The sequence below is a fragment of the Rosa chinensis genome, chromosome 2, assembly GCF_002994745.2.
Source record: "Rosa chinensis cultivar Old Blush chromosome 2, RchiOBHm-V2, whole genome shotgun sequence".
NCBI classification, from domain to species: domain Eukaryota; kingdom Viridiplantae; phylum Streptophyta; class Magnoliopsida; order Rosales; family Rosaceae; genus Rosa; species Rosa chinensis.
The window spans coordinates 32,912,750-33,055,525 of NC_037089.1; the positions used below are offsets into that span (position 1 = coordinate 32,912,750).

At 40.1% G+C, this 142,776-nt stretch overlaps 8 protein-coding genes and 3 long non-coding RNA genes across 15 annotated transcripts; 8 read left to right on the forward strand and 3 right to left on the reverse strand.

Moving 5' to 3' along the window:
- The first annotated feature begins 21,246 nt into the window (after positions 1 to 21,246).
- Positions 21,247 to 23,097, forward strand: LOC112186165. Of its 2 annotated transcripts, XR_002930661.2 has the most exons (4): positions 21,247 to 21,388; positions 21,481 to 21,555; positions 22,236 to 22,331; positions 22,396 to 23,097. XR_002930661.2 is itself a non-coding variant. In XM_040515758.1 (3 exons), the coding sequence occupies exons 1-3, from the start codon at positions 21,287 to 21,289 to the stop codon at positions 22,654 to 22,656; spliced, it is 438 nt and encodes a 145-aa protein (XP_040371692.1). In that variant the 5' UTR covers positions 21,253 to 21,286; the 3' UTR covers positions 22,657 to 23,097. The 2 variants fall into 2 exon arrangements, 1 of the variants encoding a protein (XP_040371692.1); XM_040515758.1 differs by lacking the exon at positions 22,236 to 22,331 and having other exon boundaries at positions 21,253 to 21,388.
- A 30,846-nt stretch (positions 23,098 to 53,943) lies between these two features.
- Positions 53,944 to 65,907, forward strand: LOC112189875 (cyclic nucleotide-gated ion channel 1). Its single transcript, XM_024329252.2, has 8 exons — positions 53,944 to 54,182; positions 55,485 to 55,599; positions 57,314 to 57,863; positions 57,955 to 58,149; positions 58,481 to 58,779; positions 59,154 to 59,265; positions 64,779 to 65,027; positions 65,163 to 65,907. Exons 2-8 carry the CDS (start codon positions 55,544 to 55,546, stop codon positions 65,775 to 65,777), a joined length of 2,076 nt encoding a protein of 691 aa, XP_024185020.1. The 5' UTR covers positions 53,944 to 54,182; positions 55,485 to 55,543; the 3' UTR covers positions 65,778 to 65,907.
- Positions 65,908 to 75,869: 9,962 nt separating this feature from the next.
- LOC121051138 lies at positions 75,870 to 77,731 on the forward strand. Its single transcript, XR_005805243.1, has 2 exons — positions 75,870 to 77,086; positions 77,185 to 77,731. It is a non-coding gene; the product is annotated as an uncharacterized LOC121051138 (long non-coding RNA).
- Positions 77,732 to 91,880: 14,149 nt separating this feature from the next.
- On the forward strand, positions 91,881 to 95,508 carry LOC112190507 (UDP-glucuronate:xylan alpha-glucuronosyltransferase 1). Of its 2 annotated transcripts, none has more exons than XM_024329941.2 (5): positions 91,881 to 92,041; positions 92,265 to 92,368; positions 92,938 to 93,144; positions 93,254 to 93,867; positions 94,188 to 95,508. In XM_024329941.2, exons 2-5 carry the CDS (start codon positions 92,304 to 92,306, stop codon positions 95,219 to 95,221), a joined length of 1,920 nt encoding a protein of 639 aa, XP_024185709.1. In that variant the 5' UTR covers positions 91,881 to 92,041; positions 92,265 to 92,303; the 3' UTR covers positions 95,222 to 95,508. The 2 variants fall into 2 exon arrangements, with proteins under 2 accessions (XP_024185709.1, XP_024185711.1); XM_024329943.2 differs by having other exon boundaries at positions 91,962 to 92,110.
- Positions 94,983 to 95,658, reverse strand: LOC121051312. Its single transcript, XR_005805479.1, has 2 exons — positions 95,528 to 95,658; positions 94,983 to 95,488 (listed from the first exon to the last, which is right to left on the reverse strand). It is a non-coding gene; the product is annotated as an uncharacterized LOC121051312 (long non-coding RNA).
- A 1,437-nt stretch (positions 95,659 to 97,095) lies between these two features.
- On the reverse strand, positions 97,096 to 100,241 carry LOC112186599 (probable pectinesterase/pectinesterase inhibitor 51). The gene is made up of 2 exons (XM_024325065.2): positions 98,755 to 100,241; positions 97,096 to 97,954 (listed from the first exon to the last, which is right to left on the reverse strand). Exons 1-2 carry the CDS (start codon positions 99,782 to 99,784, stop codon positions 97,272 to 97,274), a joined length of 1,713 nt encoding a protein of 570 aa, XP_024180833.1. The 5' UTR covers positions 99,785 to 100,241; the 3' UTR covers positions 97,096 to 97,271.
- Positions 100,242 to 103,543: 3,302 nt separating this feature from the next.
- On the forward strand, positions 103,544 to 113,144 carry LOC112185691 (zinc finger CCCH domain-containing protein 38). Of its 3 annotated transcripts, XM_024323970.2 has the most exons (5): positions 103,544 to 103,751; positions 104,686 to 105,416; positions 106,961 to 107,447; positions 107,853 to 110,337; positions 112,875 to 113,144. In XM_024323970.2, the coding sequence occupies exons 3-5, from the start codon at positions 107,020 to 107,022 to the stop codon at positions 112,902 to 112,904; spliced, it is 2,943 nt and encodes a 980-aa protein (XP_024179738.1). In that variant the 5' UTR covers positions 103,544 to 103,751; positions 104,686 to 105,416; positions 106,961 to 107,019; the 3' UTR covers positions 112,905 to 113,144. The 3 variants fall into 3 exon arrangements, with proteins under 3 accessions (XP_024179738.1, XP_024179737.1, XP_040369619.1); XM_024323969.2 differs by lacking the exon at positions 104,686 to 105,416; XM_040513685.1 differs by lacking the exons at positions 104,686 to 105,416; positions 106,961 to 107,447.
- Positions 113,145 to 122,452: 9,308 nt separating this feature from the next.
- On the forward strand, positions 122,453 to 122,800 carry LOC112184162. The gene has a single exon (XM_024322437.1). It carries the CDS (start codon positions 122,453 to 122,455, stop codon positions 122,798 to 122,800), a length of 348 nt encoding a protein of 115 aa, XP_024178205.1.
- A 2,114-nt stretch (positions 122,801 to 124,914) lies between these two features.
- On the reverse strand, positions 124,915 to 128,837 carry LOC121051702. The gene is made up of 4 exons (XR_005806541.1): positions 128,490 to 128,837; positions 128,228 to 128,389; positions 128,055 to 128,073; positions 124,915 to 125,271 (listed from the first exon to the last, which is right to left on the reverse strand). It is a non-coding gene; the product is annotated as an uncharacterized LOC121051702 (long non-coding RNA).
- A 4,618-nt stretch (positions 128,838 to 133,455) lies between these two features.
- Positions 133,456 to 134,455, forward strand: LOC112189874. Its single transcript, XM_024329251.2, has 2 exons — positions 133,456 to 134,014; positions 134,134 to 134,455. The coding sequence occupies exons 1-2, from the start codon at positions 133,744 to 133,746 to the stop codon at positions 134,217 to 134,219; spliced, it is 357 nt and encodes a 118-aa protein (XP_024185019.1). The 5' UTR covers positions 133,456 to 133,743; the 3' UTR covers positions 134,220 to 134,455.
- Positions 134,456 to 140,232: 5,777 nt separating this feature from the next.
- On the forward strand, positions 140,233 to 142,081 carry LOC112184164 (transcription factor HEC3). Its single transcript, XM_024322438.2, has one exon. The coding sequence runs from the start codon at positions 140,899 to 140,901 to the stop codon at positions 141,745 to 141,747; it is 849 nt and encodes a 282-aa protein (XP_024178206.1). The 5' UTR covers positions 140,233 to 140,898; the 3' UTR covers positions 141,748 to 142,081.
- Positions 142,082 to 142,776: the final 695 nt, after the last annotated feature.

The window sequence follows — 142,776 nt, forward strand, 5'->3', positions numbered from 1 at the left end:
ATTTCGCCTGCCTCTATATGGACTGTAACAAAATGAATCACAAAAACTAAGCACAAAATACGAAACAATTGCAGGTAAGAAATGTGTGTGTGTGGTGGATCATTGGAAGTGAAAATCATCATGAGCAAAATAACAAAAAACATGTTACTACTTACTACTCTGATATAACAGCATAAAACATTAACATTGCAATAGCTGTAACAGAATTAGGATGTTACTTGTTTTTCTTCTTGATGTCATCACAGTACTCTCGTGCAAGCACATTCACTTTACGTTGATCCATACTGAGTTGACAAATGTCAGCCTATATAAGAAAAAAGATTTCACATATCATCACGTGTTGGTTGAATTTGAATATAGATATGTTCCTGTTCTTTTTATGTCAAAGAAAACAGCTCTCTGTTATTTGATGAACACTGTTATATGCTAAGATTGGAAAATCAAAGCATTAAAATAAAGGGAAGATCAGAAAATAATAGAATATAATGAATCACACTTAGTCTGCAAGCAGCACAAACTGGCAATGTTAATACTAATTCCACACTAATGTAGGTGGTTGTGGCAATCCAAACAGTAGTGAGGACGAAATAGATGGTAGGACAACATTACTCGAAGAAATGAACAAATTACACAAGAGAATCTGAACACTGTATAAGGTGTGTATGAGTGGACAACTCGATATATCTCATTAAACTAAGCATCTCCCTTTTAGTTTTATTAACAACAGTTCTCCTATAAAACCAAGTTAGTAAACTGGAAGTCTAATACCTGCTGGATTAGTTTTTCAAGATATGTTACCAGGGGTGAACCTAAGAGTAGGTTAATCCTACCTTTAAAGCTCCGAAAATCATATAATGGTTTATAATTGAGCCGTATAACAAATACCAAGCAGTGTTCCTTATATAAGTGCTATGTTCAGATGTCGGATCAGAAATGAGTACTAAGTCAGAGAGAGAGAGAGAGAGAGAGAGAGAGAGAGAGAGAGAGAGAGAGAGAGAGAGAGAGAGAGAGAGAGAGAGAGAGAGAGAGGGAGGGGGAGGAGGATAGGGTTTCGGGGAAGAGCGAGAGAGAAAATTTTATGTGTATAGGTCGGAGATAAAGAGAGTGAAAGTGAGAAAATTTTGTTCCCTGCATGTACAAAATTTTGTACTTAGTCTTTCTGCGTTTTTGAAAATTTTGAAATCAAAATATAGACATCGGTCAACAGTAACAAACGATGTTAATTATATAAATAGAAATCGAATTTTCAGAAATTGATGTTAGAATAATTTTTTACATCACGTGAAATCTGAACCGATTTAAATGACGTGATGTCAAAGGCCAAAATTTTAGTAGTGCAAAGTCAATCACTTGGTGTTTCATCCTATTTCGTTCAAGGCATTTTAGGCCTTCCAAGGCTCGCAATCAATTTTTATATGAAAGATGATTTGCATTTAGACCCTTTTGAGGTATGCGCTATGCTCATCTTTGTATTCATAATTATCACTTGTAGTTGATGACAAAGGTAATTCCAGGACATATAATAATGTGGTTGATTTTATGATTTAAGTTGCTGCTGAATTGTCATGTACGTGATAGGTGTACGTGAAACATTGAACTAAAGGTTGCTAATGAACAATACACTTGTAGAAACCCTTTTTATTAGTGAATTAATGATTGCTTTACATATTGAAACAACTGCTTGCTCTTTTTGTTTACTGGAGTGGATCATTGATCAATACATTTCATGCTGTCAATTGTTGTGAATCTCAGGGTTACATTATCTTACTTGTAAAACCTTTTATTCCAGCAAGAGGAAGCCTGGAACGCATACCCAATATGCAAAACAGGTTTGGCGTGTCTTTATTTTGTTATTTTCTATGTATATCAATTGTTAAACAATCTTAAATAATTTATCTAACAAAGTTTTTGACTGTGGTTTCTCTGCAATGGATGCCCAATCATACAATAATCAAGGTACGTAACATTTCTCGTCTCTCTTGAAATAATAAGTATTCCATGTATATAATTTGCACTTGAAGACCGCTGAAGAAGCATTATTTGTTTTGTATGTGTGCAGTGCCCATATTCACCAAATTATAGTTGACCATTAAACCTGTTCATAGGGCTGACAATGGCCATTTCATATTTGAGTAACAAGTTTGGTATATCTATCATTTTTGTATTTTTCTCTCAAGTTTACTTTATGTATTTTACTTTGTACATGTTGATATTTTACAATGGTTTTTATGTCTGAGTACAAAATGAAACTTATAAAACTTACAATAGTTTTTGCTTAATTTATTGAATCTGGGTTGGTTGATTGATGAAAACCTCTATGGGGCTGTGTTGAATTCGGATGCACAACTTAAACTTGTTGGGGTCATATCATTAATTCCTAGTTTCAGGGAAAAGAAAAAAAACTGAGTCTGATTTTTGCTTTAGGAGGATCTGTTTGTCAAGTCTTTCCATCCTATGAAAGCAAGTCATTTTGTTAACTTTTGTTCACTGCCGTTTCAGGTTTTAGTTGAGAAGATGGGGCTTCCTGAAGCATCTTGAAGTGTGGGATCAAGTAATATGGATTTACTAGGTAAGCCAAACTCTAGACTTGAAATGGTTCATTTTATTTATGTGGTTACAACTTTGAACATTAGCATGGACAGTCGTATGTTCTTGCGCTCTATTTTTCTTTCAATTTCCTTAGAATGTTTAAGATTTCACTTCTAAAATGAGGTGCTACATTATGGCAGGGTGCAATAGATGTGTTGGAGAGAAGCACTCGGGATCAGTAGCTTGATGGAACTGTTGTACCACTATGATCTTCTCCATTAGAGGTAACTTTGAGTGACTCTCCCTTTGTGTGTTTTTTATGAAATTATCAGCTTTGGGAAATTTTCAAGGCTGAGAATCTCAGTTTTGATGGATGCTTGGTGTAGGTTTTTCAGGTGATTTCTCTTGACTCCATAAAATTTTCTAAACAACCAATACAAAATTTTGAGGAGTATATATGTCTTCTTTAAGTGTGCTATGCAAGAATGAACATTACTATAGAGCATTGTTATGTAGTAAGGCATAATCCCTTTTGTTTTCATTGCATTTGTAAATTGTGTCAGGAACTATATGGTGGACTGTTGCATAAAGAGTCATTGGAAAATCAAGCATGGAGTACCCGGCATTGCAGCAAGCTATATTTTCTTTCATCATGTAAAACTTAGCTAGAAAACTTAAAAGCTTCTTAGTCTGTGAGATGTATGAATGCTTTAACAATGTTCCTTAAATTCAATAATTGATGAATTGATGTATCACAATGCTTTTGGTACAAATATTGATCATTTGATGGTTTGCATTCAATTTGTATTCCAATTGTTCACTATTAATTTATATCTATTCAAAATTTAGGTATTCACACAACGCAATCAATAAGTAACGTCGTCTAGTTTTAAGCTCATACAACATAAAATACTAGAACATAGTTGTCTTACTCTAAATCACACAACAGAAAATACTAGAACATAGTTGTCTTACTCAACAGAAAATACTAGAACACAATTGTCTTACTCTAAATCACATAACAGACAAACTACAAAACCGTTGTATGAAAATCTTAACCCACAACGGCATAAAAGCAAATTATGTTGTGTGAAGTGCTGCGCATGGATGTGTCCGGCATCTGTCGAGTTCTGAGACAACGGTGTTAAGGAATATACGTTGACTGACTTTATATCATACAATGGTAAATTCACCATCGTCTGATTTTTCATTAGACAACATCGAGATAGACGACGGTGAGTCTCCAAATCACACAACGTTTTTGTGCCGTCGTGTGATGCAGTTTTTGGTATAGTGACAACCTACATTTTCTCCACCACTCAACACCACAACTCACCTTAGAGATTCCAAATTTCACCGTTCTTACCAATATCAAGAGCTTGGAGCAAGGAGAAGAAGGTGACTATCACCACATCATGTTCTTAGAGACCCATCTCCACCACCTCTTCTGGCATCATCAATAGTCACCCTTTAGTCCCTATCTCTTTATGTATTTGATGTTGAATAGAATGTTGAAGCTTGTGTATCTAGTTATGTGTGAGTAATGAACTAGTTAGGGCTAGGGTTGAAAGCCCTAGCCAAACTTGCTTGTATTGATGCTTTTGTTTACAAATTGATGCAAATTCATGTCCTCATTCTCACATGCTAAGTCAATAGTTGAATGCATTACTTAGGCCTAATCAATTTGAGATATGTGCTTGCCATGACATGAAGTTTTTCCTAGAGATTGATTACCTTTAGGCAAAAAGGGAGCATGAAAACACACCATGTGTGCATGTGAGGGAAGTAAGCTAAAATCACCTAGAGATAGGATTGGTTTACTTGCTTGGTTACCTAAACTCTATGCTTTATGCATTTAGGGGCAAAGGATTGAGACCTATCTGGTAATTGAATTTGTCTCTAGGTAGTTAGCTCTAGACTTATCCGGTTAGAGTTAATAAAATGAAAGGGGTTTAAGCCTTAGTAGTCCTATCCAGATGCTAAGAGGGTAGTTGGAAAATTAGTTTTGCATCATTCATATTCAATTGCTTTAATGCTTGCAAGGGAGGCAAAAGGTGAAACTCGATGCCCTAACTCCCATCCATTTGATACAACTTGTTTAGTTTAATTAGTTTATATTACTCCTTTCATTGTTTCAATTTGAATAGAAACCAATCTCAAAATCAAAATCAAATCTCTACACACCATCTTGCACATACTCACCATGAACTTTGGTTCACTTATGAGTCTTTGTTTGTGATTGTACATTTGCATATCCTTCTAGTTTTTCCTTAGGTTTTCCCTAGCTAGGTGATTTACCAATCCTCGTGGGTTCGACATCCTTACTTAATCCCTTATTCTATAACTTATACCTCTTGCACTTGAGAGTGGCTTCAATGCTAACAATAGGTTCCTCATTAGCTTTTGGACCAAATCGTTGGGCCTTGGTCATTCCCTAGCCGGTGAGGTGTTTATTTATTGGACTTGGTCCATATTCATTGCGATTGGTTATAGGCCGGAGCCCATGTCTAGTGGAGACGCTTCGAATATTGTTTTCAGATTATCCAGATCAAGTTTGGTTCTGGGTTCGTTATGGGCATGGCTTGTTTTCTTTTAGGGTAGTTTCATTCTTTTGGAGCACTAAGTTGTTCTCAAGCCCAATCCACAACGGATATGGACCAAATTCAACAGACAAACACCACGTCATATTTTGAATAACTAAGCCTGGTGCTAACCCTAATACTCAATGCAGAATAAGCCAATCCCATTCAAGTCTGTCTAATCTGGACTAAAAGACTCTATAACAACTCAGAGCATGTGGTGACTTATACACTAAGTCTGCTCAGCCAAGTGAGGAAGGTAATCTCGTCAAAACCTCTACTATGGCTAAACCTCTAAAGGGATTCGATCTCTTCATATCTTATCTCACTCTAAAAAATCTGAACTTGGATGATAAGGCAAGCCCATTAGGGTTGAATGACTCCTAGGGTTTTTCATCCGGCATGTTCATTATGTATACACCCTATTCTCACCATTCGGAGGTAACGAAATCTAAATAAGGAATTCATTTTGAATTTCTAAACTACTCTGCACAAACTCTAAACACTTTTATTCTCAGACTGACTTGACCATCGGAGCCCCCTTAGCTAGTACCACACCAGTCCTCTCTTACACAAGGATTTATATTGTTTCTTCTCTTATCTGCAGGTAATCAAGTCGACAACGTAGACAAAATTATTGTGCGACATCCCTCTTTCCACCTTGTGGAGGTTGAGTATTTATAGTAGAAGGGTGGCTGAGATGGAAAAGGTAAGCATGGTTCTCTTCCTAAAAGTCATGGTGTCAGCCCCTTACCTTCTGCTCACTGACACTCCAAGGAATGAGTCTGATAAGGTTGGTGAAGGGTAAGTTGATAGGTGTCAGCTATCTGAGCTTCTGTTTTCCTTGAATTACTCTTAGGCCATGCTTAAGAGTCATGCTTCATGCTAGGGCTTGACACTTGGCATAGTTTGTGACCATGTCTCTTCATAAGGGGATTAAGGGCTGTATGTGCTTCAAGAGAAAGCTTGAGGGTCAAAGCTTTATCCTTGAAGGTTGTTGCTATGATCCTTAATTCGGGGTTAAAGCTTCTAACCCTTGGGAGTTGAAGCTCTTGATTCCTTCAAACTATGCTTTTCTAATAGTCAGGCCATGATATGCTTTGGTTCGACCGTCCAAGATGTTGAGTCAATCACTTGGTGACCATCCAAGACCTAGGGTAGAGATTCAAGGTTGAATATTTGGAGTACTAAAGTTAGGCATCTTGCTAGCTAGTCATGGTTATTTATGTCTAAAGATTATTTTCTTTCTCGATGAAAAGTTTAAGTGCATTGAAAGGTCAGAGTCTTATGTAGACTCTTTGATATTTCAACGTGTCCTATGTGGAATGGGTTGAAAAGTCAAAAGCATTGGTCGAACTAAATTATGACTAGGGGCGTATCTATGTAGGAGGCTGGTTGGGCTATAGCCCAACTGAGAATTCTTTGAATATTTCATTGATTATAAGTGCTAGGATTTCACATAATCATGTTTGGTTAAGTTGGCAAAGTGACTAGTTGTTTCCCTAGTGACCTTAGTTTGAATCCTATCAACAACAATTAATGCATGTTTTCTTGGTTGTTTTATCATTTTCTTCTTTTGTTCCTTTTTTATTTTTCTCTCTCTTTCCCTTCTTTTTTATCTCCCTTCTTCTCTTCCTACTAAAATTTTCTTGCCTATTTTTTTTTTTTTTGCTCTTTCCCATTCTACTCGATTCCTTGTTTTCTTTAGTTACAACAATTTGTATTAATATTTCTTTAAAATTTAGTCTCAAAATTTTTAGATGCATTATTGATAGAAAAAAGAAATTTCTTATAAGCAAGCCTTAAATGCGCCCACCCCAAGCTTACATCATGGATCCACCACTGATTATGACATCAATAGAGTAGAACAAAAAGAACTAGAAAAAGGCCACAAGTATGAAAAAAATACAAAGCAAGCTTGCCCCACTAGAGAAACCTGAAACTAATTGCAATGATGATTTCATGATACGACGCACGCACAAGCTTGTTTTGTAAAGGTTTATACACAAAGGCAGGATTTTAGTGGTGGAGTCTAAACAACTGGTAGCTTACAACCTCAAATAAGAGGGAAAGTAACATACTTGATACACATCTCCACGAATTATTAAGAGGGTTTCACTCAAAACTTTCGGTCTCTACCATAACCTCTCTCCCTCTTGCATTATACTGGGAGAAGGAGCTAAAAATGACCTAGGAAACCTCAAACAAAAGATCAAGAGTTTCCTCTCTACCAAAATCATCTATATGACCAAATATCCAAATAACCTCATCCTAAAGCAAAAATCATATAATTGTTGGGATCCCTTCTCGCTAAACTCATGAGTATCGATCTAACTCTCACATCAAAGTCATTAGTTATGTGATTTTAATGTGAAAGTGTTATGTTGCTACCGTTATTGAGTTGGACGCGAGAGTAAATATGCATGTATTGCTTAAATTTTTATCTAATTATAGGCTTGCATAGAGTGTCAGTTTCATGTAATGAATAGTTGAGTGTCACGAGTACTTTTGCTTGCTTTTTTTTATATTTGTATTATATATTCTATCATTTAGTAGAAATCATTTTAATGCAATCATTAAGACACGACAATCACAATCTCTGTATTAAAAGTAGAGTCGTCATTTAATTTGGTAATTACCAAACTGATAAAATACAAACTGATATTTTAGGTTTAGTAAACCGACTTTTTGGTAATCGAAATCAATAAAAACCGAAATTGATTGTTAACGAAAAAGTTTGTTTTGTTTTGTTAAATAGTGAATCTACCAATTATGTAAATATTATCTATATACACTCTAGTTTTCAATACATATACTGTAAAAGTAAAAATGGATTGGAATTGGTCTACTCATTTCATTTCATAGTATAAAGGGAAGAAATTACAACAGAAATATTGATTGCAATGATGATATTAAATGCTGATTGATCTATCTTTTATGTTGATTGATTGGTAATCACTGATTCCTTGATTCCCTCTTCGTCAGTTACTTTGATGATGACACATAATATGTTTTTCCTTTAACACTCCCCCTTGTGCCAAGTCAAAGACGAAATGGTGCATAAGTTGTTGCCTCACTAAAAACCTTGCCAAGTAACAATAAAAACCCTGTGGGACAAAAAAATAAAACTTGGTCGAAGGAAAAGAGTACAACGCACCTTCTACATTTGAGAATGACATGTGTGTGTTAGACTCCCCCTGACGTCTACACCTCCCCCTGATCTTTACATTAATCAAGGGAGCTTGGAAAGTCTTCGCATTCCTATGCTTTTCACATGTTTCTCAAATATGGCCTTAGGCAATGATTTGGTGAACAAATCTGCCACATTCTCCTCAGACCTTACTTGATTTACTTGAATCTTGAGGAGGGCCTGTTGTTGCTGGTTGTAGAAAAACTTTGGCGATATGTGTTTTGTATTATCACCCTTGATATATCCTATCTTCATCTGTTCGATACAAGCTGCATTATCTTCATAAATGCAAGTAGGCTCTTCAGTGATAGAACTCAAACCACTAGTCCCTCGAATATGCGTGATGATAGCTCTTAACCATACACACTCACGAACCGCCTCATGTAGAGCGATGATCTCTGAGTGGTTCGAGGAGGTAGCCACAAGGGTTTGCTTGGTTGATCTCCAAGATATCGCACTGTTCCCAATGGTAAATACATAACCAGTTGGGAACGACCTTTATGTGGGTCAAAGAGGTACCCAGCATCAGCAAAACCAACCAAAACATCATTTGGCGTTTCGGTGTAGTGTGTGGCACTTTCACCATCAATATTTCCTTCAGGGATTGCAGTTCCATCTGCGGTCCCTCTTGTCTCTCTGTAGGGAAAGAACAGTCCCAAGTCAATGGTTCCTTTTAGGTATCTGAAAATGTTCTTGATACCATTCCAGTGACGCTGTGTTGGCGCTGAGCTAAATCTAGCTAACAAGTTCACTGAGAATGCAATGTCTGGTCGAGTACATTGGGCTAAGTACAATAATGCGCCTATTGCACTTAGGTAGGGAATTTCAGCTCCCAACACCTCTTCGTCATCTTCCTTTGGACGAAATGGATATTTCTTTGCATCCAAACTTCGACCGATCATAGGAGTGCTAGCAGGATGCTCTTTGTCCATGTTAAATCGCCTGAGCATCTTTTGGACATACGCAGACTGGTGGATTAGTATTCCACAAACTCGGTGTTCTAGTTCAAGGCCTAGATAGAATCAGTTTTCCCAAGATCCTTCATCTCAAATTCGGATTTCAAGTAGCTCGCGGTTTCTCTTATTTCATCAAGAGTACCTATTATGTTCATATCATTGACATATACTGCTACAATTGCAAATCCGGAACTTGTTTTCTTTATGAATACGCAGGGGCATAGTTCATCGTTCTTATATCCCTTCCTAATCAAGTAGTCACTTAGACGGGTATACCACATCCGCCCAAATTGTTTCAATCCGTAAATTGAGCGTTTCAACCTAATTGCAAACGCACTCCGTGGTTTAGAGTCACTTGACTTGGGTAATGTAAGGCCATCAGGCACTTTCATATATATCTCTGAATCTAGCTCCCCATAGAGATATGCAGTCACCACATCCATGAGCTGCATTTCCAGTCCTTCGGAAACTACTAGGCTAACTAAGTAGCGGAACGTTATAACGTCCATTACGGGAGAGTATGTCTCCTCATAGTCAGTTCCAAGGCGTTGGGAGAAACCTTGTGCCACAAGGCGAGCCTTGTACCTCAGGGCTTCATTCTTCTCATTACGCTTCTAACAAAGACCCATTTATGTCCTACAGGCTTTACACTTGGTGGGGTTAGCACTACCGGACCAAATACCTGTCTCTTTGTCCGAGAATCTAATTTTGCCTGGATTGTTTCTTTCCATTTAGGCCAATCTGCTCTTTGTTGACATTCTGCAACAGAGCGTGGTTCGATATCATCGTGCTCTATGATTTCTTGAGCAACAGTGTATGCAAATACATCATCAATGTGTATGGAAGATCTTTCTATCAACTCATACGCACTCTCATAATCCATTGAGATTTCTTTGTTCTCTGGAATCATTTCAAACATCGGAGCGTCCTCTAGTATTGATTCATGGACATAACTATAATCAGAGACAATCTCATGAGAGGGATTCTCTACATTGATGATTAATGGATCGGTTTGTGCTTACTCGCCCTCTTCTTCCTTGGGTGAGTGTCAATCGAACCTAGTGGCCTCCCCCTCTTCCTTTGAGGAGCCACGGCCTCAACCATACCTCCATTAAGTGTGGTTGTAGTGCCTCTATCTACGGCACCGTGCCCCTTGTTGGGGACTTCTAACCTTGCAGGCACATTTGCAGCTGGTATATGTGATCTCGTCACTTTTGCGATATCAGTAAACGCATCAGGCATCGAATCTGCTACGTTTTGAAGATCGATTATTCTTTTCACTTCACTATCACATTGTGAAGTGCGGGGATCAAAATGAGACAGAGTGGGAACAAACCACGACAATTCCTGTTGTTCCCTTGGAAAATCCTTTTTCCTATCTCCCCCTAACGACGGGAAGACTGTCTCATCAAAGTGACAATCCGCAAATCGAGCGGTAAAGAGATCGCCTGTCAAGGGTTCCAAATAGCGGATAATCGTTAAAGATTCGTATCCAACATAAATACTCAATCGTCTCTGAGGCCCCATTTTAGTGCGCTGTGGGGGCGCAATAGGCACATATACGACGCAACCAAATATGCGTAAATGTGAAATGTCAGGCTCATATCCAGTTACCAACTGGTACGCAGAAAATGGTTGGCTAGCAGTGGGTCTGAAACGAATGAGTAAAGCTGCGTGCAATATTGCATAACCCCATGCAGATATAGGCAAGTTGGTGCACATAACCAATGCCCTAGCCACCATCTGTAGCCTTTTGATGGTAGCTTCTACGAGACCATTTTGTGTATGCACATGTGGTACATGATGCTCTACATCGATCCCAATAGACATGCAATAATCATCAAATGCTTTTGATGCAAACTCTCCAGCATTATCAAGCCTTATAGACTTGATAGGGTGATTAGGGTGGTGAGCCCTTAAGCGTATAATCTGTGCTAGGAGTTTTGCAAATGCAGCATTTCTTGTGGACAATAAAACGACATGTGACCAGCGTGTCGAGGCATCCACTAGAACCATAAAGTACTTGAATGGTCCGCATTCTGGATGGATAGGTCCACAGATGTCTCCTTGTATCCTTTGTAAGAATGGAATGTTTTGTTTTGTATCTTTAGCATAGGAAGGTCTCGATCCTGTTTTTGCTAAAGAGCAGGCTTTGCAAAACGAGTGATGTGCCTTTGAAATAGTCAATGAGGCATAATGGGAGGGAGGTAGTGCTTCTGGTACTTCAGAATGTAATGGCTGTATTTGAGCAATACGAGGACCGACACCTTTCAGTGTGGCAGATTTTTCTCCCATTTTATTTTTCACTCGAAAGAAGGGATGTCCGTGTGAGTTCTTCAAAATGCGGATTATCATGTCACGACCAGGGTGCCCTAGGCGATCATGCCAAAGACTGTATGAGTCAGTGTCCCACATTTCATTGTTGGTGACAACATATGATTCAATGATCCAAATCGTAGTGAGGTACAGTCCACTAGATTGACTCATAAGTTTCTCTAAAATGCGTTTCCTTCCACATTCATTAGAGGTAATATAAAGGTATTCAATTCCATTCTCACAGTGTGTTTCTACATAATAACTGTTGGCACGAATATCTTTGAAACTTAACAAGGTTTGATTAGCTCTAGGTGTATATAGAGCGTCTGTGACTTTAAATGTTGTGCCATTAGGCGGCAAAAATTTGGCAGTTCCTCTCCCTTTTATTACTTGTGATGATCCAATCATCGTAGTCACAGAGGAATTATAGGCTATTAATTCAATAAATAATTGCCTATTCCTTAATATGGTGTGGGTAGTCCCACTATCAACTAAGCACTCAATTTCTCCTCGATTCATTCCTACAAATAAATTGGATATATTATTAATTTTGAAAATATAACTCATATTCTTTAGAGCATGACTATTTTAGTAGAATGATAATTTTTTTTTTCTAATAATTTTTTTTTCTCTAGATGTATTGCTTTACATCTTTATAGTGCTTTTTCGAACCATGTGAATATGTGTGGTACATAAAAATTGAATAAATTCAACGGTTCAGAATAAAATCCGAAATTTATTAATAAGCCAACGATAATCAAATCAAGGTCTTGTTCAGAAATCTAATTCAAACAATTATTGAAATAAACTTTAAGACTACGTAATAGTCTAATTAAAAATGAGGCATTATGCCTTCACAACTGTTTTGGAAAATAAAATAAATAAAGCAGATCAGTCAAAATCTGAAGCATCCATTGACTGAGCAAGTTCCTTGTTGCCATTGAAGTCTGCAAATGTGAGGTTGACGTCTGGGTCATGGCCTCCTTCTTCCATATAGTGAGCCTCTTGTTCTTTAGACTCCCTATACCTCTTGTAAGTGGCTGCAACCAGGTTACTTGCTTGGAAATTCTTGTACCAGTGCCCCATGACTCCACATCTATAGCATGGTTCATTACCAACTCTACTAGGTTTGACTGAAGGGTTCTTGGGTGCCCTTTGCACCTTGTTTCCATGACCACTAGGGCCAGCACCACTATCTCTACGCCATACATTGGGAGGGCCTCCACGGCCCATACCACGACCCCCACGTCCCTTGCCACGTGGTGCATTGGTGCCACGTGGGTAGGGATCAGCACGTCCAACCCTCTTTTCATTGGGGTTCTTTCCACCTTTGACTTTGCCATAATTAGCCTCAGGAATTTTCTTTGTCCCAACGGGCCTTGCATTGTTGTTCAAAAGAACCTCATTATGCCTCTCAGCCACTTGCAGTAGGTTGATCAGCTTGTTGAAATTCGTGATTCTTTTGTTATCATACTCCAGCCTATACTGGTTTGCTAGTATAATTGCTGAAGTAGGAAAAGTGGAAAGAGTCTTCTGGATCATATCATCTTCTGTGAGTTCCTTTCCACAAAAATTTAGACGTGCCTTTAGGCGCAACATGTCCTTGTTGAAGTCATTGACCTTTTTGTAGTCAAGCAAGCGGATTTCATTCCACTGAACGGTTAGTTCTGGGAGCAAGGTGTCATGAATGTTCCCAAAACGTCCCTTAAAGGCATCCCACAGTTCTTTGGGTGTCTTCAACTGAAGGTATTCCCAGCGTAAGCTAGGATCAATATGTCGCCTCAGAAACATTAAGGCATTTGCTTTCACCTTATTAGACGATCCATCGTCTTTTGGGTCAGTGGGAGTTTGGATGGTGGCAGTGTAGTCTTTTGCCACAAAGACAGTTTCTACATCGGAAACCCAACGGTGGTACTCAAGTCCTTCTGAGTCCAAAATGTCAAATTCAGGTCGAGTTGGATAAGCCATCTACATAAACAAGAGAGAAGATATAAATTACGCAGTCATAAAGACATCCACGTGAATTATTTTCCAAAATATGAATTAGATTTCAAGACCAAGATTCGTAATGGTCACATTTTTTTCTATGCTATGTGAAAATAATTTGTCACAGTAAGTGTGTGTATAATGCGCATGAATTTTCATTATCATGGCCAAACGGTATTGATATGTTGCATTAAAAATAATCATAGCACATTTAAATATAGCATATAAAAATAAATTACATGGCATGCTCAAATTGCACAAATATACAACAAATGATATACTACACATAATAATAGCAATAATATAGTATGCGTAAAATAAAACAATAGCATAATACAAAGCATGCGTAGGCATAATTTATATAAGCGTAAATAAAAATAAAAACATGCTTAAAATTTCACAAATAAACCATATATAATCATGCTTAAAGGTAATTATATAAAACATAAAAACAAGGCATGCTTAAAAAAAATAGAAAATAGAAATAAAATTCACATGCTTTAGATTCCACGAATATATATCACATATATAACAAGCAATAAAATAGCATGCTCAAAAATAAAAATAAAAATTCTAATTATAAATAATTAAATATACCATAGTATGAAAATAAAAGAGAACATACTTGGTTTCGAGAAAAACAATCATAACGCACGCGCGTGTTGATGCATGCGTGCGATGTTTGTATGCTTGAGAAAAACTGGGCCGCTTCCTCTCTCTTTTGAGCCTTGTTTTTTTTCTCTTTTTCTCTGGGCCTCAAGGCCTGTTTTGTTTTGTTTTTTTTTTTTTTCAGTCTGGGTCGGGTCTGCTCTCTGGACTGGCCCCTTTACTTTGGGTCAAGTTTTTTTTTTTTTTTTTGGATCTTCTGTTCTCTGGGCCTTCTGTTTTTTTTCGTTTCTGGGCCTGCAGGGCCTACTCCCTTTTTTTTTTTTTTTTTTTTTTTTTTTTGTTCAGGGCCTTTTTTTCTTTCTGGGCCGGGTCCTTACTTCGGCCCGAGTTGCCCCTTTTTTTTTCTCCGGCTTTCCTTCCTTCTGGTTTAGGAGCGTTGGCTGCTGGAGGCTGCAAAGGTGCTGGGTTGTTGCAGGTCGCGGGTTAGGAGGCGCTGTGGCAGATGGGTTATGCAGTGGAGGCGGGCTGCTGCAAGACGATCTGCGACTGGGCTGCAGACGGGGATGCAAGGGTGCTGCGAGGCGAGGCTAGGCTGATGAACAGCGATGAATCCGATCTGGGTCTGATGAAGGACGGCGCCGCTTGGAGAACGTGCAGGCAGATGCGCACATGCTGGGCTGCAAGGTAGATGCGCGCTGCTGCTGTCCGAAGGAGGATCGGGTAGCCGGTCTGGACGATGATTTGCGGTGCTCTAGGTTGGGTGTGGAGAGCAATTGGCTGGCCGTTCTGTGGAAGGGAGCTGAGGCTGGGCTGTGCGAGCGGAGGGATGGCCGTGGAGGCTGCTGCACGATATTTTTTTTTTTTTTTGATCTGCGGCAGAAAAGAAGAAAAACTTTTTCTTCTTAGGGTTTGAGTTTTTTTTTTCTTGGCTATTTGCTCTGAGCGTGTTGATAACGTGTAAAAGTAAAAATGGATTGGAATTGGTCTACTCATTTCATTTCATAGTCCCTTTATATAGGGAAGAAATTACAACAGAAATATTGATTGCAATGATGATATTAAATGCTGATTGATCTATCTTTTATGCTGATTGATTGGTAATCACTGATTTCTTGATTCCCTCTTCGTCAGTTACTTTGACGATGACACATAATATGTTTTTCTTTTAACATATACATGTATATTAAGAAATAAAAATATAATTATTTTCATAATAGACTATAGAGTTAGTCATTGCTAGTTCTTCCTTAGTAGTACATCCAAGGTAGAGGACTTCTTTGATTGGAAAATTATAAAGTTCAGAACTTTAGACACTAAGATGATTGATTGAGAAACCAATCATACTTTCAAAGTAGGATGAGAGACATTTCATCTGTTAAAATTGTTGATAACATATTATGAGTAATAATTTTAGGGGATTGAAATTTACACTCTCCATTTTACCATCTACATTCCATGTTTCCTTTTTTATTTAGTACCTCAACATCACATTTTTACAATCTACAATACAAATGACAAAATTTAATATATTAGAAAAATAAAACAATGAGTATGGATTGTAAAACGGAGAGTGTGAAATTCACCCTCCTTACTTTGTAATCTTTAATTACTACGTGGTATTGTTATATAATAGTTTGGATTAATATAAAAGCCTCTTATATTAATCACATTAGTCTTCATCATATAGACATGATAGAAGACAGAACATTAATTAGAGACTTTGGAATTTAGTGTGACTCGGTTTATGAGAAGAAGATTTTACATGCATGATTGCCTTAAGTTTATGCAATTTTTTCCAAAATAATTGACCATGATACATGAATAAGGCCATGCATACCATTAAAATCTTTCAACCTAAATCTATGAATTTATGAGCCTAACATGGCCTTCACATCAACCAATTGAAACTGTGAAAGATACACGTGCGTCACGTTATCATTGAGGACCTGCCCTCCAATATTTACACTCGATAGAGGGGAAGCCTTGTCTCATTGGTGGCCTCTGGCTGAACCTAGATATGGTTCGTCGAGCCCTACTCAGTTTCAGCCTATTGGTGAGTATGTGATCATGTCTTTGGTGTAATTATATTATGACATGGGTGTGTGCTAATAGCGATGTTTTTGTCTTAGTGAGGCAAGACTATAACCTTAGCCTGATTGAGCGGAAGCGCATCATGAGGGTGTTGTGCAAATTCCCTTTGGGGAAGAGGGGGTTCTATCGCTTGTGTAGGCCGACGATATACAAAAGGTGGCAATTGGGGAGGTGTCCTTGGGTTTTTGTTTTGTAGTTGATGTTCTGCCAATATCACATTTTCTAACCTTCTTTTTTTTTTGAAGCTAACATGTCGAACGAGACTGCTAGCAAGAGCGATGCTCCCTGTGCCGATGTTGACTCTGATGCCATCATTAAGGAGTTGGTTTGTGATTTTGAGGTGGTCAGGCGGGCGAATGTGAATTTGTAAACAAAAGAGGTTTACGATACCTATCATCAGGTGGTCCTGTAGTTGCCTCAAGATATATATGATAGGTTTCCCAATAGGGTTTTGGAGTTTCTCAACAATCGAGCGGTTGATGCTAAAGAGGCACTGGTAGCTGTTGAAGGTACCTCGATTCAGGGTGAGCATGTTTGGCAGGTGAGACAAGATCCTTGAGACCAGACGAGCAAGGTGAGACATTTCCCCTGAGCCTAAGTGGAGTAGAGGAGGAAGTCCCCCAGAGTTCGAATGGAGGAGGGAAGGCAGTACCCCGAGCTCTAGCGGACGAGGGGAGGCAGTCCCCTGAAATTTGAGTGGAGGAGAGAAGGCAGTCCCCCTAGTCTGAGTAGAGGAAAGGCCTCTTGGTGTTGGGCAAGTTTTCCGTGGTGATGTTGGGATGGGGCAGCATGTGCCACCTCCAGTTGAGGTAGAGGTCTCTATAGAAGAGTTGTTTGAAGAGGCGGTAGAGCCATGCTAACGCAAGGATGAATTCGTTTGGCGGAGGATGTTGTGTTAGAGCAACTGGAGGGCGTTCTGGGTGCCGATATTGAAGAAACCAAGTCACAAGAGCTTGTCATTGTCGACAGTAAGGAGGGTGAAGTGACTAGCCAGTCCGTTGACCCAGAAGCTGTGGTGATAAATGCTGGAGATCAACCGGATGTTGGTGAGCGTGGCAATGGTGAAAGTAGTGTGGGTGTTCAGGTGGCTGAGATGGCAGTTGGTGTGTAGCCAGGTGAGGGGGATGGATCCCGAGATATTGGAACTTGTGCATGTACTGATGGGGTTGGTGGTGGTCAAAGAAAAAGGACTGCCTCTCAGCTCCGTCTCGGGAGTCCCCCAGTAGGAGTATCCGTGGATCCTTATGGGGAAGAGAGTATAGTAGTATTCTACAAGCAAAGGGTCTCAGCATTCTTGTGATGAGGTGGCCGGGGACCTTGCTCGCACTCTTGATGAGATTGGGATTACCGATCATGCTATCTTGCACATGGTGGCACACTTGAGCAACTGTCATAGTGAACGAGGTAGGGTCAACACCGACGATCCCCAAGCTGGGTATCGTGATGCCCAGGTGTTAATGTTTGAGATTAGGCGGTAGTTAAATCCCTGGTTAACGCTGATCCGGTGGGCGGACCGCTACTTATGATGTTCTTATGGCTTCCACTATCTATCAAATGAAATACCAAGGGCGTTAGAGGGAGATCGCAGTTAGCGGTATTCTCTTCTCCATTGCCTAAGTTAGTCAATGTATTTATATTGGTAGAATAACGTTAGGTAAGTAGTAAATGCGTAATTAATGAGGAGAGAGAAGTGAATCTTTTATAGGTGGGGAAGAGGCTGACCTCTTCCTTGTTTTTGATGTGGAACTGATATGCTTCAGTTCCTAGCTTCTGATGCTTCAGCTAGGTGATCTTGGCGCGGCGTATCAGCGGTGATCTGGGGGTGAGCCGGGGGTCAGGTGATAGCCTGTTTGGCTGTGTTTCCGTAGGTCACACCGTTAATGGTTGTTGGTACTGCGGGCGGTAGTATGAGGTGGCTCATTATAGCTAATTATGCGTGGCAAATGCTCATGTAAGTACAAGTCCCCCAAGTCCCCAGTCTTGGTTAGAGAGTTGCCTAGCGGTTTGAAGCAACTTCTGCTAGACTTACGAAAGCATAATTAGAGTCAGTGTGTTGTTAACCATGGATTTTTTCTGAGCAAATGCTTTATACCCTTTCAGGTGGGCCCCTGCTAGGCCCAGGGAGTCCCCTACTCCGCGGCTAAGATAGATCTCTATTTGGCCAGTATATTGTTTGATGAGGGGAGTTGCGCAGAGCAGAAGGTGTTGGGTAGCGAGCCCAATCCTTGATACCTGAGTGGCAGGGGTCAACGTGCCTGATCAGGGCAGTCGAAGACTATGTTGACATATCCCCTGACTTGTCCCAGAGGATCATGCTTGACTGTAATGTCGCGTGGCGATCTTTGTCCGTATGAGGCATTGCCTTGGGAATAGCCGCTGGCGGAAGTCCTCCACTGAGAGTAAGAGGTAAGAAGTGTGACGGGGACCTTCTTGCTCGTGAGATGGAGGTCTACTAGCGGTTTTGCGCTTAGTGGAGACTGTCTCACTCGTAAGATGAAAGGGAAACGTTCCACTAGCGGTGTTGCACTTAACGGAGACTGTCTCGCTTGTCAGATGAGAGAGAGCAGTAAGACTATCTCACTTGCAAGATGAAGGGGAGATGTTCTGCTAGCGGTGTTGCTCTTAGCGGACACTGTCTCGCTTGCAAGATGAAAGGAAGACGTTCCGCTAGCGGTGTTGGGCTTAGCGAATACTGTCTCGCTTTCCAGAGGAGATAGGAGCAGTTCCACTAGCGGTGTTGCGTTTAGCGGAGACTGTCTCTTGTCGATTGGTATGCCTACTTTTTTTTGGTTACTTCAGATAGACGCTTCATCTGACAGCTCCTGACACGTGGCTGTCATGCATTGGGTTGGTGTGTGGGTGTATGTCTTCTCAGCACGCCGGTCTCTTCGCCATTAATGTGAGTAAATATCAATTTTGTAACTAAGGAAACACCCGGTTAATCCAGATAGTGGGTGCGATCGTGGGGCACGTGTATAGTTCTCGTGTGATGTCGTTTTTCAACGGACGGCCTGGATCTGGTTCATGTTGATAAAAGAGAGGGAAACCAGGGGGTTTTGACATTTTCTGCACTTGAAACCTAACTTGTTGTCTTCAAGCTTTGTTCTCTGAGAGTTGAGGAGTACGTTCTGCAAGTTGAGTGAGGGCGTTGTCTTTGGAAGAAAGAGATTCGCCGAAGTGAAGAAAAACACCTCCAAGCGCAGAGTTCCCATATTTCAAGTTGGTAATCTGAGCCCCATGTTTATTTGGTTGCTTGTTGTTTATGTGACTTGATACTTTTGTTCTTCGAAGTAACTATCACCATTCTATGGTGCGTCTGAGGGTGTGGAAGGGTTTTGGGGATTGTTTTAGATGTTTGTGGCAGATGGTTGAATTTTATGGATTTGCTAGATGGTCAAATCTGGTTTTTGGGTATATATGCTGTGTTCTTGTTTTGGTTGTTCTTTGGCTTTTCTGAGTATGGTTGTTCTTGGTGTTCTTAGTTGAAATCTATCATAAGGATAGCTTAGATCCTTTTGGAACTGACTGACTTGGGTTTTAGGGTGTTTGCGATGGCTAGAGTTATAGAGATCTTGAGCAATGAGGATTCTGAGTCTAACATGTCGCTCAGCAGTTCAGATAGGATATTTATTGACTCGTTGCATCCGTCTGCCACTGCAAAAATCTCACTGCCAGAACCTCTAGACATCGAACCACTACAAACCATACCCTGGGAAATAGCTATGGCTCGCGGTAGGTGTCTAGAAAGTTCGATGATAAGGAAGGAAACTGCCGCCCGTAAGCTGCGAGAGGAGAGGCTAGCTAGCAATAGTGCGGCTAGCGGTTTAGCTGATGGGGAAGATGTCGGTGGTGAAGAAATAGAATCGGCCTGGGTCCTTCGTGATGGTGCGCCGGTTAACGAGGCTGGCTGTCTGATGACTGTGTCGGCTGTTAACCGTCTAAAGCGGTGTTGAGGAAAAATTGCACACAGTGAGCGAAAATATCACCAAACATAATTTCACTCGTATTCATTAGAGGAATAGAGTTTTAATTATTTCGGGTTCGACCCATTTAAGACAGAATGTGTCTTTTAATTACAATCCCTTGTTACAGGGAAACACCCTTTGATTCTATTTATGAAGAAACCAATTGTGGATGTGTGTTTGTTTGTTTGTTTTTGCTGCTGCACCCGGATATTTGAATGGGTTGCCTACGTACCCTTGGAGAGGGATCAAGCCACTCGTAGTTCAAGATTTCCAATGGGTGAATGATGCATTGGAAGGTATTGCTTTTTAGAATAGGAAGTGTTTGGACGAATTTGGTGTAAGTGAACCAGAGATTCGATTTGTTTGGAAAGGTTGTGACGTTTCCTGGTGTTTGGCCGAATTTGATTGATAAGATCAGGGATTCGGATTGGATGAACCAGGGAGTCATGGATTTTATTTGGAAAAGCTGTGACGTTTCCTGGTGTTTGGCATAATTTGACTGATGAGGTCAGGGATTCGGATTGGATGAACCAGGGAGTCAGAGATTTTGTTTGGACTTGCGGTTGCATCTAGTGGGTCGCTAGATTGCCTACATACCCTCGAGGAGGGATCAAACCGTTGTAGTTCTTGAGTTTGTATTTCTGGTGTTGGGAGAATTTTTGTGTCAACGGATGTACATCTATATTTACTTTCGAATCCATCGGATGTATTTCTTCTGTAGACACCCGAATTTAATTTGGGCACCCGATGTGTTGAAATTTGTACTGGGCCGTGTGAATGGGCTTTTGTTTTGTTGACAAACGAATTTAGCCAGGCCCGAACAATGAGGTAAACAGGTTTAAAAGGTGGTTTGTATTTCTTCAGTATTTCTGGGCCTTTAGCTCCATGCTGGGTCAGGCCTGAATGATTTGGACACCCATTTTCCAGGCCTTTAGCTTTATTATGCGTTAGGCCCAATTGAAATGGTCCACTCCATCCATGAGACTAAATTGATGAATTCTATCCTCACATCAGAAAAGTGGGATCTTTTGTCGTTGCCTCAAGCCAGTGGAGATCGTATTGGAGATGGAAGCTAACTCTTGCGCTTCGTCTTGGAGAGGGAAACCTGAAGCCTGGCTCTGCATAAATAGAGGGTTGCATGTCCGTAATGCTGCAACTACGAACTGGGTAAAGCCTCCGTATTTCTTATTTCTTCTCAATGGATTTCGATCAACTGAAACACCCACTAAGATTCCAAATTTGTTTCTTTGCTGCTGCAGGTTCAATTTCCCATTTTAGCACTTGAGCAATTAGTCAGTGTGCAGGAACGAAAAGTTGGTGCGACTCTTCTTCTGGTACGACCCTTCTGTGAATGCCACAATTTATCAAATATACTTTTCTTCCTTTGTTGACCATGTACCACCTCCTCAGATTGAGTATTAGATTTGCCACCATCCTTTGTATTAATTCCAGGAAGCAAAGCAATTTGGTTAATTACACTTTGCTTCTACCCACATGTTCGCATACTTGAATAATTAAGCTTGATCTTTTGTCTTCTTGATCATTAGACCCATTTGACCACCGTTTGCAATTGTTATATATTTGAAGACTCTTGCCACAATTTTTTGTCATCTTCTTTCTTTTGATTGAGTATTGATTTTTGCATGCTTTCCTTTGATTGAGAGATGAGCACGTAGCTAGGCATTCTTGGTTTGACTTGTATTCAAAACCAACTTGCAGCACTTTTGTTCAATTAGATATATTGAAAGCTTTGACTTGCAGCACGTTATGACAAGCTTAAATATATGTAAAGCTATTCATCATAAGCTTGTTTGCTTGACATCTGCAGCAACAGTCTTAGAGACAAAGCAATTGCTTTAAATTTCACCTCTGTCCACCACCACTTCACCACCGTTTTAATTCAAAGCATTCTCCAAAACAATTAACCTTGTTGCACTTTGTCTTTCCTGTTAATTAAATCACCACGACTTTAAATTAACAATTTATTTTAAGACTTCTGTGCTTTTGTATCCAGGCTTAATTTTGTCTCCTCCACCGCTGCTTTTGTACTCATTTAGCAAAAGGACACCTCGATCATCCCTGTTAACAAAGCGAGTATAGAGTCTCTGAGGTAATATTCTTTTATGTCCGTAGCTTTGCTTTAAGTTTGTCTTTCATTTCCTTTTTGTTTACAGGTTACAGAGAAGAATCGAAGACAAAAAAAAAACAAGGGTGAGGCTTCAATCGTTTTGCTCGATGTGATTGGTACTTGGTATGGTTTGCTTTGGAGGTGGTGGTTTATCATACTAGATGGGAGACAAAAAGCTGGGAGGCTCTTTAGTTGTGGCGGGTATTTCTGTTTTTCAAAGAGGGTGAATGTGGAGAGTGATCGGAACTCGACCATTACTGACACTATGTTCCAATGTTGGAATTTGCAGCAGCCAGGATTGTATTAAGACGTCGGACGTTCATGAACGACCATATTAGTCTTAATGCAGGAGGAGATCCCAATGGAGTTTGGCCGTTCATGAACGACCATGGTTGTTTTCAAAAGGATATGGGTTGTTCATGAACAACCCTCCTTTTGTTTGAAGCAAGCTTTTTAGTTCTCTGTCAAAGAAGACAAGAATAGCATGACATGGTGTATACCTGGGCTTCTCCCCTGCAACTTGGCTTGTCGTCACTCTTTATCTCTGCAGAACTTCAACAATTAATTGTTGCTTCTTTTTTCACACTCTGTTCGGCAGAGCTTTAGCTTTTGCTTGCTGATTTCTTCCTCCCCCCTCTTCTCTTCACACCACTTCCTTTATATAGTAGTGTACTTGCTGATCGGATAGCTACCAGCCTCCCCATACTTGTAATTTTAAATTTGAATGAGATGTGTTTATCTCCAACTATATTGCATGATAGTGTATCCATCTTTGACGTTTAAATTGGTCAAACTTTGACTAGCAATATATCTTCTTTGCTTGCCGTTTGAATTTATTCAAAAACAACCAAAATCTTGAATGCAATTATCCACATTTGCTTGCCTTTTCTTTTCTTTTTTTGGTCTCGCAACAGCTTATACAAGCGTATAATTGCGCACCAATAGGGGCTCTTGATTTTTCTGATTTAAAAGACCATCACCATATCATTTCTGGACTCGTGATTTTTTTTTTTTCAGTTTCAGCAAGCGGGTGTTCACCTCCCTGGCGTGGTGAAGTTAAGTCCGCCGACAAGGGGGGAGAAAGCGTCAATTCTACTAGCGGGTTTGTGTTTTAAGTTAACGCTCGAGGAGCAGTGCCTCATAGAGAGGATTAAGGGGTGCTGGCGGAACCGCAACCCGCTCAATCTATGTTTGCTGACCGATTGGGAGCTGCTGGCCGACTTGAAGCTAACCCGTCTGCCTGGTAAGCGTCGTACGCGAACCTATGTCTTGATTAGACGTCCTGACGCTAACTTGTTTCCTTGGTTACTTATGTAGATCATTTTCCAGGCAACAACGCAAGTCACGAGGCATTTGATAAAGCCATGGACCGAGCAGAACTGCAGAACTTCCTTGAGGGTATGTACGCCGCCGGGCTGAACGAGAAGTAGACAGTCGTTGACCCTCAAACTCAGGCGCTAAGCCAGTTGGAGGTTGAGGTAATGATGCTTGTGCCCCATCATTCCCATCTCGCTGTTGCAGGCTAGACTGTCATGCAGCTCGAGTCTGGCGCTGAGCATGGGGCTGTCGGTGGGAGCGATGTCAATGTTGGTCTCGAGAGGACCAAGGAAAGAGTGCTCGCCCAGCAATGTGGATCCCAGAGGGAGAGGGTTGTGCAGACGAAGGAGCTCGTTACCATTACGGGTTTGGAGCCACATGGGTCACTGAGGGCCAGTATCATGGGCACTACTCAGGGTCCTCTGCAGAAGAAACAGCGACAAAATGACCCAGTTGAAGGTGAGGAGGTGGAGGATGCGGTGTTGATTGGGGTCCGCCAGCAAAAGATGGCTAAGCAAGGTCCTCAAACGGTGACGGTGGCCGCTGGCGGGGAAGTACCGACGAGTGGGCTGGACTCGTTTGCCGCTTACACCGAGTTCTTGACGGATCCTGAGCGGGAATTTCTTTTCCACTTATGCGAGCGGCTCGGGTTCGGCGACATGGAAGGGACAGTGTGCTCGACGGCCGTACAACGATCACCGTTTAGCTCAACCTTTGGCCATCTGTCTGTTAGGCTTCATGAGCTGTTCTTAGAGGCATTGAAGTTATCTCCCATTGAGCAGCAACTAAGGGAGGAAGTTGTAGGTCTCCGGAAGGAGTTGAAGGAGACGTCGAAGAAGCTGGCTGACACCGAGCGCCTTCTGTCCAAGGCCGATTGTGACTTGGTGGATATGGGGGGAAGATGATGTTGCCATCAACCAGAATATGGAGCGGAACAACAGGGTGGTGTAGCTAGAGTGCGATATGGCTCTACTGTAGGAGCAAGTGGGTTCCAAGGGCTGGCGTGTCAAGAATCTTCACCGCGAGGTTGCCGCCAAGACGGCGGAGCTGAAAAAGCTGGAAGGCAAGGTTGACCGACAGGGAGTGGAGAGGACCCGTGTTGATGCCGCTGCCATTGAGACCTACAAGCAGTTTCTAGAGTTTAAAGATATTCTAACAGAGGCGGCAAAGGCTGGTGCTGCTACCAACTTCGAAATGCTGAACCAGAACGGTGTCATCAACTGGGACAAGGTGCCTTGGCCTGCCAGGACGTCGAGCCAGCCGCCCTTGCCGGCAGGTAGGCCTACAGTTCATCAAACTAAAGGTGTGCACTCTGGTAGTGGCGAGAGCGGCCGTGGTCCTACGGATGGTTCTCAGTAGACTCCACCGCCTACCTAGTCTGAAGTGTCCTGATCCGAGTTCCTGGCGGCCCACGCACTCGTGGATGGTATCATGGTGACGCCAAGCCCCACCACTCCTGGGTCTATTTAGACAACTCACATGGTCATCCAACCGACGCATGGTGACGATGAAAATGCTACCGCTGCCCCACAGAACCCGTGAAGACAATGCCCTAGCTTCTTTAGCTCTTCTCTTTCTTGTGTTTCCGCTGAGGCCCCAATTTTTTGTATTTGTATTCGGACAACAATTATGGTTGAGGAGTCCCAACCTAAATATATGAAGTATCGTTATTTGTCTCTGAAATTTTGCCAAGTGTGGGATTGTTGCTGATAACATGATTGTGTTGTTTGAATGTTAATATACTGCTAGAGCTTTGACTTGTGCTTTTGTTAATCAATGAAACATTAAAGAAATTAAAATTGTTCCAAGTGCACAATGTAGCGGACGTTGTATGCTAATTGTTGTTGGCGCTTCCAGTTAACTTGTGCTATGGAGAACAATGGTTAGAATAATTCCTCGTTTCATTGATAGCTGAGAGATCAACGTTTACAAAAGAGGGAGAGTACCCGTTGGGTAGCTTCCCTTAGCTAAATATGGTACAAAACTTCAACTAAGTCAAGATGCTCATGGGTATCGGCATGACATTTACTTGTAGTAATACCGGAGGTGTTCGGTATTCCAAGGATGGGTCGTTGTGAGGCCGTCCTTGTCCATTAAGTAGAAAGTGCTGGGGTTGATGACCTTTACTATTTTGTATGGTCCTTCCCAAGTGGGACGGAGTGCCGTTGGCTGTGGAATAACTTCTTTCATAACCCAGTCCCCAACTTGGAGGTTCTGGGCTTTGACTCTGGCGTTGTATAAACGCGATACCTGCTATTTGTTTTGTAAGTTGTGCAAATAGGCCTTGTGGCCCTTTTCCTCAAAGAGATCCGTATCAAGGTTGATGCCTTAGTCGTTGGTCTCAAAGCGGTAGCCCTCAAACCGAGCGGTAGGTTAGGTGACTTCGATGGGTAGGACGGCCTCAGTCCCGAACATCATACAAAACGGTGTTTCACCGTTAGCAGATGTTCGGGTTGTCTGGATGGCCCACAGAACTTCTGGTAGCTTCTCCGCCCATAAACCCTTGGCATCATCAAGTTTCTTCTTGAGCAGTTTCTTGATTATCTTGTTTGCCTCCTTAACTTGTCCTTTGGTTTGGGGGTGGGCCACAGATGCAAAGCTCATCTTGGTGCCCAGGTTAGCATTGAAAGATATGATCTCCTTGTTGTTGAACTGTGCTCTGTTGTCTGTAATGATTGTTTGGGGGACACCGTAGCGGCAATAGATGTTCTTCTAGAGGAAGTGAGTTACCTTGGTGGTAGTTATTGCGGCCAGCGGTTCCGCCTCTATCCATTTGCTGTTGTAATTGATGGCAACAATGATATACTTGAACTACCCTTTAGCGGTTGGTAACTTGCCAACTAGGTTGAGGCCTCAAGTAGAGTGAATCCATGGACTGATGATGTACATACATGTACATTTGCAAACATAATTAGCTATAATGGGCCACGCTCATTGTACCGCCGAAGGTACTAATTCCAACTAAAGGAATGACACGCAGACACACCGCCAGGCAGGCTACAGCCTCAGCGTCGGACCATCTCCAGATCACCGTTGACGCGCCGCCACGCGCCACGCCAAGATGGCATCAGAGGCTTCTGAAACTGGGAACTGAAGCATATCAGTCCCACATCGAAAACAAAGAGAAGATCAACCTCTTCCTCACCTATAAAAGGTTCTCTCCTCTCTCCTCATTGATTACGCATTCAATACTCATCTACTGTTACTCTGTCAATACAAGTACATTGACTAACTTAGGCATCGGAGAGCAGAAGACCGCCCGGCGCGGTCTCCCTCTGACGTCCGTTGTATTTCACTTGACAGATAACGGGAGCTTCGAGAACAACACGAGTACCGATCCGCCCATCGGATCAACGTTAGCTAGGGTCCCGCTACCGCTGGACTTTCAGATATCAACATTGGCGCCGTCTGTGGGAATCCTTGAACAGAAGGTCATCCCGCTACAATCACCATGACTAACGATAGCGGGGGAAACGCTGAGGAGCAGGCAGAACAGCCCGCCATTCCCCAACCCTCCGACCCCGCGATCGGCGTTAACCGCGCACTATTCACAACCCCGGCCAACCCCGGCGGTGAGGCAAATCCAGGCAGCATCCGCCCATCAGGCCAAGATCTCGTCACCATGTACGAGCTAGCACTGGCGGATCTTCACAAGGCAAACAGAGAACGTGAGGAGGAGCGCAGGGAAAAGGCTGAAGCCCAAAGGCAGGTGGCTACACTAATGACACGTTTTGAGGAACTAAAGAAGACGCTGGCGGCCACCGACCGCCGGGCACAGAGTGAGCAGTCACGTAGCACCAGGCGTAGTCGACCCAGCACCGGAACATTGGTACCAGGGCCGGTCGTACAAATGCAGGTACCGCTGAACCCACCTGAGTTGTTGGGAATGGGACCACCGCCCATACCTCAGCTAATGTTAGAGCAGGAGGCGGAATCACTCCCGCACACCAACCGCTCAGAAACCAGGGCGAGGACAGAGGGTAATCAGCCTGTGCCGAGGTGCAGGCCAGCCCAGCGGATTATTCAGACCGATTCCGCCGACGAGGCGACCGCCCAGCTATTGGAAAGGATGCACCAACTGGAGCAGAGATTGATTCGGGCGGAGTCGGGCGTCCCAGCGCCAACTCGGAATCCGCTCTTCACTTCCAGACCCGGGCCCTTTTCCGCTGCAATTCTGCAGGCTGTCAGACCAGCATATGCAAAAACCCCAAAGATGCCGCACTACGGCGGAATGTTCGATCCCTTCGTCCACATGGACACCTTCAAGAAGGTCACCAACAACAAGGGTTTCGACGACGCCACCTTATGCCATTTGTTCAGCGAAACACTGGATGGCGAGGCAATGAACTGGTTCTTTGAATGTCCGCCAGGTTCTGTCGGCTCATTCCATGCACTATCACACGCTTTCCTCTCTCGTTCCATCTTATTGTCCGCCGGGCATCACAACACAAGTCAGCTGTTCAGCGTTAAGCAGGGGGAGGACGAATCACTGAAGGCCTTCGTCATAATGTGGCGGGCGGCAGCGTCTCAGTGCCGCGACCTAGACAAAACTATGGCATCAGCGGCCTTCAGGAAGGGACTTCTCAAGGGACCGTTCCTCTATCACCTCAATTACAGTCATCCCAATGCGACGTATGACCACGTCATGAGTGAGGCGGTCATTCACGCCCAGGCGGAATTCATCACATATGGAGAAACCCCACCACCACCAGCAACGCCAACAAAGTCAACACAACCGTCCTCCAGTCACCAGGAAACCGATAACAAAACCCCCCCAGCACCACCAACTGACAAGAAAAGGGAGTGGCAGCAGGGCCACCACCAGAACAAGCGGCAGAAGGACCAGCCTTACAACAGGGGAAACCGCCCAACCCATGGAGATAACCGCAACAAGCAGGCTGAGTCCTCGCAGCGGTATGCAGTTTTCACGGTTTTAACGGCCTCATATGAAGATATCTATAATCAGTGCAAGGATCATATTCCACCGCCACCCCCTCCAAAGTACCCAAAAACGGGTAAACCCAGGAACACCGGCAAGTGGTGCAAATACCACGAGGACAGCAGCCACAATACCAATAGCTGCAATGCTCTCAAAACAGCCGTTGAGACCTTGTACCGTGACGGCAAGATGGAACAGTTCAGGGTGCGCCAACCACCACTAGTAATTGCCAACGTCGAGACCTTGGGCCGCATCAACACCATCGATGGCGGTGCTCCAATCACCAACATGTCCCACAGGGCAAGAAAGCGCTATGCACGCGCTAATCATCCGAAGGAAGTCTGCAACATCCGCTATGAAAGATCCGCCAAACTCCCAAGATCAGGTTGGGAACCTATTACCTTCTCAGAGGAGGAGGAACGCGGAGTGCATTTACCCCACGATGACCCATTCTTGGTCGATGCCATTCTTGGCAAATTCTCAGTGGGGAGAATCTTAGTGGATAGCGGATCCGCTGTCAACGTTATCTTCAGCGGTTGCTACGACCATCTCAAACGAAACAAAAAACTACTCTAGGATCACGAGCCACTGCTCAGCTTTTCCGGTGACGTCACACAACCGCTAGGGTCGGATTACATGCGCTTGGTTATTGGCACTAGTCCGTGCATGGCGGAGGTGCATACGGAGTTCATTATCGTCGACTGTGTCAGTTCATACAACGCCATCATTGGTCGACCAGCGCTTAACAAGCTCAAGTGCATCATTGTCGGGTACATGCTTCTCATGAAGTTCCCCATACCCAACGGCACGGGCTGTGTGAGGGGAAGCCAGCAGCTGGCACGAGAATGTTATTCAACGACTATAACGCGGTCAGCGCGCCGCCATGAAATTCTGACAGTGGGTAACGAGGCACCGCCACCAAACATCTTTGAGGATCCTAGGGATGAGGAGGAGAAATATGTAAGGAAGGAGCCGGTCAACCCGGGCACGTCGTTAAAGGTTGTCTGCATCTCAGACGAACACCCTGAGCGGACAGTCCGCATAGGCGCCCAACTAGATCCAGAGGTGGAGGCAGAACTCACTCAATTCCTGCGTGACAACGCCGCCGTCTTTGCATGGTCCTACGCGGACATGCCAGGTATCTCCCCTGAAATTATCACTCATAAGCTGACCATCAAACCCTCCTTTTACCCTATCAAGCAGAAGCGGAGGGCCTTTGATGAGGAAAAATACCGGGCAATCGGAGAGGAGGTCGCCAAACTACGGGACATTGGGTTCATCCGCCAAGTCATCTATCCCCAGTGGATCTCAAATTTGGTAATGGTAAAAAAGCCCAGCGGCAAGTGGCGGATGTGCGTCGACTTCAAAAATCTCAACAAGGCATGCCCAAAGGATAGTTTCCCGCTACCTCGTATTGATCAGTTAGTCGATTCAACTGCCGGACACGAGCTCCTCAGCATGATGGACGCTTTCTCCGAATACAATCAGATCAGGATGCACCCCAGCGACCAGGAATGCACCACCTTCACCACCGATAAAGGCCTCTATTGCTACAATGTCATGCCTTTCGGTCTGAAGAACGCCGGTGCAACTTACTAGCGGTTGATGAACGCCATGTTCGCTGAGCATCTGGGCAAAATCATCGAGGTCTACGTGGACGACATGCTAGTTAAGAGCATAAAGGCCAGTGGGCATGTGGCAAACCTCAGGATCATAGTAACCATCCTCCTGGCCTATGATATGCGCCTCAACCCAGAAAAATGTTTCTTTGCAGTCACCGCTAGCAAATTTCTCGGTTACATCGTCAGCGAGCGAGGTATCGAGGCTAACCCGGATAAGGTACAGGCCATCCTTAACCTGGTGAACCCCGAGTATAAGGTGGACGTCCAGTGCCTCCAGGGCAAGTTAACCGCCCTTTCTCGATTCATCTCTCGACTCACTGATAGGTGTGCCCCATTCTTCAAACTACTCAAAACAACTCACAAGAAGGTCATTGACTGGAACCCAGAGTGTCAGGCAGCGTTCCAGGGCCTAAAGGAATACCTGGCGGCAGTCCCTCTCCTTTCTGTCCCTGTGCAGGGAGAAACACTGTTCATCTATCTAGCGGTCTCGGCAACGGCGATAAGTTGCGCCATTGTCCGGCGGGAAGGCCAGGATGAGCTCCCAGTATTCTACGCCGGCAGAGGCATGAACGGAGCAGAAACAAGATATTCACCGTTGGAGCAACTGGCCCTCGCACTTATCGTTGCCGCCAGACGCCTCCGGCAGTACTTCCAGGCTCACACCATCCATGTGTTAACCGATCAACCGCTGAGGCAAGTGATGCAGAACCCTGAACACTCGGGGCGCCTCAGTAAGTGGGCCATTGAGCTCAGCGAATTCGACATAGAGTATAAGCCAAGAACCGCCATGAAGGGCCAGGCAGTGGCGGACTTCATCGCTGAACTTACTGAGCGTCAGCCGGAACCCGGTACTCAAACAGAGCCCGGAACAGAAATAGTAAACGGTGAGGAGGCAACTCCCCTACGGTCAGATTGGAACCTGCACGTGGACGGCTCCGCTTGCGCCAAGGCCAGCGGCGCCGGAGTCATCTTAACAGGACCCGGGGGACTGAACGCGGAGTACGCGTTGAAATTCAACTTCAAAGCTTCAAACAATATGGCGGAATACGAGGCACTTGTCGCCGGTCTACTCCTCGCCATTGACTCAGGAGCTGACAGCGTCAACATATTCAGCGACTCGCAACTAGTCATTAACCAAGTCAACGACAGCTTCCAGGCTAAGGACCAGCAGTTAGCGGCATATTTGGGGTACGTCAAAACGTTGCTAAAAAGTTCAAATTTCACACCATCACACAAATCCCCAGGGAAAAGAACGCTAAAGCTGATTCACTGGCGAGACTGGCAACCGCCCAACCACATCAGAGTCCAGCGGACACAAGGGTGGAGTACCTAGACAAGCCAAGTATCACAAAGACCCTGGCGGAGATTTTCAACATTCAGGTCAATCCCAGCTGGATGGACGAGATCATTGCATATAAGCACAGCGGCACATTGCCTGAAGACAAAGTCCACGCAAGACAGCTCAAGCGCAGGGCAACCCGCTACAACATCCAGGACGGTAAGCTTTACCGCCAGGGATTCACCCATCCCAACCTCCGCTGTCTAACCCCAGAGGAGGGAAAGGTCGTCCTAGCAGAAATCCATGGCGGGGAATGCGGAAACCACTCGGGCGCCAGATCCTTGGCTAACCGCACAATGCGACAAGGTTACTTCTGGCCCACGCTTGGTGATGACGCCTGGCGGATTTCGAGGTCTTGCCACAAATGCCAACATTTTGCAGATCTCCCACACGCACTGGCAGAACCACTCTCAGTCATCATCGGCCCATGGATTCATTCCACGTGGGGCCTTGATTTGATGGGAAAGTTCCAAACCGCCAAGGACCAGTTCAAGTACATCATTGTCGCTATCGACTACAACAGTAAGTGGGTAGAAGCGGAGCCACAGACGGCAATAACTACCGCAAAGGTAATTCGCTTCCTTTGGAAGAATATCTACTGCCGTTATGGCGTCCCACATACAATCATTACAGACAACGGCACACAGTTCAACAATAAGGAACTCATCTCATTTGCCGCCAACCTGGGCACCAAATTAAGTTTTGCATCTGTCGCCCATCCCCAAACCAACGGCCAGGTCGAAGCAGCAAACAAGATAATCAAGAAGCTGCTAAAAAAGAAGCTCGACGACGCCAAGGGTTTGTGGGCGGAAAAACTTCCAGAGGTCCTATGGGCCATCCGGACAACTCCAACTACCGCCACCGGCGAAACTCCTTTTTGTATGATGTTCGGCACAGAAGCTGTCCTTCCTATTGAGGTAACTCAGCCCACCGCTAGGGTCAACGGCTACTGCCCAGAGACCAACAGCAACGGCGTCAACTTGGACAGGGACCTCCTAGAGGAAAAAAGACACAAGGCCCATTTACACAATTTACAAAACAAACAACGGGTATCGCGTTTCTACAACGCCAGGGTCAAGGCCCGGAACCTCCAATTGGGGGACTCGGTCATGAAGGAAGTCATCCCGCCACCAACAAAACTCCGCCCAACATGGGAAGGCCCGTACAAAATTGTGGAAGTCGTTAGCCCAGGCACCTTCTACTTAATGGACAAAGACGGCGTCACATCGACCCACCCTTGGAATACTGAACACCTTCGGTATTATTACAAATAGTCAAACCGCTACCCAAGAGCATCTTGACTTAGCTAAATTTTTGTTCAAATATTTAGCTAAGGGAAGCTACCCAACGGGTACTACCCCACTTTTGTACACTGATCCGTCAGCTATCAATGAAACGAGGAATTATTCAAACCATTGTTACCAAGTCTAGCACTGAGGGCAACTGGCAACGCCAGCTATCGTCGGTGGACTTCGTCCGCTACGTGGTGTACTTGGACCAATCTTAATTCCTTTAATGTTTCATTGATCGACAGAAGAAATATATATAACCCAAAACACTAGCACTTGCAAACACATCATGGCAAACCAATTCAGAAATTTATTTCACTTTCAATATTCTTTACAAGCTGTCGTGACTCAGCGGCCACAAAACAAAACCAAAAAAAAACAAACTAGGAAAGTCTCCAGCGGCCTCGGCCGGCTTCAGGGGTTGCCTTCGACATTTTCTGCTTCAGCGGGCGGCGGCACGATCGATCGACTCGCTTGGTCAGACCCTCGCGCCGTCGGACTGGGGGTCTCCATGGTACCATCCGCCCGGGTGTGTGCCTCCAGGAATCCAGCACGTGACACCTCCGACGGGGTGGGGTGGGGAGTCTGCTGGGACCCTTCCGCCGGATGAGCGCCACTTTCTCCGCTGCCCGAGCAGGCACCTCCGGCTGGGGCAGGCACGTCTGTCTCCGGCGGGATACTCTCAGCCAGCGGCGCGTTAGGCTGTGACGCTTTGGCGAAGTCAACGGCGCCCTTCCGCTTCAGCATGTCTATATTTGCTCGGGCCCCAGCCTTCGCCGACTCGGTCATTGCCTTCTTAAACTCCGCCGACTGCTTGAACGCCTCAACGGCGGCGGCCGCAGCGGTACTCCCTTCAGCCCTCAGCCGGGTAACCTCACCCCCCAGCCGCTTCACTTCAGCCATTCTGTCGGCGGACTCCCGCTGCACAATAATGAGTTTTTTATCCTTGGCGGCTATCCGCTCCTGCAGCAGGACGATGTCTTGCTCCAACTTGGAGACATATTCATTCCTCTCCAAGTCCCGCTCAATGGCTACGTTGAGCTTACTGCGGACGTCGGCATAATCACATTCCGCCTTGGCAAACCCCCGCTCCGCCTCCGCCAGCTTCTCCTTCGCCTCCGCCAACTCCCTCTGGAGACCTTGGATTTCATCCCTGAGCTCCCCCTCAATCAGGGGCCGCTTCGACGCCGCTACGAACATGTCGTGCAGTCCCACCGATATTTGACCAAACGCCGAGCTGAAGGGCGATTGGTCAATTGCCGTGGGGCGCGAGATACCCGCTAGGCCGCCGAACCCTAGCCGTTCGCATAGATGGAAGAGGAACTCCCGCTCACCATCTGTCATGAACGCAGCATACTCAGCAAACGAGTCCAGATCACTAACGGCGGGCGCCTCTCCCTCCACCGCAACAGTTTTCGAAGGAGCTTGGCGAGCCTTCTTCTGTCGGCGGGCCCCGATTACCTCAACCTCCTCTTCCTCTTCCTCGTCAGGAGAATCAACCTGCGGCGTTTTCTCTCCAGCGCCCTTTGGTTCCCGGCGGCGGTCCTCGTCACCCTCACTGGCGGCCACGCCTCTGAGCAGGCATCCACTCCTTCTGTTGCCCAGCCGCAACGCTTCCCCTCTCCCCGCCAGCCGCTTGGGTCCCCGTCTGCACTACCGGCAGACCATCCTCACCAAGATGGGAGTGATGCGGCATAGGCAGCACCACAGGAACCTCGGACTGACTCAGTGCCAGTGTCTCGGGGTTCACCAGCGTCTGCTGAGCCGCCAGCCCCTCGGCGTACGTGGCCTCCAGAAAGTCGTCTATCTCCACGCGGTCCATGGCCTTTTCGAAAGCGTCGCGACTTGATTTATTACCCGGCGGAGTTTCTAAAAAAAAAAAAAAGCAAAGGAAAAAAATTTTTAGTCAGTCCAGTTCACACTTACAAAAAAAAAGGGAGAAAACGGTCTGGCGGAGATTTCTCACCAATGGAACGCGTTAGCCGCTGGTCGACCAGCAACTCCCAACCGGTCAGAAGTCAGAAATCTAGCAAGTTGCGGTTCCGCCAGCAACCTCTGATCCTCGCTACGCGGCACTCTTCTTCGCGCGTTAGCGTGTACCGCAGTCCCGCTGCACAAAAACGGTAATCGTTAGTGACAATACAAGTGCAAATACGTAAACCCGCCAACTACGTTCAGCGGAAACCGGTTACCAACCTCGAATGGGTTGGAACTCCGACTTAATCCTAAATGTCGGCCCTTCCTCGTTCGATCTGGCGTGATACTCCCAACCCTCTGTGGCGACGCAGAAGGTCCCCGCCAGTAGGACATCGAGTCCCTTAGATTCTCGATCAGCTTGGGCGCTCCCTGCGCGTGGCTCAAGTTCACTTGCCCTTTGCAACCTCGGCACTTCACGTACACCAGCTCATAGAAGTGAAGCACTTCCGCCACAGTAGGCCCCTCGCACCCGGACAACCGCCAAAGTGAGTTCATGGCCAACATCAACCGCCACATGTTGGGGCAAATCTGACCAAACGCAAGGCCAAATTCGCACACCAGGATTTGGAGATTTAGCACCAGCGGGAATGTCACTCCTTGGCGGAATATCGCCTCATGAACGGCAGCAAGTCCCGCCGGGAGAATCGAGGCCTTCTCATCCGCTGTCGGCGGGCGCAACTTTACGGAGCCCGGCAACCGAAACGTCTGCTTCATTCGGTTAATGGCGGCGGCGTCCATCCGCCCTCCTGCCTCGTCGACGGCGGTGCCATCCGAGAGGAACCACGCCGACTCAGCATTCTGCCCCGCTACTTCTCCTTCTCCAGCGGAGCCGCTAGCAGCACTGTTGCTTGCCAAACGCTCATCACGCTTAGCTTTGGCAGCAGCGGCCTCACCCGCCATTGAGCTCTCTGGACGCGAACCACGACCCATAGCTACTTCCCAGGGGATGGTCTGGAGTGGCTCAACTTCCAACGGTTCTGGCAGTGAGGTTCCTGCATGGGCAGACGGACGCAACGAATCAATAAAAATCCTATCCGCCGTGTTGAACGACACGTCAGACCCGGAATCCTCACTGCTCGAAATCTCTATGACTTTAGCCATCCCAAACCCTAAAACCCACATCAGTTAGCACAAACACAGATCTAGCCTATTCTCACATCAGTTATAGCCAAGGACATCAAGAACAAAACCCAGAAAATGCCAAAATAGGAACAAACGCACTCAACCCAGATTCGGCCATCTAAATCCCTAAGCACCAACGCTTTGCCAACCACAATTCAACCCCCCCCCCCCCCCCCCCCCCAAAAAAAAAATCTCATTTTACACCTCAGAACACACCCAACAAAACCGACAATCATCCCAGAAAGACAAAAACAAGAACCAGAAAATAGCAAACCCACTGAAACAAAAATAAAAGAGGAGGAATCCAGGTACCAACCTCGGTGATGAAGTCTACGACACGGTGGTGCACGGTAATCTTAGGGGGCTGCGATCGTCGTCTCTCCAGGAACTGTATCCCCAGGCTTCGGCAAACTCTTTCTTCGGTCTCGGACAAACGGAGCTTGAAGACGATGACTGGGTTTTCAAATTTTCAGAGTGATGAAATCTCTCAAGGTTCCCCCCCCCTTTTATGTCAACATCAACGCGTCCTAAGCCGTCCGCTCCGTAACGACATCACATACCAGCCGTACACGTGTCGTAACCCTCTACTCACTCTCCGGAGTACCCGAGGCGTCACCTCGGTTACGAAACCCACATTTACTGTCATTAAATGCAAGAAGACGGACAGGCTTAGGAGACAAGCCTACGCACGCTAACCCTCTATGGGTTCGATGCGTGTTAACCACCACGGGGACGACTTCACAATACCGCCCGAAGTCTCCGCTGAGCAAAATCCCGCCACCGAAACTTCTCACTGGTCATCTTCTGAGTGATGAGGTATCCGCTGAGCGAAACCCCGCCAGCGGAACTTCTCGCTATACCGTCCTGCAAGCTGGGTATCTTCCGCTGTACACCTCTGGCGGAACCCACTTTCATCTTGCAAACTGCGTGCTTTGTTTAGACGCAGTATCGTTCAAACAAAATACTGCCAGGCACGTCAGCCGGACACTGCTTCCTGCTACATTTAGCGGGGGGACATCCGCCAAAACGCTTATCCCGAGGCTACGCCTCTCTGACAACGACCGCCACGCGGCGTTACCGTCAGACCGTCCCTACGGAACACGGGGACTAGTCAACAGTCTACGACGGCCCTGATCAGGCACGTTGACCCCCGTCATCTGGGTGCTAAACATTGGGCTCGCTACCTAACACCCTCTGCTCCGTGCAGCTCCCCCTCAACAAACAACTTGCCGACCATCCGGAGGTCTATCTTCGCCGGGGAGTGGGGGACTCCCTGGGGGGCCCAGCAGGGGCCCACCCGAAAGGGTATAAAGCGTTTGCTCAGTAAAACCAACGGTTGACAACGCACTGACGCTAATTATGCTCTTGCAAGTCTAGCGGAAGAAAACGCTTCAAACCGCCGAACAACTCCCCAACCAAGATTGCCCTCCTTGACTGGGGACTTGGGGGACTTGTACATACATGTACATTTGCAAACATAATTAGCTATAATGGGCCATGCTCATTGTACCGCCGAAGGTACTAATTCCAACTAAAGGAATGACACGCAGACACACCGCCAGGCAGGCTACAACCTCAGCGTCGGACCATCTCCAGATCACCGTTGACGCGCCGCCACGCGCCACGCCAAGATGGCATCAGAGGCTTCTGAAACTGGGAACTGAAGCATATCAGTCCCACATCGAAAACAAAGAGAAGATCAACCTCTTCCTCACCTATAAAAGGTTCTCTCCTCTCTCCTCATTGATTACGCATTCAATACTCATCTACTGTTACTCTGTCAATACAAGTACATTGACTAACTTAGGCATCGGAGAGCAGAAGACCGCCCGGCGCGGTCTCCCTCTGACGTCCGTTGTATTTCACTTGACAGATAACGGGAGCTTCGAGAACAACACGAGTACCGATCCGCCCATCGGATCAACGTTAGCTAGGGTCCCGCTACCGCTGGACTTTCAGATATCAACAGATGATTATCGAGAGAGGCTCTTCAGGGCATGAGGGAGGTCAGCGTATTGTTGACAATTGTGGTAGGACTTGGAGACTTCTCTGGCGTCGTCGCTGAGCGTGGGCCAAAAGTACCCATGCCTCATGGTACGATTTTCCAGGGACCTGGCACCTGGCACCTGAATGATTTCTACATTCCCCGGCGTGTATCATTTCCAGAACGACCTTTCCCTCCTCTAGGGTCAATCACTGGAGGTTTGGATGGGTGAACCCTTGGCGGTAAAGCTTGCCGTTTTGTATGTTATAGCGGGTTACTCTCTGCTTGACTTGCCACGCTTCGACCTTGTCGGTTAGTAGCGTTCCATTGCGCTTGTATTCGAGTATCTCATCCATTCAGCTGGGGCTTACTTCAATGTTGAAGATTTCCGCCAAGGTTTTGGTGATGCTTAGCTTGTCAAGGCATTCCACCCTTGTGTCTGCTAGACTTTGGTGTGGTTGAGCGGTTGCTAATCTTGCCAGCGAATCAGCCTTGTCGTTCTTTTCCCTGGGGATTTGTGTGATGTTGTGGAATTTGAATTTTCTGAAGAGAGTCTTGACGTATCCCAAGTATGCCACTAGCTGCTTGTCTTTGGCTTGGAAATTGTCGTTGACCTACTTGACAACTAGTTGGAAGTCGTTGAATATGTTGACACTGTCAGCGGCTGAGTCGATGGCGAGGAGCAAGCCTGCGATGAGTGCTTCATACTCCGCCATGTTGTTTGAGGCAGTGAAATTGAACTTTAATGCATACTCCACATTCAGTTCCCCTGGCCCTGTTAAGATAACTCCGGCACCGCAGGCCTTGGCGCAGGCCGAGCCATCCACATGTAGGTTCCAGTCTGACTGTTGTTTGAGTGTGGGTTCTTCAGTGGTTATCATTGCTGTGTTGCCGTCTTCCGCCTTGGGGTTGGGTTCGTCATGACGCTCAGTGAGCTCAGCGATGAAGTCCGCTACCGCCCTGCCTTTCATGGTGGTACGTGGCCTGTATTCAATATCTAACTTGCTGAGCTCGATAGCCTATTTGCTGAGGCGTCCCTAGTGCTCGGGGTTCTGCATAACCTGTTTCAGTGGTTGATTTGTCAAGACGTGGATTATGTGGGCTTGGAAGTACTGGCGGAGACTCCTAGAGGCAACGATGAGTGCGAGGGCGAGCTGCTCTAAGGGGGTGTATCTAGTTTCAGCGCCGTTCATGCCTCTGCCAGCTTAGAACACCGGGAGCTCGTCTTGTCCCTCTCTTCGTACAATGGCGCAGCTGACCGTTGAAGGGGATACCGCTAGATTTATGTAAAGTACTTCGCCCTGTACAGGGATGGAGAGCAGTGGGATTGCTGCTAAATACTCCTTCAAACTTTGAAACGCTGCCTCACAGTTCGGGGTCTAGCCAATTTCCTTCTTGTGGGTTCTCTTCATGACCTTGAAGAATGAAAGACATCTGTCGGTGAGTTTAGAGATGAACCGAGAAAGGGCGATTAGATTGCCTTAGAGGCTTTGAATGTGTACTTTCCACACTGGGGACTTCATGTTGAGGATGGCTTGCACTTTGTTAGGATTAGCCTCTATGCCTCATTCGCTGACGATGTAACCCAGAAATTTGCTAGCGGTGACGCCAAAAAAATATTTTTCCGGGTTAAGGCACATAATGTAGGCTAAGACAATGGCGAATATGATGCGGAGGTTTCCCACGTGCCTGCTGGCCTTGATGCTCTTGACTAGCATGTCATCCACGTAGACTTCAATTATTTTGCCGAGATGCTCAGCGAACATGGCGTTCATCAACCGTTGGTATGTTGCCCTAGCGTTCTTCAATCCGAAAGGCATGATATTGTAACAGTATAGGCCCTTGTCGGTTGTGAAGGTGGTGCACTCTTGGTCGTCGGGGTGCATCTTGATTTGATTATATCCTGCGAAAGCATTCATCATGTTGAGCAGCTCATGCCCTGCTGTTGCATCGACCAGCTGATCAATGCGGGGCAGCGGGAAACTATCCTTTGGGCATGCCTTGTTAAGACCCTTGAAGTCTACACACATTCACCACTTTCCACTGGGTTTCTTCACCATAACCAAGTTGAAAATCCATTGGGGGTAATTGACTTGGCCGATGAACCCAATGCCCTGCAGCTTTATGACTTCCTCCCTTATTGCACGATATCTTTCTTCGTCAAAGGTCCTTCTCTTCTGCTTTATTGGATAGAAAGATGGTTTAATGCTCAACTTGTGTGTCATAATCTCGGGGGAGATGCTTGGCATGTCAGCATAAGACTACGCAAAGACGGTGGCATTATCCCGCAGAAACTGTGTGAGTTCCGCCTCTATCTCTGGGGCTAGTTGAACGCCGATGCGGGACCGTCCTCTCAGGGTGTTTGTCAGAGATGTTGATGACCTGCAAGGATGTTTCCAGGTTGACAGGTTCCTTCTTTACATATTTCTCCTCGTTGTCCCTAGGATCTTCAATTGCATTCGTCAACGACACATGGTTTCCTACTGTTAGGATCTCATGGCAGCGCGTTGACCGTGCCACAGTTGTTGAGTAGCATTCTCGTGCCAGCTGTTGACTTCCCTTCACACAGCCCGTGCCGTTGGGTGGAGGAAACTATACCCGACAATGATGCACTTTAGCTTGTTAAGCGCTAGTCGACCGATGATGGCATTATATGAACTGAAGCAATCGACAACGATGAACTCTGTATGTATCTCCACTGTGCACGAACTAGGGCCGATGGCTAGGCGCATGTAGTCAGAACCCAATGGTTACGTGACATCACCGGAGAAGCTGAGCAGGGGCTCGTCATCTTGGAGTAATTTTCTATTTCGTTGAAGTTAGTTGTAGCAGCCATTGAAGATGACATTGACAGCAGATCCACTGTCGACAAGGACTCTTCCTACTAACCATTTATCAAGCATGGCGTCAATCAAGAATGAATCGTTGTGGGGAAGATGCACTCCGTGCTCTTCTTCCTCAGAGAAGGTAATGGGTTCCCAACTAGATCTGGGTAGTTTAGCGGATCTCTCATAGCGGATGTTGCAAACTTCTTTGGGGTGGTTAGCGCGTGCATATCACTTTATGAGACATGTTGGTGATGGGAGCACTGTTGTTGATGGTGTTAATGTGGCGCATGGGCTCGATCTTAGCGACCACTGGTGGCGGCTGATGCACCTTGAATTGCTCCAACTTGCCGTCACGATACAAAGTCTCGATTGTCATTTTGAGAGAGTTGCAGTTGTTGGTGTTGTGACCGCTGTCCTCATGGTATTTGCACCACTTGCCAGTGTTCCTTGGTTTGCCCGCGCTTGGATACTTTCTTAGGGGTGGCGGTGGAATTTGGTCCTTGCGCTGATCATATATTTCTTCATATGAAGCAGTGAGGACTGTGAACACTGAGTACCGCTAGGAGGATTCCGTCTGCTTGTTATGGTTATCCCCGTGGGACGAACGGTTGCCCTTGTGATAGTGTTGGTCTTTTTGCCGCTTGCTCTGGTAGTTGCCTTGTTGCCACTCTCTCTTTTTATCAGCTGGCGGTGTAACAGAGGTTTTGTTGGCGGTTTTTTGCTAGCTGGAAGAAGGGTGACTGGGCTTTGTTGGTGTTGGCGGAGGTGATGGGGTTTCTCCGTATGTAATGAATTTTGCCTGTGCGTGGAGGAAGGTCTCACCCATGAAGTGGTCATTTGCGGCATTTGGATGATTGTAGTTGAGATGATAGAGAAAAGATCCCTTTAGAGGTCCTTGCTTAAATACTGCCAAAGCCATTGTTTTGTCAAGGTCACGGCACCGAGATGCCGCCGCTCTCCACTCAGTGACGAATCCCTTCAATGTTTCCTCTGTGCCCTACTTAATATTGAATAGTTGGCTCGTGTTGTGGTGTCCGGCAGCCAATAGGAAGAATCTTGATAAGAAAGCGTTTGATAGTGCATGGAATGAGTCGATGGATCTCGGCAGACATTCGAAAAACCAGCTCATCGCCTCACTGAACAAATGCCAGAGAGTGGCGTCATTGAATCCCTTATTGTTGGTGACTTTTTAAAAGGTGTCCATATGGACAAAGGGGTCAGTCAGGCCTCTATATTATGGCATCTTTGGTGTTTTGGCATGTGCTGGCCGAACGGCCTGTAGGATCCTAGAGGTGAACGGCCCTGGCTTGGACTCAAAGAACGGATTTGGAGTTGGCGCTGGGGCGCCTGCCTCTGCCCGGATTAGCCTTTGCTCCAGTTGTTGCATCCTTTCCAAAATTAAGGCGATTGCGTCGCCAGCGGGCCCAGTTTGGAGGTTCCGCTGTGCCAGCTCCTGCCTGGGGCAGGCGAGTTACCCTTGGTCCTTGCTCTGGTTGCATAGCGGTGGGTATGCGGTTGCGATTCCGCTTCTTGCTCTATCATCAATCATGAGGAGGGTGGTGAACCCATTCCCAATAGCTCAGATGGATTCAGCGGTACCTGCATTTGTATGATTGGTGTGGGTACCAGTCTTCAGGCGTTGGGTCGACTACTTCTAGTACTCTGCGATTGCTCGCTCTGTGTTGGGTTAGCGTTGGCTTCCAGCGCCTTTTTAGTTCGTCGAGCCTTGACATTAGCGTGGCCACCTGCTTTTGGGCTTCGGCCTTCTCCCTGCACTTCTGTTCGTGCTCCATGTTTGTCTTGTGGATGTCCACCAGTGCCAGCTCATACATAGCGGCTAGGTCCTGGACCGATGGGCTGCGGCTGCCTCTTAGATGGGCCTCCACTGTAATTTCAATATGTGGGATCTGAGGAGTAGCTTGTGGCTCCCCGCTAGGGTTGATCTGAGTGTTGAATAGGCGCGGTTAATATTGGCCGCTAGATTAACGTTAGTCGCTGGGTTGGTGGGTTGGGGATTGGCGGATTGGTCCGCTTGCTCTTCAGCGTTACCCCCGCTACCATTAGTCATGGTGATTGTTGAGGTGAGATGGCCTTTTGCTCAAGGATTCCCACAAACGACGCCAATGTTAATGTTTGAGATTGGGTGATAGCCAAATCCCTAGTTAACGTTGCTCCGGTGGGCGGATTGCTACTTATGATGTTCTTATGACTTCGACTATCTGTCAAATGAAATACAAAGGGCGTCAGAGGGAGATCGTGGTTGGCGGTCTTCTCTTTTCCAATGCCTAAGTTAGTAAATGTATTTATGTTGACAGAATAACGTTAGGTAAGTAGTAAATACGTAATTAATTAGGAGAGAGGAATAGACCTTTATAGGTGGGGAAGAGGCTAACCTCTTCCTTATTTTTGATGTGGGACTGATATGCTTCAGTTCCCAACTTCTGATGCTTCAACAAGGTGATCTTGGTGTGAGCCTGGGCTTAGGTGATAGCATGTTTGGCTATGTTTCCGTAGGTCACACCGTTGATGGTTGTTAGTACCGCTAGCGATAGCATGAGCATGGCTCATTATAGCTAATTATGCTTGGCAAATAGTCATGTAAGTACACCAGGAGAGGCTAATGAGGGTAAGTAACTGTTCTTTCTCCTTTTCTTAATGGTATCATTGTTATGTTTCTTATGTGGTACTGCACGCAAGCTGTGAACATGAATTACCAAGCGTTGGCCGAGCTGCTAGAAAAATTTGATTGGGAGACTACCCAGATCAGGGCTGAGTTGAAGGTAGAGAGACGGGCTTAAGAGCACCAAGATTTGTGGGATCATGATAAGATTGATCACGAGGATATGAGGCGGGCGATTGATGAAGGCATTGCTAGAAGGCTAGAGTTGGAGCAACCCTTGGTGACAGAGGAGACTCGGCGGCAAGAGGTTGAGAAAGCTCTTGGTCCCTTGAATTATGCTAATTTAGACCTTAGCAGGAAGTTGTAGCAGGGCGAGGTGGGGTTGCGGGCCCTGGTGGATGTTAGTGAGTGATTCTGCTCTGTCGAAGGGCGCTTACAGGGGTTGGAGAGGCAGGTCCGAGAGCGGGACACCGAGTTGGAGCTTCGCGATTCAGCATTGAAAAGATTGGACCCTTATCAGGATCGTGTGGCTGAGTTGGAAAGGCAACTCGAGCGTTTGCAGGAGGAGGTGGATTGCCTGAGGGTCGCTGAATATCAAATATGTGAGAAAGATGTTGAGGTGGAGCGTTTGTGGAAGAAAGGTGCTGAGAAGCGATCTTAGGCTAGTACCTTTGCTGAGGAGTGCCTTCGTCTGCATGCACAAGCGGAAGCCCATGTGGATCAAATTAAGAATGCAAAAAAGGAGAGTGTGTATCGCACTTTGGATGATTATCTCTTGTTGCCCAACTTCCAGGCAAGGATTGATCAGGCGTTCTCGGAAGGTGATCCTCATTGGATTCGTAAGGGTCGTGTTGGATGTTCGCTAGATCATAACAGCCATTCGCGATATGCAAACGAAAAAGGCGGCAAGGTAGCAGGCTGGTGCTGGGAGTGGTGATCGTGGTGGAGGTATCATGATTTGAGAGCCACCCAGTCCTCAAGAGCAAAGCGTGGGTCAGAGCGGGAATCAGGGAGCTAGAGATGGCATAGGTGCTCGTGTGAGCGAGGCCGGCGAGGCTCGAGGTGTGGATACTGAGGTTACACAGGGCGGCTTTAATGTAGAAGGCGATAATGTCGGGGGTTGAGATGCAGAGGGCGAGCTAGCGCGTAATGCCGAGGGCGAGACCTAGTTTTGTTTTGCTTTTATGATTTTTGCTCTTTTTCTTTGGGTCGGCGATAGATTTGCTGACGTGTGTATATGTTGGATTTTGTTGGGATATTGGTCGTTTGACTGGATGCTAAGTTTTGCATTTATTTTGGGAAATGTGGAGTCTTTTGTTGGGAATGATTATCTCGATGGCCGATAGTCCCCCATGCGTTGAATGCATTTACTGTGCCTTATATTTTCAATATTGGCATTATTACAGGTCATTAAGGTGACGCGACCGTAGGGCGTCTCGAGGCGGTTGGTGGCCAATGTTTCCCTATAAATAGGTGCGGTGCTTTGGAGTTCATATTGCAGCAAAGAGCAAGAAACATGTCTCTTTCTCTGTTTTTGATCCTTCTTCTTTCTCTGAGGTCATTTCTCCCAAAAATTGTTTGTATTATTCAAACCTTTGAGCTTTATAGTTTAATCTCATGCCTGGTTTATAGGCTTTATAGCCTAATCTCAGGTAGGCTCAGCCCCTCCATCACTTGAGGGGTTGAGCAATCGGTGCTCTTGGGGAACCGAACTCCGGTCAAGGGAGAAACCCAAAGGCACCGATTTCTAGGGGTGCGGCGCTGGTACAAAGATGGAGGTCGGGTGGTGACAGGATGGAGAGTGGCTCTGTCCCCCAGTCTTTCCCATCGGTACTTAACCAGCCCGTCAAGCTAGCACCTTCAGTTTTGGCGATGGTGATCTTCTTCCAGGTCTCCTCAAATTCCAATGCATCAGGCTTATCGAAGGGGCGATCTCACTGTGGCCAAAGAAGATGTTGGAGTATCGTATTGTCATTATAACAAATGAATTGTGATGTATTGCTATTAGCCGCAAAGCCTTTTGTAATAAATTACCAGACTTTGATTTTCATTTGAGACTTGCTCCTTTTTTTATTATTATTTATCTTGGTGATTGTTGAATTTTGATACTGTTGGCGATTATTGAATGTTGGCGATACATGTTTTTAATATTGCCATTATTGAATGTACGTTGGCGAATCACGTTTGTAATATCGACATTGGCAATTATTGAATGATGGTGATACACATTGTTAATATCGACATTTGTGATTATTGAATGCTGGCGACAGGCAATAAGAGGTTATTGAGACATAGTGCCTAGTTACGTGGTGCAACCGGTTGTCCGGTTGTGAGCGACGTTTTCGATTAAGGCCGATAGCCGGTTGATCATGATAGGCAACACAAGGGTTTGCGAGGGATAGCACTTTGGCTATAATAGCATAATCGTCCGTGAGCGATATTTATTGGTTGTGGCATTAGTGATGCGTGGGTAGTAGTTTGAGATTGCTATATAGCGTGCCCATGCCTTTAGCACCTTTTTTTTTTTTTTTTTAGGCCACGTTGTGGCTTGATCGCATTAGGCGATATGAGGTTTGTGGGAGCAGTAGCGATGTACATAACCAGTGTTGGCGATATTGTTATTGTGTAGCAGGTAACAGCGAGTACGCTTGGAGAATGTAGTACGTGGCGGTAATAAAGGAGTTTCATTAGGTATTGCTCTGAAGGCAGGTACAAAAATACAAAAAGTAGATAACATATGATTCTGATAGTGATGTGGTAGGTGGAGATAGATGATGCAGGCGTGGAGCTTGTCTGGTGAGAGAGCGCTCTGGGAGCTTGGGTTTGGTCGTTCCTCCCTGCATGCATTACCTGGTTAGCAGTACTCTCCAAGTAATAGTTTGGTCAGCATTACCCTCCAGACAATATTTTGGTCTGGACTACCCTCCAGAATATATATCAAGTTGGCAATATCCTCTAATGCGTCATCTGGTCAACAGTACCCTCCAAATGACATGAGATAGTTAGTCAGCAATACCCTCTAACCATCGCCTCATAGTATTCCGGTAGACAGTACCTTTCGATGCGTCATCTATCGGCAGTACTCTCCAAATGACATGAGATGGTTAGTTGGTGGTACCCTCTAGTCATCGTCTCCTCTCCTAGCTAGTGTTCCGGTCGGCAGCATCCTCTAATGCGACATTTGGTCAGCAATACCCTCTAGATGATATGAGATGGCTAATTGGCAATACTCTTTAGTCATCGCCTATTTTATTAAGTGATGATTTGAAATGGAGTTTGAGATATTAGTATGTTTTGAGATATTTTATCATGTCAGGATTTGGAACAGTTTTAAATGAAATGATTTACAAAGGATTTGAATTTATTTTGAGATATCAATACTAGAGAATGATTAAAAGTACTTTTACAAAATTATATTGCATATGCTTGGTTTTTATCAGAAATTAAATTTGGGAAAGCATAAAATTTTATTTTATTTCATTGATATTATTTATTTTCGTCCACTCACAACATTTTTTCTAAATTCTTTTCCTTGAATTTTTTGGTTTTTCGTGCTCAGTCTGCAGATTAGTTGAGGTCGAGCGTGCGTAGGCGTTGAGGCATAGTGCTCACCACTCCCATCATTGATGTTGGTTATATGTTTAACCTACTTGTATCCTATTTCAGCTCATTGTTTAGTTTGCTCTGATGACCAATTTTCAGTTGTATTAGTAATACAACATTCAGTTCATTGTTTAGTTTGCTTTGATGACCAACATAATGAAAATTTGGGACTCGAGATTTGAGTTTAAGTTTTTTTTATATATCTTGTGGGAGTTGAATTATTTGAGGAGAGCATGTAGAGTCTTGATGTTAAGTTGTCTTTGTCAGTATTATAAAGGGAAAATCGTCCGTACAGTACCTGACCTTTTCTCCATTCTATACTTCAGTACCTCACGTTCAGAAAATATCATAACGGTACCTGAAGTTCTGACCCCGACCGAAGATCGTTACCTAGTGTCGTTACCTTCGTTACAAAAACTGACAGCTGGCATATTTTTATCATTAAATGACCAATTTACCCTTTTGTTTTTGTTTTCTTTAGTTTTTTCATATAATAATAAATAAATAAAAGGCAAAAAAAATTTCTATTAGTTTTAAACTATTTTTAGTTTTGAAAATTTATTTAAATTTTTGGTTTGTCAAATTTTATCTTTCTAACTCGTAGGATTAAACTAGACGTCGTTATGAGTTCGTATGAATTTTTGGAAGATTTTTCGAACACCCAAGCTAATTTTTGGAAGCTTGTAATATCCAAAAATATGATTAAAAATATAATTTTAAAGTCAGCTACATCCGGACTGTTGATTTCAAATGGCAGAAGATCTTGACCGTTGAAGGAGTATATTGATCGAGACCCAGACCGGGTCAGTACCAACCAGAATAGCCGCCACACTTTTCCGGCATATTCTCGGCGTCGGACCGGCCTAGTTTTCTTCGTCTCGGTGTCGCCGTCATCCCTTTGCCTTCTGTTCTATCAAAAGACGTCCAATGACAGAGAATTCAAGGAGAGAATGTGGCGGCTTCTCCAGCAGGTTTTTCCGATTCCGGCCACGTCGTGGTCTTGCACCTATATCAGAAGCTTCCTCTAGATGTGGCCGACCTATTCATGGTATTTGCTCATTCAGATGATAAGCCAAGAGAGATAATCGAGGAGAAGAAGTTTTTGAGTCTTCCGGCGAAGTTTGCTCTGTCTTTCGGCGAAATTTGGTTTTGACTTAGGTATCAAACTTGTTTCCTTTGTCGAGCTCTACCTCCCTATATACTTGAATTTCAATTTGGAAGAGATTTGCAGAAATCAGAATATTGAGGTTTTGATGGTCACTGCGGGTTCGCTGGGTTTGAATGGGCATGTGAGAGAGAGAGAGAGAGAGAGAATTCTGGGTTTCATGGGTTTAAATGGGAACAAGAGAGAAAAAGAATCATGGGTTTGAATGGGGACGAGAGAGAGAGAGAGAGAGAGAGAGAGAGAGAGAGAGAGAGAGAGAGAGAGAGAGAGAGAGAGAGAGAGATGAATAGTAATGATAGAGAAAAAATTTTAAAAAAATTGTTTAGATTAAAAAATAAGGGATTAAGATATGAAAAGACGAAAATATCCTTCAGCCGTTAGTCTTTATAACGGAGCTAACGGCTCCAGATACCAATTTTCGGTCTGGGTCAAACCTCAGGTACAGTTTTGATATTTTCTTAACATGAGGTATGAAAGTTTAGAATGGGGAAAATGTCAGGTACTGTACGGACGATTTTCCCTATTATAAATATTTCTTTGTTTCTACAGGTTTGTGTAGTTCATTTTAAGGGTAATTATGTCAAATTTTTAGTAAAGTTTCCTCCGAGGTAGGCCTCATCATATGGCCCTTGGGCCCTAAGCCCGCCCGGCCCGGCCCTTCCATTAGGGCGGGCCGGCCCGACCCTTTCTCAAATAGGGTAGGGTAAGGGTCATGCAAATGAAACTCGGCCCTACCCTACGGCCCGGCCCGGCCCTAAAATTTATATTTTATTTTTATTATTTTTCTATATTACATATTTACATAAAAAGAAATAAGAAATATGTTATTTTAGAGAATGGGTATTAGATTGAACATTTGAACCCAATTAATTTATGTAAATCTAATTTTTATATCATACACTCCAAAGAGAATGGACACTAATTTTTTTATAAATCTATATTTATATATCATACACTCCAAAGAGCAACCTCTATCAATTCAAAGAAAATGAGAAAATCAACCGTTTGATGTGATTATTACAATAAATTATGCGTGTGGTTAAAAATTTAGTCAATTTCACCATAGTTTCGAACCCGATCGGATTGGTCAACCATATTCACTTGTATGTTTTCTTGGTTGACCGATGGCGTGACAACCGCAAAACGTGCTAATTTTTTACATCACATTTGTAAATATTTCATCAATGGATGTGCGTAGATATAAGATAAAAATTTCAAATTTAATTACAAATATGTTAGTTTATACCAATTTGCCTCCTAAAGTTGTATAACTTATACATTGCATTTAAATGATTGAGGTTACCCTCCATGAGTAAAATGGGGGACGAAATGGAATTTTTTAAAATAAACCGCTGGATGTTGTTTTCATATGAATATATGTTAGTGGTAGAAATTTCAGCAATTTCCGCCTTTGGTTGGACCTCGATCTACCCGGTCAACTTAATACCCTAAATAGAACATAAAACAAATATGCTCTTAACCGGTCCTTGGAAATTCACTTTTTTCGATCTTTCAGCTCCCACACTCTCATGGGTAGGGGGTCTACTTACGGATGTCAAAATTCCGCAACGTTTTTCCGCGCATGGTGCCGCTCCCCTTAGGGAAGTTTGATTGTGCAAAGCGTTGACCGCTACGTTGGACGCCTTATTCACTGCATATAGGCCTAATTTCTTTACACAATACCTATCAATGTTGTATAAACATATGAGAATTTTCAGATTGGTCGATTTTCATTTCAAAAATTTTGGATCGCACATAATTCTTATATGCCTTGTAATGTAGTATAACTAGTTTATTAGGCTTGTTACCCTCCATGAGCAAAATGGGGGACGAAATGGAATTTTTTAAAATGAACCGCTGGATGTTGTTTCATATGAATATATGTTAGTGGTAGAAATTTCAGCAATTTCCGCATTTGGTTAGACCTCGATGTACCCGGTCAACTTAATACCCTAAATAGAACATAAAACAAATATGCTGTTAACCGGTCCTTGGCAATTCACTTTTTTCGATCTTTCAGCTCCCACACTCTCATGGGTAGGGGGTCTACTTACGGATGTCAAAATTCCGCAACGTTTTTCTGCGCATGGTGCCTCTCCCCTTAGGGAAGTTTGCTTGTGCAAAGCGTTGACCGCTACGTTGGACGCCTTATTCACTGCATATCGGCCTAATTTCTTTACACAATACCTATCAATGTTGTATAAACATATGAGAATTTTCAGATTGGTCGATTTTCATTTCAAAATTTTTGGATCGCACATAATCCTTATATGCCTTGTAATGTAGTATAACTAGTTTATTAGGCTTGTTACCCTCCATGAGCAAAATGGGGGACGAAATGAAATTTTTTAAAATGAATCGCTGGATGTTGTTTTCATATGAATATATGTTAGTGGTAGAAATTTCAGCAATTTCCGCCTTCGGTTGGACCTCGATGTACCCGGTCAACTTAATACCCTAAATAGAACATAAAACAAATATGCTCTTAACCGGTCCTTGGCAATTCACTTTTTTCGATCTTTCAGCTCCCACACTCTCATGGGTAGGGGGTCTACTTACGGATGTCAAAATTCCGCAACGTTTGTCCGCGCATGGTGCCGCTCCCCTTAGGGAAGTTTGCTTGTGCAAAGTGTTGACCGCTACGTTGGACGCCTTATTTACGGCAGATCGGCCTAATTTCTTTACACAATACCTATCAATGTTGTATAAACATATGAGAATTTTCAGATTGGTCGATTTTCATTTCAAAATTTTTGGATCGCACATAATCCTTATATGCCTTGTAATGTAGTATAACTAGTTTATTAGGCTTGTTACCCTCCATGAGCATTGTCAGATTGATCAATTTCCATTTCGAAATTTTTGGCACGCCCGAATAAGCCATAATTTTTTTTTAGTTTTTCTATTTTTTAATTACGTTTCTCTTTTTTCTATAATATGCAATTTATCTCTTTCTTTGTAATTGATTTCATAAGTTTTGTTTTCTTTAATTTCTATTTTCTTTGTTACACAACAATTAATATTGGGAGATTTATATAGATAGTTAATTGAATATAACCACCTTAAGTAATATTAATAAATGTTATAAGTTACAAGTATTATTTGAATATAAAATATGTTCAATAAAAAACAATGAGTCTTTTATCACCAATATATACCATTAAGCCATATTTTGAAAAGAAAAAAATAATGTTTTTTTTTTTGTTAAACAAAATAAGGCCCTTTTTGGCCCATTTCGGCCCTATTTGAGGGCTGGCCCGACCCGGCCCTTTCGGCCCTAACGGATCGGGCTTTTCGGGCGGGTAAGGGTTAGCATATTTAAGCCCCGGCCCGACCCTACCCGGCCTTAAATTTTGTTAAATTTGACTAAACCCGGCCCGGCCCGACCCTAAGCCCTAAAATTTAGGGTAGGACCGGCCCTAACCCGGCCCATGATGACCCCTACTCCGAGGTGCACTCCGAATGGGTCTTGTCAACTAGTACAGAACAAAATATCATGTTAAAGTTTATAAATTGATATAAGGAGTAGGCCAGAAGACACTAAACATATAAAACACGAACGTGGGCCCCGCCACGTGGTGCGTTCTTGTCCACAAATGCTGCTGACCACCTTGTTGACTGACCCCCTCCGTTTGCAGAAAGAATTTATTCCGTTATAGTGAAAAAATGAGAATAAGACCCTTACGCGGCGGCGGCTAGGGAGGAGAAGTGGAAGATCGCGGTGGCGGAGCTCTCGCATAAGCTGATTCAGAATGCAGCAGCGGATTGTTTAGTGGAGAACCCATTTTCGTTTTTTTGAGCTCTTTCTAATTAATCATTTTCTATATGGAAAAAATACATGTGGTCTCAATCATTGCTTTTCCGCTCCATAGTTCTCATAATCCTTCTTCCTTTGGATACTAATTTGGTTAAACAATCGCAAATGGGAATTGAATTTTGAGTTAAATCCCTGGTGGGTTGGCAAAGCCTGCAGAATGCCTGCAGAAATAAAAGGGGTCATGCACGTCATGTGGGCAAGCAATCTAAGCATGCAAGTGATGACCAATCTATCTATCAAAAGTTGAGATTCTTGTAGTTTAGATTTGGATATTTAAAATATGGAGAAGAGAGTGGTTAAGGTCTGGGAACTAGAGGCACCATAGATGGCTCGAAGCAGTGGCGGATCCAGGATGTAAACTTGGGGTGGGCTAATCTAAGGCTTGCTACCAAGATTTTTTTTTCCCCATCAATAATGCTTGTAAAAATTTTGAGACTAAATTGTAAAGAAATGTTAATAGAAATTGTTGTATGAAAATCGGGAAAGAGAGAGAAAAAAATAGGCAAGAAAATTTTAGCAGGAAAGAAGAAGGGAGCCCTTCATGGGGAAAGATAAAAAAAAAATTAACAAAGGAACAAAAGAAGAAAATGGGGGAGGAAAATGATAAAACAATCAAGAAAACAAGCATTAATTGCTGTCAACAAGATTCAAACTAAGGTCACTTGGAAAATAACCATATATTTTGCCAACTGAACCAAACATGAATATGAGTAATATATTAGCACTTATAATCGATCAACTATTGAAAGAATTATCTATAGCCCAACCAACCAGCCTCCTACGTAGTTACGCACCTGGCTCGAAGTCTATTGCGATGGGCTGAAGTCCGAGCTTGAAATGCTACATTCACTTTGCTATATTAATTGGCATCAAAGACTCAAAATAAACGACAGAGCTTCGCGACAATAACAGAGTCGTGGTAGAGCATTTCTTCGCTGACTATGCAGCTCAGGCATATGGCTGGAAGCAAAGTATACGACAAAATTACAGCTCTTCTTCAGCCGTACGACAATTTCACATCGGTTGCTTGTTACTTTATTACTGTTTGATCCGACCTTATCCTATATGAGTTGACTAGGTCAACTTCGACGGCTGACTAACAGATGTTGGGGGTGTTTTAATTGTTCGGTCGCTTTCTAACCCAATTCTCCTTTCTTTGAACTCCTGACCTCTTATATATGAGACCAAAGCCTTACCACCCCACCAAACACACACACCCAATCCTAATCCTAATATTATTGAGCAAAATTGAGCTGCATGCGTGTAACTCTATAAATTGAATATGCACAAGCAAATAAAGTAATAAATTGAATTAAGTCGATTAAAAAAGTTGAGATTTTAACATTAGACCTCTTTACTCTTTAATATTAATGTGAAATAGATAAAAAGAATTAAAGAAAGAAAAAAAAAAGAATAATACAAATTAAAGAATCAAATGGATTAAAAGTGAAGAATATCATTTGTTGAATCTGAGTTTTAGGGAGAGAGAGAGAGAGAGATGAGTTAGCAGAGAGAGAAAGCCAGAGTCAAAAATCTAGCAGGGCACCAAACCATGCATGTCAGACTGATGACATGGCTTGACGAGAGGATAGGAAAATTTCTCGTGGGGAAAAATCAAAGACAACCCCACCAAATAAAACAGATATTGCATCTGTGAGTGTGAGTGTAGGGTAGTCATTGGATTCTCAAACAAATTTCAGTAATTATTAAGATTTACACCCACTAATTTCAATAGTGTCTATAGCTCTCTTTGCTAGTGGTGGACATATGCAGCTGGCAAAACCCTACCACTGGCAGCACGTAGCAGAAGGAGTAATAATTGCTCTAATTATTGATCCAAATATTTCCATCGAAATTTCAATGGTTGGTTCGACTCAAAAAAAAAAAAAAAGAATTTCAATGGTTGGTAAAGAATTAATAAAGGAACAGATGGAGGAAGAAAAGACTTGTGAGGGACCAAGTCAACTATATAGATTCCATTCTAACCCAAGTCTTTGTTTTCATCTGTGGAAATTTCAAATTATATTATTGACGACCACTTGGCTACTGCTTGCTTGTGAGTCTATGAATCGATCGAGAAATTTCAGTTGCTAAGAAACTCGGAAGTACCAACATTCAATTACAGGCATTCTTTGCTTTCTACAAATCTGTCTTCGCTTCTCGCTAGCTTGTTGATAAGTACCGGCAAGTACTAGTTCATGCTTTCTTGAAGTAAGTAATCCTTTTTTATCCTACATTAAAATGAAAAAAGGGGGAAAAAGCCATATACATTAGCTTCTTATTTTCAGGGAAATAGTATTCTGGTTTATTTTGATGATCCTCAGTCTAGAGAAGAAAAAGTTGCTGGAGCTGGCCGGTGTTCGAATAAGCATAAGAAGCCTCTTAAATTGATGTTTCCCTTTAGCTCCACAGCTTGTTTTGTGTAGGAATTAGTTTTTGGCATGTTATCCCGCGTTTTTTTTGTTCAACTTGAGGATAAACTGGATGTTTTGATTTATTGATAAGTATAAAGAAGAAGAAACTGTTCGAGAATTACTAAATATGGAAGAGTTGAATTCAAATGATCGACCGTTTTTTATTTTCTATTTGGAAAATGATTTATGGCCTCAATCATATGTGTCATGTCATGTCACCTATACACATTATCTATTAGCCAAATCATGTCATGTAATTCTTAAGTAAAAAAATCATCTTATACTTTTAAAATCTACTGGCTCTTAATTTTTTGGATTTAATCTAAAAAAAATTTATTTTGATTTTTTTACCCTTTTTTACCTTTTATATATATATATATATATATATATATAATTTGTCCAAAAATAATTTTATATATATTTATATAATTCGTCCAAAAAGTGTATATGTATAATTCCTCCAAAATAAATATATATATAATTTTTGGACGAATTATACATATACATTTTTATGGTATATATAACCACAAAAGTAAAAAAAAAAAATTATGAAAAAAGCCAAAAAGTAAAATTGGATCCACAAATGAAAATGGAAAGAAAATATTTTGATATCATAATTCTAACCTTTTTTTTTTATAATCAAAATCTAACCCACTAAATCTGGTAAATTGAAGTAATATTAAATTATTTTAATAAATAAATTTAATAAAATTAATAGAAGGTTAGTTACCTTACACTAACAAGTTAATTAGAAAAGTCAAAAATTAAATTGGATCCACAAAAATGGATAGAAAATATATTGAAATCGTATTTCTAACCCATGAAATCTGGTGATTGAAGAAGTAAGAAAACCAAAATAATTTAGAGCCATTAAATTTTAGAATGATAAAATAGTTTTTTTTACTCAAGAATTATATGACATGGTTTGGCAATATGTGATGTGTGTAGATAACATAGCATGACACCTTGGATTGAGGCTAAAAATCTTAGGCCCAATTGAGGCTCTATATCATTGCCCTTTCTGTTTGTCAAATAGTAATTAAATTAGCCTGATCTCTTTATTTTATATCCTGAACTAATTAATATCTTACCTTTTCAGGTCCATAAGATTGTTGTACTCCAAGAATTTGGATGGCTATGGATTAATTTGTAGAGTTTATGAAAACAAAAACGATCATTATGATGGAGAATAAGCAAGATCCAGCTCAACATAGGTTAGTTTCTTGAATTTGAATTATTTTGAAGTAACAGTAACTAATAACTAAGGTAAGAAAGCCGTTCCATGTGGGATTGTTGGAGAAATTTTCAAAATATAATTTTTATTGAAGAAATAAAAATGTGTCATTTGTGTTTGCACTTTTTGGACTTTCATATTTGCTCATTTGACCACCTCTCATCTCTTTATACCTCCTAATTGCTTTTTAGTAAAATTTACCAAGTAAACCTCTTTTAAATACCTAACTTAACCTTACTTATAAAAGAAAATATTTTCAAGCATTAATAAGGATGAGTTATAATGCTCCCATAATTATTTATTTACCCAAAAAGCAGAAACGTGATATTGTCAAAAAAAAACTGAGATAGTTATTGAAAAAAGATAGTGTAACGAATTAACAAAAAATTATTAGACTTTTTTTCAAGCCTAATATTTTGTGCTTAATTATGGATTTTCAAAGCTTAGTTTTTATGGTTTATGGTTGTTGGAGTTTTAGATAGGTTGCAAAATTAGATTTGTTCATTTTTGTATGTTTGTTTATATTTAGTTTTGTTTTATATGGTGCTTCACAAACTTATTTGGTTAGTTTACACGATGGCTCTATGTCCCTTATTTCATGATCATGTTACATTGATGAGAAAAACTTTTGTCTATTTTTTTCTCTCTTACATCATAGTTTTATTTTTCTATAATTCACCAAGTAATTTTGAATGTATTTTCTCTTGATTATTTTTTCTTCGAAAGCTTTTTTAAACAAACAAAATGAGAAGTATGAAAAGAGAACTAAAATGGAAATGAATAATAAAATTACTATACATGTGTTTCTATTATTGTAAATATCTGCAAAAGGAGAAAAAAATATAATTTTCTTTATTAATTTGTTGTTTGTAACAGTCTTCTTATATAAGGATACATATGTCATTTAATACTTAAAAAAATAAGGGAGGTCTAGTGAGTAGATTAAAAGGTCTCAATAGAAACTCTTTTGTCTGAATGAAGTAATATGATCAAAGTCAAATGGTACAAATGAAAAGGTACCTTACCGTTTGAAGGGGTACATATACTTTATATACTATTCTCTATAGAATGTGACAATCCCAGAAAGTCTTAAGAAGAATATCCTAAAAAGATCTAAGTCTCCAATAATTACCATTTTCATGTTTTCTCACACATAAAACTACTAGAAACTAATAGTGCACAATTAGTTTCTAGTAATAAATTGAGCCATCTTGTAAACCTTATTTTGAGTGTTTAGGTTGGTTTTTGTGAGTGCAAAACATTGACCAACAACAATATTGTGCTGGACTTCATTGTATCATCCTAAAGGCATATTTGATTATTCTCCTTTGCACACTTGATAGTGGATTAGTGGAGTAAATAATGTCTTAATCAGGAAAGCGTTGCTACAACGTGTCTTAGAATCATAAACCCTCTCATAATCCATACTCACAAATTTGTTATAAAGTGACACATCTGATCCACTTGTTACTTGATAATAAATATAGGATTGTGGTAGGTTTTTCGGTACTACGTACTTCCTTATATATAATTAGGCATGCTTTTGATATAGAAAGTTTTAATTGGTAATTCAGACATGATATGTGACACGTGACACAAGCACTGCATTCAAAATTTTCTCATAAAGATGAGCTTAATTATCATTTTTTTAGTTGACGTCGCATTTTCTCATTGTTAATTCATTTATTGATTAGCCATACACAAGGTGACTCAGACCAAAAAAAAAAAAGCCATACACAAGGTGACGCTGCAAATCCAAGTGGTGGTAAGGATAAGAATTCCTCATGTGTGATTGCAAACGAACGTACCCATGAACAACATTTACAAACGAACGAACAGAACAAGAAATTACTTCAGAAACTTCGAGGTACAAGCTGGGATACCATACTTGTAATCTCATGTGTGATTGCAGTCTCAGTTGATCCTTTGTTCTTTTACCTTCCGATCATTAATGAGGAAATCAAGTGCCTTGGAGTGGACAAAAATTTGAGGACTGCTGCTCTTCTTTTGCGCGCGATCACTGATATTGCTTTCGTCCTGAACATTTTCTATCAAATTAAAGATGTCATCGAAAATGTACAGTCTAGAGCAAAGTCGATCAATAGTAATAGTAAGAATAATGGAGAAGGAAAGCAGGTTCCACAATCCAAACAAGATGCGAGAATTCGGTTCGCTAAGATAGCTCGAAAGATGCCATGGCTCTCAATTACAATTGACATTCTTGCGGTTCTCCCCATCCCACAAGTAAGAAATCCAAAATTGAATATTTCTGTGTAATTAGCTGATTTTAGGGCTAGGGCACATCCACTAATCTATTGCTGTCTATTTTGTCCAGGTGCTAGTGGCTGGTTTCTTCAAAATGAGAAGCTCCAAATATCTGGGCCGGGGAAAGATTATTAATGTCTTTCTTATCGCCCAATATTTGCCACGGATTTATCGTATGCATCACTCATCAATGAAACTTAAGCAAAAGAAGGGACCATGGATTAGGGGTGCATTATATTTTTTCTTGTACATCCTGGCCAGTCATGTAAGTTTCATTCATGTAATCATTCATTTAGTTGGCTTTAATCTTTAGTTTTGGCAATTAACTAACGGTTCACCTGGTATAACTTTGTATAAGTGTGCTGGCTCGATAGTGTTTTGTAAAGTTACTTCAAGACAAGCACTACGTCAAGTAGTTTCAACATAAAATTCGAAGCTAGAAGGGAGAAAGTAGTGTTTAGTAGGATGTAGAGTTGTTGATTACTGGCTAGCAGAAAGCATTAATCTCTCTCTCATGCATTTAGTTAGTTGACTTGAGCCAAAATCAATTATATCTCATATTACCATGTTCTTTAATTAGATTTGTTGTCTTTTAGGTGCTGGGAGCTTTCTGGTATTTTTTCTCTATTCAACGAGAGACATCATGTTGGCACCGAGCATGTATGAACCATAGTACAAGTGAATGTAATTTTTACTGCAATGAAGACATTTCTTTTAGGAATATGACATTCATTAGTTCTCTAGATGAATTTTGTCTTGTTGATGTTCCGGCAAATGTGACAGCACCGTTTGATTTCGGAATATTTCTTGATTCCCTTAAGAGTGGTAACATAGGGCAAATAAATTTTGCAAAGAAGTTCTTTTACTCTTTTTGGTGGGGACTACGAAATCTTAGGTATGTATGCATATTACTTTACAATCTTGTCACATTTTGTTCTTTAATGTAAATATCTATATATTAATTATCTGCTATTTGAATGTTCGTTTTTATATAATTATACAAAAGAAATTAGTACTACAGTGTTGGTTAAATAGGTTTGATAAAGAGTGTTTTCTCTTTGGTGAAGGAAAAAAAAAAACTCAAAAGGGAGATAGGATAAGATCCTCCAAGAAGTTGTACTAAATTAGGATAGATCTTATAGATATTAACATAATTAAGCACATTTATAATAAGGAGTGCTTTTTAAAAAACTAAGACTTGTATGCCGACCATCCATTGCTGTCTCATATAATGTTGCTAATCGTTTGTTAATCATCTTAATTTTGCAGTAACTTTGGGACAAACTTGGAAACAAGTACCTATGTGTTGGAAAACTGCTTTGCGATTCTTATATCTATTGTCGGCTTGCTTCTTTTCCTATATCTCATTGGAAATGTGCAGGTAGGTGAACTTATAAATTAGACAAAATGCTATGTTTTTGTTTTATTTTTGGGCAATTAATAGATGTTATTCGTAAGGAAAATAATTTGTGGCCTAAAATTTGTGGCATCAATTTTAGGTGTCATGTCATGTCAACTACACACATCAGCTATTTGTTAAATCATGTAATGTAATTCTTAAGAAAAAAATCATCTTATCCTTCCAAAATCTAATGACTCTAAGTTATTTTGGCTTTATTATTTTATTTTTTTATTGAGGGAGGTTAGCGTTAGTTAGTTAGCAACACACACACCCTTGAAAGGTATCTCAGTAGAGCCAGACTAATCCCTCCAATGTGGGACTTAGCAACAAGCCCAAAGGCCCACTGCCACCACTGGCCACTAGGTGTAGGAGAGGGGGCTCAAGCCCAGGTGTGGGGGTTCCACACCTGGAGGCTCTACCACCCCACCATAACTTGGTGGTTATTTTGGCTTTCTTATAAAAAATAAGGATTAATTTTAGTTTAGTACCCTGTGGTTTGGGGGTAACATCATGTCAGTTCCTGCTCTTTCAATTTGATCAGCAACATCCCTGTGCTTTCAATTTCAATCAGCCATGCCCAAATTTTACTGTTCCGTCCAAATTTTACTTTGTCAATCCAGTCAAAGTTAACGTTCAAATTGAACGGAACAGTAAAATTTGGGCACGGCTGATTGAAATTGAAAGCACAGGGGTGTTGCTGATCAAATTGAAAGAGTAGAGACTGACATGATGTTACCCCCAAACCACAGGGTACTAAACTGAAATTTATCCAAAAAAATATACATTATTTTGGTTTTTTTTTTTTTTTTCATTTTTCATTTCATTAGACTCATGCTTAGATTTAAACAATTTCTTTTCTTCAATCAAGAATAGAAAAAATTTTATGTAATTTAGTCAATAGATTTGCATAACACATATATATGAATTCAACGTTTGTTGGGTTCTTGTAAGTTTTTAAGATATAATGTGAAAAATATATATTCATATGATTATATATATCCTTTTTTGGGAAAATAATCATTTACCCAATTTTGGGGTTAATTAACCCCACTTACCCAAATACTCTAAGAGACTGTCCCCTTACCCAAAAACTCTAAGAGATCATTTCCCCAATACCTAATTAAGTGTTTTTTTATTCATCTTTATTTATTTTTGGGACAATTTTGCCCTCTCCTTCTTTGTCACTTAGAGAGAGAAGTCATCGGAGACCTTGCCGGACTCCAATGACTAGTGGCCAGCCGCGAAATCCGGCGACCGGTGACCGGACTCAGGCGACAGGTGACCAAAATCCGGCCACCAGACATTTGAATCTCTAATCCGGCTACTAGACTGGTGACCGGATTCTGACGTCTGAATTTATTACCCCATATTATCGCCCTCCAATAAACATATTATTGCCCCCAATAACAAGTTTATTAGAGATCAATAATTAGTGAAAAATGAAGATGTTTTTAATTTTGAAAGGTTTAGTAGGTTTATCCAAATAAATAATTTTATTATTGCCCCCCAATAATCTTATTATTATCTTCCAATAATCGTTTTATTGCCCAACCAAATCATAATAAACAAAACAATAACTTCTAGCAACATTCCATTTTGAAATTGGCCAATTTTTTGGAGAAACAAACCATCGCAACAACATGGACGACGTTGGAGGCCTCCTACACATTTTACCAGAAAAAGGGGGGTGGGGGGGAAGAAGAAGGAGAGAAGCCTAAACGACGGTGTCAGAGCCCCGACCCAAAGCAAAACCTGGACCTGAACTCCAACCAGCCGGAGCTACTCAATTCTCTGGACAAGGCACACCCAGCCTCCCTCTCCTCATCTCTCTCCTCGAATCCAATCACCGACGTTGGCAAAACCGTCGCTGATTCCGACACTTCCAACTCCTTTGTCATGTCATCCTTGTTTCTTCGATTGAAAGTGATCACCGAAGTCGGAGACATTACTGACTGGGAAGCCTTGAGCTCTTTCGAAAACGTTTTCATTAGCGAACCCGGAGCCAGAACTAGCTGGACCACCAGCAATGACAACTTATTCGGAATAGACACATGTCCGACGACAGCCGCCACGGGGATTCTGTCGACGTTGATCGGAACCGCCTTCGAAAGATCGTAACTCATTGGAGTGAAGGAAGAAGGAAGTGGGATTGGGGAGAAGGAAGGAAGGAGGCATGGAAAGTCTTCGGTGAGAGAAGAAATCAGTGAAGGGGAGGAGGGAGAGAAGAGATCAGAGAGAGAGAGAGAGAGAGAGAGAGAGAGATGAGTGTAATTTATTAATTAAAATGAGGGCAATACTGTCAGTAGATGTTAGATTGGGTAAATGGGAGTAAAAAACTCTTAGTGGAGTAAGTGGACAATTTTTAAGCTAAAATTGGGTAAGTGGTCAGGGCCTCTTCTTTTTTCTTTTTTTTTCTTTTTTTTCTCTGTTTCTTTTTTAATTTTTTTTATGTAGCAAAAGTTAGCGGATATGTATTTTTTTTCCTCATATGATTAACATGAATAGGTGTCAAATAATAAACGTTATATTTGAGTTTATTATTCTACGTTTGTTTTTCCCCTTATATTTAGATGATGATAATTAATTGCTACTACTAACATGGAATTTTTTCTTAACTCTTAATTTAGACATACGTATTTTCTAAATTCAATTTTTAATGCTATTTTTTTTTTTGGAAATTAATAAGTATTTGGAAAGAAAATTTAATGCCTATTTTTTGACACCTGATTCAATATATTAATTCTATTTGGAAAGAAAAAAAAGTTAATTAAAGGTGGTGTATTGTATATGAAATTAGTGGAACTTTTAAAGAAATCTATAGAATTTAAAAGTCTGGGTGTATTCAATATAGACTTTAAGCAGTCGCTGAAATTCTTGAGGTATTCAATTAAGATTTTTAAAGACTTCATGAATTCCACCAAAATCTAGGGGTATTCAATAAGGACTTTTAAAAATGAATAAAAGTACATACCTCTATCATTCATACTTATGGAATTAGAAAATCATGGACTTTGTAGTGTTAACTATACATACCAATTAAACTCCAATAATTTTCCAGCCTCTAGATCAAAGATTTGAAAAAAGTCCATCAAAGTTCCCTCTTAAAAAAAAAAAAAAAAAAAAAAAAAAAAAAAGTCTATCGAAGTTCTTCTATGTGTGTGCAAAGAGGTTGGTCCTTCATCTTCTCTCTTTCTTGATTTTTTGTCTTTTCTCTAATCTTTTATGATATCAACGTTTTTTGATACCCAACATGTTTATTTTAGTTGTTGAATGTGATTTTTTTTTTTGTTTTTCAATTGTGATACTTCAAACTCTAATAGCAATAAAAATGATTTATGAAACCCTAAAACCCAAATATTGAGGTCTACCCCTAAAACCTTGAACAGTGTTGTTTTAACATACTGAACTATATCTTATTAATTATTCTCATCGATTTTGAATTTATATTATGGTTCAAAGTTCAATTGATTGATCATAGATCAAGATATTGACCAATATTGTTATGATATATGTTAATCGGCGAAAACAAAATTGATGAGAATAATTAACCATAAACATCAAGTGATGTATATTGTATTTTTATATTGTTGGGAGATTAGGAATGAGAACAAACTAGCTAGATAGAGTAACGATCATTCTTTTGAGTCAATTTTTATTAGAAGATACTTGAACATTGAAAAGGCAACAAGTTATTATCTTGTTTTTGTTTGAGCTGCATTAGTTTTGTTTTTGTTTTTGTTTTTTTTTTTAATATTTTGTACATGCTAGGAAATCTGTAGAAGTCATTCATAATAAAGCATATAGATTTTTATGAATCAATAAAAGTCTGTTGCTAAAATCAATGGTTTTAAGAAATCAATAATAGTCTATCAACATTTTAAAGAGTCTGTGGACTTTTCAAAAAGTTTGTCATTTAAAAAAAGTTTATACAAATTCAAATACAATACACCCCCCTAAATGAAGAAGAATATTTTTTTTGAGGGAAATGGAATCAGGTTCAAATATATTACGACGTCATTGAGTCAAGGTAGAGGGTTTCAAGAAACCACTCATAATACAAGTCCAAGAACAATACAGACTACGAAAAGCAGCCCAAATCTATTTAACCAAAAAACTAAACACCTAAAGGAACTGCAAGGAAAAAAAAAACAGAAATTAAAAAATCCCTACTCCGATCTAACCCTAAATCAGAGCAACCGACATGACAAGCATTGACGCCTAAGACCTACAATGGTGTACATCACCACTCATCAAGCAGCATACAACAATGATCAAGGATCAAAAAGGGGTAGGAGTCGAGCCGCGCTCAGTTATTCAAAGCAAAAACAAAAAAGCGTTTTGCTGCTCCCCAAAGGCCCGTGACAGCCATGATCCAACAAAGACAAATGAAGAAAGATGGGCTAGCCCAGCTAGGCAACAACACTGACCCAGGCAGACGGAGGCCCAGTAGCCAAAGCCCATCTCCTCCACCTTCCCTCACCAAATCCGCCTGCAACAAGCCGTTTGGGAAACAGCCACTGGTCACCAATCCGACTGCCGACCGTGAACCTCCACCATCGCCATTGTCAAGGGAGGAAGCTTCTAATCAGTCGCCGCCCCCATCCGGTGCAGTGCCTGTCAAATCCATTCCCCGACGTAGCCCAAACACCCTCAACCACCGCCTTCTACCGCATCAATTAGAGCCTCTTTGACGTACCTGGATCGAACACCGACGCCAAGCCGCACTACCACGATCATTGTCAGTACACCAGAGCAGAGCCCGTCACCAACCTCACTGCTAGCCCGTCACCGAACTGCACACCTTCCTCTCTCTGGAGCACGCCGCTGCCTGGTCTGGGGAACAAAGTTCACAGCCGCCACGAATGCGAAACTAGAGTTTCGCTTGCCGAGGTCGCTACGAGATTCGCGGAGGCCTCCTCTAACTCCATAAATGAAGAAGAATATTGGTTAAAGAATTTGTAGACATATCTTTTAAATTAATACATAATTAATAGCTTTTTTTTTTGTCACCTAATTAAATTCATTAATATAACTGATTCACCTCCTAACATCTAAAAGGAAATATAAAAGAGTAAAGTTGGTGTTGCAACAATATGATGTGGCAAGCTATATTATGTGGAATTGAATATAAAATTTGTATTTGCTTACATGACATGACATCTAGGATTTGAGGCCACAAATCTTAAGCCTCATTGAGGCCCTATATCATATATGCATAACTAGTACAGCATTACAATTTCTCTTTCTGGCATTACCTTACAGTAACTTTGCTAGGTAATTTGTGAGCAGCTGATTATTATTTGGAAATTATTCTATGCACCGACGGTGCAAGTGACCCAACTCTTATAAAATAATATCAACCCTTGATATTTATTATCAACTTTATTTTTAATAAACAAAAAGTGTATTTAATGCAATCTAACCATTTATTTGTGTTGGTGCAAGTGCACGGCGGTGCTCTAATTATTATTATTATTTTTTGACATAAATAGACATTTATATCGCTGGAAACTGAAAAATCAGAGGAGAGAAGAAAAAAGCTACGCTCGACAGAAATGGATATAGAAGTGTGGATGGAGAGAAATGGTCTGAATAAAGAGATAAAGAACGAAATCAATAAAATTGTAAAAAAAAAATCAGAGAAAATCAAAGATGCTGATATGGAGAACGTATTCTATATTCTCCCAAAGGCAACCCGAATTTCTCTAAAGCGAGCTCTCTGCATGGAAATACTAAAGAAGGTACGTATGTTCCTCAAGCTCTCTTTCTGTATATAAATTACACAGCGGTTAAAATGCCCCATTTGTTTCGATCACATTTTCAAGTGGCCCTGATAACAAAAAATTTGAAAAAAATCTGGTCTTTTATATTTTTAGGTTCCCTTGAGGCTTAAGGCTATGGAAAAGAAACCAGACCAAGAGAATAAAGAGACCATACAAGAAAAAGTGTTGACGAGCATTTGTGACTCTCTGAAGCCAGTGATGTACCCGGATAATAGCTTTGTTTTCCGCATGGGGGAACCACTTGATCGCATGCTTTTAATTACAGAAGGTCTAGTATGGGCATATAACACCACCTCTAGTAGTATTAGTCAAGGTGGAGAAGCAGGTATAGGTGCCATTTGTCTTGGGAAAGGTGCATATTACGGAGATGAACTTGTGAGTTGGGCATCAGCTAGGCTGCTCGACTCTTTGGAAAACGTTCCTATGCTGAAAGCAAATGTCAAGTGTCATACAAAAATAGAAGGATTCGTTCTTACGGCCAAGGATTTGAACGCTATAGTCCACAAATACAAATTCTTTTGGGATTTCAGTGATTCTCAGATAAGAAAGTTGGCTGCAATTCAAACCATTCAAAAAGCAGCTCGTCAATTGACGCTGCGGTCTAAGAAAGATAAAAAAAAGGTCCTGCAACCGGATTCTCCACCGGATTCTCTAGTAGTTGATGTTCCATCAGAGGACGCAACAACAGCTAGCAGTCAAGTCCCTTGAGGGACTGGTTTTGTGTTTTGTAACGTTGTGGCATCCCTCCTTCCTTCATTGTGAATTTGTGATGCAGCCAGCCATTACCAAATTAATGAGTGTTTAAGAGACTGCGTGGAAGTAATTGTGTGTGTTTTCAGCAATAATTTTATGTATTCGAATAAATTTCACATTTTTGACTTTTCAATCATATGAAACATTTATTTTGGTTTTGTTTGAGATTGCTTTTGTAGAAGTTCATTTAGCTCTGCAAGATTACATATGTTGAAGTTCTTTTTATTTCAAATCCACATTGAAAATAAGTTTTTTTTACTTCAACAGTGTTTGAACTCTTCGAGGACTTTTGAAATGATACCTGAACTTTCAAAGTGATCAAAGTGATACATGGACTCTAATTTTCTTGTCAACGGAATACCTACGTCAGAATTCCGTTACGGGTCCGTTAATTTTATCACGTGAGGCGCACGTGTGTCCATAAAACATAGCAAAATGGCTTATTTGCCCTCAATTTGTTTGTTTGGTCTGACCAAGATTTTCTATGGAAAATACCCAGATTGAGTTCTCGGCCAGTTATCATTGAACAACATCGGATTATACCCAGATCGAGTTGCCAAAATCCACTACCCAGATCGAAGTCTTGACTCTCGATCAATTTCAGATTTTCAGATCACAAATCCTTTCTCTCTCTCTCTCTCTCTCTCTCTCTCTCTGTCTCTCTCTCTCTCTCTCTCTCTCTCTCTCTCTCTCTCTCTCTCTCTCTCTCTCTCTCTCTCTGTGTCAATCTTACAACTGATCTGTTTCCTCAATCCATCAATCTCTCTCTGATTTCCATATCACCTTGATCTCTTCCTCTCACTAATCTGAGAGAGAGGCAGAAACCCGACTAGACAGACCGCCTACTGGCAAACTGCTGATTCGCTTTTATCGACCTTTTTGGTTTGGGACCAATAGTTTGGGATTGATTTAGGTCTAAGATTTTCTCTTAGTGTGGTTAGTTTGGACTTTAGGGGTGGATTCGGTACTAAACTGATCCATTTGATGATGGAATATGTTGTAATTAGAAGATCTGATGTTGATTTGATGGGGATTGGAGAGGAAGAAAAAAGAAAAAAAGATGAAGCAGAATTGCAGAACTGCAGAACTAAATGCAAAAGAAGAAGAAGAAGAAGAAAGGTCGAAGACTAGGACAGAGAGAGAGAAGATTCTGTTTTGTGTTTAATCTATCACCTAAGAATAGTATAAATATAAAGTTTGTAGAGGTTATAACACTGGCAGCTCTTGCTCCAGTGGTGGGGAGTAGAGCTATTGTGAAAGAGGTTGGGTGTTCGAATCTCATGTGTTGGAAGGTTTATATATATTTTTTAATTATTTGGTATTGCCTAAAAAGAGTATATAAACAAAGTTTGGAGGTATTATATTGAGGATAGTTCGTGCTCCAGTGGTCGGGAGTTGAGGAGTTGTGAGAGAGGTTGGGGGTTCGAATCTCATGTCTTCAAAACTTTAGAGGAAATTGAGGTTTTGATCAATTTTAGGGGGAATTGGGATAAAAAGTCAGCTTTGCCCTCACTTTTTTGATCACGTGCGCCTCACATGCTTCCAGATAACGGACCCGTAACGGAATTCTGACGTAGGTATTCCGTTGTGATGCAGAACGGATGGCAGCCTGATTCGAGGAGCAGTTTGATCGTGCAAAAGGGGGAAAACGAAAAGGTACTAGTAGCCACGAATGAGCTCGGTGTCCGATTGGGGCACACCATAGCTTTCCGGAAAGGGAATCGTGCTAGAAACAAGACTCATCACTTTGCCACTAGCTGTGGGCTTTTTTGGGCTTTCGGGATCGTTTAGGGCCTAAAAACTGCGTTTTTCTATTTTTTCCAAATTTTGGTTTTAATTTTAAACAATTCAAGCCAGAATGGCACAATACATATCCCCTAGTGGGGTAATTAGGTACCATTACATTTGAAACATTTTTGCTTCTTTATTCAGAAGCCTAGCAGAACGAAATCTATTCTCAACAAGAAGATAGTGTATGAAAGTTTCTTTTGCCAATGTGCTCAATTTTGGTGCTACAGAAAACTCTCATTACCTAGATGTGTGGAACAAACATTCATTCTGTAGGCTGGAATCCTCCAGAAGAATCGCTGGTACTCCAAAAACAAAACAGTTTCTTGGATCAAACCTTCAAGATCCTAAATTCGAAACCCTAGAGAACTAGAACCCATTAGTATGAACCATAAAAAGGCCCAAGTCCAGAAAACTGTTTTAATTGTTTTGGACACCCAAATCCCCCAATATGAAATAGATTTGGGCTCCTAGATTGGTTTAGGCACCCAAACTGATTTGGGCCACAAAACTATCTTAGGCACCCCTCCACCGGTTGCACCACCGGTCCTTGCTTTCAACGTCGCCAGCTCCGGGTTCGATCGAGACACAAAAGGACTCGTCACTGCTTGATCCAAATGAAACATATATAAAACCACTTGTCGCCACAACCACTGAATGGGAGTTTTCCATCGTCGCTTCTGCGTATCGGATACCCCTTGCCCCACCAGCGTGCACAGCTCCAATCGGCATAGTCACATCACTGGTCACACTTGTAGGTTGGAGGGCAACGACGCTCGTCATTCTGGTATGGGGACTGGAAACTTGTCTCCGCAAGTCACCCAGGGCTTTTAGACCACCTTGATTAGTATCGGTTCCCCGCTGCTGTCAGAATTGGGTCGGAGAAGAGGCTAGCCCTCACTGATATGGTATGGCTCTTCCAACCCAGATAAGGTTTGATTTGAGCCACGCCCTACATGGGCGAATCGAAAAATCCCATTCTTGCACCCATCTAGCCTTGGGTCTCATCGGATCAGATCCCTGAACAATCTCCTTTACATCTATTTCACTTTGCGCGCGAAGCAAACATAGTGACGAAAGTCTGCAAGCTCAATTTGGTGGTTGACACATAAGACCAGCGTTGGAGGGCCATCAATAAATGGCTTAGGCAGGAGGCCCACGCCGGCCCCGATTAATAGACCGCAGAGCTCTAGAGGCTAGGATTTGGGGAGAGTCGAGGCTTTTTTTTTCCAAAACAAAGAATTCGGGTGTTTCTGAAAGCTCCAAAAGAGTAAATTTTTGTAAGGTTTAATTTATATTCCATGAATAAAAGGCACGCCAACAATAAGCTCCCGCCTCTTCTAGAAAATATTTATTTTATATAATGAACCTTTAGACTGCAAAGAGAAACTGGCCAATAAACACAACTCATTTCAACCAAAAACTATTATTGAAGAGAAAATCCTTTTGAATCAAAGCGTAGAAAAATACATGGGATAAACTAATCCCTACTTTGAAAACCTCCAAATTAAACCTCATGATTTGAAAAACCAAAGAACTTTGATTGCATCTGCGTTGCATGTTTTAAGCTAGTTTTAAACCAATTTGCAACATGGAAGATTCAACTTCACTTGTGTCCTTGCCCAAAGGTTGGTGCAAAATTATCCTACTTACCCCAGCAACAGATTTTTACTCCCACTAACCCAATTTAACAACAAATGACCATTTTACCCTTAACCTAATTAATAAACTACATCATGCCACTCAACATATCTCTCTCTCTCTCTCTCTCTCTCTCTCTCTCTCTCTCTCTCTCTCTCTCTCTCTCTCTCTCTCTCTCTCTCTCTCTCTCTCTCTCTCTCCCCCCTCCCCCCAGCCTCCTCCAACTAGGGGTGGCTTCGGGAAACCAAAACTAAAAAAAACCAAGCCGAAGCTAAAAAACCTTAAAAAAACATAACCGAAAAGGAAAAAAACTAAACCGTTTCGGTTTTCAGTTTGTGGGTGTCAAAAAACTGAAAAAAACCGAATCGAACCTGATTTCCTTACATGACGTCGTTTTTGAGTTTAAGACAAAAACTCAGTGAACCCCTGTCTCTTCAGTCTCCTGTTCTCCTTGCGAAGCCCAGCAACAACTCTCCTTTTCCTCCTTAAATCGAACAGACAAACCAAAACTCTCTTTCTACTCTCTTTAATCAATCACCATGGGTAATCATCTTAACTCTCTTATTATTTTTTGTTGTTTTGGTTACCGTTCCTGTATCTAGATCTGAGATTCGATTTTTGGTTTTTGATCTTTTTTTGTTTGTTTTTGATCTGACAAAAATGAAATGGTCGCCCTACAGAGGGACGATGTTGAGCTCGTCACTGATAACGATCCACTCATCACCACCGACTACATGGTGAGTGTTAATTTGTGATATGAGTTGTTGTTTTTGGAGTTTTGAGTTTGGATCTCAGAATATATTGATTAGGGTTTAAGGATAGCCAATTTGATGGGGTCTCCAAACCACAGAAGTCTCGCAACAGATGTGGAAATTGGTTCTGCTATAGCTCGCCTGGAAAATGCTAATGAGTCTCTCTCTGCTCTGTTCTTAATTGGTATTCAAGAGTGCTCATTTTGGTCATATTCTGAACAATCATATCTTCATGTAATGCAGGGATACAATCAATAGACTTATAAACTAACCGCATCTACCCACTATGCCAAAAAAGCTATTAGATGACAGAAGACTGGTTTTCTGTCATCTGATTTTTTCAGACGACAGATAAATTAAATGTGTTGTCTGAATACACAGTGTAGATACCTCTACTCGCAAGGCTAGTTTGCTACCTCACCAAGCATAAACAACACCCTCATGGGATCCAACCGCTACTTGCATCTTGTAGCCCTATGTTCAAGCTACGCTACGGTATCCGGAAGTGGCAAATACGTCGCAGGGAAGCCACCTTTCCTGCCTTGCAAAGTTGCCTTCACAACATGGCTTCCAGACTAGAATAGTGGGTTCTTGTCCCACATCTAAGAAAATGTAAAGGAGATGGCTTCCTTCACTTATAAAAGAAATGCCTCCTCCCACAACTCAACACACTCCATTACACTCATGTAATCTACTTGGGCTGCAAGGCTCAACACACTAGTACAACATTCAAGTGGACGTAGTCTCCCGCTATAGCAGGAGACGAACCACAATACTTCTCATGTGTCTCTCTATCTCTTTCTCTAAAGCTAACTAGAGACCCCCTCGGATCTCTAATGTTAACATTGGCGCCGTCTGTGGGAAGCCAACACAATGGCTTCATCACGTTCTATGAACTTTGGTAAACATCAAATTAAGGTTGGTCAACTCCCATCATGGCCGGTCAACGCCCATTGGGGCTGGTCAACTACAGTCAAATGCTTGGTCAACATTGAGTAGGTCTGGTCAACGTTCAGTCAACGCTGGGCAATGCTAACTCACTATTGGTCAAAGACAACAACAAAGTCAACGATGAACTTAAAAAAAAAAAATTTGCCGCTAGTTTACTCTGGACACCCAGAAGACTTCTCTGGGCACCTATGGATAAGCACCAGCGGCACAACTCCGCCAGCATTGAGCCTCCGCTTAGCTCAGTCCCTCCGCCGAGCTCCAAGTGAGCAGCAGGCTTCACTGCCACCACCAGCCAGCGGCTCCGCTCCGCCCAGCTCCGTCGAGTGCTCCACTGGCACCATCTCCGCTGGACACCACTGGCCACCACTTCCAGCGCTAGCCTCCGTCAGCTGCAGCAATCACCGGAACTACCAGCGGCAGCCAGCCCCGCTAGCCTCAGCGGTTCCTCTCTTATCCATCAGCGGAATCTCCCTTCCGCTAGGCAAGCGTCTAAGCTTCAATCTCCGTTAGTGGCCAAGCGCCTTTAGCGGCAATCCCTTCCGCTAAGTACCATCAGCTGCGAATTCCTTCGCCAAGTCTTCATTAGGCATCAAGGCTTAGCTGACCAGCAAGCCTCCGCTGACCTCCAAATCGTTGAGCACCAATTCTCCGCTGCACACCAAGTCCTCAGCTAGCTACAACTCCGCTAGAGGCCACCGCCGGCGAACCTCCTCCAGCTGCAAACCGCTGGCCAAAGCTCCGCTACGAGCCACCGCAGACCAATGCTGCCACCGCTAGCATCCTCCTCTAGCCTCCACCAAAGGCCAAGGCTCCGCTGAGTAGCACCCCCGCTGTCTAAGCTCCACCAATCTGCAATTTGCAATTGCAGCGGTCACCGACGTAAAGCAACATCCAAATCTGATTTGGACACCCACCACCATCTTCTTTGATCTGCACTGACCTCACCCAAAGAGGTTTCAACGCTCTTCCAATCTTCTCACATGCTGAAAGATGCATATACTGAGGCAGACCCTGCCTTCATTTATGTAGTCGAACTGTGGGTTTCTATGATGGCCATAGAACAACCAGCAAAGCTAAGTCTCTAAGTCGCTATCCCTCACCCTTTCTCTGCTTATCGAGCGTTATTTAAAAAAAAAAAACACCACGTGCCCAAACTTTGCATGTCTAGTCAACGACAGTTCATTGAGAGTGAGCCCATTGTTTATCAATAGTCTAGCATACTAATTATATGTGGCACATGATGATCTAGTGCAATGGAAAGTATAATTGGTATGCAGCGCCTACACCTGTCCGTATGACATTTTTAATCATATATGCCCGGCATCTTTGTTCTGAGAATCATAAATGCCTCTATTCTTTTTCTCAAAAGCATGCACAACCTTTGTCATATATAATTATATGTGCAGCGGCACTGAGCCTGACCATCCAGCTACTTAGCTATATCTTTGATTACCACTTGTGCTAAGGATATGCATGCACCCTACCTAAATATTTCCAGGCTTACCTTGCAGTGGGCAACCCGACCATCTAGCTACTTATCTACACAAATATATTGCCCCTTGCAAACTTGCATGTACACGTCTAATTAGTGTTTGGCCTATCTGCCTAAAGCATTATTGACGTTGAACTTGCATGCCTTGGTCTTACAATTATATTTTCAATTTGTGTGCTATAAACTACTTGATTGCATGCTCTGTAAGGGTATTACATGATCAATTGATATGGGTCATGCCTCAAAACATATACTTAATTGACACGTCTATGCTTCATAGCATTTCAATTATTTGTTTCCCCCAAACACTTTCATACTTGCAATTAAGCATCAATAGCTTTGTTAAACGTATATGTCTCATAGCCACTTTCTTATGACTCCTCATATCATGCAAAGCTCAGTATGCCATGTCCAGAAAGTTAATTAATTCTTACTTCTGGCCTCACACAATTCAAGCGAAATACAAATTTACACTCACTTATGCCTGTGAGACTCGAGCATCTAGATCAAAGTTAATGTCGTGAAGTCATCACATGCTATACTTCAACACGTTTACATGAAACCTTATGATTAAGTTACTAATCATTTATCTTATATTAAGGGGCATAATCACCGATCACCCCCTCAAGCGGTAAAAGCATCAACCTCTATTACAATGATCCGCCAAAGCAATGGAGCGTCATGCTTGGACAACTCCAACATGATTTGGGTACTTACAATGATTCCAATTCCAACTCGCTCAAAATCAGCATAAGATAAGTAACTAGATCTTATCTTTTACGCTCTTGCAGTTCGAGCTATTGCCATGTCTATACATTTCTCCATGACCCTTACGCATGCCTACAAAATGTTATTAGCGACTTTACTACAAGTGCATGCTTAGATTCATTCTCATGTGACATTCATCTAGAAGCTTGTAACACTTACGACTTAGTTAAACATGCTCGGATAAATGACTTTCTCGGGTTACGACTCACTTGGGTATCAAGTATGGTCACGACTTGCGCTTGGGCTATGCCCCGCATGCTCGCACATCGCCTACACACTCAACTACACCCAACTTGCTCGATCATGTCCAACATGCTTTACTTAAACCCCAAGTTCACAAACGCTTCATTTTATGTCACCGGGACTACACCAACAAAATTACTTTGGACACCCATTACACTTGCCACTATCTATTGTGTGTGTTATATGGCCAAAAGATCCACATATACAACTACCAATATTTTACATGTTCATACACATTAATGGAATATTGAATTCTTCTACCATTTGTTGTTCGCTACAAATCGAATTCTTTTCGCATTCCATTAATACGAACGGTAACCAATACAACAAGCATTCTACATATGCGCGTTTTTGTCTCATTGTGTAGGTTAAAAGAGTCCCTTCTTGCTTACAGAGTTGGGGGCCTTGTAGGGGCTAGGCGCCTCTCGGACATTGTTTATGCTTGATGACTTCATGATTATAACTCCCCAACCAAGAAGCTCCTCTTACTCGGGGACTTTGGGGACTTGTAGGTACCTCTACTAGCAAGGCTAGTTTGCTACCTCACCAAGCATAAACAACACCCTCGTGGGATCCAATCGCTACTTGCATCTTGTAGCCCTATGTTCAAGCTACGCTACGGTATCCGGAAGTGGCAAATACGTCGCAGGGAAGCCACCTTTCTGGCCTTGCAAAGTTACCGTCACAACATGGCTTCAAGACTAGGATAGTGGGTTCTTGTCCCACATCTAAGAAAATGTAAAGGAGATGACTTCCTTCACCTATAAAAGGAATGCTTCCTCCCACAACTCAACACACTCCATTACACTCATGTAATCCATTTGGGCTGCAAGGCTCAACACACTAGTACAACATTCAAGTGGATATAGTCTCCCGCTAAAGCGGGAGACAAACCTCTATACTTCTCTCTCTCTCTCTCTCTCTCTAAAGGTAACTAGAGACCCCATCGGATCTCTAACGTTAACACACAGAGAAACCATACTGGTTTTATTTTGAAAATATGGTCACATTTAGATGACACGTATATGTCGTTGTAAAAGATGAAAATATTTCATATCTAACCCTAGCAAAAATTTTGGAATTCCCTCCAACTACCTCAAGTCATTTCCCTCTCAAACGTCCCAAACCTAGTTGAGAAGACTTTGGATGTCTTTGCAAGGTGACCTTGAGTGGGGTGTCAGTGGTGCTCTAGGTCTGAGTCTGAGCTCAGGTGATAACATGTCCAACGGTTCCCAGAGGTATCACCCTTATCGGTGTTGGTGCAGCTGGTGGCAGCATGGACATGGTCCGTTGTAGCTAATTATGCTTAGGCAAGTGCTTATGTAAGTACAAGTCCCCAGTGAAGGAGGGATATCTTGGTTGGGGAGTTCCCTAACAGTTTGAAGCGTTACTTCAGCTAGTCTTGTCAATCATAATTAGCGGCAGTGCATTGTCAACCATGGACTTGTTCTGAGCAAATGTTTTATACCCTTTCTTGTAGGCCCCTGCTTCCCCCCCCCCCCCCCCCAAGGAGTCCCCCACTCCCAGGCTAAGATAGGCCTTCGTTTGGCCGGACAATTATTTGGTAAGGGAAGTTGCATGAAGCAATGGGTGTTAGGTAGCAAACCTAACCTTTGATACCCAAGCGTTGGGGGTCAACCGCCTAATCAGGGCTATCGTAGACGTTGTTGACCTATCCCTTTACTCTTTCCTAGAGGAGAAAATGCTTGACTCAAATGCCATGTAGCAGTTATTGTTATTATGAGGCGTTGCCATACCGCTTGGCGGTTAATTGAAAGAATGGGAAATACCACTAGCAGAGTTATGCTTGTTGAAGATTTACAAAGTGAGAAGTCTTGCTAGCGGAGTTGCACATAGTGGAGACGAACTCGTGACAACTTTGAAAGTGAAAGGTCTCGCTAGCGGAGTTGCGCTTAGCGGAGACGACTCATGAAAATTGAAAGTTAGAGGTCTTGCTAGCATAGTTGCGCTTAGCGGAGATGACTCATGAAAATTTTGAAAGTGAGAGATCTCGCTAGTGGAGTTGCGCTTAGCAGAGACAACTTATGAAAATTTTGAATTTTGCGGTTAGAATGGATAAGCATTACCTCTGACATGTAGGCGCATGTGTCCACGTGTCCACTATTGGTTGGCTTGACATGTAGGCGCACGTCTCCTCAGCATGCCTGTTGTTTCATCATAAATGCCCATAATTATTGAATGGTTAATGAGGTAGTGGGGCACATGTCACCATCTGGTGAGACTTTTCGACAATGAATGGTCAAGATTTGGCGGAGGTTGACATAAAAGAGGGGGAAAGTTAGAGAGGTCACCACTTTAACTCATACTTCAAAATTTTCATCTTCATCTTCAACCTCCTAAAACCTGCAATAGAAGACAAAAAAAAAATACATACATTTTTCTCTATATGCATCACATCAAGGCAATGCCGAACAGGGAGAAACTTCCAGTATTCAAGTTAAAAAAAAATAGACTTTTTTTTCCAGCAAGGCCTGGTTTCATCGTCCCCACCCTTGTAAGGAGGGGGCTGATTTTTTTTCCCAAAACGGTACTTTGGAACTTCCTGCTCCACCCTGTGCAGTACTTCTTCCCCACTCAAAGGAACAGGAGGGGGAGAATGTTCTGGAAGGTTGTTGAAAGCAGCCTTTTGCCTTCTATAAGGATGGTTTCTTCCTAAAAACCTTCGATGCCCGATGTAAGCCATTTTCCCTCCATTAACTAGTCTTGTTGGTTTTGTATTTTCAAGGCAAATAGGGCATGCATTATACCCTTTAACTATACTCCCAGATAGGTTACCATAAGCTGGAAAATCGTTGATTGTCCAGAATAGTAAACCTCTAAGAGTAAAGTATTCACTTTGTCTTGCATCGTAGACACCACTAACTCCTTCCCACAGCAGTTTCAAGTCGTCTATCAAAGGTTCCAAGTAGACATCAATGTCATTTCCTGGTTGTTTAGGCCCAGAAATCAATAGAGTTAACAACATGTGTTTTCTCTTCATTATGAGCCATGGAGGCAGATTATATGCGACCAGAATAACAGGCCAACAGCTGTACTTGCTGCTTAATGAACTATGGGGATTGAACCCGTCTGATGATAATGCAAGTCTTAGGTTTCTAGGGTCAGAACCAAAATCTGGCCATTTTTCATCTACTAACTTCCATGAAGTTGCATCAGCTGGATGACGCATCAAGCCATTGCTTTTTCTGTCAGTAGCATGCCAAGTCAGACTCTTACATGTACCCTCTGACTGAAACATTTTTTTTGAATCTAGGAATAGGAGGAAAGTACCATAGTACCTTTGCAGGTACGCCTTCCCTCTCTTTCAAGTTTTTACCTACTTTCCACCTTGAAATACCACATGTAGGGCACTTAATTGCATCAATATACTCTTTTCTATACAAAACACAATCATTTGGGCAGGCATGAATTTTAGTGTAATCCATTCCTAGAGAACTCAATGTCTTCTTTGCCTCATAGACAGAGGCAGGTATCTCATTGCCTACTGGAAGAAACTCCGCAAACGCAATCAACCACTCAGAGAAAGCAACATCACTCATACCGTGCTTTGCTTTCAAGTTGTAAAGCCTCACCAGAACATTCAACCTTGTGTGCCTATCACAACCAGGGTATAACGGTTTATTAGCGTCATCTACAAACTGTCTAAACTCGTTACACTCATCACTTTCCATGTCTGCATTACTACCTAATCCTAATTCACATTCAGGTATCTCATTGTCGTTCACAGAGTAAGAACTATGTGAATCTGAATCTACTGCTGCATCATCAGTAGATTCATCAGCTGCTGAATCCAATATGGCCTCCCCATGCTCATTCCATTTATCATAACTCGCATCAATACCATTTACAAATAGATGGTCCCTTATTACAGAAGCGGAAAAGTAGTCAACATTTCCACATTTTGTACAAGGACAACAAATATGGTTAGGGTCTTTAGCATTATCCAAGGCAAATTTACAGAACTGTGTCACCCCTAATTTATATTGCCGAGATCTCCTATCCGCAACCATCCATGTTCTATCCATTTATACTACGCACAAACAGAAAAACCAAACAGGAAGACAAACTTAATTGCAGATATATCAACACGAACTCATATATATTTGTTGGTTTCTTTTAAACTGATAGGTACTGGAACAGGGAATCTCGGTGTGCAATGGACTGAAACAGCTACCAATCCAAGATTATGTTTTACCCTATATACCTTCAGCATACAGTAATATGCAATAGCACCCAAATAGGAAGACAAATTTTAATTCAGTTTTTCTCATTACAAAGTGGAAAATGTTTGAAATATGTCTACTGAAAAAGCAATAATGGCTGGTTGTTTTTCATGCTTTACAATGACCAAACGCAAATAGAGAATATATTAGAAGCAACATGTTGTTAGAAGCAAGCAAGAAAAATATCATTATCTACAAGTAACATAAATAATCAAAAGCAAGCAACCAATCCGCAACCATCCATGTTCTATCCATTTATACTACGCACAAACAGAAAAACCAAACAGGAAGACAAACTTAATTGCAGATATATCAACACGAACTCATATATATTTGTTGGTTTCTTTTAAACTGATAGGTACTGGAACAGGGAATCTCGGTGTGCAATGGACTGAAACAGCTACCAATCCAAGATTATGTTTTACCCTATATAGCTTCAGCATACAGTAATATGCAATAGCACCCAAATAGGAAGACAAATTTTAATTCAGTTTTTCTCATTACAAAGTGGAAAATGTTTGAAATATGTCTACTGAAAAAGCAATAATGGCTGGTTGTTTTTCACTCTTTACAATGACCAAACGCAAATAGAGAATATATTAGAAGCAACATGTTGTTAGAAGCAAGAAAGAAAAATATCATTATCTGCAAGTAACATAAATAATCAAAAGCAAGCAACCAAAAATAATATGATTTGTAACCAAAATGTCAGCAGATGTACACAATCTACTCCACTATTGTTGTTGAGAAAGGCATTGCATTAATCTTTGACAGACAGTGACTCATGTATAAGATATAATGAGACAGTAAAAAAAACAAGAGTAGTTAAAAAAAATAACAAAAAGAAATACCCAGATGAGAATTGATGGTGTTGTTGACGCTGCAAACAGGACAGTGTTCTGTTGTTCTCAAAGTAGCAGGCACCTAACTAGCTCCCAATATACAACCAACAGCCATTTCAGAGATGGATTGAAAGTTCAATTACCTAGTACTCCCACCACCAAAGCTACACACCCATTATCATCATCTGCACCAAAAAAAAATTAATCATTCGTCAGCGCGTGTAATTTGAGCAGGAATGAGATAAATTTGTGTCACGAAAAACCAAATTTGAATAAATGAAACAGTACTGCTGCATCGTTCTTGTATATGAATATTTAGGTATTATAAGCCAAAAAAAGAAAGAAACAAAAAAACCTGAAAATTGAGTAGTGCTGATGTTTATGATGAGTTGCCATCTATATGCAGCAAATATATGAGTTGTTGACCATAAAATCTACTATTAGAGGTTAATTAATGCTATACAATGCAATATATAAAAGAGATATATTGTTGAGGCTCAAGGACTATGAACAAAATTTTCAGGTTAAAAGGTGAGCAAGGCTATTGCCTTAGGCCTCACATGTTAAAAGGCCTCGGTTTGAAAGTTAACTCTGTTATATATATATATATATATATATATATATATATATATATATATATATATATTTGGATCTGAGTAAGAGGCTGAAGGCTGAGTAAAATGCCCAAGTATCTTCAACATAGAACACCCAGAAAACCAAAAAAAACAAGCCCAAATCAGGGAGGCCTCTTCACATGATGATCATAGAATAATCACATCCCAAATGAGAATAAAACATTTTGCTTTTCTATTGGCTATAGCCTAGTACAGATTAGAGTTCATTTTTGTTTTTTCTTTTATCAACCACCTAGTTCTCAAAAACAAAGAACTACATAGACTTTCCTCATTTCACTTCTGAAAGTCTAATTTCTTTTTCTTATCAATTTTCAAACGTGAGCTCTGAAGACTAATAGCCACTGAGGTAAGTAGTTCAACAAGACCATAAAATTCAAGAAAATGTTCTAAGACCCACAGCAAAAATCAGTGTCCTATCAAATTAATAAAATACAATGGAAGCCAACAAAAGGAGAAGCAAGTCAACAAAGTGCAGTTCACTTCAATCATTTCTTTCATCCTCATTCCTAGAGAATCCATAATCAGAAATTGAAAAATTTCCTCCTTTTTCCATTATTCCCACATCTTCTGAGCAAACCTAAAGCAAAGCATTCAACTTTTGCTCAAAATTTCTTTGCCCCAAGTTGTAAAACACAACAAAAGAGCTTGACACGGATCTAGCATTCACAACCAATTTCTGAGTCAATCTTTCTCAAGTCATAAAGCTCCCACACATTGACTTCCTAAAGAACAGGTTATCAAAGATTCAAAGTTCCAATAATTTTGGCAAGATGGTTTCTGGGTATTCACAAAAGAAGACCAAACAACTCGAAAATGAACAATAAGAATTTTCTTATCAAACATCCAAAAGAGAGCGACGGAGGAAGAGAGGAGAAGCACCTAGTAGTCAAAATTACGAGCAATACACACTGGGTATATTGCAATTAGGAGCAATACACCCAAAACACCAAACATCATGATTCACAAATCTGGACAACACATTCCCAATTATCAAACATCATCAGCATGGGTACTGGGTAATCGATGTTTACCTAAGATTCAGGGATTGAAGCCTTGAAGGAGTCGCAGAGATCAGAGATATAGACTTGAAGCCTTGAAGGTGACTCGGTGGCAGAGGAGGTGGCTCAGGCAGACTGAAAGGGGAGGTGGCTCGGTGGCTGGAGCCTGGAACTCTGGAAGGCAGAACCAAAATGGATCCGAACGGGGAGAGAAATCGCGACCTGTGGCAGATCGAGAGAGAGAAATCGCGAACGGTGGCAAAGTCGGGACCGGCAACAGCAAAGCACGATAGCAACAAGCCAGATCGAGAGAGAGAGAGAGCTAAGTGTAAGGGATATGCAGTCGAGAGAGAGAGCTAAGTGTTGAGAGAGAGAGAGAGAGAGAGAGAGAGAGAGAGAGAGAGAGAGAGAGAGAGAGAGAGAGAGCTAAGTGTCGATGTAGTCGAGAGAGAGCTAAGTGCCTATGTTTTTTTTTGTTCTTTCTTTCTTTTAGACACGATGTGTGGGAATCAAAACCTAGCTAAAAATTTTCTTAAGTTATTCACACAACAGAAATATATCTCACTGTCGTCTGAATGTATCACTAAAAATTAAAATGTAAAATCATGGAGGGAAACATGGCGCCTTCAACATTTTTGGTTAAAATGTTACCGCCAGTTGCATGTTCACACAACAAAAAATCTTAAATCTGTTGTATGATTATTGTAGCTTGCACTAGCCCTATCTCGGTGAAGACATTCAAGCAAGCATATCCTTCAACTTTGGTGCTTAGTTTTTCAATCACACAACGGCAATAATAAAACCCGTTGTCCTAGTAGCCCAAATTTCAGCTTTTCAACATCCAACCAAAACTCCGAAGTGGAGGGAAATCTGCCGCTAAATTTTTAAGGCTCAGACGACGGACCATGCTTAATTTCCGTTGTGCAATGTAGTTCCTATAAAAAAGGTATCACTTTGTTGGCATTCACACAACAGAATTCAACCAGCACCGTTGTATGATTAAACTGACTTCAACACACAACAGATGATTTGTGTTCCGTTGTGTGATTAGTGTTGTGTGATTAACTTTTTGTACTAGTGATGGTGTTTGCTTTTTTTTTTTTTGAAAACATGGTGTTTGGTGGATGAGAGCTCAAATAACACAAAGCCTATTTATATGCATCTATTTAAAGGGAACAATAATAAATCTTTATGGATTTCTCAATAACTAACACAAGTAATCAATATGGTCATTTACAAAATGTCAATATACTAGAATATACTAATCATATTAAATAGTAACCTTAATATAGTCAAAAAGTAGGATATTTCATGATTTTTGAGATTAAGGGTATTTTAGGTACTTTGGGTTGTGTATTTAGTAAATTATTAGAATGAGAAATTAAATGAGTGGTGTATTAAGTATGGAGTGTGTATTAAGTAATTAGGGGTGTGTATTTAAAACTTCTCTTTTAGTTTCCTCGCCGGCATTGAGATGGAATGTGATGAGTGGTTAATGAACTGCATCGTAATGAACCAAGTTCGAACTCGTTTGATGAAGTTAAATATTTCTCGTCCCAGTTTGGTCTTTTTTATTTTTCTTTTCATCTTTATAGATCTTGAACTTACAAAGAGGTTGCCCTTAAGCTTGCTCGATATGCTTTAAATGGTTTCTAGATCTCCAGCGCATTCTGGGACTGGGACAATGGATATTATGAACATGAGTGGGAACGAACGTAGAAAGTGAAAGGTTAGGAAGAGCTACTGGTGGAGATACCAGATAATCAATTGACCCAGTAGACCTGTCTTTTCTCTTTCGGTGGCTTTGCTTGTACTACAGTTAATATACACACATATATACCTGATTCAAAAGGAGTGTGTCTGTGTGTATACAGAAACAAAATGCATGGGAGGTGGAGTAACAGAGAGATACGTAGCGATAGGTGCACGGCTCCATTATAGCTAGCAAGAGCTGAAAGTTTGCATGCGTGAATCTGTAACTATCAAAGTGCCATGATTATACGTATACATACAGCTTCTGCCATATTTGTACGTAGTTGGTACGATATATGATCGAGCTAATACACCTAAGCTTAAGGTCCCATAGGATCCAGTTACCATTAAGAAGTGAGATGCTCCAAACCAATGTTACATGTAAGACACAGGGCCGTCTCAAACTTTTCGGAGGCCCTGTGCGAAAGCTTAAAATGCGGCCCTCTAAATTGTAGTCTTATATAAAAGTGTTTTTGTCTATTTACCCCGTTTTTAGGGATTTTTTTCCCACTAACCTCATTAAATTTTTTTAATTCCCTCTTACCCAATACACTCTAAGGGAGTCTTCCCTAATACCCCATTAAGATTTTTTTTTTGTTTTTAAATTTTTTTTAATACTATTTTACCCCTCACCCCTTTGTTACTTAGAGAGAGAGAGAGAGAGAGAGAAACCATAAGAGACTTCGTCGGAGCCCGTCACAGGATTCCGGCCAACTTTCGCCGGATTCCGGTCACCGGCTGCCGCCCATCGGACTTTTTAGAAAACCTCACCGAAAAGATTTATTGCTCCAATAGACATCTATTGCCCCCCAACAATAGAGGGACAATACCTCTATTGCCCCCCAATAGACGAATATTGCCCCAAAGTCTATTGCCCTCCAATAGACGTATATCAGCCATGTATTGCCCCCCAATAGACGTTTCGATTACCAAAATGGGAACTAATCGTATTAAAATTACACAAATAAAATTTTGATTAAAGAAAAAAAACGAGGTGATTACATCAATTCAAAACGTTTATTGCCCCCCAATAGACCTTTAACGGACGTCTATTGCCCCCCAATAGACCTTTATTACTTTCTAATCTTTTCTACATAATATTATTCGTCAACAATAATGTTGAATGAATACTATATTAGCTAAAACTATATTTGAACAGATGCAATTCCTTGCCAAAAAACCCAAAACAAAAATACCTTACAAGAAAAAAAAAACAAAACAAAACAAAAACATAACACCAAATTCGGCTATAGTAAAGCCGAAGTTCATAGGGTACTTTCGTCGAAGCAGACTTGAAAGCCGCATTGTGGCAAACACCAAATATTCAGCGTCCCTATATCAATCCATGTATAATGCAACCTAACAATTCACACACAAATTCCATTATCAAACAACCTCGATTTCAAAGAAGGAATAATCAAAATGAGCAGAGAGAGACAGACCAGCCGAAGTCATTGCCAAACGATGCCGTGTTGCTACCTTCAGAGGGGAAAAGGAACTAGAACTGATGACGACTAAAAGAGGCGATGGCGGCGAGCTTCATCTTCTAGCGGTGGAAGTCAGTGTTGACGAGGAGGTGGTAGTAGTCAATGGAGTTTCTCCCTGGCCACCGACCGAGACATTTGGCGTCGCCGATGTTGCGGGAGGCCTTGAGAGCCTTGGCTTCGTGTAAGAAGCGGTGTATCAAGCACAACAAGAGAGTGTTCGCCGCCGCATTACAAAGGAGGAGGGAGGTGAGTAAGGGAAGGAGAAGGAGGAGAGATCGGTGAGCCGCCATGGAGACTCGGAGTGAGAGAGCTCAGAGCATGTAAGATCTAGATAGAGAAAGTAGGGAGAGAGAGAGAGAGGTAAACTTGGAGGGGAAGAAGATGGGAATTGAAGAAGACAGAGAAAGAATCGGCGTCCGCAGAGAGAGAAGACAGAGAGGCAAGGTTGTAAATCTTTAATTGGATTGAGGGTAAAATGGTCATTTTCTGTTAAATTGTGTGTGGGAACAAAAATTTGTTGCTGGGGTAAGTGGGACAATTTTTGTTCATTTTGGTGCTTTGGATCAAGGACCCTATATAAAAATAAGGAAGACAAAATCATCGAAATCTCATTAAATTCATAACTGAAACGTATACCTTTTTTTTTTTGTCTGAACTGAAACGTATACTTAAACAAACAGACAATATCTAATTTAATAAAATCAAATCAAATAGCCAACAATGTCAGATCAATTATACCTCATTAATGAGCCTACAAAAGAGGCCAACTATTTAATACAGATGAAAATTTGCAACAAAAAAAAATTACAAAAAATCTCACATAAAATCCTCAAAATAAAACATTTTTCCAGCAAAATGTTGATTGATATATGAGCATCAGGCTTTCCTCCCTGCTTGACTTCTCTGATCCTTGTTTTAGGTTTCTCAATTCCTAGAAAATTGCTAGGGCTTTGCAATTTTAAAAACAAATCAAACCATTAAGAAGATTATACAAATTAAACTATTAAATAATAACTGAACAAATACTAAAGCAAATATTTACTTATATGTGGATACAAATCAATTAATCATAAATTCATAATTGAGTAGTGACTTAAGGATTACTGATGAGCTTCATTTTGCTTCTAGATCTCTCAATGAAGAATGAAGACTTGAAGTGGGAGAGAACTAGGACTACTCTAATGTGAAATTTTTTTAGAGCTATCAAAGAATGAAAAAGGATATAAAAGATCGATGGGAATGGAGAAAGAGACGATGAGAATTGAGAGGAGAGAGAAAGAGAGAGAACGCAAAAACCAAGAGGAGAGGAGTTGGAAAAGTTTGGGGCCCTATGATTTTATTGTTGTTTGGGGCCCTATAATTTTTATTTTTTGATTGACACTTCCATGCCCTATTATATATTATTTTTAGTTTAATTATATAGGAAAATTTCACAAACAGTACACCAACTAAAGGCCACTAATAATATTCATACATAAAGTTCCAAACCGAGCATTTTGGTACACAAAATCTGAAGTCCGACCCACTATTCTCTCTCTCTCTCTCTCTCTCTCTCTCTCTCTCTCTCCCACATCTTACGCTGTCCGCCTTCTCCTCCACCTACCACGACTACGTCTCCGCCATCTACTCTGTCGCCGACGTCATCGCGGTCTCCATCGAATACGACCTCTTCCCGACCCGGCCTATACCCGCTTGCTACGAGGACTCCTGGGCCTCTCTCCAATGGGTTGCCACCCACACGAACGAAACCAGGCCAGATCAATGGCTAAACGAGTACGTCGATTTGAACCGCTTCTTCATCGACAGCGACAGCACGAGAGGGACCGACAATGAGATGTGGCTTTACATAAACAAGGAGAATGAAGGGTTGCAGGATAGGAGGTTGAAGCCGGCTGCGGAGGATATGGGCCGGGTCAGGTGTGAGAAGAGGTTGGTGTTTGTGGCGGAGAAAGACCATTTGAATGGAGTGGGGAGGAGCTGAAGAAGAGTGGGTGGAAAGGAATGTGGAGATGAAGGAGAATAAAGGGAAGGACCATTGCTTTCATTTGCATGAAACCAAGGATGAGGAGGCTATGGATTTGGTGAAGACAGTTTGATCATGGTTTCGAGTTTTGGATCAACCAAGATGATGTTCCAAATCCAGTCAATGTTGTTTGTTGTGTTGTGCCTTTGTTCTGGAACAAAGTCCCAGTGCATTAGTAGCCAAAGTTGTGATGCTTTGGGTTCTTAATTATTGCTTGCGGCAGGGCACTAATCTCACCTTCATCGGAACCAATCTCAACTTCTTATTACTTTGGGTTCTTATTACTCTAGGTGACATGTTCGAGTCCGACGTCGTCTCCGAGGACAATGGGCATAGGGATTGTGGTAGTGATCGGTGGTGGGGATGGGGCTGGGATTAGAATTAGAATTAGGGTTGTGGTGGAATTAGAAGTGGGATTGAGTTTGATGGGTGTGGATTTGGAAGGTGGAGGAGATGCGGTGGTCGCCGGAGTATAAGAGTTTTCTGGGTTTGGGTGTGTGGAAAGAGAGAGAGAGTCAAAGAGAAAAAATCCCTTTTTTTTTTTTTGACCAAAAAGAATAGTAGAGTGAGAGTACTAAATTACCCCTTGACAAATGAATAATGACATAAAGTTAACGACGTCATTAACGTCGTGTATGGATAGTGGGTCGGGCTTCAGATTTCGTATACCAAAATGCTGGGTTTAGAATTTTATGTATACAAAATTAGGGTTAAATACTGTTTAGTCCCTGTACTTTGCCTCTCTCATCGTTTCAGTCCCTAACATTATATTTTAATCTAAAAACTCCCTAACCTCACAATTTCCCTCCAATAGGTCCATTCCGAGTCAAATTAGGAGTTGGTCTTGGGTAAAATGTCCAATATACCCCTATGTTATTTCTTTTTCCTTTTTTTCCTTTTTAATTTCTTTTTTTCCTTTTTAATTTCTTTTTTCTTTTTCCTTTTTAATTTCTTTTTTTCTTTTTCTTCTTTTTTTCTTGTTCCTTTTTAATCTCTTTTTTCTTTTTCTTTTTCTTTTTCTTTTTCTTTTTCTTTTTCTTTTTCTTTTCGTTCTCCCTACTTTCTCCTTCCTCAACCCACCAATCTCATTCCGATCAAACTCCACAACCCATCTGTTTCTCTCCCCAAATTGAAACCAAACCCAGCAAAGACTTAGCTTGGGGGTGTATAGATGAACATCGAGCAAAAGCAAGAGGTTAGGAGCTAATCGATCGCTTCTTCACCTTCTCTGAAACCATCTCCCTCCATTGTCTCTTGGCGGATTCTCCCTCATCTCCATCGTCGCCGACGCCATCTCTCAAACATAAGCAGATCCCAATCAGCTCGGAAATTCGCCGCTCAACCACTCCCCTCTTGTTTTCACAGCCTACTTCTCTCTCTCCCACTCAAATCCCACTTTCTCTTTCCACATCAGGCCTCAATTTGGAAACTTTTCACTGAAAACTACCATTTTTTCAGATTCTGAGGTTTTTGGGTCTTGCTCAAAATGGTGATTTGGATTTTGGGTTTGGTTGAAATGGTGGTTTTTGATGGCCAAGTTGACCAAAACCAGAAGTGAAGAAGAAAAAGAAGTTAAAAAGGAAAAAAGAAAAAGAAAAAAAGGAAAAAAAAAATTAAAAAGGAAAAAAGAAAAATAAAAAAAGGAAAAAAAGAAATTAAAAAGGAAAAATAAATAACAGAGGGCTATATTGGACATTTCACCCTAGGCCAACTCCTAATTTGACTCGGAAGGGACCTATTAGAGGGAAATTGTGAGATCATGGAGTTTTTAGATTAAATTAGAATGTCAGGAACTGAAACGATGAGAGAGGCAAAATACATGGACTAAACAGTATTTAACCCTAAAAATTATTAGTGGTCTTTATTTGATGTACTGTTTGTGAAATTTTCCCTAATTATATAAACATAAAGCTTTAAAAAAAAAAAAATTGGGCCCTCCTAATTTGGGGCCCTGTGCTGTTGCTCATCTTGCACCTGTTGAGAGCCGGCTCTGGTAAAACATCAGGAAAAAAAAAAAATCAGACTTCACCATTGGCCAGAAGCCCCATACGAGAAACCCTAGTAATCAAGAAAATTTGTCCAAAAGAAAACAGGATCGTTGATGGCTCTGATATGACATGCAAGCAGTTAGCATGAAAACTACTTATTGTGCATAAATGGTGTACATCCTTGTTTTTTTTTTTTATATAGAAAATTTAATAAACAATTGATAATATTGCAACTGAGAATGTATAACAACTAGTTCATGCGATGTTGAACTCAGAAAATTTCACTTAAAAAGTAAGAATCAATGTTACTAGACCAAGTGGTATTAGACTATATGCTCATTTATTTCTTGGGCCAATTACATATAAGGCCATCTTTGAATGTTTTATTAGCCACATGGCTACCAAATATTTTCTTCCCTCAGCAATTAGATTAAAAATTGTATTATATTTTAGATATAAAAATCAATATATTTACATAAATGTCAATAGAGTAAAAAACCAACAATATTTCTCTCTCCTCTCCGGCGAACCTCCGGCCATCTTCAATGGGTTCTCCAGCCAACTCCAACAAGGTCTCATGCGAGATCACAAAAACTACTGTTACCAGCACAAAAACCTACTCTCACCACCAATAAAGGCTACTCTCACCAACCTCAAAAAGTTATTATCACCAATTCCAAAAAACTACTCTCACCAGCACAAAAAATTACTTTTACCACCAATAAATACCACCAATAAAAGCGAATCTCACCAACTTCAAAAAACTACTCTCAGCAGCACAAAAAGCTACTATTATCGACAACAAAAGCCACCCTCGCTGACAACAAAAAGCTATTTTAACTGATACCAGACCAAAAGATACTATCACAGACAACAAATGTTACTATCACCAATAACAAAAACTACTCATCAATAACAAAATTACTCTCTCACTGACACCAAAATCTACTCCACTAACAAGATAAACTACTCTCACCGACAACAAATGCTACTTTCTCACCGGCCTCAAATGCTACTCTCACCAATACCAAAAGCTATACTCACCAACACCAAAAACAATTACGAAACAAAACAAAAGCTACTCCAAGAGTCCTAGACCGAGAAAGTTATTCACATAAAATAACAAGGCTACTCTCAACAACTAAGAAAACTATTATCGGCCAATATAAAAGCTACTTGAAATTTACAATGTCAAAATACTTGATTTTCAAAACCAATTGATACGATTTCATATAGTGCACAACACTCTTGATTTCATGTCAAAATTCAATGATGCGAAATGCAAAAATCCTTGGATTGGAAGAGCACTTACTCGTACATTACATAGCTTATTCATAGAGGAATAACATTCATCATTAACAAAACCAAAAAAGATATCAAAACAAATCAACTCTTAAAAAAAAAAAATAATAAAATAAAAAAATTGTGAACTTCGCCGGCACCTTATTAGAGGCAATTGAGGCAGTGGAGGTGTAATTAAGGTTTTGATGCCGGAATGGAGGTGGTGGTGGGAAGAGATGTCAACGACACCGTACAAAAAAGCAAAGGTTCTTATTGCGGCGGTCCTCCCAATCATATAGCTCTCTGACTGAAAATGACAGATTTGAATCGAAGCTTAGATATGCAATCTTAGATCCCGACAATAGGAATGAGGTCGAAGCCGCCAGAAGAGGTTGGAGTTGCCTTTGACGGTGAGATGATGTCGTAACTATCGTTTTTGGACTAGACGCCGGAGCCGTAGGACTAGGTGGTTTTGTCGGCACCGAAGCTTGCATACCAGATCTTCTAGAAGACAACGACGACAATCTGATTGCGGAGGACTGAGGAGGAGACCCCAACCGTCGTCGATGAAGCCATTGCCTCCAGTGATGCACACTGTCTCCGGCCCGAGCCACATCAGAAAATCGGACAACAAATTCGAACAGTAGAGATGCTCAATTAGTCTATTTCGGCAGCCTGACAACCAACTCGAACTGTGGAGAGGCTCGTAGTGGGCAAAATCATGAAGTACAAAATAAATTAAAGATGAAAGTAGAGGTATATGTACAAGAAAAATTACGTGGCCTTATAGCTAATTAAAGTTTCAAAATGACACTTGTATGTAATTTTCTATTATTTCTTTTATTAGATAAATGACAATTTTACTCTTTTTAATAATAAAATTTTCAATTTAATTGCATAACATCATCGGAAGGACTTACCACACTCACTGAACCATCAATATGAGTTCTGATAAAGAAATGGACACTAAAAAACTGCCATCTTTTGTTCAAAAAAAAAAAAGATCATTTAAATGGCCCAATGTGTGATTGAATAAAACCGGAGGCTAACGAGTGAATTACATTCATGCTCAGCCTGTTGGAGGCTCTATTGACATCACCAAACCGTTACGCTAAAATGAAGTTCTATAAGAGTTAGACTTCGGTCATGCCAAGCAATCATGCCCTAAATGTGGATTCAAGCTATAGCCATGCTCTTGGGGCTTAGAGAAGTGAGTGGTGTAGAAGGTAACAGAAAATTAGAAATACATGATTTAAAGTCATTGGTGATATCAATCTTGAGCCTGAAACCTACGGCCAATAGTTTTAAATTAAAATGGGAGTGAATAAGAGAATTTGATCAACCTAGGGCAAGCCTAAAACCAATGTCAAATGTCTTTCTCGTTTTCTCGCCCTCGTTTCAAACAATTTTTCTTCACCAAAGTAAAGTTCATCCCTAAATTTAAGACTTCGTTTTGCTGCTTTGATTAAGAATGAAACTTGGTTGCCAGTAATAAATTTGCTTTCCTTTAGTAGGTATCATATTCCAAATCTCAAATCAACTTTCTGACTTTTTTTTACGTATCTTGCAATTTAGGGTATACGGTATAGGGTGAGAGATTTGGGAGTTGCCTTCATAGCGAAAGTTGTCTTCCTTTACCACAAAACAACCCTCATCACAGCTATCTATTAAAGCAAATAATTATTTCTTTATAAGGACAGGCCACTTAACAAAATAAGAGAAGTATACGGTATACCTAAAAATTAAAAATTAAAAATTAAAATATTTATATATATAGAGGTCTGCTGACTTAATGAATAATTTTTAATGGATTATGAGATACAAGTCAATTTAAGGATTAAAGCATAGCATGATCCAGTTTAGCAAAAATACTACCCGCCATGTGATCAGTCCCATTAATCCTAAGAGCCGGCTTTATCCGCAAGCACAAATACGAAAGGAGGAGCCACCACTACTCCACCAGCTCGTCCGTCCAGTCCCGAGCGAGGAAGACATGAGCACCCAAAGCACTATATTGATCCAAAGTCTACTCAAATCCGATGTCGTCATCAGAAGGGCAAATGGATGTACTTATGTTAACTATGTTAGGATAACATAACTACATCCATAAATTGCATAATATGGATAGCTTTCTTTTAGGAAAATCTCCAACAATTAGTGAGGAAGAATTGTCATTGCATTCTCTAATTAGTTTACTCCAATGAATAATGATACAGACACTCCTTTACTCACAATCCAAAATCCACATCTTTCAACTAAACCCGCATACGTGGCATCATTAACCTAATCTCTTACAACTACTTATTATAAAGACAAACTATTTTTCCTTTTCAGATAGTGACTGTTTTGTTTTGTGATTTTTTTTTTTTTTTTCAAAAGCATGAACCACCTAAAGGGTTTTACAGTTTTACTTATCAATTAGGAGCTAGCGATCACGTGTGTATTCCGTGTGAACTAGACTGCGAATCTACTTTCAATGCTTTTATGGTGCGAGATTCATAAGATCCATTGTCAATTCTTGAAAGCCTATTGGGGGGCACATTTTGACGATTTAAATTAATTAGGTTAATTAGGAACTTATGAGACAAAAAAGTTATTTTATTACGTCAATTAGAAACTTAAATTAAACTTAATCAGAAAGTTAAGCAAGTTTAATGTTGCTTATCCTTCCATAATAACTTGATAAGCATGCTTGAGATGAACGATTAGAATGGAATGACAAGACAGACTGCTAGATAATTCCAACACCCAGAAAATTCTATTCAAAACTTAATCATTTCCTTATAATGGTCCTCCTAGCCTTCTAGCCTTCTAGCCTTCTAGGTAAACCATAGGTTATCAATGTGACCTTTTGATTGTACTTCTAATCTTCTATAGCTTTCAGATTTTAGGTAAGTTAATAAGCCTTGGAATGTACTTTAAAATGAAATTTCTAGATCAAGCAACAGAAAAAACTAAAAATTAAAAACGCATTCTAGAAAATTTGATAAATCTTCTTAATTAGAACAAAGGTGGAACAAGAAGGTTGGTCCTCTTATTCTTATAGTTGCATAATTTTCATTTATACAAGAAAATACAATGTAAAGGTTTCTTTTTAGATAATAATGAAAAGAAAAGGTTGTACACCGTAGGTGGCAATGCCAGAACATCAATATTTAGGGGGAAAATAAAGAAAATAAAAAGTTGGTGACAGAAAGAGTTCAGAAACAGAAATGTGGAAGTGAATAGTGAATAGTGCAGAGAAAAATTAAAACAGACGTTACTTTGTTCTATATTGACTCCTCCAATCAAGCTCCTGCATGCCTTACTCTCTTCTCAATCTGCTGGCCACCTGGTATGTTCTAATCGCTCTCTACGCCTTGCTCTTTGGTTGTAGATTGATTCATGCATCGTTTATATGAAGGTGTTCTCGCTTCCTAGCTCTATGCTTTTTCATTACTAAGTTGATTGGCATCTCTCGAACATGTCAAGTCTGTTCTTCTGTGAACATGCTTTGTATAGTTTGGTTTTCTCCATTGTATTTACTCAAGTTTGTTTATCCATTTCCGGAAAATTAGATGCTGCAATCCCCTTGTGGTTGCTGTTAACCAGTCAATATGAGAGGAGCGATGGGTACTTCCCCACGCGCTGTTGAAGCTAGGCATCGGCTATCTGCATCATTGTGAGTTTCACTTTGATTACCATGTTACTTTTTTCTCTTGCTATATGCTTAACAGTACTGCATATCCCACATCCCCAATGTTAAGCCTTGCAGTACAATTTGTTGCCAAACCAGAATAGGCTAATTGATTATAATTTACACTGATCGAGAACATGACATGATTCTGAAATCAATAACAAAGTATCAATTCTGTTTATCTATAGTTTTATACTCGTTTATTGGATTGGTAGTGACGTCCGGATCCTGTTTATCTGATATATGGAGAAAAAGCCTACCCATTTGAAGCACTTGCTTACCCAAAATGAACTGCCTGAGCATCCTTCTTTTGGATTTTTTGAATGCGCGCCTTCCAAATTCCTATGTGCCTTCCAAGTTCACATAACTTCTCACTCAACCCCAAAAGTAGAATCTCATCTAGTAAACATGTACTAGGAGTTCACATACTAATTAATAAATGAAATTGTGGATATTAAGGCTTATTAATTATCATTTTTATTTTAAAGTTTCCCCTATAATTTGCTTTGTTCTTCTTCATCACTAATATGTTCTTGAATATCTACATTCATCAGTGAAGATATATACAGAAGAAGAGTACAGAAAAGTAAAGCAAACGATTCAGAGAAACCTTTCCACTTATCCATCCAAGATAGAAGTTCAAGATACAAGCTTCCTCTGCTGAGACTAGTCCTGCTAATCGCCATATGTGGTACTTTTGTAGTGCTTCTTTACTCTCCAGAAGTTTACAACAATAACCTTCCAACACATTCTGTTCCTCGGTACGTTTTGTATTCTCATCATTCTGGCTTATGTTAATTTCCTAATGCAGAGTACTTAGATTGTTCAAAATTTGTCAAAATGTTATGACATGTCAAGTTTTGTAAACAGGTGGATATGGGGTGGATCGGATTCTCGATATGAATCAAATTTAGACATTAACTGGGATGATGTCATGAAAGTTTTGGGGAGGCTGACTGACAGGAGTGAATATCAAGGAATTGGCCTACTAAACTTCAACACAAGCGAAATCAACCTGTGGAATCAGATTGTTCCTGAAGCTGCCAATGTTGTTCTGCACTTGGACTATGCTGCAGAGAATGTAACTTGGGAATCTTTATATCCAGAATGGATAGATGAGGAGGAAGAAGATGGACTTCCAGTTTGCCCATCTCTGCCAAAGCTCAAAGCACTTGGCAGACGGCTTGACCTCATAGCTGTTAAACTTCCTTGTCGGAAAGAGCTACCGAATTGGTCTAGAGATGTTGCTCGGTTGCACCTGCAGCTTGCTGCTGCCGGTGTTGCTGCCTCTTCCAAAGGGTATCGCCATGTGCATTTGCTTTTCGTCACCGACTGCTTCCCTATTCCAAATCTGTTCAGATGCAAAGAGCTTGTGGTGCGCGAGGGGAATGCATGGTTATACGAGCCAAACCTCAATGTGCTTAGAGAAAAAGTGCAGCTCCCTGTAGGTTCCTGTGAACTTGCACTTCCTTTCAGAGGCAAAGGTCAGTCCCAATTCATCATTTATTAACTCTTCTACCTCCAGTCTTCCGTGAACTCTCTTTGTCCATTCCGAACACACAAGTAGACCTTCCACTACTAATATCACCGAGCCCTCTTGAGATAAAACACCTCACAGTTGGTGGATCGATACGTAGGTGATTAAGTTGGGGACAATATAGTGATCATGTTGGTCCATTTTTAACATTGTGCATTTGTAGTTTCACTTTGCTAATATAATGCACTCCAATTTGAGTTGTTAAAATGGTCACCCCAATTCATTTTTCAGCTACTGATAAAAAATAAAATGAACTCTTGACAACAGGGCTGGTCTACTCTGGCAATGCGCGCCGAGAAGCGTATGCAACAATTCTCCATTCAGCTGATGTTTATGTTTGTGGAGCCATAGCTGCTGCACAAAGCATTCGAATGGCAGGGTCCACTCGAGACCTTGTGATACTTGTTGATGAAACCATTAGTGGTTACCATAGGAGCGGACTGCAGGCAGCAGGGTGGATAGTAAAGACAATAGAAAGGATCAGGAACCCGAAAGCTGAGAAAGATGCATACAATGAATGGAACTACAGCAAGTTCCGGTTGTGGCAGCTGACAGAATATGACAAGATCATTTTCATTGATGCTGATTTGCTTATACTCAAGAACATTGATATCTTATTCTCGATGCCAGAAATTTCTGCAACGGGGAATGATGCCACACTTTTTAACTCCGGGGTGATGGTTATCGAGCCTTCAAATTGCACATTCCACCTTCTTATGGATCACATTCATGAGATAGAGTCCTACAATGGTGGTGATCAGGGCTACTTGAATGAAATTTTCACATGGTGGCATAGAATACCCAGACACATGAATTTCTTAAAGCATTTTTGGGATGGTGATGAGGAAGAGATGAAACAGAAGAAGACCAGGCTTTTTGGAGCCAATCCTCCAATTCTTTATGTCCTTCACTACCTAGGAGTGAAGCCATGGTTGTGCTTTCGCGACTACGATTGTAACTGGAATTCTGATATATTTCAAGAGTTTGCAAGTGATGTTGCTCACGCAAGTTGGTGGAGAGTTCATGATGCAATGCCTGAGCTGCTGCAGCAGTTTTGTTTTCTGAGGACAAAGCAGAAGGCACAACTGGAATGGGACAGAAGGGAAGCGGAGAAAGCTAACTTCACAGATGGACATTGGAAGATCAAAATCAATGACCGGCGATTAAAAAGATGTGTAGACAATGTGTGTTCTTGGAAGGGCATGTTGAAGCATTGGGGAGAAACAAATTGGACTGATGATCAGATTGTGTACAATCCAACTCCACCTGCAATTACCGCAACTTCCATCACCGGTTTATGAATCCTGCCTTGTTTTACCACCTTTCTAACCTCATTACACCTTCATGGAACCATGTAATTACCTACAGAGGTTGAGAGTTCTGGAAAGGCTGTTTTGATTTTCACCACGTGTTTAATTATAAGCATAAGGTTTTAGACAGACTTGGTAATTTGGGTACCATGGTATGGTAGGTATTGTTCATCATTTGTATGATTCTCAGGCTGATTTGGCTACACAATTATATTGGAATTTGTGGTCATTTCATAAAAGAGGATCATAATCTATTACCTCGTTATTGTTTCATAAAAGAGGATCATAATTTATTACCTCATTATTGTTTCTAAATATTCTTCTCATAAATATCCACAGTTTAACTACCCCATATAATCAACATGTTCATAACTCCTTGCTATCGTGATAAATACATAATTTTTACAAATATTAAGTTTTTATCTATTGTCTTCAACAAAGTCTTAAGCTGTTATTCACATTTCAAGCAATTATCAAACACTCCATAATCAACCATTTATCACTTTCAAAACTAGAATAAGTACGATAATGTCCTATAAATATGAATAAGGTTAAATTTTTTTCCGTAAGCATTCAAATGTCACATTTCATTATTATAGCATTACGTCATATTTCTCTTCTGCTTTTCGGTGACAAATTGTTTGTATTTTATTAAAATTCAGTCCATTCTATTCGCTAGAATGAAAACTAGAAAAGTTACGAGCAGGATTGCAAAAAGGAAGTCGAAAATGACCTACTTGTTACTAAAAGTCAGGTCAGCAAACTTGATATTTTAGCTAGATAATCAAACAAAGAAAGAGCTTGTACACAATGGTTGCTTCTCATGCCGCGTGGTCCCATATTTTATCACATAAACCTCGATGATTTGTTGAAAAGTTCAAAAGCGTGTTGTTGAGTTACCACAATTGCCTAGTCCTGCATTGCTTGTATTGTTTGCCAAGACTCCAGGACTCAAATCATTACTCAAGCCTTGAGTCGTCACAAAAACATCTCTTTCTTTGTCTTGTGGTTACAACCTCCCATTATTTTGAGAAAAAATCTTGTTATACTAAGAAGGAAAGGTACGACCTCCTATTCGTTCATCAGCTCTATTAACTATTCTCACTTTGCTTGTTCAACGAACGCGATCTTCTAGATGTTCAAACCTCGATCACCATCTATTGGCTCATAAACCAGTTAGCATCAGAATTAAGTTGGTGATTGCGGCCTGGCCGGCCTCGCCTTTAAGGATTTCCAAAGACAAATTTGTGCGGTACTCTTTGTTTAGTCAATCAAACTAGTGGTCGAGGCGTGGCCAGCCGTGGAGGACGGTTCCGAGGTAAAACACATTGTGGAAGTTGTGGTGGATGTTTTAGCTCCAACTTGTATGTCAAATGCTTAGTTTAGTTCTAGAGGGGCCTCTAGTTTGGGGCAGTGCTGCGAGTCCTTACTCACTCCTTACTTGAAGGCTAAGAAGCCGGGTACGGGGAAGAAATCCTTCCCTGGTGGTGGCCGAGAAGTAGTAGTCTCCAGAGAGGAAGCTTTTCTCCTCTGCTGGAAAATAAAGAGTGAAGAATGCGCTAGTTGGATTACATTTATCGAGTCAAACATAGCAGGTTTCTTTGTAATATTACCACATTATAATGCTGCTCATTGTTTTGCTCATTTTATTTTACTTTTATCGAGTCAAACATAATAGGTTTCTCTGTAATATTACCACATTATGATATTGCACATTGTTTTGCTCATTTTATTTTATTTTTATCGAGTCAAACATAATAGGCTTCTCTATAATATTATTATATTATAATGTTACTCATTGTTTTGCTCATTTTGTTTTACGTGAGCACCCTGACTCGGTCTTGGTTTGATGATCAAAACAATGATGATTTTCAATGCCGGCTATATATTTTACTAATAATTTGTCAAGTTCATACAAATCCAAGAGGGCACTAAAATCTCTTCCTATAACAGTAGTACGTACACTCACTAGTTGAATTGATGTATTATTTAAACGGGGCAGCATTTGAATTTCCCCTACTTAGCAGGAAGGCATATTCCTCTAAATGGTCTCCATCCACTCATCTCCCTGAATAAAATTCTGCACTGAATATGTACTAACATGCTCGGTCGGAATCTTGCTGCTCCAGGTCACTCTCTGGTCCAAATTCGAACCTGTTCCTGTATTCCCGTACTCCCCATAGAAAAGTGTCTTCAAAGCAAAATCCCCACTCCAAGGCAGCCACCCCTGCGCGGTAACCAGAGCTTCCATATTGCAATTTAAGAAAACCGTCCTTGAATACTCCTTCCACGGCCTCCCCAAGTAGTTTTTGTGCACTTGGGGTTTGCTGTAATACAATTTCATGTACTCTTCGGTTCCGTTGATCAAGCAATTTTGAAAAACGAAACCGGTTGACTGTGCAGGGTCCGTCCTGCCATGGGCTGTGATGGCATTGTTTTCGCCCTTCTCGGGATTGAGTTGTCGGGGAGCAACGAGGATGTTGCAGTCCTGGAAAATGGCAGCTGAGTTTCCGAAGATGAAATCCACATTGCCTTGGATTTTGCACGATTTGTATAGCTGACGGTTGCCATGTGCATATAGAGTGTCCTGATTTCCTAAGAATTCACAGTTCTCGATCACGGATAGATCGCTGTCTGATCGGAAAGCCACTGCCTGGTGGGCATCAGGGCCTGCTGTGTTTGCAATTGTGAGACCACTGGCCATGAACCCATCACCAAGAACTCCTGCATAATATACAAATAACAATCAGCAATGCCAGATGAAATTTGCCACACTAAACAGATTTCAATGACTTGTTTTAATATCAAAACGACACTAAACAATTTCGTGCGATGGCAAAATCAATTCTCAACATAACAATTATTGCCTGCAATGGCAGGCAATTCAGATAATATGGCAAAACTGATTCTAGACGTAACAGATTATTCACAGCAATAACACAAGGACGGTGTTATAACATCATCTTGCTCTCATTTCTCCGATGATGGAGACCTAGAATAATCCAGCCATCTAGCGTGTCTATCCTACCTTATCAAAATGTAAAATTTCGCTGGCAACATATAACATATAGGTAGCTAAGTGACATCATATAATGCAAGTTACGTTTAAGATATTGCTAATCACGTCATGTTTCCAGCAAAGTGAGTCCCATACTCCATTCATGTGAGCAGCACAAAAACTTGGTCGTAGTTGCCCAACAAGCTATATCACCTAAACTAAGAACCTACCCAACGCACCCATGCCGATTACACATAGTTCATCTGACCCATCTTCCACTATGAAGTGAGGCTCCAGCATGTACTGCATTTTCTACCTCTAAACTCAAAAACTAATAAATTATATATAAAACACCACGCATGCTCCGGAACATGATAAAATATCAAAATATTCGTAACGCTAACACCTAGAGGAATGAATCATATTAGATGCAACCATGCACGTGACCTAGCACGCGCAGGCATGCAATGTAATAATAGTGCAAATTGCATGAATGAGACATGAAGAAATGGAAACAGTAACGTACCGACGGTGGCCGTATTGTAGGTGGAGATTCCGGGCTGGCCCACATTCAACGAACCGGTAATTACCGTCTTGCCCATCCCGTCGCCCAAGAACACCAGGTTCCGCTTCCCTAAGGCCACCCTCACCGTCTCCTCGTACACCCCCGTCTTTATCTGAATCACGAACCTCTTCCCTGCCTCCAAATTCTCCGGCGCCTTGTCCACCGCCTCCTGCACCGTCCGGTACTCACACCCCTCCTTACACACCGTCGCATCCGCCTTCAGATTCTTCGGCACGCCGCCTGAGAAACCCGGACCCGAGCCCGACCCCCTCTCCCAGAACCCGTCACGCTCGGTCTTCGGCGGGGCCCACAGGCTGGTGTCTTTGCCGTAGTGGTCGTAGGAGAACATCATGCTGAGGGCGTTGCTGGACCTGCTTTGCAGCCCGTCGAGAAACGACATCGTTTTGTTGACCATCTGGGTGTCGTTGGCGTACTTGAGGCCCGACCAGCAGTCGTACTGGTAGAGCAGGGCGGCGCTGAAGGCGGCACGTGCGCTCTTGGTCCGCCCACGTGAGAGCTCCTCCGTCGCCCGCGAAATGCGGTACTCGGAGTTGTCCAGAACCTCGAGGCAGTTATTCGCGGCGAGGGTGCGGTTCTGGTTCCCCTTGGACGCTTCTCGAATGTCCGTCACCATTTTCTGGGCCGACTTGAGGCCATCGGAGGAGACCCGGATGGCTAGTCCGATGGTCTCGACTGCGGTCGGGTTCGGAGGAAGGTCAGGGAGCTGGGCGAGGGAGGATTGACACGTGTCGGGGAAGCGGGTGGCTTTGCAGGCGAGTTGGATCTGAGTGACGGCGGCGGCGGTGGCGGAAGGGTGGCGGTGGCGGGCGGCGGAGGAGAGGGAGAGGAAGAGAGTGAGGGTTAGGAGGGAGAGGAAGACGAAGGAGGCCATGGAGATGAAGAGGAATTTGGAGGGTTTGGATAGGGAGGAACATGGTTTGGAGAGTGAGGCGAAGCTGGGTTTTATGGGTTTTCTATGGTGGGTGGTCATGGAAGGGGAATGGGAATTCGGTTAATGCGCCAATAGGGGGTGGTGATTTGGAAGGTAGTGATTTGGTTCATTAATTGGCGGAAACGATCAAACGAATGTGAAAAGAGCAATAATGGAATTAGGGTCACGAGGGACAAAGTCACGGGAGGGGTGAGTGGGTTTAGCTTTCGGCCGTTCTACGTCTGTCACGGATTCACAGAATCACAGACATGGATGAGTGAGAAGTGACGAAAGCTACGGGCATTGGGTGATGATCTGAGGACTTGGCACTTGGCAGCGGAAAGGGGAAGCAAATTCAATTGTTCGTTGGGTTTGGTTTGGACTTTGGAGTGTAGAATGGATGGGGGGAGGAATTTTAGGCGAGATTGGATCTGGGTTGTTTACTGTTTAGGAGAGGTTAAGAGGATGATGTCCAGGAAGATCTAGGGATCTGAGAAGGCATTGACTGAGTCTTGGGCAGGGAGAAGCATTGACTTGTACGATAAGGAAAAATGAGCGTCAATGGAAAACTTTAGGCTTTTCTCTTATTATGTTATTCAAGACGATTGATGAGATTAAGTTGGAATTAAAAATGTTAATCTTTGCAAGTCAAAACAATCGGGCAGTCAAAACACCCTAATTTGGTCTTTAGGATTTTAATAATGCGGCGTGATTTGGTCTTTAGAGGTTTTTTTTGTTTGTTTTCTTTGGTTCTTAACTTTTGGATATGCTTTCAGAATTCAAATGAGTTCATGCACTTTTGACTTTTGAATCGGGGTTGTCGTCTTGAATTTTGGCGGATATTTGAATTTAGGTAGCTGGTTTTGTTGGAATTTAAATAGAATGTTTCGAAACACCTGCTATTTTTGAAACCTCTTTTGAACCATTATTTGTATATAGTAATAGTCATTAATTTTTTTTTGTGTCATTAACTCTCTTTTATTGTAATTATTACAAAAATTTCATCAGTTTGAATCATTAATTTCGTTAACTCTGCAATTATATTGGTTCATTCCTTATTTGATACACTTTCGTTGATTCTTCCTAATCAATGTCATTTATATTCATTTATGTTACATAAGTTACAAAGCTTAATTGCTATTAGCAAATTATTATTGCATTAATCATTTTTGCCCTATATAATCTCTAGCTTTCCAAATCAAAACAACAAGAAATTCAATCTCCTTTGTTTCCTTTCCGAGCTCAAAGTATTCATGTGTTTCCTATAATTTATCTATTCCACTAAAAGAAAGTTTCAAGCTGTTCAATATGATCCGAGTATTGTGAGTGTACACCTACAAGAATCGAGGTTGGCTCCACAAACTTGCTACACCAAGACATTGTCTCCGAGGGGCGAAATCTACTCTTAAGGGCAATGTTTACACGCCTCAACCTTAAACTCTTTTCGAGTAATGTGTCATTCGAAAGCCTATAAATCCAATAGATAAGTTCTATAATCTTTGTTATTTAATCTATTATGACAATAATATTATTATAATTATTTATTATTAATATATATTGTATTCATGTGATTTTGTAGGAGAATCAAAATATGGTGACTCAAGTAGCATCCATCAATCAAATTTGCAACAGGTTTACTGTTAATAGGAACCTGTCCGTTGCTGACTTGAGGCGGCGCGACTCCGTTCCAACCTGTTCTTATGTGATCAGGAGATCCTGGGGTTGTGGTCACATGTCCTAGTTCTTGTAGTTTTTTTTTATCAATCCAGTTCAGTTCTCGTGGTTGTATCCATTGACGTGACAATTTCTTTTCTTGTGAGTGAGGATACATAGTTTTTGTTTATTGATATTTTGTCTTTGTCGATATAATTTCTTAGTAAGTGTTGTTATTGCTAATCAGTCTGTAGTTGCAATTTAAATTTTCATTTGATAAAAACAAAATACCAAAAACAAAAAGCTCTTATAACCAACAAAAAAAAAATCTATGATATTTCCATTCAGAAAATTTATATGTCACATTAATATACCCTAGTTTAATACAATGGGCTACATGCATCAAGTACACTATATATCGAACTAATATATTTGATGTATCAGCACCCTTATTGTATTTATACATATAAATTTTAGAGAATATAATTGTTTTTGTTGCTTTAATCTTCGTATCAATTTGGGGTAGCAAGTATGGGGGCGATGATTCTCATCATGGGTTCGTCTTATTGAGCAAATGATGGATCTTATTTGAAGCTCTGAGTTTCGTTTATTACATCATCTCTTATTTCTTATCGCAAAACAATTGGCCAGTTTGTTTTCGGTCAACAATATATATGCGTGCATGATAGATGACCTTCTTATTTCTCGCTTTGGATGCCATCTTGTATAAAGTTTTGTGTAGCTGTGCAAATCCAATTTGCTTTCTAGATTCAATTAGTGGCATCAAGTGTTTATAATTCACTTTTGTTGTGAGTTCCTACCTAAATCGGGTTCTTGCTCGACTTCTTTGGTTTCCTTCAGTAGACATGATTGATTAAGGTATGCTTTTCATCTATTCAAATTTCTAGTATAGAATTTAGGAGGTCTCCTGTCTTTGCCCTTTTAATAAGTTATTGTCTATGCGTTGGTCATACTTCAAACTTCAAAGCTTGGAGTGCTTTGTTCATTATGCAGACAACTCTAAAACATTGTTTGACTTGAAAGCTAGAAGACTTTGTTTTTGTCCAAACTGGGAATGTATTCCTCAAACGAGCTCCTAAATTAACTTTTAAGAGATCTCTTATAAAAATAATTGCTCCAACCATCATTCTTATTAGGCTCATAAGATTTAAAAATCACTAAAAGCTCATAAACCTTAGGATAGGGAATGTGGCTGTTTTTTTTTTTAAGGAAAGGCTAGAACTGCTGCCTTTAAGTCTTAGTCATTAATGAAACCATAGAATACATGGGGGGGAGGGGGGGGAACATACAGCCTAAATCTTAAATTACAATAAATATTAAGAGAATCACCCAAGATAATAACAGGCATCTCAACTAAGGATATGTAGTCTAAAAAACACCAATTAACGAAGAGTGCAATTTAAGTAAATAATCTATTTTAAGTTTACATATTTTTCTTTTGGCAAATAAATATTACTTTTAAAGAACATAATAATTTATAGCTTTAAAAAATTTACTCTCTTTTTTTGGTGTTCAAAATGGTGGTCCATAATGGGCTCTACCAATTCGGAGGTACATGGATGAGTTTGCCCTGCTCCTCATGGATATTTTTATCTAAGATAGGTTTCGAACCTCCGACCCTATTACCAGGTATCGAAGCCTCCTACGCCTGTGTGAGGAATTTGGTTAACCAGTAGTACCACATGGTTAACCAATAATTTACTGTTGTGTGCACATAATTCATTTATAGTTGAATTTGGTTAATCAAGCTAAAAAAGCTGCCTAATATTAATCTTATCTCAAAGTATCTTTAGCAATGCTAGTAATTTTTTAGTTAAATTTGAGCTAAAACAGCTAAAAAGTTATTTTAGCTAGCCACTTTAGAATTACGTCGGTATCAATGCCCTCTGTTTTAACTAGTTTTAAATTTATATTATTTTTTAAATAAAAATTAAATAATTTAAATGTATTTATAAATTACATAAAATAACTTAAAAAGAATGTAAATTAAAATTTATCGTAAATTTTAGCTTTGATAAAAAATAAAATTTGAGACTTTAAAAAGTCATAAAAAAAAAAAAAGTCCACAGACTTCATTTAAAAGAAAAGAGGAAAAAAAAAAAAACAAGTAGGACCAGTGGAAAAATTGCCCTTTAGAACCCCAATTTAGGCGAAGAGCGATTTGACTGCGGGCAGAGAGTATAGCAGCATCTCGAGTAATTAGCACACCAAAAAACATCTTCTTTGGTTCCTCTCTCATAAGGCACACTCTGTCTTCCTCCTCCTCCTCTGAGCGAACAAAGAGTTCAAACATGCCCGACTCTCCCAGACGGAGCTCTCCCACCGCAGTCTAGGGTTTCTCTGGTTATTCCATGTAAGTTCGCCAATCCTTCTTTACTTTAGGGTTTTGCTACTCATGCACTTTCGTTGCTTCTCTTTCTGTATATTTCTTTAATTGGATCTCAATGAGTTAGGGTTTCGTCTCCACTAATTGTATTCCGTTGCTGCGAGTGAGATTCATACTTTGCATTGTGGGGGGTTTTAGGTATTTCTTGGCGGAACCACTTGAAAGCTGTGGTCTTTGTGAAGTGGGTTTATCGAATCCCTAGTGAAATTTGAGATTTGATGCCCTAGAGTTAATTCTGCTACTTTAATTTGTGTTTTGTTCTTGTTATGTGCCAATTGGGTCTCTGGTTTATATAAATATATGTTCTTTGTATAGTTTTTGAGAAAAATTTAGTTTCTTGGAATTGTGATTGATTATAACTGAATGTGGTTTGAACCACTGTGGTGGTTAATTCTGTTGATTGCATTGCTTATACTAGTATTAAACTCTTACTGCTGATGCGGGGTCTTAACTAGTTGAATCGTACTAGTATTGTATGGGTGCTTATTATGTTCTTAGAACAAATACTCTTCAAGAGAAAAAGAACATAAAATAGAAAAGACGAGATGTTTGTATGCCATCTTGGTAAGGGTCGACTGATATATGGGAAGTGGAGATGTGATCTCAATGGAAGCTGTTGAGACAAGTGGAGGATATTATGAATGGGTGGACAGCCCAAAAAGGAGCAGATAGTAGTGCTGGGAGGATGAGTTTTTTCTTTTTTGGAAGCTTTTGGTATAAGTGTATCATCGTTTATGAATTTTTTTTTTTTCTGAATTTTTTCCTTGCTCTTTCTCAGTACTTTCTCTTTCTTCGGTAGCCTAGGTACCTTGATAGTTAAGCCTAGTGTGTGTTTTAGATCTATGTTACCCTATAAGAGTACATTTACCTGGGTGCTGATATCTAGTATAATTTTCTGCAGTACTTTCATGAGGTCACTGCATGGAGGGATTGCCAATTTCATTCAAAGTAACTGATACAATAGCATCCTTCCACAGGTGCTACATTGGATATAGTAGCACATATTGTTGGATAAATCTTTAGACTGGAGGTTGCTCTGAAAGCTTTTGAGAATTGCGATGTATAAATACTTAATAATCCAAGGAGTTGGAAGAGAATGCTTCAACCTTCACTTTAAAGGGCATCAATGCTCAATTTTGGTCAGTGGTTGATGAATTGCGGATGAGCCTAAAAAGCATAAGTTTTTAAAGGTTGCAGCATTCATCTTTTGAATAAGTGGATAGAAATAGTTTTTCATCGAACAAGTTTCTTTTCTCTTTGGTTGATCAAACTGTCTGGAGCACAGAAAGATATTAAGTATCTGTCTGCAAGATTCAAAAGATTTGCAAAGGCAAGAGTGTTGAGTGTTGGAAGTTGAGCAGGTGGCTGGTGGTTGAAATTGGTTCTTGTTTGGAGACGGACGATAATATCTTCATTCCCTGGTGGTTGGAATCAGTTACATCGGTGGTTTAGAAAATACTGAATAGCCTTCACAGCTAATCATCTAGGTGTTTTCTGTATCTGGATATTGCAACTTGGGAACTGAAGTTGCTAAGGAAGATTTGGATTATTTGGAAATTCATTAGGATTCTGACAACATATGTGAAAGGTTTTGTTCCAAGTGTGTTACATTGAAGGGGGAAAGATATTAAGGTCAATGTTATGGCTGATAAAATCATTTTAATACAAGGAATTCTCCTCACTGTACTTGAGCATATATTCTTCAATACTTGTGAATGTGGGATTTTTGAGCCAATTGTTATGGCCATTGGACTTCTGAATACTCTTGTTTCAAGAATTTTGTGGGCTTTCTTTTATACTGAAATCTCATCTTCCCCTACTTGGATGTTAATAATGATTGAATGTACATCTTTTATTGGGTGTCTATTCTATTCATAAATCACTTGATGTTTACCTTGTTAAATGCCACTTGAGACAAATCAAATGATTTGTTTGGCTTTGTTACTCCAAATGGGCTCTTTATAAAATGAAGAGGATTAGCTTGACATGTGGCATATTTGCCTTGTGTATAGGGAATTGATATATTCTGCTAGCATCCCAAATACAACAGATTGGAATGGAAAGCACAATCCAATTATTGTTGATAAATCAACTCTGCTAGTACTTAAATTAGATCCCATGACAGTTGTGTGAGGTTCATGTCTAAACTTATTTTTACTGATCCCTGTTTTCAAATTCTGGAAATAATTTTTTCATCCTAAATACACCTGAAGGGCTTAATAATACAGGTAATTCCTGTTTAAGTTTTGGAAAGGCAGACGGGAACAGTTAAGGCTTTGTGATAATGAATAGTTCTAAAACTGGATATCGTATTTGATTCGCAGTTGGGAAAACATTGAATGGTTACTGGCATAAAGTTTGCATGACTTCTGTGTTTCACTCGGTATTGCCTCCTTGATAACGGATAGAAACGTATTCCTATTACATAAAATTATTCACCTTCCCTTCCTGATAACTATATCCTATGCAACACCGTTATAGAAATTCACCTAATGTTAGAATGCATTCTTGCATGCTTATTCTATGGTTTTGGATTTCCATGAATCTTTGCAGTGCCAAGTATTTGAAAACTATCCAGGTGGATTGTGGTTATATTGGTCTGTTAGAATGCATTCGTGTATGTTATTTTATGGTTTTGGATTTCCATGAAAATTTGCGGTGCCAAGTATTTGAAAAACTAGTCAGGTGGCTTGTGGTAGTATTGGTCTGTTCACTAGCATGAATTTGCTCCAGGCATGCCCCTGATTCATGGGTTAGTAAGGGCCCCCACCCAAAGTCTTATTTTTGTTTTTGTTAAGTACAAAAATACATAAATATATATATGTTTATATGTTCATATGTAATATATGTATGTATGTATTAACTCTGATAAGTTATCTATGTCTTCTGCATCCTTATGCTTGTTGGATCTTGAATCTAATTGTGTGATTGAGATTTTAATTCTGCTGTTAACTGAAATGAATTGAAAAAAACTGATCAGCTATCTTGTAAGTCCTCATTTATGTTAAATCATTTATTTTATTCTTGTTCCTTAACATAGTGTGAATTTCACTATATTTAGTGGAAAGGCTTTTTTGGTGAAGTCTTTGAGAGAGATAGTAAAAAAGCAAATAGTGATTGTCATACTGTTGTATGTCATTGAGATTGACTTTTTTTTTTTTTCCTTTTCTTTTCAGTCTCGCGATTATACCGAGTGACAATAAATTAAACCGCTGCTGCTCTAAGGTGCAAAGAAATGAGTAGAAGCAGCAGGAAACGCTCTTCTAAATGGGATTTGCCTGAAGAGCCTCAATTTGAAGATGCAAATATACCAGATGATGGTTGGATGGGAAAAGCGGGTAGGCCATTTCATCATAAAGAATCTGGACGTGAGTGGCACTCTCCAGAGCTTGGTGGTAGTAATGCTTCAAAATGGTCAGGTTTAGAGACGAATGATATGCAGAGATCTAAGCGTGGTTTAGGATTGCCATCCAGGGAAGCTTTGCCTGGAAGCAGAAGCTCACATAGGAATGAAAGTATCAGTAAGGGCGGCAGCAGATACACAGAAGACTCCATGGTCTGGGATGAAGATGGAAATTGCAGCACAAGGATGTCTCCTGGTCTTGATGAGTGGAGACAACATCGTAGTCGGTCCCCCAAAAGTGGTTGGAGCAGGTCACTGAGGTTAGATTTTCCACTCGTACTGTAAATTCCGACTCACAGTTGCAGGCGTGCGTATTCAACCTAGATGGCATTGATTCGTATTTTCGAAACTGTACCATGTCATGAATACGATGGCATAAAATAAGCTTTTCTTCTCTTTGCACAGTGAGGAACTATCTGCTCTTTGCATGAATCCTTTTTGTTTTTCTATAACAGTGTTTGAATAACTCTTGGGTAGGTACAAATTTATGTATTATGAGTTTTATTGCTGGAGATCCCTTCAATTGTTCATTGACTTGAATCTCATGTTTTTGGAGTTATAATATGTATCATTGAGTCATCTGAATGGATAGTTTATGTTCTCCTAGCTGGGAACTCCCCATTGGCACTTATTTGTATTCTTCTTTTATTGGATGTCATGTGCAGGGTTAGGAGTAGAAGTAGAAGCTGGACCAGGAGTAGAAGCCAGAGCTGGAGCAGGAGTCCAGATCGTGGCTATAGGCGAGAATCAGTTTTCCTTGATAGAAATAGAAGCAGATCGGGAGTTTCAGCTCAAGTGTGCAAAGATTTTGCTGGTGGAAGATGCAGGAGAGGAAGTGATTGTCAGTTACTACATGAGGGTAATTCAAGTTATGATGATAGCTGGGAAGGTAGGCACAGGAATGGTAGCGCCTCAAAATATTCTACACCCCCTGTTTCAGGGGACAATCCATTAAAGACTGGAAGGTCTTCGGTGTATGGTAATGATTTCATTAATGGGAAGTCTAGGAGGGAGGCATCTAGCAAGTTTGATAATCACCGAGTTTCTGATGGGTTCAGTAAAGGTTCTGCAAATGAGATTATTAGAGAAAGGGACAATGATAGAGAAAGGGACAGTGATAGAAGGAGAAGAGATGCTTCTACAGAGCGAGGTGTTGAGCGTGAACCCCGCAGGAGTGGTGATATTCCTTGCAAATTTTTTGCCGCGGGAAATTGTCGGAACAAAAAGTTTTGTCGGTTTTCCCATCATATTCAGTCACATGCAAGTTCTGAAAGAAGGTCACGGGATGACAGGTGGGGATTGGGCCACAGTTTAAATGATACAGACCAGGCATGGAATGGTCGAAAATGGAATGACACTCCGTCAGATTCTGCAAAGTTGAGTCCAGATAATACTGGAAGGCCACGGGATGGCAGATGGGCCCTGGGCCACAAAATAAATGATGCAGACCAGGAATGGGATGGTCAAAAATGGAGTGATACTGTGACTCTGCCAGAGTCGGCAAAGTTGGGTGCGGATAATAACGGAAATATTGGTGTTCCAGAGCTGAGGTCTAGTGCTTGGTCTATGAATGATAATAGTTGGGGGCGTGGTCTGAACAACGAGAACCAAATGTGTGGTGACCCAAGTGTTAGTCATGAAGCAGCCAAGAGGAATGAGAAGGAAGCACAACTGTGGAAGGGGGATAAAGTAGGTGCTAAGTCAAAAGATACTGAAAAATGGCTCGGAGATATGTCTCCGGATTGGAATTATACATTGCAATCCTCCAATATTGGGAAAGAAGAGCATGGTCACATTAGACGGGGTTCAGAAATTTCGAGAATTAATGATACTTCTTTAAATGCTTGCAAACAAGATATGTCTCCGGATTGGAATTATACATTGCAAACGTCCAACAATATTAGCAGAGAAGAGCATGGTCACAGTGCACGGGGTTCAGAATCTTCAAGACTTAATGATACTTCTCTAAAAGCTGGCAATCAAGATATAATTCGAGAGGCTTCAGTCCAGGTACATGGTGGTGCTTCAGTTATGCAACCAATGATAGCTGAAAGATCTAATTATCTACAGAACCAGGATATAAGGGAAGGTGGTTCTATTGGATTGCCACATGATGGCAAGAATGCAATTGATAGAACTGCTAGTTCTCGCACTGACCTCAATGTTTCTGCAAATATCATGTCACACCAAAGCTTTGACCATAATGTGCAGAGTTCAACTGCTTCTCCCTTTCCTGGCATGAACACAATCGGGCAAAGTCAAGCGCTTATCCCAGCTCACACCCAAGGAGGACTTGTAAATCCACAAGATACACTATCTGGACAGAGGAAATCTGTCATCAAGTTAGATATAGGGGATTCAAAAACATCACTAGTTACTGGCCTTCCTCCAGTGCCTAATGTGGTAGGTGGTAAAGATCTCACACAACTTACCAGTCTTTCAGTCTCGCTGGCTCAGTTATTGGAAAATGGACATCAGCTTCCACAGCTTTATGCTGCTTTAAATTCTCATAATGCATTGAATGCACCTCCATTTCCCAAATCTGAAGGATCTTCTGAGCAGCTTTCAGCTATTCAGCCAGAACCAGCCATGTTGTCTCAGAAGCCATACGATCCTACATCTGATACCATGGAACTTAAGAAGCAAGAACACAATAACAACAAAGCGTGCCTTCTGCCAAATAGCACAGGGAAGACAGGTGTTGATGGAAAATTAGAAAAGCCTTCAGATGATTACCATCAGATTCGTAATTCAGTAGAAGAACCTAGGCGTAAGAGCCACCAGTTGAATCAGCCTGATGGAAATAATGAACTTGGGGTTGAGGAAAGTAAGAAAGTAGAAGAAGAGAATAACTCCCCCGAGAATGGTCCCTTGGAGGTTGCAGATAAAGATGGGGCTGATGAGGGCAAGAAACTCAAGGAAGTGAAGGGGATACGTGCATTTAAATTTGCTCTTGCGGAGTTCGTTAAGGATCTTTTAAAACCCTCATGGAAAGATGGTCAAGTCAGCAAGGATGCATACAAAACCATAGTGAAGAAGGTGGTTGACAAAGTGACTGGTACCATACCGGGGGCTAATATTCCACAGACACAAGAAAAGATTGACAGTTATTTGTCATTTTCAAAACCGAAGCTGACAAAACTTGTACAGGTGAGTGACTTTTAGACTGGAGCATCTATTAATTATAAATTTAATTTGCTGTCCTTTTTTTATGAATTATTCTCCTTTTCCCATAAATATGATGTGCTTTATTAGTTTTATTGTTCTTCTCAGTGATAGATGCCGTTTCGTTTTTGTTTTGTCTTGTTTATCCTCTATGTTGAGAAAATTAAATTAATTTACTAATAGTTACCATCATCAGCATTATTGTTACTATTATTGTGTACATTATTCATATTTTATCATCTGGATTGTTTTGTTTGGTATGCAGAGTGCTCCTATAGTGAATAAATATAAAAATTGCATGGTCATAGTTTCGAAGAATGATAGGAATAAGAATATATCCTAGCTTATAAAGCAAAAACCCCACTTTGGAGTCACACTCTGTTCAGTTGTTTTTTCTTTCTCTTCACTTTTTTTTTTCTTTGTTTTTTTTTTTTCCTTCCATCCTTCCTTCCGATGCCCACTAAATGTAGAATGGTGAGAACTTGGAACAAGGACAAAGCCATACAAGCAAAGGAAACAAATGAGACCAACAATGGATAACAACATTAAGGCAAAGTAGCCTATATGAACAAACCACACAGGAAATGAACTCTCAACCACCCCAAGAGAAAAACTGACTGGAAACATTAGACTAGAGAGTATGATGGACGAGCGACAGGCAGGACGAAGAGGACAAGCCAACCTGCATGAATGTCTCACTCATTAACAATAGTTGGTAGCATATTTCCCAGATAGCTAATCCTGCACCAAATTGTAAACGGTATTAATGATCATCAAAATCACTTCCTTTTTTTTTTTTTTTTGGGGACGGGTGGTGCCATTTTCAAGCTCAACCCCCCAACCCGCGCCTCGCCCCAGGGCCACCCACCCGCAACAACCAAGTCTTAATGGTGGTGGTAGTGTTGTACCAAGGGACTCTCCCTTGCATGAAGCTGCAGCCCGGTCTACCAGTTGAGACTGAGGAAGAGGACCCAACGCAAACAACTGGTACACCTTTGATGGAATAATCGCTAGATGCCACCATTGAAAGAGCATTCAAAGAATAAGGGATGGACATTTTCAGCAAAGGTATGGCAAAGGAGAATCTATTTCAAGGGTAGCCTTTGTGCGAGGAATCGACCATTTGAAAGATGGCTCATTCTGGATGTACTTTCCTATGGGCCATTAATCACCATTCAAATATTAAAGCTCGTACTGGGTATATTCTGCCCAAACGGTGAGACCAAGTGACACATATAATTGCTACTCCACCATGTTTGCTTTCATTAGTATCTGTGATTTACAAGTAAGGTCTTTCTATTACATAATGTGGGGTTTGATTGGCTGGATTGTGTGGCTATAGTTGGCGGGAAAGCGGCGGAAAGAGTTTTGTTCTGTTTTTGTAATTAATTATTTTGGTTTGGAACTATAGTTGTTCCCTTCAGTTGGACAAGTAGCATTAACAAGGGTTGTATCTGATCATTAGAGTATAATCCACTGACTGTTTCTGTTGGTGGGGAGAGGAGAAGAATTGAAAGCTATAGTGTGGGAAGCTAAAGCATGGTATAAGGATGTTGATAGATTGGATTCCCAAGGGAACTGCAATTGATTAAAGCTTACCTACTTGCTTTCTCTTTTTGGAATCCCAAAGGAAGTGAATCAAAAGAATCGACAAGCTTATGGCGATCTTCTGTGGGTTGGCTGAAGTGAAGGAGGAAAGAACATTTTAGCAACATGGGAAAGTTTGATTCTTAAGAATGCCTTGTGTCTGCTTTTGTTACACCCATTCTTTGTTAAATAGGAAAGGATTGTGCAGAAAATGTATTTCTGATTTTGGGCACTGGGTTTTCTGAAGGTAGAAAAATGTTGGTTGGCAGAGTTTATAATTGTCTATTTGTTCTTTATAAAGAGAATGGGGTTTATTTTGAAGAGCTTACCTACTTTTCTCTTTATGGAATCCCAAGAGAAGTGAGTCAAAAGATTTGAGAAGCTTATGAGGGTTCTGTGGGAGGGCTGAAGCAAAGGGAGGAAAAGAACAATTAGTAAGACAGGTCAAAACTTTGTAGAGTTTGTGTTTTCGCATCATATGGATGGAGCAAGTAGGACAGGCTTGGACAGAAGAACTTCAGGATAGAATTTAATTTTGGTCAGCTCTGTAGGCTGTGTTTTATTTAGAATTCAGGAATTTTGAGAAAGAGGAATTTTAAATTTCGTAACTGCAAAAAATAGGAAAAGGTCATAATTTATTTTCCCTTTTCTTAGTGTTTTAAATTTAACTTGTATGTATTATAGCCAGCAAGTTTTGCCGTCTGTATTCTAATATCTTGCTTGTCATCACTCTCCTCTGTTGTCTTTCTTTTATACTGTAATAGTAGCTTGTTTATCATCATTTAGTGCATCTGTCACAGTAGTTGGTAGTCTCTGTGGGTGCTTCGAGTGGAATGCAAATAATGTACTTTTATCTTTATACATGTCAAGCAGTTGGTTATCTTTTATTAATTTTTTTAATATTTCAACTGTTTTGGTATTTACATTTGTTGCAGGCATATGTGGAAAAAATGCAAAAAGGCTAAAAGTGGAGGAAATGGTGTTGATTTATTTTGTGTCGTACAACATTGCTGGCCGTCATAACATCCACGGTCTCGCAGCCTTTGGACATATTAGTTTTCCATCCTGTAATGTATACTAATTGGCTCGAGGATAGTGAAACTTAAGACTGAATAATAGAGAATGCTAGCATTTGATTTCTTTCTTTTATTTCTTGAAATGTTTGTGCCTTTATTTGTTTCTTAGTTTGTTTTCATCCTGCGCAATATTCAGGAATTGTTGGTGGCTTCCGTTACTCTGCTTTTCACCTTCACCTTAGTTCTTGTCAATTTCATTTACCTCCAAGCTTTTCCCATAGGGTTCATTCTTGTACATACTTATAACTTTATAGCAGACCTTTTGGTTAATTGAAGTCGGTCGTCTTTGCAAGTTTTGACTTAAATTTTGCTACGGGTGCAATTATTCCAATGTGCAAACATTGAGAGCACAAGTTAAGTAGCAGAGAGTTAAGCCGGGCAGTGGCATTTGGTAAGAGGGAACGTGTGCTGTTTGATAGTAGTGAATAAATTTGGACACATTTGAAAATGCTTTTTTAACAGTATGTTCTAGGGAAGAAACTTTTATGAGCATGCTCAGACTTTCATGTGCAGAAATTGATAACTTTACAATTCTGTTTAAAATGGACTTATTTGACTGGTAAGTCCAAACTACCTCTAATCAGTCGAATGAAGTATCATTTTACTAAATTACACTTCTTCTTTTATGAAATCTGCACCATTTTTTCTTCAAAAAACATCAAAATGAATTCTTTTCCAGCACGGCCTGGTTCACTGCCACAGGGACGCTGAGTTCTTAGGGTTTGGACTTGGACTTGTGAGCGTCCCTTTCTTAATTCTTTTTGGTTCAGAGTCTCCACATTTTAGTTTTTTAAGGGTCTTTCTATTTAAACCCAGCAAAGTTCTAAGTGTACCCAGCATCTAAAAATTTATCCTTCAATTTCCTAATTTACCCTTATTTTGAATGGCTAAATGAAATCCTCAAACCTAGCCAAACACTCTCCCCCTCCAATTCGTTCCACAATCAACCATCTTCAGTCTCCCACCTCCAACTATGTTCTCCATAAGAACACTTGGTTTTCAATTATTAGATTTAAAGTGATGTTGAGCGTGCCATGTGAAGCCATGAGCGCATGTGCCAGAGAAGAAGATTCAACTGATTAACTATTTCTTTTCTAATGCCAGCATCACCTGGCTTACAGACACAAACACATACACAACATTCGAGGGCAGACCAAGAATTGTGCGAAGGTTTCGAAATATTGGAGAGAAGAGAGGACAACCTAGAAAGGCCTACAGTCCTTGAAGAACCCATAAAGGCATAAACATTTTGGATGAGAGAGATGAAGCCATCCACTTCACCAATTATGAGCTCACCAACAACAACGAGTTCAATCGACAACAACAATCATCTCTCTCTCTCTCTCTCTCTCTCTCTCAATCAAGTCTTTCAAGTGGAAGAGCTTGAATAGCTTACTGAAACTATGTATGATGAATGAGTGAATGACTATGATTAATAATGAATACTTCACAATAGTTGAGTGGAAGAGGTTGACTTACTAAACAACTGTTGACACGAACCAAACATTATGATTGGTTTTGATGGTTCCACAATCATCAACTCTCTCTCTAGTTTGCTGGGTGTATTTTTCACAAGGGTTTGCTGGGTGTATTTTTCTTAAGGGTAAATTTGGAAAATTTAACACAATATTATAGGGCTGGGTGTGTTAAGATATTTACTGGGTACATTTAGAAACACCCATTTTTTAATTAAGGAAGAAGGAAAGGTGGAAAGTAACCATAAGCAAAATAGCTAGTTGATACTAGATCTAATTCATCTTCTCTTTTGAATAAAAAAAAAAAATATCGTCTTCTCTTTATTTTTTTTCAAAATTTTATGTCGAGAAATTTTATTCACACGTTGCAAAATACTGAGTACACATCCATTTTTTCATACACCCAACATAAGAATTTATGGGTATATTAAATTACCAAAAAAGACATTTATATAAAAAATAAAGAACACATAGTTGGAAAATACCATCCCGCTTTAGAGTTTTCTTCTCATGTACATGGATGATGTGAATGAAGATGCAAACTTGAAACCCTAGTCAGAAACAATTAACAAGACTGATTGATGAACATCCATAGTTCCAAAGAAAATCGGCAACAGCGGAATGGATTATGATATTGGTGTTTCCAACCCTCAATTGAGGTATGACTTCTCCATCTTCGATTGAACTTTAGCTACTACAAAATTTAGGTTTTGAATTTCAATTGTTGTTTGATAAACTAGTATTGAAACTTGTTTGATAAACGAAGTCCACGGTTCTCCATATATCGATTTTATAGGGGTGTATGATGATATCAGACGTCTTTATAATTTAATCTCTACTCCATAATTGTTATATTCACAGTTTTGAAGATTCTAGCATGTCTTTGTCTGTTAGCATCTTATTTGGCATGCATACAATAATTCTAGATTTCTAGGAAGGACTAATAAGTTGACATTTGTATTGGAAAATAGCTTTGCCAATCAATTTGACAAACTAGGAGTTTTACTTCAAAAAGAATTCGAGAACAAAGAGAATAGTTGGGCAACTTTAGGTAAATGGAGATAAAAATGAAACTGGATATAGTGATCTTAATTCGAAATATTAAGGGTTTTTTGCCCTCTTCAAATTAAGATGGTATGTGTGTGTGTGTGTGTGTATATACAAAGCTTCTCCACAGCGGACGTCCGCAGTGTTTCTTTGGTATGGATTTCCAGTTTTTACCCACTTTTCGATCATATTTTCACATCTTAACCGTTCAGTTTTTAGGTACTAACGTATAGATCATCTCTACAAATTTTCAGCCAAATTGATGATCGTTAAGGCATTCAAAACTGTAATTTACCATTATAAACACGAACGGTTCCGGTTCGACAAATTCGGTTCGTTCACGTAAATTGCAGTTTTGAATGCCTTAACAATCATCAATTTGGCTGAAAATTTGTAGAGATGATCTATATATTAGGACATAAAAACTGAACGGTTAAGATGTGAAAATATGATCGAAAAGTGGGTCAAATATGGAAATCCATACCTTTTTGCTTAGGTGCGGATATCCGCACCTGAGCAAGGTTGTGTATATATATATATATATATATATATATATATATATATATATATATATATATACAGATCCAATCCAGAGTGGAGCTCCGCTTTGAAAATTAACGTGTGAAGTTCGAGTTTTTGGTCACTTTTCGGTCGCATATCCACATCTCGACCGTTCAGTTTTTAGGTACTAGTGTGTAGATCGTCTCTGCAAATTTTCAGCCAAAATGATGATCGTTAAAGCATTGATAATTGCCTTAAAGCTAGTACGGTTCAGGTTGACAGATTCAGTCCGTCCATTAGTTTAAGCGAGTTAGATACCTTAACGATCATCAATTTGGCTGAAAATTTGCAGAGATGATCTACACACTAGTACCTAAAAACTGAATGGTCGAGATGTGGATGTACGACCAAAAAGTGACCCAAAACTCGAACTTCACACGTTAATTTCAAAGCGGAGCTCCGCTCTGGATAGAATCTGTATATATATATATATATATATATATATATATATATATATATATATATATATATATATATATAAGGATGTGTAGGGTGTATCGTGAATGAAGATAGTTCAGGAAGTTTGGGGTTGTGTTTTTAGTAAAATGTCAAAATAAAAAAGTTAATAGGTGATGTATTAAGTAGGAGATGGGTATCTAGTATTTTGCAATGTGTGAATATTTTAAAATTTATCTTTTATGTTCTCTGATATATATATATCACTCTTTTTTCATGGCCATTATGCCCTTTAAAGTAACTGAAGAGAATAAAAGTTAAAATCTTCATTTTTTTACTCATTTTCTAATGGATAATGCTAGATAAACCACATTTTAAAGTATCGTTTGCATTAAATCGTTATGGTTTGAGAACATCTTTAGCAGACTCTCTATTTTGGCTCCTTAGTTATTTTGGAGAGCATATTAAGCTTTTTATCTATTTTAGCAACTGCACCAGACTCCTAAGTGACTCTCCATTATAATTTTTAGCTATCTCACTCCTAAATATAAAGAGCCTCATCATAGAGAGAAAGATGAGGCTCTCTATAATTTAAAATATTTATTTTAAGCTATTTTATGTAATTTATAAATACATTTAAACTATCGAATCTTCATTTAAAATAGAGAGCATTGATGCAGACGTATTTCTAAAGTGGCTAGCTAAAATGACTGTTTAGCTATTTTGACTAAAATTTGACTCAAAAATGCTTAGCATTGCTAAAGATGCTCTAAGGCCCAACACATCAGAACATTTCATTAAATGATGTGGTAATACCACATCAGCTGTCAGTTTGTCACATAAGGCATTGTCATCTAACAAAAAGTATATATTGCTTATGTATATAATGGCTATTTTATTGAATCACTTATTAGACTTATTTTTTGATCACATATCCACAAGAGATTCCATAGTTAAATTGGATGTTATTGAACTAAAAAACCAACTAAATCAAAATAAGCAACAAACTTAAAAATAAAAAATTCAGTAGCCCAATTTCGGTTGGTTCCATCATTTTAGGACTGGGTTTGCGCCAAACCTAGCACACTTTGTTCCATCAGTCCAACAATCTTGTTGTGGTTCTATTAAGTTTTAATCAAGTTTGGAAAATCCATCCCAATTTGTGTTCGTCGTCTCTTTTGATCTCACCAAAGGAGGGATATGATTGCGATGGGAGCAAACTGAAAAGGTAATTTAATGTGATAAAGAGGTGGATGCACTACAGAGATGCATTGTGGCAAACAAGAAGAATATAGAATTTTGGCTGGCTAGTCGTTGCAATGGAGGCATTCGTTCAAATGTCAGGAGTATTGATATAGATGAATTATTACATATTGGATTGAAATTGTTGTGTTCAATTGCGTTGTGAGCTACTGGGCATGTTGTTTATGTGTTAAGAATCATGATTTTGACATGTTATGATTGGAATTGTTGGGATACTGAAGTGCACATTACGATTTCGAGAAAAGAATGCTGGAGATGATATCTATGTGATATAAGTTGGGTGTACCTTGGCTTTGGTTCATTCTTATTATTTCAATTAGTTCCTTGGCTACAAATGATAACATGCAAACTGTTCTCTTATCTAACTCTTCTCAATTTCTCATTACAAAGAAAAGTAAATACTAAATACTGAGAACTCATCGTCGATCTCTACAAAATCATTTGAGAAACCAGCTGGTGGTCATTTGGTCTTTTTATTAGGCAAATCAAAATCATGAATTTATATACTTTGTAGGTACAAGTTTTGACCAACTTGGTGTATTGGCATTCCCATACAAAACATTGAAGTATCTTACAAGCTGATCTAAGAGAATCTCAGGTAAATGCATCCATGCATACATGGTCAGTCCCATGTGTTAATTAGTGGTTGGTCTAGGAAAGTATCTTTGGGGTTTAATATTTTTTATTTAAAGATATTTTTCTATTTGCCAAATTGTGTTATTGATTTCTTAAGTATTTTAGGATTTGGTGTCTTTATTTGATTATCTTTAACACAAAAGATTATTTCCTTGTAGAAGTCGAATTAGGGTTGTATTATGTTTAATTGAGCATTGCACGGTCCCTCTTCATATATTGAGGAAAAGACAGTCATAAGGGCTAAGATGTAAGAATTAGTTTGGTGTCTTGCTTGCTTAATATCAGTCTTTTCATAAGAGTCAAAGACACTTGTTCCTTGCTCAAGTGTTCTTGGTCGTGTTCCTCATATGCTTAGATTATCTTGAGATCAGTAGAGAAGCTGTGAAGAAAGAAGAGCGATATTTGGTGATCGTTCAAGTGAAGAAGGAGTTCAAGATTGAAGACAAACTTCTTATTAGTTTTGTCTAATCATTGTAGCCAAACTAGTGCTATTTGAGTTTGTTAAGAACATATCCTTCATCTTAAGTTAATTGTTCTTATTTTGGGTTCTCAAGAGTAAGAGCCCGCAGTGTTTTTAATCTCATATTTGAGGTTTTCACTGCGTAACCAAAAATCTGGTGTTCTGTGTGAAATTTTTGGTTTCTGCCCAGTAAGGATTGAAACGTGCCTATCAATCCCCATTTTTCAGAAAAACGTTTCATCCAAGTATTTTCATACTTTTAATGCAATCGAATTCTGAGTCTTGAAAAATTCATCTCATAATTTTTAATCTCATAAGAATATAAACCATTGAAAATAAATTTAAGTTGTACAAAATGGATGAAAATTAGTGACATTTGCCTCGACCAAATGGCCTTCTCCATGCTTGCTGCTACTTTGGATTGTCTTCGCTACTTCTGTCAGTCAATCACTCAAATGGTGATCAGAATCATCCTCAAAGACGACAGACTAGTGGCAAATCTAGGATCCGAAAATAGGGTGGGCTACATTTTTAGATCTCTTTCTTTTGGCGAAGCCCAAATTTTTTTTTTTTTTTTTTTTTCAGTATAACTATACACAAGTGTAGGAGTTGATTGTGTATCATTGAAATGGGCATAGCAACCACATCCCAACAACTGGTGTAGAAAGAGTAGGGTTGATTATTGTGTGTGTATTGTGGAAATGATAGAAGAATAGGGTTACTTTGTCTTCTCAGCCATAATTCACTTCCACCAATACGTTAAAACTTCATGCCAAATTACTCATTTTTGCTCTATCTAAACAAACCCAGATAAAAGAACCAAGAAAACCCAAGAATACTAACCAAACTTGCAAAAGTAGGTACTTGCACTATGCCAATAATGCCATCAGACGACAGAATTTTTGTTTTCTGTTGTCTAAATCTTTTAAACTTCTTTAGACAACATATAAATTTGTATGTTGTCTGAATAGCATGAGAATCCATACTATTTCAGTTTTTTCATCTTTTTCGTAAGTTAGAAAATTAAGACAACAGATATCTGTCGTCTGAAAGAACTGATAAATCCTCATGAAAAAGTGGAAAATTAGGACAACATTCAAATGTTGTCTGAGTAAACCAGAAAATAATTTCTCTTAATTTGATCAAAAAAATATTTGTGACACAACTAACTTATCCATCTGTTTTGCCCTTAGACCCTATGTTTTTTCCCCACAAGACTCAAAAACTCAGCTCTCTTTCCACAGAAACTCAGCCCCTCTCTCGACCTAGAGTGAACTTCCACATAAACTCAGATCGATTCATGTCTCAAAACCAGGAGAGGTTCTTCTCCCCCCAAAAGAGATAAAAGCTACAAACGCACTCCCCGGGCTGAGTTTGGTATAGAGAAGAGTCTTCTCAACCTCTCTCCGATTTTGAGGCCCTCGTCACTATTGGTCAAGTTCTTCGATTTGAAGAAGGAGCAAGTCTGATTCATTGTTGTTCATTGGTAAGCCTCTTTCTTTGTCAATCTTAGGGTTTCGACTTTGGTTTGTTTTGGGTTTTAGGGTTTTGTTAGATATCGATTTGGGGATTTTGCTAATAAGGTTTTGTTGGGTATCCATTTGGAGTCTAGGTGCGGGGACTGGGCGTTAGGTGCTGAAAAAATTATGTCAAAACAACTCAATCTGTCAATGCTGTAATCAATTCTTTCACTTCGACGAAAACCAAGACCTCTCTCTCGGACTCTTAGTCCCCTTGACCGTCGAGTAGCAGCACGGTGGTCTTCTCATTCATTATCAAGTTCCTTTCTTTTCAACATTTCCGGTGTTAATTCTTGATTCTTGGATTTGGGTTTTGATTTTGATATTGGATTGTTCTCGAGGATATAGGTATCTGTTGGAGCGTCTATGGTGGATAGGATTCATTAAAGCTGGAATTTTTTTGAATCCAATTGTCAGGCCTATCAATTACCCTGCATTATATGAGGTAATCCATTTTTTCATTCATTGATGATCTCTATTTTTCATGTATATGTGTTTGTGTTTAGCAATCCAGATATTTCATGATTTCTCTCACTGTGTCAGAACAGCCGCGTGCTTGACATTCTTTTTCCTTGATTGTTTTTTGTTCTGTAAACTACATCTTTGATAAAATGAATATGATCACATTGTTGATTCACTGCTTTTGAAAGCTGTTTGTATACTCATTTTATATGTTCTTTTTATATTTGTCTACAAATAATGGAGTAATTGAGAAGTTATTTGTTTTCAGGGAGAAGATTTATAGACATGCGTTTTGCTCTATGGACCTCTAGGATGTGGTAAAACATTGATAGCAAAGGTCGTTGCTAATGAGGCTGGTGCTAATTTGATTCACATTAAGGTAGACCATGGATGCATGCTTCAATTGGATTTTTTAAATTTGTCATGTTACTTTATTTACTTGCCGCATGACATTATGTTATTTGTGGTTCTCTCTTTTTGACTGTTAACTTGTTATTGCTTCTATAGGACCTATACATCTTTATTATTTCACTTTATCTAGCAATGTAGTTAACTTGGTATTTCTGGGATGAACCCCAGTTTATATATATATATATATATATATATATATATATAAATGCTTATGTCTGTTAGATACTTTTTGGAGTTATTATGTACTTTACTGTTTTAGACGCTTTCAGAAATCTTTCTTTCTGAAGATGGACATAGCACGTGTGTTACGAATGAATTTTGATATGCGGTGTTCAATTCAACATGATACTGAAGTATAAGTTTACTGGAAAACAGAACACGCGTGTTTATAGCAATTAAAAAAGTAATAATGAATTGTAATTTACTAGCTACACAAAAGTGAATATAATCTTGATTATTTTTCTCTCTTTTGTACACATAAAGGTGAGTTCCTTTTTGGTATCCAAATGAATGTTAAGACACCTATGGCCTAGTGGGCATGAGTTTTGTGTCCACCATGTCCAATCTTCTATCAATGGCTAGGATTCCTATATGAAGAGAAATAGAACTATTAATCTAATGAAGTATAAACTATGTTTGATATTGTACCTTGTTGCTATTGTATTGTTAATAATGAAGACCTACAATGTATCTTCTTGGAGGGTCTTGGTCTCTAGGCATCACTCAGGTCATACACTGATAAGCTTTTGGTTAGGAGCTGGGACTTGTGAGTGATTAGGTTTATTTTAATCTCTTATACATGTTTTCCTACCAGATTATTGTTATCCATATGCTTATTAATGCATTGGTGTAGATTTGCCAGAATATCTGCTGATGGCAGGAACTTCTTTTTATATGAAGATTTGATAACTTGCAATAATCTAAGTTTCTTTTTATCAATTGATATATAGTTATTATTAAACTGCTTTTGTACTTGATTTAATGATTTGCAATATGCATATAAGGGTTATCATATTTTTTATATTTATGCTTATTAGGGTTTAGGGTTTGTTTCCAGAATTGTTGCTTTTAGCTGTTAAAGTTATAAGGTGATGAAATATATTTGACATAATCATTTATCTATATTACCTCATTGTGTACTTTTTCATAATATATCAGCCATTAATTATCATGTAGCTGACCAGATTTGGTTATGCATTTTAGATCATGGCACCAAAGAATAGAGCAGCAGCTGCTAAAGCTATCGCTTTAAGAATGAAAGCTGGGCAAATGAAGAGGGTTAAACCTAAGGATATAGAGCCGGCAACTTCACGATTGAAAACGTCTGTGTCTAAGAAGAAGTCTGCATCTCCAAATATGAAGGATGTGTCCCAAAAGAAGAGGACTTTGTCGCCAAAGAATAAGGTTGGATCCCCAAAGAAGAGGACTTTGTCACCAACGAAGAAGGCTGCATCCCAAAAGAAGAAGGGTGCATCCTGTTCTAGTGCTCGATCTATGAAGGATGTGATAAGAAGTAAATCTGGAAAGAATGTTAAGTCCACTAAGAGAGCATAGAGAGCAACAGCTAGTAATGAGGAAGATATCAACACAACAGGTGGTTTGAGGCTGCTAAAGCGAGGAATGGTGACAATGAGTAACATTACAAGGAGGCTGATCAGAGGGAAGCGGCTAACTGTGGAGATTAATGATAAAGGGGAACCAATTAGTAAGACTGCAAAAGAAATGCAATCTTACATTGGGGTCTTAGCACGTATAAAGATCCCCATTATCATTGGTGATTGGAGAGAAGTGGCATGGACCTGGATGAAAAACAGAAAATATGGGAATCGATTGAGGTATTTATATTATCCCTTAAACTAACCTTATAGCTTTGAGTTTCACTAGTTTTAGAAGTAAACTAACCTTATTTCTTCTGTTTTTATGCAGGAGGCATTTGTGATTCCTAAAGAATGTAGGAAATTGGTGATATCCTCCGCTGCAAACAAATGGCGGGAATTCAAAAGCAAACTGACTAACAAGTACATTATACCTTTTATCGATACACCTGAACTGTTGGAAAATCCTCCAGATGACTATCGATACATTAACAAGGAACATTGAGAACAATTTGTTGCTGAAAGGATTTCTGATGCATTTCAGGTTTGTGAACTCTTACAAACTAAGTCCATCTGTTGGTTTCAGTTTAGCTATGTTGAATAAGTTGAATCCAATTTTGTTCCTAATCATTTTCTTTGTAGGAGCTGCGTGAAGCCCAAATAAAAAAAAAAAAAGGAAAACAAGTATCCTGATCGTATGGTGCATAAAGGATACACTAATTTACAAGAAGAATTGGTTAGTTCTTGGTTCATAACATAAATTTACTGGGTACAGCGTGATGTTGTTCTGTGTCTAATATGTTTCTCATGTGTCATAGTCTGCGACAATCAAGATAGAGGAATTCGATCGTGCCACAATGTGGGTGAAAGCACGGCAAGACAAGAATGGTAACTTCAAAGCAGTTGAGGTGCAGGAGACGGCCAATAAAATTGTAAGTCATTTTATGGTACTTTGATGGATGGTATTGGTATTGTACAAGAATTACATCCTGAATCATAAGTGTGTTTATATATTTGTGTTAGCAAAAGTTAAAGCAGAATGAGTCTGATGGATTGATTACCACGTACACAAGGTTATGATGATGTGCTCACTTTGGTGTTGGGGAGACCCGAGCATCCTAGTGGGGCACGAGGAGTTGGAGGTTATATCAAACCAGCTTCGTTCTTTGACCTGCCTAAACGGCGAAAGAAAAGTGTTGAAGAGATAGTGAGGAAAAGTGTGAAGCTGATATTGGAGGAAGAGAAGGAAATCATTCTTGCAAATGAAAGAGCTTTATGGCAGTAGGAGAGAGAAAGAGTGGTTGCTAAGGAGCGTGCATATTGGACGGCCAAGTTTGCAGAATTGGCGGCAAACATTGATGGAAAGAAGCTTCCATTAGAGTCACCAAAACCTGTCACACCCCTTCAAGATCCTAGTTCAGGACAAGGGAGTTGTTCCCGACATGTTGAGAAAGTTATGCAGAATAATCCTGACGGTGAGCTCAATGCAGTGAAGAAGAGGTTGGTTTTAAATGATGATGCAGCCGGACTGTTAGTTGAAGAGAACCATGAAGTTCCAGAAGGGAATCACAAAGTAACGACAATAATCGAGGAGGAGGTTAGAGACATCATGGCTCCCAAAACTTCAGCAAATGATGATCTGGTAACACCATTATTCCCTTCATTTATCTCTTTTCTCATTTCCTATATTTTGCAGCTGTAGTGGAACTATTAATGAAACTAAAATATATGAACTAATTGTTTATTTTCATTATTTGTCTTAGGAGACGACTGCTGCTGTGCATGTGTGTGAACTGGCAGTAGATAGGGTGGACAACATTGTTGCTATTGGAACAATTAGGGGTCAGCAATGGGCCGGGCAGGGCCGACCCTGCCCTAGGCCTTTCGGGCTTGGGCTGGGCCAGGCCGGGCTTTAACATTGCCGTGAAGTTTTCAGGGCCGGGCCGGGCCGGGCTTTGCAATAAATTTTAAGCCTGAGGCGTACCCATGGGCAGGGCTAAACCGGGCTTTTCGGGTCGGGCCGGGCCCAATTGTACTTTCACGGGCCGGGCCGGGCTTTTTTAACCAAACCTATTCTGAGATCACTTCTGACTTTTAAAGATGAATTATGTTACATAGTCCCTGACTCCCTGTAATGGAGTCCCTGAATTATGTTACATAGTCCCTGACTCCCTGTAATGGAATCTGGAAACCAAATTTAAATACTTCTACAATATAATTTCAAAACAGCAACTTCAGAAATAAACATCATTTAAATCTTCCATTAGTTTAGCATCAGTCCAAAATAAAAAAACATAGATGGAGGCCGCCACCATAGTATTGTACTGAAAGTTCAAAGGTATGGGAAAAGGCTGCCTAATTTTATCGTCACATTTGCTGCGGTGCTTGGACCTTAATTCTTGACTTGAATTTGTTGCTGACCTTGGATGCCTGTTTCAAGATAAAGAGAAGCCATTCAGTTTTAAATCAGACGAACATGAAATCTAACTAGAAGACTAACCCAAATAAAAGTGCCATCATCATCATAAAATGCAGAATCTAGAAATCTGGAAAAAATGCAGAATCTGGAAATGAAATGTTCAAGTAATACAGAAAACAACAAGAATAGCATTGATGTCAAACTATTTTATACACATAGAAAACAAAAACAACCTCTAAAAGTCTAAAGTAAACACTTTGAGTAAAATCTTGAATCTATTAGTCTCTATTCTCCAATAACACCAATTACATAACTACTGCATGTACTGGTTAGGCAGATTGTAACCAGACCAGCCTTATAATCTTGCACACAAAAAAGGCATATGGTTACTCCTAAACAAAAAAAGGAAAGAGGAGATAATCTTGCACACAAAAAAGGCATATGGTTACTCCTAAACAAAAAAAGGAAAGAGGAGATAATCTTGCACACAAAAAAGGCATATGGTTACTCCTGAACAAAAAAAGGAAAGAGGAGATAATCTTTGACTTTCAGTTCCACAAAAAAGGCATATGGAAATCTCCAATTTTTAGTCTCCAAGGGCCGCACTTTCAGCTTCATTTTCAGGTTCGCCTTCACTATCATCTTCACCATCAGCTTCACTATCAACCATCCAATCTGGTCTTGCAGCCCTTATGTTCATTAGTTCTTCAGCGTGTTCCTCTTCTTGTGCTGCATCTTGCATTCTTTTACTTGCCAAGTTCCAATCCTTCAAACAAACTAAAGCTTCTATGGTATTTGGACTTAAAGCAGCTCTTTTCTTTGAAACAACTCGACCACCAGCGCTAAAAGCAGCCTCTGATGCAACTGTTGAAGCTGGTACACTTAATAGATCACGGGCCATAAGTGACAGAATAGGGTATAATGTTTGATTGGCCTTCCACCATCCCAAAACACTAAAATGATTATCATCGTCCACCTCTATTGTTGCTAAATCAAGATAAACTTGTAAATCAGAAGAGTTAGTGCAAGAACTAGATGATACCCTAGCCTTTTTCAAGCTTTTCATGGAAAAATTTTGCACTCGAGGAATTGTTATAGAAGCAGATGTGGTTCCCAAAGGGGTAGGGACTTCATCACTAGGCAATCTCGATGCAGCACTAGGAACTACACTACTCTTATAGATATCATAATACTGATGCAATAGAGTCTTAATGGATGATATTCTTGCATCTATTTCTAATTGCTCAATACCAATACACTTCATCCACTCTTCAATGGCAAATAACTTGAATCTAGGATCCATGATAGTAGCACAGCAAAAGACCATTGGAAACTTATCCCAATACTTATTAAATTTAGTTCTCATTGCAGCTAAAGCATCTTTAAAAATAGAGAGCTCAGAATATGCAGCAAATGTATGATGAATATCAACTAAACAATTAATAACTCTACTAGAAGTAGGAGAATAAACACCACAGCAGATTTTTGTAGAAGAGTTAAAAATTGCTAGGAAACTACAAATTAATTCAGCAATACACCAATCTTGTTCAGTTGGAACTGCTAAATTACAATAACGAGATTCATTTAGTTTCTGCACATATCTATGCAAAGGAACTTTATGTTTCAGAGCTAATAATAAAAGATCATATGTGGAATTCCACCTATGCGGAACATCATTGTCTATATTTTTCTTTCCAAAACCTAAATCAGAACAACATTGCACCCATAATTCATGCCTCTTAATAGAGGAATTCATGCTCCGCACGATGGTAGTTATTTTATCTATTGATGGAGATAAAATACTTAGCCCATCTTGCACAATCAAATTTAAGACATGAGCACAGCAACGCACATGAAACAATTGCCTAGGCACTGATTCAATCATAAGATAATCTGGAAGTAATTCTACCACTACATCATTGTTTGTAGCATTGTCTAATGATATAGAAAAAATCTTGTCATGAACATGCCAAGAAATCAGTTCTTCACAAATATGATGTGCAAGTGATTCTCCGGTATGTGGGTACTCAATCATTTTAAAACAAATAATTCTTTTGTTCAAAGACCAATCCTTGTCTATGAAATGTGCAGTGAGTGACATATAACCCATTTTTTGACGTGATGACCAAATATCGGAAGTGAGACAAACTTTTCCTTCATAATTTTCAAAAAATTTAATTAGCTCATCTTTTCCTTTATGAAAAAGTTTCATCACATCCCTTTTACATGTAGAGGCTGAGAATCCAGTATATTGAGGAGTAAATCCTCTTTGGATCATGCCTTTAAAATCATGTTTTTCAACAAAAGTAAAAGGTTGTTCAGCTCTAATGATATAATCCACAACTTCTTTTCTAGCAACTTTTTTATCATAATGAAAATTTGATATATTTCCAGCAACATTCATACCTATCTGCATTTGCCCTCTAATGTCTTCACTTTGACCATGTGCACTAGCATGCCTTTTAATATGTCGGGACAAATGATTGGTACCACTAGTTGGACCACGAGAAAGCAACTAACCACAAATACCACACTTAGATTTCGGTACTTTCTTTCTGCTAATCACTACTTCAACTTTCTCAAAAATATTCCAAACATCACTCTTTTGTCTACAAGTATCTGGGGGAACCAAGGAGATATCCTCAGTTTCCTCATTAATTGCATCCATTTAACTTTTGAAACCAAGAAGTAAATGCAACTAAGAGCACTAACAATATAACAATCGGCCAATATAATAAAAGGTCAAGAGTTAAAGTTACTTGAATGGGAACAGCAGCAGTCCAAATAAACTCACCATCTATCTTGGATTGTGCCTGTTACAAAAAAAAATAATAATAAAGAGGTGTTAAAGCCGCAAGAGTGCAAGGGAAATGAATAAAATTCCCTGAACCAAAATTCATATTCAATTCAGAAGCTTAAAAATAAAAATAAAAATTAAATAAAAGGTTGGAGCTTTGGGAAGCTTACCCCTAAAGGAATATGGGTTCTTCTTCCTCCATGTCCGTCTGTGCTGTGACACTTACCAGCATAGAACTTCTGATGTTGCTTGCAGGTGCAGATCAAGTCTACCTGAATGGTTTCCCCGTGAAATCAAAGCAACCCATCTGCTAACGCTTCAAAAGCCAAGCACTAACCCATAAAAAACCAAGCCGTTATTCTCCACTATTAGGATTAATTGAAAGACAAGATAAACAATAAGAATGAATAGCAAAATGGGTACCCAACTCACAGATTTTGAGAACTAGAGAAGAGAAGCTCATGCAACACCTCGCAGTGGCTTTAATATCATCTAATGGCGTCCAAATCTCAAGCTCACAAGAACAAGAAATAGGGATCTAGGAAAAGAAAACCTTAGAGAAATTGAGAGTTTTGGGAAACAAAAAGCAAGATGTGGGTAATATTAACCAAACAAAAAGATCGAGTATTTTGTTTTGGCAAAGCAAAGAACTTGTGGAGTATTTTGTTTTGGCAAAACAAAGAACTTGTGGATGAGTGGTGGTGTTGGACTGAGACGAGATGGGGTTTTGTTTTTTTGCTGGTTTGATATCAGACCCCCAGAGAAGATAAGATAGAGGAGTTTGTGTGGTGGAGATGTGGAGTGGTGGTGTTGGACTTGATATTTATTGCAAGTGGTCCAACGTCAATATTTTTTTATACAAAGGATAAAAGGAAGCTCTACAATTGAAGTGTGTAACGTTAATAAATCTTTGTACACTGGGTAATAGATGGTAACCTAATGATTTGATATATAACAAGTCAGAATATAAAAAAGGAACCGGGCTTTACGGGCTAGGCTTTCCGGGCCGGGCCTGGCAGGCTTGTTCGGGGCTTCAACGGGCCGGGCCGCGGGCCGGGCCTGGGCTTTGAACCCTCCGCCCTAACCCTGCCTCGTGCCCAATGGGCAGGGCCGAGATGGGCTTTGCTGCGGGCCGGGCCGGGCTTTTGCCCACTGGGCCGGGCGGGCGCCCATGGGCTTTTAGGCCTGCGGGCCAAATGATGACCCCTAGGAACAATTATTCAAGTGAATGTTGCATCGAGTGATCAACTGATACATGGTGTTCCATTGGGAAAGGAAAATATGCACGTCTCAGTTGTTCGAGCCATTGTTGATGATGCCCTGTTACCTATTCCAGTGAAGGATGAGATTGTCACTGTCAGCGACGCCATTGGTACTTGTGTTGCCTGGCCAAGAAACCTAGTTGTTATCCCTGGAGAAAAGGCACCCCCTAAAGCCATTCAGTAGAAGGTAATCAATCAGTCTTATGTTTAGCTAGTTTGAAAATGGTTTTGTTCAATATGCAATTTTGTTTCATGTACTATTGCAATATGTTAATATGGGAAAAGTTGATAACATGTAGTCTTATTGGTTTACACAACTAGAAAAAAAATCGTGCTAATACCAAGAAGAGAATGAGAGATGTATTTGATGACAATGAAGACCTTGAAAACTTGCCACCGAATCTACCAACGACATTAAAGGATTTGTGCACGTGGGGGAACAATTTCCTTAGAGAAGGGTTCACCATCCACACAACATTTGCTGCGGACCGGCCTTTTCGGCTGTTCAAAGAAAGTCTGTCTGTTTAGAAGTGATCTCTATACCATGGCCAACAAGCTAGAAGTATCAAATCGTGTACTTGTGTTTTACATAAGGTAAGGAATTATTAAAGCAAGTTGAGTGCATATAGTCAATAATTCATTATATGATTGAATTTTGATTGGCATGTATCACTGTTTCTTTTGAAGTACTTTTAACAGTTTCATATTCCAAAATAATTTGTAGCTCCCTTCATGAAGTCTTGAAGAAGTGTAAGATGGTGGATATGGTTGCCTTTGTCGATCCTGATCATACTGGTACACTTGGGTGTGGAAATCCCACTGAAAGGGCTCGGTCTTTGTCGGATCGCTATAGGCAAGGGAGGTTAGGGCAAATCTTTGTGGTTCCATATAACTCAGGGTACGTAAAAAGTAATTAAAGCATCTGGTTTGCCAAGTTATATTGTTAATGGTAATATAACAGATTTTTTTTATTTATTTTTTATTTTTTATGTTATCCCATAGTGCTCATTGGATGTTGACGGTTGTGAACCCAAATGAAGAAGTCGTGCACTTCATGGATCCACTTGAAAGGCGACTCGATACTGGGGAATGGAAATCAACTATTTTTACCCCTCTAAGGACTCATGTTATCACTTTGAGGACTAATATTACTATTTTCAGGACTCATATGGTAAATTAAGAAAATTTATCACTTTAAGGACTCATGTTACCACTTTGAGGACTAATATTACTATTTTGAGGACTCATGTGGTAACTAAGAGAATTTACCACTTTAAGGACTCATGTTACTACTTTGAGGACTAATATTACTATTTTGATGACTCATTTAACCACTTTTAAGGCAATTGTATGCATGTCATACGTTAACACATTGTATAATTTTTCAGTTTTATGTACTTCATTGTATATTTCACTTTCCATTATCTTAATTCTTTATTTTCAGGGTATTCAGGAGCAAAAAAATGACAAGACTTGTGGATATTTCATTATGCGTTACATGAAAGAAATTGTGGAGGACAAGAACTTGGATTTTAGTATTAAGGTAAAATTGATCAACTGCTTACCTATGGACTTTATTGTTTAATGATATAGTGCATGCTCTGTGCATGTAACTTTCATATTTAATTTGCTACATTTCCTTATTGCAGTGGGGAACGAGGTCAAATTTGGTTTACACAGACAAGGATATTGATGAGATCCGAGCGGAATGGGCTAAGTATGTTTTGAACTTCCCAGAAAATTAAGTATCAGCCTATATATCTGCTTTTGTTTCTGGTAGCTAGGTTATGGGCAGTAGTAGTGTCTAGGAACTGCTTTTGTGCATTTTGACAGAATTGATGGAAAGTGTTGGACAATATAATGCATGCGGTTGCTGTAACTACTATATGGATGCTACTAGGTTTTTGTCTTAGTTAGATTAGGATCCATGTAACAATGGTAGTAATTAAAATCGGTTAATGTAAAGGCTAGCATGCTAGCTAGTTTAGTATTATGCTATTGATGGGAATGTATTTTGGTGGGTTAATTGATGCAATGAGGAATTTGCTGATTTCAGATCTTATAACATGCCTTTTTGATGACTAGTGTACAAAATGAGGTTTGCTATGGTTCAAATCCAACAAATGCAAGTTTATGATATGTTGTATCACAAATATAGTAACAACATAAAATAATATCTCTATGTTGTTCCTTCATACTTGTAACAACAGAAAACTGAAGTTTATTTCACTATCAAACAACAGAAAACTGAAGTTTAATTCATTACCAAACAACAGAATATTTTTACCAGACAACAGAAAACTGAAGTTCAATTCACTATCAAACAACATAAATACTTCTAACATACAACATAAAACTGAAGTTCAATTCATTACCAAACAACAAAAGTTCTTCAAACAAACAACAGAAACGCGTAGTTCATTTAATTATCACACAACAGAAGAGTGAGTTTCTGACCTCAATCAAACTACACAACTACATGATTACATATAGTTATATTGTCTATCAGACAACATAAATACTTAAAACTGTGGTTGGAATACAAGACAAAAGACATAAAAATAAATTCTTAAAACTATTTAGATGACAGATGAGTTATAATCTACCCAATTTTAAGTGACTTTCAAACAACAATCAAATGTCTTTGAAAATGCATTCAGACAACAGATTGTTAAACAAGCCTTTATTTTGGTAACTTCAGACAACATATAAATGTGTTCTTATTACATGTTAGACAACAACAATTTTATTAAAACTGTAGTTTGTAGTTCATTTGAACAACAGAAAGTCCCAAATCCTTCAGTGTTGGGTTGTTTAGATGACAGAGCCTTGTGAAACTTCTGTTGTCTGAGTGAGAAGAGACGACAGAGGATATCTGTCATCTCATGCCGTAAGAGACGGCAGCTGGATAGACAACATATAATTTACATATCTGACGACAGATCTCATCTGTCGTCTGAAGGCTTTATTGGCATAGTGTTGGCACTTTGGGAAGCCTCCAATTCTCACTGTCCGGTGTTATAGTGATTGAAAATTTGAAGGCTGAAGGACCAAAACAAAAGACGAAGGCTGAAGGATAAAGACGAAAGACAAAGGATGATTCACGCATAAAATTTTCCTTTCTCGAAGTAACCCGATTTGGCTAGGTATGGGACTAGGCTATAGGTATACTTGGGAGATTTTCGACCGAAACTTGGGTTGGGCTATAGCCCAACCAACCCTTGACTTAGTTACGCCCCTGCAACGAACAAGATTAAAACTTAAAAGTCCGCAGTAAGGTTGTTGGAGTAATGGAACAGAGGATGCTGGGTTTTTTGCGAAAGAAGAATACAGATAGATAGGGAAGAGGAAAAAGTAGAGTACCAACAGGTATTTTTGTTCTTCGTAATCAATAAGTTTTATATTTTTTTATTAAAAAATAAAACTGATAAAAATAGACTTAACACTGTCAAGCTCCGTTAAGTTTAAGGACAAGTATCGTGATCGCAATCTACCTATGTTATAGATATACAACTTGTCATTGATAAATTGTCTTTACTGTACTTGGTAAACCTTTTACTTGAGTTAATGAAGTTCTATAAATACTTCGGGTCTCTAATATGGGCCATTGCTCCAACATTTCACTGATTTTGAACAAAAACATGAGCGAATTACAATTTTTTTATCGCTAACTAAGCACAAAAATTTGAATGTAAGTTTATTTATTTATTTTCCTGCAAACTCTAGATGTAATGTTAAATGAAATGAAAACGAAAAAGAAAAGGAAAATACTTGTATCCAAACCAGTATGTGAGCATCCAAACTCTCTTATTTACATGCAGTCCCATCTATATCATAATTTAACTATTCAAAAGTTAAATATTTAAATATCATCTCTGTAAAAGTTCATTATAAACAATAATCGTTTACTCATTCGATTGTATCAAACAAATGAATAGCTACGATGAAAGTTAACAGTTTCATGACAACCGTCCATTGGTTTGATGCAATCGAATGAGTAAACGATTTTTGTTTACAATGAATTTTTGCAGATATGATCTTTAATGATTGATGAAATTTTTAAATAATAAAATCATGAATTTAGGAATAAAAAAACTCTTCTGAAAATCGTAGTGCAGAGAGTGAGAAAACCCTAAGAGCTAAAAACTTTTCAATGCCCCGTCCGGCGGCGTGTCCATGGGACGAGTTCGTCTGTCTTCGTCGGACGGGCGACTCTGTTCTGTGAGTCCACCGGCGAGGGACAGTGGATTTGGGGTAGGAGAAGGAGGCTAGGATTGCTTCTGTCGCAGTCGGAGACGGTCAGACAAGCGAAGGTGCGCCTCCTTGGTCATTTCTATTTTGCGCAGAGGCGAAGGATCCGAGCAAGAGCAGAGCGGCGGAGGGTTTCTGATGTTCGATGGGGGCGATCTCAGTTCTCAAGGCGGATGATTGGCTCTGTTGCCCCTGTGATGGGGTTGAGCAAAGTTGACGGAGGTCGTGGTGATCGATCTGGTATTGGATCTGATTTTGTCGTGAAATCGGAGTCCAAGGCAATCCGCCTAGCGAAGTCTTTTGGCGGTCAAGAAGCGGTGAGGCGACAGGATCCGCTGGTGGTTGAGACACAGTCCCGGAAGCACCGATGGGTACCCAACCCGCCCGGCAAGCTTGCTGGGATGTGGATTGTTGGGCTGGCCCCAGCCTCTTGGGCCCTTTCTGGTGGGCTGCAGACTTTTTTTATTTACGTAATAAGTGTTTTTTCTTTTATGTAGGTTATTTTGCTATTTTAATTCGACGTGGTTTTATGCCGGCAATAAGTCTCTACCTCACTGTTGTAGGGCGACGTGGGCTTTGTCCCGGATTGCGCACCTTGTGTGCCTTGTTTGCCCTAGGTTGGCGGCGAGTTCCTAACTTTGTCAAATAGTCACAACCTCCTAGTGGTAGGATGAAAATAAGTGTCACCGGATTTGTTTTCCGGTGACAACATTGTGGGAAAGCTGATCTTATTTGTATATTATGGCTTCGAGTAAACATTTACTTTCCGGTATGTCACCACCTTTGTAAAGCGAATAGAGTAGCCAAATATGCACTCTTCGCTAATCGGTGCATGTTAGAATACATACGTTTTGTAGAGACTCTCGTTATTATCTCGGGATGTTCTCCCTATGCTTCCTGTAATTTGGGGTTCAGGTTTTATGTCCCTCTCCCCAATGTATTCTGCGGTTTCATCAACGATCAAGGCTTAAGGGCAGCCGCATTGGCCCTCTTTCAAAAACAAAAACAAAATCATGAATAGATTGCCGACTGAATGCAAATAAGAGAGAGTTTGGATGCAAGTATTTTCTAAAATAATAATAAATAAAAAAACACAACAAGATGGGGGCAAAACGTTCGTGTACGGATCTCACGTGCAGCAAGAGTAGGGGAATGGGTCCACTTCAATGCTTTTAGGGCACCACAAATCGCACGTGTAAGGTTATAGGCTAGCTAAAGCTTCCTATTAGGGATTTATTGATCTCGTGGCTGTTGACAACTATGCTATAGCCTACTGTGGTCATGGGACTCACCAGGACCTGGAACGATTTAGGGTTTAGGTCGTTAACCTCTTTACCTTAACATAACATGAGGTAGGAACTAGGAAGAAGAACGCTTTTGGGTTGTCTATGCTAAGATCTCTATCGACTTCGATTGGTATATTAGATGCTAAGGTGGATCGAGATCGAGTTCGAACTTGAAATCTAGCTAGAGTGGAAACTTTCCAAGCCCTAGCTATCTTCTAATGGTTTTGACAAATTCGTGATCAAAGAGAGGCTTGGACAGCTAAGGCTGTGAGTTTCGTTACGAGCCTCACTAGTATGCTTTTTTGAAAGGACAATCTAAAATAATCAATTGAAAAAAAAAGTCCCTGTAAAATGTCATTGTATGTGTACCGTTCACTGTGTAGTAAATTTTTTTTTCTTTTTCAAAATTTCAAATAGGCAAAATGGTAGATGATCATTTGATCTAGTGCTTTGGGTCACCTCTTGGTAAGTAAGGGAGAAAATTCATAGACGACAGGTTGTTGTGATAACAAAAAAAAAAATGGTACAAATATTGGCAAGCAAGAAAAGTAAAAGGTCTTTCATCAGTTTCATGCATATATGACAATCGATGTGAAGGAAGATTGAAAGAATTATTTTTTAATACAAATTATGAGTGAAGAAACAGCTTTAGACTGCCAATAATACCTCACCATTTTTTATGGGTATAGAACTTTCAAGATCCACAAAACCGATATTAGAAAAATAAGCTATTTGGAGACTAGGTGAAAACGGTCAATCCGAGCAAACTAGAGATCATATAAATCCTACGAAAGTTCAGCATGCTCACTTGATGAGATACTTCACAAAAGTCGATTTCAACCTTGTGGCCATTTCCTTGGCGACTTGGAGCAAATTATAACCCTAAAGAGGATTAGTGGTATATATGTACTTAAGGTTAGACTTAGATTTAGGGGAGACAAATGAGTCGATCGCCTGGTGCCGCAAGGTTCAGAAACGCCTACTGTCAAAGTTTTGAATCAGAAATAAAAAGTGCACTACGACCAAATTATCTGAAAAAAATATCAAACTCACAATAATACAAATGCCCTACTAGTTAAATTGAATAAATTAAACAAATCACATGTGCTTTAATTTCATGTAGTGTGTATTTGACATGTGTCCTGATTTGTTTTTGATTGCTATGGTAGATATAATCGAAACTACTAACTTATTGTAATCTTAATTCAAATCTTAGTTCTCCATCACCAGCTAAAGTTAACACAAGGGACTAAGGGAGGATTAAATTTCGCACCATGTGTTAACTTTTCTCAAGTGTACGTAGCTCTAATGGGATTCATGCACAATTTCAAAATTCAATTTAGAGCTAAAAATATATAACAATACTTTTTCAACGTCAATTATATTGTCCTAATTATAACATATACTTTTCAACTTCTTTTTATAGAACATTTTTTTTATCAATAGTGGGTGTCAATCTATTAAAAAATAAATGTTTCTTTAATTCTTTTAAACTTAAGGAAGCCATTGCCATTATACATACAGTTTGAATTAGTGTAATCATATATAATTAAGCTCTATCTAATTACACTGTTTTATTGAAGTTATAGTTCATTATCATTATCATGATACCTAACTATGAGCATGTTTAGCTTTTCCCACTACCAAATGACAATTAAGTGATCAGCTAGCTAATAATAATCTGCATTTCGTGGCTGCGCTAGTTGATCAATTGATTACAATTATAAAAGGTTAAAGCTTAGTTTGTGCATGTGTTATGTATAAACAATATGCTCGATCGATCAAGTCCTGCATGACTTAGACTTAATTAAGAAGAAGAAGATGATGATGATGATTAATAGGAGGTGCACTTTGGTTGGGCACTTTTTCAGAGCTAAAAAAACAGACAGTACCATGATACATGCAATTCCAATGAAGTATAGCTTTTAATTACTTTCTTTTCTGAGGCCTGGAAAAAGACCCAACAATGGAACACATCGCTTTTGAGACCTTTCTCCCAAAATGGAAACTTGAAATTCTTCACTCTAAGCCAGTCACTATGAATCCTGCAGAATAGTGCAGACTCCCAAGCAGAGCTTTGAATTTCATGTCCACTCCCCCAACCCTTTTCTTTAATCCATAGCTGCTTTTTCAGACCCCTTTTCTCTTTTGTATGGCATTTTATAAGGAACCAAATTAATGGAAAATAAATGCAGTCGTTTTCTGGTCAGATCTCATCCAATTGCGATATCCCAATCCTTAAAAATGTTCTTCCCTAATCATTTTTTCTGCTGCAACTCTACTATAGAGACCGGACCATCTTATGGGAATCGATGGCTAGCTATCTAGGGTTGTCTTGTTTTCTTGACAATACTGCTTTGTTTGAATCGAACTGGTTAAACACCATTGGAATGACCACTTTACGAAAAGAGAAGAATAGATCGATGCATGCAATTCATCGATCGCCATTTTCTTTGAGTTGAATTCCTATCTTGACTAGCATTGCTATGTTTCCTATGTACAGAACTACCTAAGCTAGAATCCTGACACAGTTGTGATTATGGTTTTCCTTTCGCATGACATAATGCTGTAGGAATTATCATATATATATATATATATATATATATATATTTTAAAGCAAAATTTGTGTTCTTTCTATTGTTCGACATGCGACTCAGATTACAACATCTTTTTTTTATATATACTTTTCTAATATATATAATAAAATTTCTTCTTTCCCACAGTCATGCATTATACATTAAAAAGTTATGATTAGTAACTTCAACTTATTGAGTGTAGTATATGTAACTGTTGGAGAGCAATCCTATTGAAGATCAAGGCACATTTGAAAGTGTCTCGTATGTCTATATAAAAATAAAAATAAAGACTATACCATATTCAGATGTTAGTGGCGATGGCTCTTACCTTGCTTTCATATTAGTTTTTACTTATTGAGTGCAAGGTCCTCAATTCGACTTACATACTAATTGTTGAATATTCTAAAACTATTATATAATAAGTTATTTTTGCACGTTTCTACTAAAAAAGAGAATCATGTCTACGGAATTATAAAAAAAAAAAAAAAAAAACATGCACGGGAACCTTTCCTCTGGTTTGCTTTGAAATTTCAATAGTAAAAGAAAAAATCTCAAGTGGAACATTTTTGTTTTGATCAAATAAGTAATTTATATACAATAGTTAGTCTATTGTAAGTCGAACTCACGATTTTCCACTTATAAATAGGAGATTTATGTCACTAGACCAAATGATTTTGTACTTTTATGAAACATTTCTAATGTACGTGTGTGTGTGTATTTTATCATCACATGCATAGTATCCATAGAAGTTTCTAATGTTTACTTGTGGCCTTGTTTGTTTTACTAGCTAGGAAAGTCCATATATATGTGTGTCTGTGTGCGAGCGCGCGTTAGGTTCAGCATGTACCTTAAGGAAATCCGTAGTCGCACTTGTGTTCTAGAGTGACCAACAAGTCTTTTATAACTTTCCCTCACCCCCTTGAACACCAAACCGATATCCTTACTTTGGTTTCAAAAGATTACCTCTATGAATTATTTCCTCATGTGAATAGTAACTTACCATAATAATAAGTACCCAGCAAACGGGTGGAAGATGACAAAATGGGCTACTACACAAAGTTTATAGGTTACCCATGAGCACCTATTAAAACAAATAACCAAATTTAACTCTTCTCTACTTCTAACAACTTTCATATACTTTACGAATCAATTAATGTGTGCTTATAACATATATCTAACTTTTTCTCTACTCTTTTACAATTTTCGTATACTTTACGAATCACTTAATGGAATATATGTTGAGAAAAAGTTAGCTAATTTTGTTAATTAATGGGGTGAATTTTGCCAATTCTAGCATCTAGTTCAGTAGTTCATGATCGAAGTCTCTGATTACTCCATGTAAGATGTATGCATGTGTATGTATATCCATAAATAGACATGATGGTTGATGAATATATTGGAATACATGTATATGTGGATAGGTGGATATACATGTTGGTTTTTACACTGATAAATTTAATGTAAATCCATGCAAATTGAAACGTTACATCATGGGTTTCTGGGAACACAACTGAAACCCTAGAATGATTGCGTTTTGCATGCGCAAGAGTTGAGAACAAAGAATTATAACATAGATGCAAAGAAAGTGACCCTGTGTGTAAGTATTGCACTTGAAAACAAAAGACCTGACATAAGAAACTTGTCCCACCGTCTGATCCAGCACATTAGAGGGTGATGCAATTCAAACATATGCATATATATTGTGTATATTGTTTTGGATATCAGGTAAATCTTTATGATTGCTATATATATATATATATACACACACACACATATATAAAAGATTTTTTTTAAACAATTTTGATAATTAATGTTATTGGTTGTGAGATACAAACTTAAGACCTCGGTAAAAATTTAAAAGTGTGTATCCCTATTAATTCTTCTACACTATAAGTTTCTATTACCTCATAAGATTTTGTAAACTATTTCAAAACATGAAAGAAGGATGTACTTAGTTTTTCAAATTTTCAATTAACTAACGATGCCCCAAACCCTCGAAATTTTTGTACCTATAAGGTTCATTAGGGCAGGTCGTTCAGTAGGGTTTTCCTTTTGCAATTAGCTCAATTGCAAGTTGTGATTAAGATCAAACATCTCATGTTTCACCACGAATACATGATTAGAAGAAGAAGAAGAAGAAGAACTGCTTATCAAGACCTTCTAAATACCAAAAGAGATTATTAGGATGTAGTTTGTACGGTAATGTAGGGTTGCGTTGTAAAAGAGTTTATTTGTGTAGTAACACGACTGTTGCAAAATGAAACAGTTATATATGATATATGATATATATATATATATATATATATATATTTTTTTTTTGAATTTGGGTTTTTAGGAATTAAAATTTAAAGCTTAAAAAAAATTGACGGTTAGGGTTTTCTCTCACTTTGAGAAAGCATTTCAACACTCTAAACATCCAACATTAATTCTTATTCAATTAGAAGGAGAACATAATAGTCATAGGTTTATAGGAAGTTTATCTATTAAAATGAATCTTAGAATTAATCTGCAGTTACTATTGGGTAGTCATATATTTGATCATCTTTTACTAGAAACCAATGTTAAGTAAAACCAAAAGCGAAAATTTTAAGCTTGTGTACGTTCATATGAATAAGATGATAAGAAGTTAAAGCTTTGCGTGCGTGTGTGTGGGAAGACTAAAACCTATGGCTACCAGACCTCACTCCAATACGAAAGCAGCAAAAGAAACCAGATATTGACTAAAAGAGCAGGGAAAGTCATTATCGACCTCAACAACAACATCACAACAGAACAGAAGAGAGAATCATAAAGCATAAAGAAGCAAGCAAGCAATTGCAGGGGCAGCAGTGCTAGGATTTCAGTGCTAGCTGCTTTGTACTACCATGATCAGGGTCAGCCATAATCAATTAATTTAAGAGAAAAAGAGAGAGAAAGAAATGGAATGGAGAAACCTAGCTAGCTAGCAAAGCTAATTAGTAAAGCCTGAAATCTGATCAGTGGGTGCAATCCTTGACCCGAGAGAGAGAGAGAGAGAGAGAGAGATTTACCAGAAAAAGAAATATAAAATTAATTTCAAACCCTTACTTGATCATCGTCATGGGTCCCACTCAATATCTCTGTTTCTCTCTCTACTGTTATATTTTCAACACATTCATCTTCTCTTTTAGTACTTGGTTGCATCATCGATCATGCCCCATTAAAAATCTGCTCCCAAATCATTTTTCTCTTTCTCTTGCTCTGGAACGGCCCCTAGCCTTTCGAGGGTTTTTTTGTCTTTCATCTCTTTTCAACCACCAAAATTCATAACCTCTGATCGGCCGATGTGCTTGCTTGCTCTTGCAAAAAGCTATCAATCAAGATAGATGGTACAATTATTTCTATTCATATTAAGAATCCAGTAGTTGGAGTACTTTAGCTAGTTAGATCGGAATCTTTCTTGATCAAAAGAAGTAGTGGAAAACTCAGATATAGTATATACATCAGCATGGATCACACCAATTACTTAGACAATCAGCTGGGAAACAACCTCATCTCGGCCGCTGGAGTTCATCACGACGATCATGTGGGAATGGAAGATCCCATCCAGCTCCACCACCTTCATCATCACCAAATTTCGTACGATTCAGTTTGGCCAAACTTCCCTCTCCAACTACATCACCAAGTGCCATCGTCATCCAGTACTCACCTTCATTATGATCAATTTGGTCATCATGAACAACTAGTTCTACCTGGGAACTATAGTAACTTTATGGATCAAGAAGATATTCAACATGAAGAGGAGCCGGAAGAGGAAGAGGAGCTGGGCGCTATGAAGGAAATGATGTACAAGATCGCCGCGATGCAACCAGTGGACATTGATCCTGCCACAATTCAAAAGCCGAAAAGGAGGAACGTCCGAATCAGTGACGACCCGCAGAGCGTGGCTGCGCGTCACCGGCGGGAGAGGATAAGCGAAAAGATCCGGATCCTGCAAAGACTTGTTCCCGGGGGAACGAAAATGGACACTGCTTCCATGTTAGACGAAGCCATTCGCTATGTCAAGTTCTTGAAGAGGCAAATCCGCTTGCTACAACAATCGAGTCACCATCATCCTCACCAGCAATGCATTAATGTTAACGCTGGAATACTTGGTACACCCAGTGCAAGTACCGCTGCAGCCTTAGCTGGCGGTGGAGGGGCATTGGATTGGCTCCCACCGCCTATGCCTAGTTCTGCCACCTCCTCTTCCACGGAAACTCCGACAACCAGACCAGCTCTTGGATTCAGAACCTTTGGAGGTAGCCGGGGAGATATTGCAGCTTTGAGCTTCAATCATGAGGTACTTAGTGATTAATTAGTTAGGCTGTGGAAGCTAAGCTGATTAATTATTATTAATAAGGAATTGAAATAGGTATTGATCATGAGTATGACTGTGACTAAAAGCTAAAAAGTGAAAGAGATATTATATTTTGATGGAAGGCCGGGGATAGCTAACTCGCTAGGAAGGTCAGTCATGTGGATTGTTGAAAAGGTTGTTACGATATTGTTGACTATGGTGGTGAGAATAATCATAACTGTTTTCAATTGGGTTACGTACTATCATATTATAAAAGAATATATAATTAGTCAGCTTGCCTAGTACTCTGGAACTTGGCCGGAGAGTTTGTTTGGCCGACTCTGTTCGGGAATTAATAAAACAGTGACGTATTTAGCTATTAAATATATGATCTCTTTCTCTCTCTCTCTCTCATGCATGTGTATACCTACATAAATTAACACATACGGGTATTGATACATCATGTATGCATTTTAGCATATATAAGTGAGTATATCACGGCCATGAGTTTATTTAATTACTTGCAAGACCTGTGTGTGATGATGATTAATTTAGTTATAATTCTCGAATCAAGATCATATATAGTTATAATTCTCACAAGATTAAAGGGTTTCTTTTTTTGTTTAATTTGAAGAGTCTCATAGTGGCATGAAATTCTATTTTCCCTGCCTAGCTGGTTAGAGAGGGAGAAACCCTAAATACGTCTTATGACTATTCATGTATCGTTAAGATCTTCTGATATGTTTAGCCCAACAGATAATTAAACCTAAATAATTCGAAATAGGCATCATCTATAGATTAATACACTGTTAAGCCTAAGAAAAACTCATTTTGACGGTGGCTTTGGACGACGTCTATGCATGCTCGCGCTCTCTCTCTCTCTCTCTCGATATATATATATATATATATATATATATACTTGCTCACCTAAGGACATTTTATATATATATATATATATATATATATATATATATATACTTGCTCACCTAAGGACATTTTTTAAGGAACTGTGAGGGACAAGTGAATATGACGACTGAAAATAAATGC

What these genes read in the sequence shown, in the direction of transcription:
- LOC112186165 (XM_040515758.1), top strand. Translation starts at nt 21,287, where the DNA reads ATGGAAGCTAACTCTTGCGCTTCGTCTTGGAGAGGGAAACCTGAAGCC. An exon ending in ATGCTGCAACTACGAACTGG is followed by an intron (nt 21,389 to 21,480) that starts GTAAAGCCTCCG and finishes TTGCTGCTGCAG; the next exon opens with GTTCAATTTCCCATTTTAGC. An exon ending in TTGGTGCGACTCTTCTTCTG is followed by an intron (nt 21,556 to 22,395) that starts GTACGACCCTTC and finishes TTTTGTTTACAG; the next exon opens with GTTACAGAGAAGAATCGAAG.
- LOC112189875 (XM_024329252.2), top strand. Translation starts at nt 55,544, where the DNA reads ATGAAAACAAAAACGATCATTATGATGGAGAATAAGCAAGATCCAGCT. An exon ending in CAAGATCCAGCTCAACATAG is followed by an intron (nt 55,600 to 57,313) that starts GTTAGTTTCTTG and finishes TTTATTGATTAG; the next exon opens with CCATACACAAGGTGACTCAG. An exon ending in ATCTCATTGGAAATGTGCAG is followed by an intron (nt 59,266 to 64,778) that starts GTAGGTGAACTT and finishes TGACATAAATAG; the next exon opens with ACATTTATATCGCTGGAAAC.
- LOC112190507 (XM_024329941.2), top strand. Translation starts at nt 92,304, where the DNA reads ATGAGAGGAGCGATGGGTACTTCCCCACGCGCTGTTGAAGCTAGGCAT. An exon ending in CATCGGCTATCTGCATCATT is followed by an intron (nt 92,369 to 92,937) that starts GTGAGTTTCACT and finishes TACATTCATCAG; the next exon opens with TGAAGATATATACAGAAGAA. An exon ending in CCAACACATTCTGTTCCTCG is followed by an intron (nt 93,145 to 93,253) that starts GTACGTTTTGTA and finishes TTTTGTAAACAG; the next exon opens with GTGGATATGGGGTGGATCGG.
- LOC112186599 (XM_024325065.2), bottom strand. Translation starts at nt 99,784, where the DNA reads ATGACCACCCACCATAGAAAACCCATAAAACCCAGCTTCGCCTCACTC. An exon ending in CTACAATACGGCCACCGTCG is followed by an intron (nt 97,955 to 98,754) that starts GTACGTTACTGT and finishes TATATTATGCAG; the next exon opens with GAGTTCTTGGTGATGGGTTC.
- LOC112185691 (XM_024323970.2), top strand. Translation starts at nt 107,020, where the DNA reads ATGAGTAGAAGCAGCAGGAAACGCTCTTCTAAATGGGATTTGCCTGAA. An exon ending in GGTTGGAGCAGGTCACTGAG is followed by an intron (nt 107,448 to 107,852) that starts GTTAGATTTTCC and finishes TGTCATGTGCAG; the next exon opens with GGTTAGGAGTAGAAGTAGAA. An exon ending in AGCTGACAAAACTTGTACAG is followed by an intron (nt 110,338 to 112,874) that starts GTGAGTGACTTT and finishes CATTTGTTGCAG; the next exon opens with GCATATGTGGAAAAAATGCA.
- LOC112184162 (XM_024322437.1), top strand. Translation starts at nt 122,453, where the DNA reads ATGGCACCAAAGAATAGAGCAGCAGCTGCTAAAGCTATCGCTTTAAGA.
- LOC112189874 (XM_024329251.2), top strand. Translation starts at nt 133,744, where the DNA reads ATGATTGGCTCTGTTGCCCCTGTGATGGGGTTGAGCAAAGTTGACGGA. An exon ending in AGCCTCTTGGGCCCTTTCTG is followed by an intron (nt 134,015 to 134,133) that starts GTGGGCTGCAGA and finishes TCACTGTTGTAG; the next exon opens with GGCGACGTGGGCTTTGTCCC.
- LOC112184164 (XM_024322438.2), top strand. Translation starts at nt 140,899, where the DNA reads ATGGATCACACCAATTACTTAGACAATCAGCTGGGAAACAACCTCATC.